The sequence below is a fragment of the Beta vulgaris genome, chromosome 2, assembly GCF_026745355.1.
Source record: "Beta vulgaris subsp. vulgaris cultivar EL10 chromosome 2, EL10.2, whole genome shotgun sequence".
In the NCBI taxonomy this organism is placed as follows: domain Eukaryota; kingdom Viridiplantae; phylum Streptophyta; class Magnoliopsida; order Caryophyllales; family Amaranthaceae; genus Beta; species Beta vulgaris.
In genome coordinates, this window is record NC_079203.1 from 38980972 (window position 1) to 39125150 (window position 144179).

At 34.1% G+C, this 144179-nt stretch overlaps 11 protein-coding genes and 2 long non-coding RNA genes across 15 annotated transcripts; 4 read left to right on the forward strand and 9 right to left on the reverse strand.

Annotated features, from left to right (window-relative positions):
* Nucleotides 1-11842: 11842 nt before the first annotated feature.
* Nucleotides 11843-20386, forward strand: LOC104886702 (bZIP transcription factor RISBZ4). 2 transcript variants are annotated; one of them, XM_010671180.4, is made up of 6 exons: nt 11843-12233; nt 18316-18448; nt 18625-18766; nt 19029-19104; nt 19381-19506; nt 19861-20386. In XM_010671180.4, the coding sequence occupies exons 1-6, from the start codon at nt 11949-11951 to the stop codon at nt 20152-20154; spliced, it is 1056 nt and encodes a 351-aa protein (XP_010669482.2). In that variant the 5' UTR covers nt 11843-11948; the 3' UTR covers nt 20155-20386. The 2 variants fall into 2 exon arrangements, with proteins under 2 accessions (XP_010669482.2, XP_010669483.2); XM_010671181.4 differs by having other exon boundaries at nt 11847-12233; nt 18319-18448.
* LOC130590377 (uncharacterized) lies at nt 14084-15324 on the forward strand. The gene is made up of 2 exons (XR_008968090.1): nt 14084-14940; nt 14972-15324. It is a non-coding gene; the product is annotated as an uncharacterized LOC130590377 (long non-coding RNA).
* Nucleotides 20387-36065: 15679 nt separating the features above from the next.
* LOC104886701 (calmodulin-like protein 2) lies at nt 36066-36851 on the reverse strand. The gene has a single exon (XM_010671179.4). The coding sequence runs from the start codon at nt 36703-36705 to the stop codon at nt 36157-36159; it is 549 nt and encodes a 182-aa protein (XP_010669481.2). The 5' UTR covers nt 36706-36851; the 3' UTR covers nt 36066-36156.
* A 7111-nt stretch (nt 36852-43962) lies between these two features.
* LOC125495206 (uncharacterized) lies at nt 43963-45455 on the reverse strand. Its single transcript, XR_007271893.2, has 3 exons — nt 45077-45455; nt 44893-44991; nt 43963-44330 (listed from the first exon to the last, which is right to left on the reverse strand). It is a non-coding gene; the product is annotated as an uncharacterized LOC125495206 (long non-coding RNA).
* A 1758-nt stretch (nt 45456-47213) lies between these two features.
* LOC125494982 (uncharacterized) lies at nt 47214-57260 on the reverse strand. Its single transcript, XM_048639039.2, has 6 exons — nt 57144-57260; nt 51699-51781; nt 50580-50898; nt 47706-47911; nt 47531-47626; nt 47214-47446 (listed from the first exon to the last, which is right to left on the reverse strand). Exons 3-4 carry the CDS (start codon nt 50892-50894, stop codon nt 47789-47791), a joined length of 438 nt encoding a protein of 145 aa, XP_048494996.1. The 5' UTR covers nt 50895-50898; nt 51699-51781; nt 57144-57260; the 3' UTR covers nt 47214-47446; nt 47531-47626; nt 47706-47788.
* Nucleotides 57261-59720: 2460 nt separating this feature from the next.
* Nucleotides 59721-73651, reverse strand: LOC104886700 (uncharacterized). 2 transcript variants are annotated; one of them, XM_010671176.4, is made up of 19 exons: nt 73353-73651; nt 72088-72186; nt 71750-71980; nt 70085-70171; nt 69442-69531; nt 69198-69324; nt 68963-69063; nt 68372-68540; nt 68097-68218; nt 65391-65519; nt 65208-65306; nt 65061-65118; nt 64865-64940; nt 64648-64777; nt 63150-63307; nt 62198-62270; nt 61906-62100; nt 61021-61114; nt 59721-60791 (listed from the first exon to the last, which is right to left on the reverse strand). In XM_010671176.4, the coding sequence occupies exons 1-19, from the start codon at nt 73386-73388 to the stop codon at nt 59902-59904; spliced, it is 2964 nt and encodes a 987-aa protein (XP_010669478.2). In that variant the 5' UTR covers nt 73389-73651; the 3' UTR covers nt 59721-59901. The 2 variants fall into 2 exon arrangements, with proteins under 2 accessions (XP_010669478.2, XP_010669479.2); XM_010671177.4 differs by having other exon boundaries at nt 73433-73649.
* A 5423-nt stretch (nt 73652-79074) lies between these two features.
* LOC104886699 (uncharacterized) lies at nt 79075-87605 on the reverse strand. Its single transcript, XM_010671174.4, has 15 exons — nt 87210-87605; nt 86343-86470; nt 86016-86087; nt 85815-85928; nt 84410-84478; nt 84262-84318; nt 84061-84114; nt 83903-83965; nt 83673-83735; nt 83308-83472; nt 83071-83226; nt 82297-82377; nt 82145-82206; nt 81900-82024; nt 79075-79534 (listed from the first exon to the last, which is right to left on the reverse strand). The coding sequence occupies exons 1-14, from the start codon at nt 87376-87378 to the stop codon at nt 81943-81945; spliced, it is 1335 nt and encodes a 444-aa protein (XP_010669476.2). The 5' UTR covers nt 87379-87605; the 3' UTR covers nt 79075-79534; nt 81900-81942.
* Nucleotides 87606-96078: 8473 nt separating this feature from the next.
* Nucleotides 96079-97664, forward strand: LOC130590618 (protein FAR1-RELATED SEQUENCE 5-like). Its single transcript, XM_057393099.1, has 2 exons — nt 96079-96703; nt 97485-97664. The coding sequence occupies exons 1-2, from the start codon at nt 96179-96181 to the stop codon at nt 97647-97649; spliced, it is 690 nt and encodes a 229-aa protein (XP_057249082.1). The 5' UTR covers nt 96079-96178; the 3' UTR covers nt 97650-97664.
* Nucleotides 97665-98100: 436 nt separating this feature from the next.
* On the forward strand, nt 98101-99147 carry LOC130590619 (uncharacterized). Its single transcript, XM_057393100.1, has 2 exons — nt 98101-98282; nt 98646-99147. The coding sequence occupies exons 1-2, from the start codon at nt 98162-98164 to the stop codon at nt 99008-99010; spliced, it is 486 nt and encodes a 161-aa protein (XP_057249083.1). The 5' UTR covers nt 98101-98161; the 3' UTR covers nt 99011-99147.
* Nucleotides 99148-105871: 6724 nt separating this feature from the next.
* On the reverse strand, nt 105872-111252 carry LOC130590510 (uncharacterized). The gene is made up of 6 exons (XM_057392983.1): nt 110855-111252; nt 108876-108983; nt 107757-108789; nt 106838-107165; nt 106183-106497; nt 105872-105897 (listed from the first exon to the last, which is right to left on the reverse strand). Exons 3-6 carry the CDS (start codon nt 108582-108584, stop codon nt 105872-105874), a joined length of 1497 nt encoding a protein of 498 aa, XP_057248966.1. The 5' UTR covers nt 108585-108789; nt 108876-108983; nt 110855-111252.
* A 12989-nt stretch (nt 111253-124241) lies between these two features.
* LOC125494860 (uncharacterized) lies at nt 124242-128201 on the reverse strand. Its single transcript, XM_048638705.1, has 3 exons — nt 127637-128201; nt 124441-124516; nt 124242-124284 (listed from the first exon to the last, which is right to left on the reverse strand). Exons 1-3 carry the CDS (start codon nt 128199-128201, stop codon nt 124242-124244), a joined length of 684 nt encoding a protein of 227 aa, XP_048494662.1.
* An 88-nt stretch (nt 128202-128289) lies between these two features.
* Nucleotides 128290-128799, reverse strand: LOC125494861 (uncharacterized). Its single transcript, XM_048638706.1, has one exon. The coding sequence runs from the start codon at nt 128797-128799 to the stop codon at nt 128290-128292; it is 510 nt and encodes a 169-aa protein (XP_048494663.1).
* A 21-nt stretch (nt 128800-128820) lies between these two features.
* LOC130590511 (uncharacterized) lies at nt 128821-129714 on the reverse strand. Its single transcript, XM_057392984.1, has 2 exons — nt 129414-129714; nt 128821-129257 (listed from the first exon to the last, which is right to left on the reverse strand). The coding sequence occupies exons 1-2, from the start codon at nt 129712-129714 to the stop codon at nt 128821-128823; spliced, it is 738 nt and encodes a 245-aa protein (XP_057248967.1).
* Nucleotides 129715-144179: the final 14465 nt, after the last annotated feature.

Consider the following 144179-nt stretch of genomic DNA (forward strand, 5'->3'; position numbering starts at 1 on the left):
AATGGGTTCGTCCCATCTATACAAAGTCCAAGCCTAAGATTTTGAGGTTCTTTACCAAAATCGGGAAACTTTCGGTCGATATTTCTCCATTTCGGAGAATCAGTCGAATGTCTAAGCATCCCATCTTTCTTCCTCTCGTGCGCATGCCACCTTAATAATTTAACATTATTTTCATTCGAAAATAAACGCCTAAATCTCATAATCATTAGAAGATACCAAAGAACCTTCGCCAGAGGTTCTTTCTTTCTCACCCCTTCATCATCCTCCTTTATCTTGTACTAAGACTCTTCACACCTTGGACACTCACCCAAATTCTTGTACTCATTTCGATATAGCACACAATTATTTTGACATGCATGTATCTTCTCATATTTCATACCTAATGGACACAACAATTTATTTGCTTTATAGGTAAAGTTGGGAATTTCATTCCCTTCAGGTAGCAGTTCTTGTAAAAAAGTGAACAACTCACTTAGACCTTTATTTGTCCAACTATGCTTCGAGTTCATATTGAATAATGTGAGGATGCTAGAAAGATTAGTGAAATTCTTACACCTCGGATACATAAATTTATCCTCTGCACTTAAAATACTATCGTACATATTCAGGAGATCGGTTCCTTCATCCTCCAAATTGTACAACATCTCATCTACCTTATCATTATCATCATCTACCTTATCATTATCATTATCATTATCATCCTCTCCTTTTTCGATATTAACCTCAACCTCATCATCAATGTGATCAACATGCAAATCATCACACAATCTAGTGGAGCTCATACTCTGATCATAAAACTCTCCATGACATGTCCACCTAGTATAATAACTCTTAAACCTACAATGAATCAAATGATCCTTAATTTGATCCACATTACGATACCCCCTTGAGTTAATCACAATAAGGACACAAGACTAACTTTGACCCATTCTGCGATTGATGTTCTAACGCAACCTTGATAAATTCATCAACCCCTTGTAGAAATGTTACTGAAATCTAATTACCATACATCCAAATTCAATCCATCTACATACACTAGAGATATCAAACAATAACACAATTGATCACATCTTATCAAATGCAGTCATGAACATTTTGGTCCTTATCACTATAACCTAACCCATCCTTGAGTTTCTCATCTCACTAGTGAATGAACATTTGCATTTTCAATTCTAAGAAAAATCCGACAACACTTCCCTACAGTTCTCCAAGTACATAATGAAAATAGTAGGTAAACTATCAACATATGTACCCAGAGAACGCTTAGGGAAATGAGCTAGATCTTTCTTATAATCGAAGATCAAACATTCATTGACATCCTAAGTGAGATAAGAAACTCAAAGACAGTCCTAAACCAAGGACCGTTCAAGACTTACTCCTAATGAGTAAGCCTCGAACGAGTATCTAGGCAAATGATGCACATTGCAATTAAACAACACAAATCAATCCATTACTTAGATTTCCCTCCCCACCCGTTAAGGTATGTCCATATCTCCATTTTTTGAATAATTAACACAACAATCCAGAAATTCATAATTCATATACAACAAAGTTAATAATTTAATAAAAAAAACCATCAATTCATATACTTTCCCAATCACATAACCAAACAATTCCATAGATTTCCCGACTCTCCTATATAGGTTAGGTCATAATTCAACATTATAGGAAAAAATAAAACAAATCTACATAAAACAAACGATATAATACATACATCTACTATTAAGGAGCAACGAAGACAAGCACGACGAGGTGAGCTTGGAGCATCGGCAAGCAGACAAGTAGAGGACGAATGAGGCAACTGCAGTTGAGCATTAACCAACCCAAACATTAAATAGTGATTGAAAGTCATAACATATAAGATTAAAGTAGATTAAAAGTTTATACTCCCTCCGTCTTTTATTAGTTTACCCCTTTTGACTTTTGACACTATTCACATACATGACTTTGACTATCTTTTGTAATTTGTATTTAAGGAAAATATAGTCATGTGAGATCTTGTTGGATTCGTCTCAATGTGTATTATCCAAATATCAACTTTTTGTAATTTTTGCTTATCGAAAATTAGAGATATTAAGGTTCAAATTAGTATCTCGGCAAATGTGACCCAAAAAAAGGGGTAAACTAATTGACGACGGAGGGAGTATAAGCTAAGATCAAGTTTCATAATTGTGCAAAATCTTATACGATCTCCCCCCCTCCTTTATACATTATACCCAAGGATGTCGCTTATCTAGTGGGGTATTCAAAGTGACCCACAACCGAAAGCTCCTCAAAGTGGAGCACCTCAATTTTTCTATATAGTCCAAAGTAAAAGCAAATCCCATTGTTAATCTTTCATCCCACAAGTTCTACTTATAAATTGAGAAAATTGACATGAATCATATAATTGTAGAATCTATTAATTTTTTCGATTGTGTCATTTCTCAATTTTGTAAGCCCAAATACTTAATAGTAGCACAAATCCACCTTATTTTTGAGACGGACCTATTGATGCTTATGTAATATTTACTTTCAAAAAGCAACTAAGAAAGATAATAATGAAGTTTCATTTGGAGATCAGAGGAGACCGACAAATAAGAAATGCATGCCAAAAATGAGCATCAAAACTTGTTTCACTAATTCCATAAAGTAGAAAATTATACTTTAAATAGAATTGTAACATAACTTACATGAAACTAACTTTAATCTCAAATTTGATACAAACAAACTTAATTTGGCGTAAAAAATACTAAAAAAAAAGACTTATATTGCCGGAGAGAGAAAGAGTGCGCCGATGAAATGGGTGCTCAGACAGCCGCAAAGACCGGCAGAGGTGACGAACGGCTAGGGCGATGAGAAGTACATGGGTGTAGCGCGAGGCGGTAAGAGAAGGTCGTGGGTGAGATATTCTAGCGAGACGCGGGAGAAAGAAGGTCGTTCGCCGGCGTTACTGAGGGGACTCCGGCGAATGTCGTCGGTGGAAGTGCGAAAACCGAGAGAGATAATGAGAGTGGGACCGAAAAATGAGAGAGAGAATCCGAGTGAGCAGCGAAAACCGAGAGAGAGGGGTCGAGTGGAATCGCAAGAGAATCGGCGATCGTCGGCGAGGGTGAGAGAGCGCCGGCGAGGGTAGGTTAGCAATCGCAGGGAAGAGAGAGAGAACAAGCGAGCGAGTTTGAGAGTAAGTTATGTTTTGGGCTACATTATTTGTGTTGGACGGACCCCAATGTTCGATGCACAAGACTTAATAAGGATCCAAGACATCAGTTTTTAGACGAAAATGATTTGCGTCGCATCCAATTAGCATTCGACGCAAATCAAGGGATCCAACCATGTGCGCCACACTGTAGCTGTGTCCTACGCACATGACTTAATAGGGGATCCAAGTCATCAACTTTAGACGAAAACGAGTTGCGTCGTATCCCATAAGCATGCGATGCAAATTATGGGATCCAGCCATGTGCGTGTCACGGTAGTTGTGTTTGATGCCAATCATGTGCGTCATCTGTGTCGCGTTCTCATCATAGTTCGACGCAAATGAGCCTACCACCCATCTGCTATCCTTTTTTGCGTTGCACGTTCTCTTATGTGCGACGCAAAAATAGGCTCTTCTCGAGCATTTACGTCAGTGCTTCTAGCGTGCGATGCACATACAGTGGCACAAATTTGCATTTCTGTACTAGTGCAAAAAAAAAAAAATCATTTTTCAATTCTCCTCCATTTAATCATTAATTTTTATTTTTCAGAGAATAAAGATTCACTTGTATTTAGTGAATTCTATATATTTATGTTTTCGAAAAAAATACATATTAGTCCATGAATCAGGTACATGAAAGATCTGGGTCCGACATAATTGGACCTAAATCTAAACCCGACCCAACAACGTTTAGACATAAGTTAATTGGGACAAAAAATTTTAGACCCAAACTCTTAAAAATGAGGAGTTTAATAGGATTTAGGTCTAGCCTTGGACCCACTGTCATTCGTAGTCACTAGTCACTATAGGCCGCTTATAACTTTTTAGTATTGGAAATTCAGAAAATTTGGTCATATGTGCTGATCTAATCGTGTCGAAGATGTATGAAAATTGAAATGCCCTTTACAAATGCACATTAAACTTAAAAATGATTGGTTGTTAATCAAATTTGTCTTCTCTTTGAATGGCTGGTAAACAGGACCAGCAGCCGTCATCACTTTGAGTCTTTGAGGTCGCTAATTTCCCCCGCTCTCTTTATCAAAAGGCACCCCCAACAATATTTCAAGTTTTTAATCAATTATTTGCGTGTCACTTGGTAATGAATACTATTCCTGTCATTTTTATGCTTTTGTTTTTGATTAAGCACTCATTCTTTGGATGACTTGTTGAAATGTTGTATAGAACTATAAAAGTATACTTAATAATTTAATTATTAACAACTGTAACAGAAGTAAGTCTACACCCTACAACAACAAATAAAGAAAGTTAGTCGCCTACCGTAATATGATCCCTAGCACTTTTATGTTTTACTCATTTATAATATTATTCTATATTTAATAGTTCCTTCGTATCAAATTAAACGCAACACATCCTTCGACCCGGACACCTAGGCAAAATTTCTTAGTGTGAGATTAACAAAGGTAAGGGTAAGTGCTTAGTGAAATTAACCACCACCAAGTACCATCACCACATACTGCCGCCACCACCGAAACACTACCACCACATGCTACCGCCACCACCGAAATGCCACCACCAACACCACCGAAACGCCACCACAACCACCAACAATCACCGTCAAAACCCAAAAACAACCGAAATTTGAATCCAAAATCAAGCAAAAACCACCTCCTTGCTGGGTTCGAAATTCGAAACCCCAATGCACCAAAAACCACCTTCCTACTGCTCCCCACCACCACCCAAATCAACCAGAGAGAAGAACGAAGGTTGAGAAAGAACGCCGAAACGAAGGTCGAGAAAGAAAGAAGGAACGAATGTGGAGAAAGAACGAAGGAACGAAGGTGAAAGATCTGGTGGTGGATTTCAGGTGGAGAAAGAACAAAGGAAGATGGAGGTTGAATTTAGATTTCGGGTGGATTTCAGTTGCTGGTGGTGGAGGAGATCGAAGATAGGAGGTGATGATGGTGGTGGTGGATGGAGGAGTTCGAAGGTGATGATGATGCTGGTGGGGGACGCCGACGAGATTTGTGATGATGATGGTGGTGGTGGTGGTGGCAAGAGGATAGAGATGGGAGAGGAGAGCTAAATGGTGGTGCGTGGTGCAGTGAAGCTGGTATTGAAGAGATGGAGGGGTTATATTTAGGTTGATTAATTGTAATTATGTTTGTAATTAATATTATTTGGATAATATAATATGTGTTTTAGTTTTTTAATAAAGACATTTTGGTAATTTAAGAGGTAAAAATCATACCAAAAATGGAAAGAAGAAAATTGTTGCATTTAATTTGAAACAACCATTCTTAGAAACTATTGTATTTAGATTGATACAAAGGAAGTATTTTATATATTTTTAAATAGATATTTCATTTGATTTTTTGCACTATTTATAAACTCTACTTTGACCAGTTTTATTACATATGTATAAAACTCAATTCTATTATACGAGACATTTATATTTTCAAAATATTATTTTTTATTAATGATCAAAGTTATGCATCTGCAAGTGTACAAAGCAAAATAGAACATCTATTTAAAAAGATAAGAGTAATTAATATGTATATTTGATCTTTAACAATTTAGTTACATATCAGTAAAAAAAAATGTAAATTTTAATATTATATTATGAAATTATATATAAAAATACATTTAATAATATATATAGATTGCAGTGCTAGAGGTGGAGGATAAATGGTACCTTGAGACAGTAGCAGATCTAGAAATTGGACCACGTGGTTTCGGACTAATTTTAATATAAATTTCAAATTTAATTTTTCTATTTGGAATTGCAATTTTTTAAAGAAAAAAAAATAAAAAAAACTTTCAACAATTTTACTTAGCGAGGCTTTCATTCTTGATTACATCATTACAAAAAAAAATATGATACTTAATTTCTTGTAGTAATGAAAGACTATCAATTTTTTAGCAAACTATACAGTTATGCAAACTACGAATCGAGTATCAACTATTAAGACTTTTTTCATCGAATTAACTTATCAATTGAGTGTTATATACTTATATGTATAAAAAAAAAATATGAAACTTTAACAACTAGCTAGCACATGCAAACATGACGTAGACAAAAACATAATGCGAATTAACCAAATTCATTAGCTTTTACAATATTTGTACTTGGTGGCAGGGGAGATTTATAAATTAAAAAAGAGCTTAAAAATAAAGGGAGGATTAAAAAAAGACCAAGGATATAATGAAGCAAGCCAAAAGGGAGGATAAAATAAAAAGAAAAAGAAGACCAAGGATATAATAAGCCTAAAGGGACTAAGGGATGATCAAAAAAGGAAAAAAAAAAGACAAGAAGATAGCACAAACATGAAGTAGATAAAAAGATAATGTGAATTAACCAAATCATTAGATTTTACAATATATTTGTACTTTGTTATTTCACTAGGGACACTACAAGAGGGGGGTGAATTGCAGTGTGGAACTTATTGCCCAAATAATGCGGAATTTAAAACATAAGCAATAAGGAACTGAAAGTGCAAGAGAGATTTTTACGTGGAAATTTGTCTCAATACAAGAAGAAAAACCACGACCTACTCAGATTTAAACTCTTACATAATAGGTAACTCTATGATTCAACCTATTACATACTCAAGTTCCACTCGGAACTCCAACTCTCTCACAATCTCCACTCTATACTCTAGACTTAACTCTAAGTCTTTCAAGAGTTCCACAACTCTTTACAAAGGTTTACTCAAACCTTCACCCTAGATAGACTTCACCTAAGTCTACGCATACACAACAGAATTACTCAAGTTCCTAACTCGAACTTACTCAAGTTAATTCTAATCGAACTTATCAAGTTCAACTCGAACTTGATACAAGAATTCACTCAAACCCTTTACCAAGTTCCCATTACAAGAGTTCACTCAAACCCTTTAACCCAAACACAAATACAGACGCTGATAATTTGGGTTAACTCTAGTATATAGAAAAACTGAATAACTGTAAAGGAACACGGTACTCGTAGGAACTTGAAACTCAAAGGAACTGACTCAAATAAGGAATAGAAAATATAATTCTTTTGTAACGCTATTCCTTAAGCCAAACTTATGGAATGACATAAGTCTAACACTATGGAAAGACACTAGTCAGACATGAAATGAACCAGTCAGACAATTTGAAACTTAATTGAACTTGTATATTTATAGCAGTCTTTTAGAATGAACGTGGGATTAATCATGTGTTAGTGGTTAAACCATTATCCCATGATGTTCCTTACTTGAAGGAACACGTTCCTTAAACATCACTGATCTCCATGATCACTGTTAAACGTGGGAGAGAATAAAGGACTTCTCCTTAATTTTAGCAACCACTTTAACCATTAATTTGAAAATCTGATTTAATTAAAAACATATTAACTATTAAATCTGAAATTAAATCATTTTAATAAAAATATTATCTTTAAATTTCTTCCGTAAAAACAGAATAATATATTTATTATCTTTTGAAAAATAAAATCTTTTCCTTAAAAAGATTTTCCTTAAAATCAGATTTTTCCTTAAATAAAACGGTTACCTATAATCTAGGCATAATTTACTCAACTGACATAACTGTACCGTTGTAATGCTCCATCCTAAGTCTAGTTCCTTTTAATAGTTAGTTTCCTTTAACTTATATTAGTAGACTATCACGTCTGTTCCTTTAGAGAGGAACAAACAGACAATTTCTTTAACAATACTCATTATACGTATTATAAATCTAGCCTTTTTATATTACAAAAACTAAAAAGATAAAATTAAATTAATTAAAATCAGATTCCTAAAGAAACCGATTTTATTAAAAACTCATCTTTTATTTTAAAACTAAAACTTATCTTTTATTTTAAAACTAAAACTTATCCTAAAACAACTAATGCATATTATTTATAAATAATTAACCAAGTAGAGATTATTTAAGAATAAACTCTAATAAATTCTTATAGATAAAGATAATAATATGCATCAGATTTTTGACTCTTAAATACTTTTAACTCTAAGTTCCACGAGTTCTTTTATCCTTACGAGTTCCTTTAGACCTTGTTCCTTTACCTTTTACGTTTCCACATACTTACATGAATCCTAGAAAATAAACTCGTATTTTCTGCGTTCATGCTCCATGCTCCAACTCAAGAACCGCATGTTGATGCTCCACCTTTGGAGCTTCAGTGTGCTAGTTCCTTTAAGAAACTTCGCACTCATAGTTCCTACTCAGGAACTTCTTGTTTCAACTCTGAAACGTTATATTGCTGCTCCCACTTAGGAACTGCTCCAGAACTTCATATTCAATGTTCCTCATAGGATGTACCTGGAACGCTCTATTTATGTTCCTTATAGGAACTCTTTTAGGAACTTCACTTGTTGGAATACCTTCATGATGTGATATATTAACCTTTGATGACTTGTTTCATGTTAATGTAATATGCACATCCAAACACACATGTTAGTTAGATAATCATCTTTTGTTTACAATCATCAAAATACTACATGACTCAACATACTTAGTGGAAGGGTGAGATATATAGATAAAAAGGAGAGCTTGAAAAATAAAGGAAGGATTAAAAAAAAAGGGAAATAAAAGATCAAGGATATAATGCAGTAAGCCAAAAGGAAGGATAAAAAAAACGAAAAAATAGACTAAAGATATAATGCAATAAGCCTAAAGGGACTAAGGGAGGATCAAAAAAGGAAAAGAAAAAAAAAAGCCACATTACCGAGATTCGAACCTGAGACCCAGTAATACTATGTACATCAGCTTTACCGCTAAGCTACCATGAATTTGAATGATATAATCTGCTTTGTTTGATATATATATTATATCATTTTTTTTGCCCAGTTTTCTTGTTTTTGTCCCGGATCCACGTGGGTTTAGTTGAGCACACTGAACCCACGCTGAATCCGCCCCTGCCTTGAGAAGTTCGGGGGTGACAAAGGGTGCTCCATGGAGCCCTCAAGGGAAGGATACATGCCTCTAAAAGAGAAGATGGAAGTGGACATCAAACTTAAGATTCATATGAGAGGATATATACATCAATGATGAAGGAGCTAACATATCGAGCATTATTTTAACAAATCTTAGTAAGGAACGATGCATGCACCTCTATTATTAGAAACCAAAGTGTTCTTTGTGGTAAGGTATGTAGGAAGTAAACTGGCAACAATTATAATTAACTTATCTGATAACGTGGCGTGACATAATCACAGTCCTAAAGTTAAATTTTCCCCCTAAAAACATACAGACTCTCAACAATCAACCTTCAGGGATACATGGTTTCTGCATTTTCGGTGTTGACAGAAAAGCAGATTGAGAACGATCTTGAATATTGCCCAAAATTATACATGAGAAAGAAAAGCAAAGAGAGGAAGACATTGTGTGTTTTTCTATGTACCAATGAAAATAGAACGCAATTACTTATAGAGAGAGGAAACCAGAACGAGATCAGAAGAAAGATGAAATCGTGGGAAAAACAATCATTTAGCGGGGAGAATTATGACAACAGTTATGGATAAAACGGTAACTTAAGACTGAATAAAACGACCATTGATGCTGATAAAATATTGATCCAAAAAGATAGTTAAGTTAAGTTTATTCCCCACGGTCCAAGGCCTGGTCCGGGCGGCGCGCGTGTGGTAACTCTAATCACCACATACCCACTAAATAAAAAGCCTCATTACTACACAACTCAAAGGGTAGAGGAAGATAATGGTTATAAACCTTACACTTTCCTTTTATTCTTCAATGTGGGACAAATGACTCTTCATATTCTTCTGAAGCAAACGTTGAGTTTCTAAGAAATACTCTTATAAACTCCAGCAAGGCATGCATCCACCCTCATTAGGAGTTACAAGTTAAATTTCAATGGCTCGACCAATTCATCTTCTACAGTTGTTGGGGCTATTATTATAAACCACTTGGGCCATTGGTTGTTGCTTAATCCTATCGGTTTGGTCCTAGTTCTCCCCTTATGATAGAAGTTTAAGAATTCACCAATGTTCGATATCCTAATGACGGTTCAAGTTCAACACAATATTTGGAACCTCTTTGTTAAAGGTGACAAACAAGTAGTGATTCGAATGCAAAGGTGACAAACAATATTTGGAACCATGTATATTTTTCAGTTATGAGGGATCAAATTATCAGTATATGGATGTTTATGGGTATAAACTTATAAGTTTATGGTACAAACTTCTTCCTCCCGCTCTTTTGACATACCTTTCATTCCCTCATGGTTCTATCTTTTCTCCAATTTAGCTGCACATTCTTCCTCTCTCCAACCCCATCTCCAACCTCTTCAAATGTTAATGAATCTACAAAAATCTTGCAATTGAGGGATTTTATGGTTTTCAATCAATTGATCTTTTTCACTTCACTTTCCTCTGATATAATCTATTGTGGATAATTCAAATCCTTGACCATCTTCTTCACTATGAATGATGTTGTTTGTTGGCTATAATTTTTGGAAGCGATTGTTAGCAGGGGCGGACCTATTAAGGTTCCTGGGTGGCACAGGCCCCACCAAAAAAAAAAATTAATTTTCCTTTTCTTTTCAATGTCTGGCAAATATTACGTTTAAAAGTGATATAAGCGCTACAAATTCATACTCAACACCCTTGCTCTAGTGGTAATCTTCTAACTAACTCATTACCACATGCTATGTGGAATGCGGGTTCGAATCCCCCTGCATACCCAATTATTCCATTTTTTTTTTCCTTTTTCTTACTTCTTTGCTTGATTCCAGTTTTTGGTTCTTTTTCTTTCTTTGCTTGATTCCAGTTTTTTTTTTTTTTTCTTTTTCTTACTTCTTTGCTTGATTCCTTGTTTTTGGTTTTTTAAATATAGCTCTAATTTTCACCATTTTTTTGTATACGGATTATTCTCCTTCTGTTTTTAAGTAAATTCAATAATTTTACTTTATACACTATTGTTACATTAAGTATGACCAAGATTTATTTATAAACATTGTATATTTGCTTGGTTTAATTAGAACCCCCCAAATTCAAAATCCTGGATCCGCCCCTGATTGTTAGCTGTTATTTCTTACCATGAGGATGCATGCTACACTTACTAACAACCATGTTTGAGTTTGAATTTTACGACTAGAAAGATCGTGAGGTCGAAGATTTCAGTTGGGCCGTCTTACTCATTTGCTTAATTGAGACGGTCTTAGCCAATACTTTACATTAACAACCATTATCAATGTTTGAGCTTGCTTATGTCACAAAAGGAAAAAAAAGATCAGAACTTCACTAACGAGTCCATGCACATGGTAAAAGTTGTTTGATTGGTCATTGGTAAAAAAAAAACTTTTCATGGAAAGTTCTACTTACTAAAATTTACTCTATCTAGGAGTGAAACTTTCTAAAAATATTGCTTCTTGAATTCTTGTCAACCAAACAAATATATTTTATCTTACTTCTCATAAATTTATATACCAATCAAACAAACTTTCAACGAATTTATATAATTTCGATTCAATAAATTTAAGGCGAAGAGAACCCAACCTAGTTATCGAGTAGATGAATGATGAAACATGAAAACAAGTCTTTGACAGGTCCATGGCAGGATCATGTGAGTCCCACAACTCCTTTTCTAAACTTACGTGTAAACTTTGTTTTTGTGTTCTCTCTTTTCTTTTCTTTCCCTCCTTTTTCTTTATCTTTTTCTTTCTTTTTTTTTTTTTTTTTTCCTTTTCCTTTTTCTCTCCCCAAACTCCTTGGTCTATATCAATGCTTCTACCATCTTACCTCTTTCCCCTTTTCCCTCTCTCTCCTCTCTCCCCTATACTCTTTACTTTTCCCATTCCCTTATTTTCATTATGCATACAAATATGAATCACCAAAAACCCGCTGTTTTCGGGCCGGGCCCAGATGGTAATAATCCCATGAAACGCAGCCCATCCGAGTTAGTCCTTCAAGCCCTCGTCAATAACAATCCAACGGCTACCATCAAAAGTTTTCATCATGATCATGATCATGATGATCATCATCATCATCCTGCCCTCTTCGCAAACTATCATGATCATCATCAACAACATCTCCTTCATCCAACGGCTGCTGTTGTTTCTGATGATCATATAGCTTTTGACGGATTTAAGAATCAGGTCTTTTTTCTCTCTTTTATTTCTCCCTCTATATTAATTGTCTCCTCTTGTCCCCTATTATTATAACACATTTTTTAAGAAAGTCATGTGATCGAAAAATGGATAAAGAAGAGACCTAATACCTATGTAACATAATAGAAATAAAAAAATGTTGTTCTTAAAAAACATTTGGCTACATAACGAAGCTATAGATAAAAGTAAGACCTAATTAAGTGATCTTTGGCATAGTGGTTGCTTACTTTGTCCTTTATTCAATTGGTTGGGAGTTTGATCCTCAACTTTTGAAAATGGAAAGAGATTCTTGGCGAACTCTTTACCCTTAAGTGGTGCATCCAGGACGAAGGGATTAATCACTGCTATCAGCAGCGGTTTATACCAAAAAAAAAAGAGACCTAAAGTAACAAGATAGAAATGAAAAGATAACATTATCGAATGATCGAATAGAAAGACGTTGGTATTAATATGAAACTTTTGAGTTTTGAAGAAGAAAACGTTGCAATTAATATAAAGGAGAGGGGAGGATGTATGATTTATTTTGTATGTTCTCTAACGTTTTTTTGTTAGAAGGACGTGAGATATTTATAGAGGTGTTATTGTGGTGTATGGTATATATGGTAGGTTGGCGGTGTACACAATCGTTTCCTAGTACTTCCTCTGTGGTGCTGCACTTTCTACTTAACTTACTACTTGCACGTGTGTTGCACGTGTTATTTTTATTGTCTTTATATGCCTTTGTATTCCAGCTATTATTTTAATTAACATCTTTTTTTTTTTTTTTTTTTTTTTTTTTTTTTGTACTTTTCGGGATTGAGTAATATTATGAAGAAAATTCCAGCGGTAAAAAATGAGTGATTTCCTGATCTCACTTCATTTGGACTTTGTAGATCTTGGACAGTCTTACTACCTCTTGTGGCAACTTGAATCATATATTATAATCGAAATTTGAAATTTTAACACATTAGAAAGAAGACATATTTCATTTGAATTTTATAGAAGTATAAAAATGTACTCCACTATGTTAATTTAATCAACTATAGTTGAGTGTATCTGTGACATGATCAAATCTGTCTACAGCACTAAAATAGTAATATTTTTTTTTTTTTTTTGACGGAAAAATAGGGAGTAATATTTGATATTTGTATGCCGCCTGAAAATTTTAGGTTTTGTATATTTTTTTCGTTTTGAATGTAATAAAGAAATATTTAATATCTTACAAATATTCATTTGTTGCATTTATAACGAAATAGAAAAAGTATTTGGTGTTCAAAAATTTCGACACACAAGTTTGGTGAATATATACTAACTATTTAAAACTTAATTGTTTTGGATATTCGATTAAATATTCGACATCGATCATTTATGGTGCGTTCTGTTCAACTTAAAAAATTAAGTTTCAGGTCCAATAAGTTCAGATAAGTTCAGATAAGTTCATATAAGTTCAGATAAGTTGCAATAAGGTCTAATAAGTGCAATAAGTTCCAATAAGGTCTAATAAGGTCCAATAAGTTCAATCAGGTGCAATAAGTTCCAATCAGGTGCAATAAGTTCCAATCAGGTCTAATAAGGTCCAATAAGTTCCAATCAGGTCTAATAAGGTCCAATAAGGTCCAAATAGTCAATGTTTAATAAACATTTGTATTATTGTCCATATTTTGTTATTCATAATTTCATATCACTATTAGCGGATTATGTTATTATTAGAATTTTAATTAAAGTACCACAATGATTATATAGTATTATACTTGTATTAGTGTCTATTATTTTATTAATTATTTGTATTATGTCTATTATTTTATTTTTTATTTATTTATTATGTCTATTATTTTATTATTCATATTATATTAGCTGATTATGTTATTATTATAATTTTTTATTAAAGTACCACAATGTATAGTATTATACTTGTATTATTGTCTATTATTTGATTATTCATATTGCTATTGAATAATATTATAATCATGGTCAAATAATTAAGGTTAACAATAATAATAATAATTATAATTACAAATATTTGAGAGGTGTTGAAGCGACTGTGTTGAGAAGAAAGGAGAAGAAAGGAGAAGTAATGAGAAGAAATTTGAGAGGTGTTGAAGCTACTGTGACTTTGAACATTTTTTTCTCTTTCTTCTAGTAACATTCAAATAAATGAAAGGTGAAGAAAGCTGAAGAAATGAATGAAGGAGTTGTTGTTAGCAATAAATGTTCAGCTTATTTTCATTGATTAGGAAAAGGAGAATCAGGCCCATAATCAAGCCCTTTACAATGAAAGTTCACTGCCTTTTGCTCAGCTTAGATTAGTAACTACTAGTATTTTATAAAATTAATTTTTTGATTTTCTACTAGTGTTTTATAAAATTAAAACAACACTATTAGATATATTAGTGATGAAAGTTATGTATAGGCAAATATATAAATAGTAATTTTTTTGTTAAATTAATTATCATAAGAGATAATTAATAATCATTATTTTTTAAAGGACAATTATAATAATTATTATTCCATAAAAAATTTTGAGGGGTAGTATTTACGTTAGTGGTAATATTTATGTTATTCATGGTCAATGTTTTTGTCTAATAAGGTCAAATAAGTTTCAATCAGGTTCAATAAGGTCTAATAAGTTTCAATCAGGTCCAATAAGGTCTAATAAGTTTCAATCAGGGTCAATAAGTTCCAATAAGGTCCAATAAGGTCAATCAGGTTCAATCAGGTCCAATAAGTTCCAATCAGGTTCCAATCAGGTCCAATAAGTTGAATCAGGTCCAATCAGGTCCAATCAGGTTTAATAAGTTCCAATAAGTTCAGTTCAGGTTCAATAAGTTTAGTTCAGATAAGTTCCAATAAGTTCAGGTCCAATAAGTTGAATAGAACGCACCCTTAGCCTATTAACAATATTCGATTTGGTTTTCGATAGTGAAGTTTCGGATGGATTATCCATATATCCGAATTAAATATTTGGGGTTTCAAATAGTTTTATAAGCCTAATTATAACTCATTATGTAGCAAAATTCCTTGGTTTTGCAACCAATCTCATTTGTTAAAAAAAAAAAGTAGCAAATATTATGAGAAGAAAAAGTGTAAACTAATTTTTGTATTTTACAATGATTATATCATATTAGTTTGACCATTCATAAATTTAGAAAATATTTGTCATAATATATACTTAATGCGATATATTATTCGTGGAAAAGGAATATTTTCCAGGATTTATCCATGAAACCTAAAGCAAGATCTTGATCGGCGGAGTTCAAAGTTGATGGCTTGGACACACAGTAGCATGATAAATTCAGCAGGTTGGGAGGGTGTTTTTATGCAAAAAACTGACTGTATTAATTGGAAGTCCATTTTAAAAAACTGTAAACGTTCCTTTTTTTTTTTTTTAACGAATTCTTTCTAGATTGCAATAATTTCAAACTTTCCATTTATCTTCTTTTTCTTCATCCTCTAGTAATAATTTAAAGAATCTTTACACTATGAAATTGTTTTTATGTTTTCTTTTTAGCTCTAGATTAATTATGTTATTATCTCTTTAATTATTCATTCAATCTTAAAACTAATTGTCACCTTTTTATAAAGGTAAGATGAAGTCCCTTGCAAGAAAGGGGGAAAATTAGAGATCCCTCCTTGTAAGGGTTGAGACTCGATCCCATCTATGTGGGATCGGAAGTGATGCCGGCCAATACCATTAGGATATCACATGTTGCTAAAAAAAACTAATTGTCACATTCCCTCTTTACTATTATAAATTATTTTTTAAACCCAGACTATGTCCCCATAACTATAATTTTTATTTATTATTATCTTACATTGAAATCATAACACCAAATATTACTTGATTTAGTGATTAAGACATTAATATAGTAACTTGAATTCATGGGGTCAAATCTAATATGAACATCTTTTAATATATTAGTAATAGCCATATATGCACGTGATGCGTGCATCAACAACCTTATGTAGGAATGGGCATATAGTTTTTTTAATCTAAAATTAATTTGGTAGTGATTTAAACTCTTGAGGTTTTTTGTAGATATTATTATTTTTTTGAAAGGTGACCAATTTTTAATTGTTAGAAAATTTTGGTTGAGATTTAATAATTCCTTGTTAGCGATTTCAATATATTCCTTTAATGATCGTAAATGTTAATAAACCATATTGTTTGAACTTTGTAAATACGAAATATTATGTTATCATGTTGTCTGGATATATCACTAACTTTTTTTAATTGAAGATTCTAATTAATTTCGTGAATTGATCGTATCAATCTAGTCAATTTATTAGTGGTGATTGCATATTTCATTTTTGACTTATTTCATATGACAAGTTGCATTGATTCTCATTTTTAGATTTTTTATAAAAAGAAAACTTTGTTTTAACTAATTAGAGGGTATTCTAGTCATTTTAAAGTGGGACACTACATCTCCTCTCTTGGCTTATACTTTAATAAAGATAGATACTCTCTCTGTTTTTTATTAGATGAAAATTTTATTATTTTGATTCACTTATAAAAAAGATAAATATTTCATTTAAAAAAATAGAGGTAATATATACTAGGACATATACTTTAATTAATTACCATGTTTTGGTAATGGATCTTTACCCTTCCTTAAATTACTTTATCACTAATCATTACAAAATTAAGCTACTTTATTACTTTTTCTAAATGAAGTTATAGTACCAGGAAACTCAAACATTATTTTAAAATTTGCTGCAATTTATTACTCCCTTTTTAAAATGTTGCTATATTTGCTTTTTCACAGTTTATGAGATGCAACTTCAAACATCAATATCTTGAGTTACATATACGAAAAAATTATAAATATTATATATTTGGAAAATACGAATTGAGACAAATCAAACAAGATTCAACATGACTGATTTTCTTATGTATATGGAGTAAAAGATAGTCAAAATTATGATATGAGTAGTGCCTACGTTCAAAATGTAGTAACAATTTTGAGACGGAGGTAGCATAATGGAAGAACATTGCTTTTAGCTACTGTGTAAACTAGTACTAATAAGTAAGTAATGATAAATTGTGTAAAACAAATTACTCTACTTTTTACTGTAGATTCTTTAGCAATATCTCGATGTTAATTGAGTAAAGACAAAAAGTAGTATTTCTCTAAAAATTAAGATCATCTAGTTTTCACAATTTTGAACATATATTATTAACCAATGTTTTTTTTTAAAGAAAAATATGTCTAATTTAAAGGTTTTAGAATTTGAGAAAAAAAACTTTCGATGTGATTTGAAACATTAGCTATTAAGAACTTGACAAAGTATGAAAAGAAAAAAAAATTCTTTAGGTGACAATGACCCAAAGAGTTGTTTTAAAGTTACACACTTACACTTAAAAAGATACTCCACTTCACTAATTATATGTGTTGTGATGCGAATCACACCGTCTAGGTCCCAGCCAAAAATATAAAGAAGGTCAGGTCAATTATTTACGTACAGAATACTTCATAGTCTATTTAAAGAACCTTTATTTCCAATATCAGATTAAATAAGTGAGTTAGTGGTACGTTGTTGTCCAGTCTCTTAGACTATTTCTTTTCCTTGACTAAGTTTCATATTCTTTGAGAATTTTTCCATGGATCCAGGTAATTATTAAATAGGATTTAAGTTTTCTTTAATAGAATTTTAATTAATTATGTTAGCTAATTACAAGTCGCGTTGGTTACGAAATTGTTAATACTATTCATTTTTCATGACTATATTATTTTATTTGTCTATGTAAAAGTAATTGTCACGTCGTAGTAGTGTTATAGTAATTGAAGATATCATTTGATTTATAAAATTATGTTTATAATAGTTGTGTAAAGTTTTTTTTTATCATCTCTCCATCAGTTTTAGTCTAAGTTAATGTCTAATGCTGGGAGTAAAGATCGAACCCCTGACCTCAGGGGCCAAGGGGAGGGTTCTATCTACTTGAGCTAACTCCTATCCTTATTTCTAGTATATATTTCATTGTCATATTTTGATTTTTGACCATGCTTCACATTTGTGGTGATTATTTCTTGCTTAAGAGCGAAAATTAGTAATTCTGACTTTCAATTGTGTGTTTATATAACAAATTAAGCAGGACATAATTAATAACTTTCCGACTGGTGGTGGATTTGATCAGCAAACAATTTCATGGTATCAAAACTGCCCCCCACAGCCACAACAGCCTTGTATCTCGGCGACAATTGATTCGCAATCATCCATATGTGGTATGATATACGAAATGATAAATTCATGCACTACCTTAGTATGTCTTAATCTTGAATTATGCATAATGTAGCATATATGATCATCTTTTTGGAAATTCAAGGGACTTTGTAACAAACTTATGTTATAAAACACTATATAACATTCCAATTCTATATTGAAATATAAACTTGTGCAGCTGGAAGTCCAACCTCAACTCTTATTAAGCCGAAAGCAGGAGACAATCAAGGAAGTGGCTCCTCAGAAGATGATGATGGAGAGACGGAAGCCGGTCAGTGTGAGCAGAGTGATGATCCTACTGATGTAAAGCGCATGCGAAGGTATATATATATATATATATAACTTTTATCGTTGTATATTTATTCTCATTAGTAACCCCATATATGCATGATCAATAACCTCATATATGCTAATCAGTAACCCTCGTTGCGACGTTGCACCATCAACAAATAGTGTAACACATAAAGAGTTTGTGTATGTATATGTGTATACTTCTTATGCTAATAATAACGTGAAAATCATACACGCAAGTATATGTTTACACAATGAAAGTAACACATTAGCATATTGTAAATATTTCAGGATGGTTTCAAATAGGGAGTCTGCTCGCCGTTCTAGAAGACGGAAGCAAGCACATCTACTACAATTGGAAGTGGAGGTGACATTATATGCATCACAATTTAGTAAAATTATAGGGTCTGTTCAATTCATACATGTAATTAGTAACTTAATTATATCATCATCTGATTGAAATTACAGAGGTCGGTCCGAGCTGTTTAGTTTGTAGCAGGGTTAACCCTGTTTCTGCATCATTTTACTCGTAGTTTCATTATATAAGGAAATATAATGTAAATTTTAGCCATTATCATATTATAGAGGAGATAAATAATAACCTTGAATATATGAAGAGATTAATAAATGTTGTGTTTCACAGGTTGAACAACTTGGTGTAGAGAATACTACGCTTTTTAAGCAGTTGGATGAGGCAGCTCAGCAGCTCAGAGAAGCCACAACAAACAACCGTGTGCTTAAGTCAGATGTTGAAGCTTTAAGAGCTAAGGTAAAGGATATTGAACTTCTTAACGACCGTTTTCATTTTTTTTCTTTTGAGATTTGAGTATTCTTGACATTCGAAACCAGAAATATGGAAACTAGAAAATGTGGTTTGCAATTTTTGTTAGCTTTCATGATTAGTGTAATTAGTATAGTATGACTATTTTTAAGTTGATCATGCAGCCCGTCATAACAATTAACAGTAGCTATGCTTGGTGAATGTAATTTCCTCTCCTATGCTTGGTGAATGTAGCTAACGCATTGTTATTGAACCACAAATTATTTGCGTTTTTATTTGTTGATTTACTTGTCTTTATTATTGTATCCGTCATAACAGTAATAATGTTACATGAATATGCAGGTGAAATTAGCTGAAGACAGGGTCACTCGAGGCCCTCTAAACCAGCTTTTTCAGAATGCTACTTTGGGTTCATCTTCGATGGCAGCTAATATCCAAAACCTATCTCGGGTAGCGAATATCTCCCCAGCAATGATGGTGCAAGGGCAAGAGGCTGCGTCTTTCGATGGGACGTTTTCATGGCAGAATTCGAACGATAATAGCATGGATCATGTGTTGCATGGCAATGCTAGGAGTGGGCTAGTTAGTGATAGTACAGGTAGTGGCGTTAGCTGTGTGACTGGAATGTGGCGTTAAGACTTGAGAGTCTGGATTTCAGAATGTATATCTAAGTACTCCTAGATGGTTTTTGTGTTCTAGGGAGGTCATAGTCTCATAGAGAGAGGTAAGTTTAAGGGGTTTAATAAGGTTTATAAGTTAAGCTAGTTGATATTGTTGCTGCTGTTACAAGTTTCCTCTAATTTTACTGTAATCTTATGTACTAGTGTAAGAGGTTTGAAATCAGGAGAGTCAATATATTTATTGTTCACTTTGCTGATTATAAAATGTGAATCAGTTTAGGAAGACCGGCCAGTGTAGATGAGATAGCCCTTGTATTTCTATTGGTATGGATCCCTAAATGTTTTTTACTTCAAATACAATTAAAAAATTAGAAATTGTATATATAGGCTTTAATTCCATGACCTCAAGTTCACTTACTAAAGTCTTAATCACTAGATCAAGTTGTATTAGTGTTATCATTTTAAAGTACATATTAATAAAATGAAAATTTTCCTTACCCGGAGCATATCCATGGCCTAATAACTAATTAATTATATGAAAGCGAGGGACCAAAATTTTCTAAATTAAACCATAATCATCCTTAAACAAACAATCTTTATTGTATGATAACTGGATGTGTGAAAAAGTATACTATCAAGGGGATAATGGATATCACACAGGTTAGTTGAACTCTTCAGTTTACCTCAGATACGGATATTAAATTAGTAATACTAACAAGGGTAACCTATATCAGATCTTCAATACTCTTAAGGCAAATACACTTCCACTTCAATGGTCCTCTCGTACTAGAGAAAGGTCCTCTCAATGCTCTAACGCCCACACCGGATATGGACCAAACTGTCTCACGACGTTCTGAACCCAGCTCATTGTACTGCTTTAATGGGCGAACAGCCCAACTCGGGTTCAAATACCCACGGATTCGCTGTTTGCTTACTGGCTTCATATAATTCCGAAAACACTAGTTTTCTCGAAGCCTCTTGTTCATATCTCTCATCAAAAGGTGCTATTCGATAATGTCTATCTAGCAGACTCCCCGCTAACCCGAGCGAACATTCTTAAGCATTATCATAAAAAATCATAAAAAAGCAGAGTCTCACACTTAGTTGTGTACTCATGTTTGACACAAGTATTCGAGTCCGAGTTACATAAGATATTATTAAAACTTTAAAACCTAATACTTACATTTAAAATACCAAAAATTATTGTTCAAGTATCATACAAACAAATTATACATAATAATAATATGGACTTTGGGAAACATGTCCCATATATGCTGATAAACAGATTGGTTGTATCAACTAAATTGTTTCAACTTCACTTACCTAATTCTTCAAAATGCACAAAGATGATGGTTCCTCAAAACACATCAAAATTTGCCCACAAATAATTGCACTCCCTTGAATCACTAAATTATACATTAGCGATTCTGAATTATGGATTTTACTTATTCCACACAAGAGAAGAAGCAGAGTATGACAAGAACTGTTTTGATGGGAAAATAGGAAAAAAGAAGTCGATTAGTTTGTTTTTGATGGGCAGTAATGAGTTGGTTGGTAAGGCAATAGATGGGTATTATTTTAGGTTAACTATGATATATTTTCGTGGTTAGTACAATTACCTTGTTTTGAAGGGAAATAGGCAGACTTAACAGAATAAGACACTCAGAATGTCAGTTTTAAGGAGTGATTAGAAGTTGAAGTTCATTTGTGATAATTTAAAATACAGAGCCACCGTTGCAATGCCTAGATGGTGCACACGTTTGTACGTAGAGCATGGTGCGCAAATGCTCATGGCTAACAAGCCAAATGTACATGAATAACAAGTCAAATGAACACATATACAAGGCTAACAAGCCAAATGAATATATGTACATCTCTGCTAGTACATGTTTATTGGCGTTGATCTTTATGTTCATAATCTAGTGCTTGATGTTTATCGTGCATTCGTGTGTATGGTGCTCATCCTACGGACGTGTGTATGTACTAATTTGCACCACCATTGATAAAATCCCTTATAAATCCAGTTATTAAAGTACTTTGAGGTTTTATTTGGATTTTGTAACATTTTTTTTATATTCGATAATATTACAAAATTACACTACCCCTGACTCGAAATCCTGGATCCGCCCCTGTATAAACAAGCAAAAAATTTAATCATACAAATTGTTGTGGGTGTAGAAATCAGATAGTCGCTGAGTTGTTACACCAAATGACTTGCTTAATTGCTTTTGTAATTTGAGGTTGATGGAAGACTACATCATTAGCATCACAGTCTCACAAACCATCATTCTAAGGCTTGAATATATAAGAGCCCTTCTTTCGGGTGATCCCACTGGAAAACTTAATTTAGCATTTAGGTTTAGACAAGTAGAGAGATAAGAAAATGTTAGGAGTCCCTTAAAAAGAAAGAACATGTTGGGAGTCAATTTCCTATTAGGATATTATTTAGGATTATAGTATGATTTACATTAGGACTTGATCTTTTAGGATGTTTAAATTAATTTTGTGATTAATGAGAACATAACTTGAATTGATCAAACATAACATGCTATAAAGAGTCAGAGATCTAAAACCCTAAAATAAATCTTTGAAACTGAAATACAAACCAAAATAACAAAAACACAAACCTTCCATCCTACCACCTATCACCTCCACCACTCAACCAATATAGCCTAGCCACTTCGAGCTACAATCGAGGCCCTAGACGAGTCGTGATGACAGAATCAGGTGAGACTAGCAAAACCAAAACCCATCTCATATATTCTTTTGGCATCTGATGACAATCCCGGGAATCTCATCATCCCGATTATCAATTAAAAGGAGACAACTTTGATTAGTGGCCGCGTGCAATTCACAATTCATTGAACGCCAAACAGAAACTCAAATCCATTCATGCCACAATACCTAAACCAACAAACCTTGACAAACAAATATTTTATTTTAGGTTCATTCTTTACAATTTCTTCAATCCGGACCAATTAGAGTGGGGTATGGGTATTAGTAATCATAGGGTACTTCAATGGGGAGAAACGATTTTGTATTTCAGGCTTTCAACAAGTAAGGACTTATTTTCTAGATTGAGTGTTAATATTGATGATGATAAAGGTATTTAACTTACTTAAGCTAAAGGGGAAGGAATGATCCTCCTTTAGCTTACCCAACATTCCCAAATACCTTTAGGTGCCGACGGTAAAATACGGTACTGTTTTGCTATGTTTTGAGGGACCCAACTGATTTTTAAAAATCAAAATCCATAACATCTACGAATTCTTCAAAATCCATGACATTTACGAAATTTTCAAATTTCAAATTATGTTTCAAATTGACTATTATTCATTTGATTCTTTTTCAGTTTACTTAACCTAATGTTGGTTCAAATTATTAGTTTGTTTATTCGAGTTATTTACTCCCAAATTAAGTATATGTTCATTATATATATATATATATATATATATATATATATATATATATATATATATATATATATTGTCTTAATGAACAAATATGATTCTTCATCAATGAACAACATAAAACCTACGGAAAATTCCTGAGGTATCCTTGAGGTTTGACGTAATTCTCAAATTGTCCCTTACATTTAGGGAATTTCTTGTATACCCCTCAACTTTGACTTTGTGCTTGAAATACTCTTACTATTGACAGCGCCTTGAAGAACATTAGGGTTTTCTCTCTCCTCCTACCATCCTCCATTGATGAACCTCTAAGCCTTTTCTCTCCTCTCCCACCATCTTCCATGTTATTTTCTTGAATTTTTTAGATACATTTATGCCACTATTTTTTAATATTAGTTAGATTTTGTTGTTAATAGAGATTTTTAATCAAATTATGAACTAACAAAATGAAATCAGATTATGGTTTGTGAAATAAATTCAAAACTTCTTCCCACAATTTCTTACAGCGATGGAGCCACAATAGCGGGCGGAAGGTGGCCCGGATAGACGGAGAAGGGCAGGGAGAATTAAGGGGGTTGGTCTTCGACCTACTATTTGCGGATGCGTTTGCTAGTGGTTGATGCTTGCAACCACCACTAGCAGTTGATGCTGGTGAGTGTCGCTGCTGAGGACACAGTGCTTGCAACCCTTCGTGGTTGTTGGCTAGAATTTGGCCATAGTTTCCGAACCATTAAGCTCCCAACTTGGATTCAATAGGGTTTAATATAGTTTAAACAAAAAACATTCTTTTGTTTTAATGAATAGTTTTCTTCTGTGCATGATTATCAGTTTCCAATTCTGCAAATAACAATTAATGAAGATTGGGAAAAGAGAGAGATCATGGAGGTCAGGAGAGAGAAAAATCTTAGAGATTCATCAATGGAGGATGTTGGGGGGGAACCTAACAACATTAGAGCGCAGTCAATAGTAAGGGTATTTTGAGCCCAAAGTCAAAGTTCAGGGGTATCTGAGGTTTTCCCAAATGTGAGGAGCAATTTAAGAATTACATCAAACCTCAGGAGTACCTCAGGCATATTTCCTAAAATCTATAATGAATATTCCAATTGACTAATTGTATAAATATCCAAAAAGCAGTACAAATTGGTAAATTCAAAATACAATATGTATGCAAAGGCAGAATTGTAAACAAAATAATACAGTATATCCCATGTGATATAGGGTCTGAAAAACATCTATTTGCTAACTAATTAGTTGCTTCTGAACTTCCTCCCTTTTCAATTAATTTGTTTTGTGAGATCTCGACACCATAACGTATCCTTAGCTGTCTGATCTTATCAAACTGAATTGATACCAGAAAGAAAAGAGCAATAATTAAAACAAAATTCTTCAAGTTTAAAATGCAACGAACATAATTTTTCAGAAACACAATATCAAACACATTTAAACAATACAATGAACATGTTCATAGACACAAGATGAATATATATATATATATATATATATATATATATATATTATATATATATATATATATATATATATATATATATATATATATATATATATACTACCTCTGTTTTATTTAGTTGCAACGTTTTGACTTTCACGCTTGCCAATGTACAATTTCAAATCGTTTTATCTCTAATTGTATGTAAGTAAAAATTATAAAAATTTGATATTATGAAAGCTTACATCGAAACGAATCAAACAAGACCCCACATGACTATATTTTGTTTAACATATAAATCAAAAAATGTGCTCAAAGAAGAGAACATGAATAGTGCAATTTGTCAAACGTTGCAACTAAAAAAGAACGGAGGTAGTATATATATATATATATATATATATATATATATATATATATATATAATATATGTGTGTGTGTGTGTGTGTGTGTGTGTGTGTGTGTGTGTGTGTGTGTGTGTGTGTGTGTGTGGGTGTATATGATCATATATAACTAGCATCTGACTAAAATGATTTTAGTGAAAACATGTTACTTAATGAACATACATTGCCCCGAAATGTGCATTTCGTACTTATGGATATTACAATGAACATCATGTAATCACACCAAGAACATTTAAACAAATATCAAACATTTGTAGACAAATATATATGATAATTAACCCATCATCAATTCATATAATTTTATTAAACATATTAACAACACGCAATGAACATATGAGCGATAAACAACAAATATTTGACCAACATGTTTTCAGCAAACACATGTTAATAGGACAATGAGCATATGCCAAATAAAATTCATGGCTGGTATTCATACAACTAATATGTGCCTAGCACAAAATGAACATTAATGTACCTAACATCTAAACAAACACAAACTAAACATATGATTATACAACAAACAATATATACACATTACAAAGAACATTACTTGTTTTTTTTGTTGCACATACACTTTTCCTGATGTCAAACTTGTTCCCGCTCTTCTTCGTTCACTGACCTCTGAACTCTCCCCTTCGTTCATTGGGACATCAAATCGCAAGGTTGTTTTCATTTTTTCACAAACCATCATCAATATCATAAATCCATTTTTGAATAAGGAATGAAAATTCGAAATGTAAAAAATGTTCATTTTCTTATCAAATCCATAAATCTAGTACCTTATGTTGTCGATTCGATTTGCTGTTATTATTTTCATCTCCATGTATAAGAGTTGTGTAAGAAAAATGCAAAATTTTTAAAATTTGATGAGATAGGTTAGAGAGAAGTTAGAGAGACATTGGAGAATTTGGTAAGAATAAATATATAGTCTCTGAAATTTGTGTGGGAAAATTAAAGTAACTAATTCAAAAACTAGGTTTTTTATATATTTTTTTCGATGTCTATTGGAGATCATAAGACATTCTTTCTTTACACAGCTGGCAGGGCCGGTTCTGAGGGTAGGCAAGGAGTGCCACCGCCCAGGGCCCACGATCGTGAGGGGCCCAAAAAAAAGAAATTAACTATGACCAGTTAAATAAAAATTGATACACTTTTTGAATATTTAGTGAAATTTGTGCTAGTTTGTACAATTTTTAATAATATTATGTGCTTATTTTTTATTGGTATCATTAACAAAATATAGATTATAGTTTTAGGTACGAAGGTTTTATTATATGGCCTATAAAATATTAGGATCGACTCATATAGGGGCCTTTATTTTTAGGTCCGCCTAGGGCCCAAAAATTATCAGGAACGGCCCTGACAGCTGGTTTAATGAATCTGCATTTTATGCTTTGCTGATCCTTATTTTGACCAGTGTGCACCTTTCTAATGGTACACCCATGAGCATCATCTACTGATCTGAACTTCTATTTATCGCCCCATAATTACTTGAAATCGCCCCCAAAAAAATTGAAATGTCATTTATAACCTTTTCTTTCTTCCTCCCTAAACCACCACCCCCACCAACCCCATTGCCACAGCCACCGACAACAGCTCCACCCTCCCCCACCCAACCCTCTCCAGCAACACCCCATCCCCACGAGCAACCCCCCACCTCATGCAATCCCCACAAGCAACACTTCACCCCCTGCAACCACCACCACCACCAGCCCCCACCCCCGCGATTTACCTAGATTGGAGCTCGCCTACCCCCGCGATTTACCCAGATTCGAACCATGAAACAGATAGTCCCGACGAAATTTTTTTAAAATTACGAACGTCCTGGCCGGACGTTCCTCCCATGGGGTGAACGTCCTGGCCGGACGTCGTGGGAGGTTGTCGTGGGGGTAGGTTGTCGCAGGTGGCAGTGGGAAGGTAGGTGGTGGTGGTTGGGGTGGTTGGTGGTATGAAAAAGAGGAAAGGGTCAAATGGCAGTGGAAAGGTAGGTGGTGTTGGTGGGGGGTGGTGGGTGGTAGAAAAGAGGAAAGGGTAAAATGGTCCATAAAAATAAATTTGGGGCGATTTTAAGTAATTTCATGGCAATGTTTAACAATCTCCTGATTGCCAGCGAGGAGTTCATGACTTACTCAACAATAAAGGAATGACAGTTGTCATTACCAAGGGATTAAAATGTGTCATTTATCGAATCATAATCAATAGAATAATATCCACCTTTGTCAAAAAAAAAAAAAAAAAAAATCAATAGAATAATAATGGCAATTGTGAAAACAAATTTGCACCTACTTTTCTTAGTTTTGTCCATAGGTTTCAGCAGAACATCAAAACTTCGAACCCAACTCATACGTTCTTTATATCCACTTCCTTGTTGGGCTTGTACAGTTGTACACCTAACAGTATTGAAGTTCAAGCTATTCAGTAATTACTTTGTTAGCTAAAAGTTGGTGGTTGGACCTCCCAAAAGTGAAAAGGACCGGTATTTTTCTTGGATTCTAAAATGTATACTTTCTTTAGTTTTTAATGGGTGGACTTAACTCGACCTGAAATCTTAAATGAGTTTGGTTTAGATTGACTTTTTAAAAATCGAACTAACTCGAACAAGCTGATTTAGAATTTGGGTTAGGTTTAGGTTGGGTCACCTTGAACCTAACCCGTTTTTATAACTTAAGTCACCTATTTTCTAATTATAAACTCGTATATAGGGCCAAGACCATTTCTTAATTTGAAGGCGATGACTAATTTATGGCTTTGAAGTTTGAGTCTTCGATTTAATTGACATTTAAAGTTAGGATTTCCAATGCTTTGATTTTTAATGTACAATCATTGTAGTTTTAAAATATAAATCTGATCATATTGGGTTTGTTTCGGGGTCAACTCCAAACTTAAATGGCAGACCGGTTCGGGTTCTGTTTTTTACTAGAAATTAAAACTAGGTCGTTTTTGATTAGGTGTAATGACTGAGATAGGAATTGGGTCGACCTAAACCTGATCCAATTCGACCTAATTGTCACCCTTAGTTCTAGGCATTAACTCCTTCTCTTTGCATAATAAGCTTCCTCATTTTTATTATTTCTCCTTAGATTTGGAGATCCATTGTCTTATATCAGTCAAATATTCTAAGGAATTCAAAAGCTTAAAATGATGTCTTCACATTTTGATATTTTTGTGCATGATAATAGTATGTATATTAAGTTTGGCCTCATGATAAAAAAAAATATTAGCTCCGCCACTGAATTACCGTGAATAATTTTCTACATAAATTTAGGCAGGGTTGTTCAGAATATAGTATGGACTAGGGGTGTTCATAATTATCCGATTCGGTTGATCTCGATGCGATTTTTCGAATATTCGATCCATAAACCGCAAAACCAATTTTACATTGGACATTTGGACCTTTTGCCTGATTATCTAGTTTTACGAGAACTATCAATTTATTTGGTTTTCAACAACTTGGTACCAATATTTTAGTCATTTAGAAGTTTTACTTTTTCTATTGTACCTCATAAACTATTTTTCAGCAACAAGTTACAAAACTTTACCACAATTAACAAATAATGTAGAAAAAGTGGTTAAACCGCACTGCAACAAATGGTCCAAAAAAATAGAAAAATGGTTACATAACTCATATTGCGCAAGGCCGTCTTAAAAATTTTGAGACCATTGTGCTTATTATAGAGTTGAGTCCTAAATATATAAATAGAATGTGTAGGTTGTAAAATTATAAATATTGTACTCTATAAAATACATCATTGTTAAAATACTTTTAACAAAATAAGCTCGAGTTTAAAGAATATGACTAAAGCAAACATTTATAAGATTTTTGGACTCTGTATAAAACGAGACCTCGCTCGTGTTGTTCGTCTCTTTGCAACCCCTAGTAAACGGCCCTGATATCGCGGATTAAAAAACCACACTATACCAAACCGTTTCATGTGATGGGATCTCGATTGGTTTATGCAAGAGTGTGGTACGGTTTGGTTTAGAAAAAAAGTGGAACCGCATATTTACGATTTGGTTTGAATGCTATCTCAAACCGCGTCAACCAAATCTACGAACCGTCCTACATGTTGGTATAATTAGTTGGCATGACATGAGACATGTACGAGTGTCTTATAATATTGCTTCTTTGCCATACATATATAAGAAATTAAGAATCCCTCAAACACCTTCCGAGAATAAAGGTAATACTAGACCTCTAGAAATGTACGAATAGGACCATTCGTCCATTCCGTGACCCATATGCACTACATGTAAAAATTCAGATATGTCTTGTACATTAAACTACATCTGTATCAGAAGTTGCACATGCAGTCATGCACTTTGATGAGTTTATACATCTCAATACAACTAGAACTCGTGCAATTTCATGCATCTTTTTCGCCGATTATTTGGGTCTAAAAAAATTGTGATCGATAGTCAGGGATCATTCAAGAGACAAATACTTCCTCCTATCCGTCTTGTAAGCTTTTATCGATTTGTTTGCTTTTTGCAAAGATAAAAATCATTAACGTCTATTGTAACTATTAACTATTAGATAAGAGCATATAATTATGTATAGTCATGTTAGATTTTTTTTAATATATAATTTTAAATTATGAACTTTTTTCTATAAATTTAATAATCCTTGTCAATGGTCAAAGACAATATTGTGAAAAAAGAACTCAATAAACTATTGCAAGATGAATAAAAGTAAAAGTATTAGAATATTCCCTCCCTCCTGCCAAGGTCGATCAATAAAGTTATTGATGACATTTGTGTAGCAATGTCATGTGTTTAGTTCAGCACAAAGATACATCATTTTCTCTCAGGTGGTATTTTCTCTCATTCATTCATTTGATCACTGCCTTCAATGCAGGAAATCACAACCTTAAATAAGGCGACATCATTACATATCCCTAGGTCTAAATAACAACATCAAGTAATAAGAAGATGTTGGGTATATGGCGTGCTATGAAGCTCATGGAGTTGTATGGGTGTGGAGATGAGGTTACGTAGAAGGAAAACGTCATCTAGGACATAATGCTAACTTTGAATGGACATATCTTTCAATCTATAAATGATTTTGAGGTGATTCAAAAAGGAGTTGATATCTTGTTCCGAGAGGTTTCCAACGATAGGTCATATGTCCAATTCCGATGAGAAACGAGAAAGTTATGACTGTTTTACGAAGAACTGACGAAACTGACGGCAGAAAACTTAGGTGCGCCCGCACCTGAGGCCTGGTGCGCCCGCACCTGAGGCCTGGTGCTCCCGCACCAAGGGCTGGTGCGCCCGCACCAAGGCCTAGTGCGCCCGCACCAAGGGCTGGTGCGCCCGCACCTATTGAGGACGCGTTTTTTTCCCGGTTTTGCTTAGTGGGGGTATAGATAGGTGCCCTAAGTTGGGAAAGAGTGAGTGCAACGAAGGGAATCCCAGAAAGTTGGGATTGTGCCGATACGCGGATAGGGATGTCTTATGACAACCTTCTTTTCTCAACTCAAATGCTTCGAGTTTAAGTTAGTGTTCATTGCTTACCTGTAAATAGACATTAGATCTAAACACATATTTGAGAGAGAAAAAGCTTTAGAGAGAGTTCTTGAGTGCTTTTGTTATCTTTCTTGAATATTCATCGATTCCTAGTGCATATTCGTGGTTTTTCTCTCAGTTCTTGGGTTTCCACGTAAAAGTTCTGGTGTGTTCTTTCCTGCTTTCTTATTTGATATTCTATTATTGTTTGCTATTATTTCTAGATTGATAGTCAATAGAACTTACAATTGGTATCAAGAGCTAGGTTGATTATTGTCTAGATCTAGAATAATTAACAATGGAGGATTCAAAGATTAGAATTGAGAAGTTTGATGGGACAAATTTTGGATATTGGAAGATGCAAATAGAAGACATCTTATATCAGAAAAATCTGTATCAACCTTTGTCTGAAAAGCCTGCTGAGATGAGGAGGCTAAGTGGAAAGTACTGGAAGCAGGCACTAGCGGTGGTGCGTTTGACATTGGCTCGGACTGTGGCGTTCAATGTCAAGGATATCAAAACAACGGCTGGATTGATCAAAGCACTGTCAGATATGTAGAAGCCCTCGCAATGAATAAGGTATATCTGATGCCCGTTTGTTTGATTTAGAGATGAATAATGGTAGTTTTGCTGCTAACATATTAATGAATTTAATTCATTAATAAGTCAGTTATCTTCGGTTAATATTGTTTGAGGATGAAGTGAAAGCCCTAATTTTGTTGCCTCTTACCTACTGCTGGGAAACTGTTGTAACTGCTGTTAGTAATTCTCTGGTAAAGAAAATTGGTTTATATGTTGTCCGTGATCTGATTTTGAGTGAGAGCATTCGAAGGAAGGAGAGTGGAGAATCATCTGGAGCATACAGTGCAGAAGGTAGAGGGAGGGGAAAAGGGAGGAACTTTCAGGGAAAATCGGAGTCAAAGGGGGACCGGAGTAAGTCAAAAGGCAGGGCTAGTGTTACTTGTGGGGTGTGGTAATGAAGGACATTTAAAGAGAGATTGCCCTAACAAAAGTGAATGGGAAAGTGAAGAATAAGGTTCAAGAAAGTGATGATGAAGAAGAAGCATCAACTAACTTGATTTCTGAGTACGATTTCGATGCTTTGATGGTAAGCATGGATGATCAGGAAGAGTTGGTTGGGTGCTCGGGATCATGGGTCTTGGATTCGGGTTCTTCTCATCATTCCTCACCATGCAAGGAGTGTTTCGGAATTTCAAATCGGAAAACTTGAAAAGGTCTACCTTGCGGATGGCAAGGCAGTGGAAGTCATGGGGAAAGGTGATGTGAGTGTGAAACTCACTCATGGTGGCTCGTTGGAGTTGAAGAATGTCAAGTTTATCCCAAGGTTGAAGAAAATTGATATCGGTAGCCCAACTTGCTACATCGGGTTACAAGGTTGTGTTTGATGGTGGTTCTTGGAAGATTGTCAAGGGAGCAATGATCATAGCTCGTGGGACAAGGAGTGGAACACTTTACACCATGGGAGCACAATAGGGGTCCGGATTGGGATGAGAACTTCATGTAAGTGTCGTTTGGTCGGAAAACTATCGATAGTGGGCCAAGGGATGAGAACCGTGGTGAAGCGGTATCCCGGTGGCAAATTGACCGGTAAGCGCACAAGGTGAAGGACGGCACACAAGCATGTTGTGCCGGAAATCCTAAGTGGAACAAAGGGTGTATTGTTCGAGTGGGAGCAATGTGAGTTTGCTTTTAGAAAATGAGAAGCTTCTTTGGCTTAGGTGGTAATTGGTTTTATTGAAGTTTGATGAGACTTCAATGTGCTTCTTTGGTTGGAGAGGAAGTGATTATCTTCTTGTTGTAGAGGAAGGGATCTTCATTTGGCTGTGCTTGTCTCTAAGGTGATCCGACCTCCGGGGTAGGAGGGTGTGTAGGTTCATGGAGTGATGGTGCAATATTTTGAAGGTTAGTATTAAGAATCAAAGTCGGTGTAGACTTTGATATCTTTTGTATTGGAGTTGGTGCAAACTTCAATGTTATTTTCCTTGGTGTAGAGGAGATGTGTTGTCATGGGATGCTTGAGTATGTCATGGTTTGGACACGACTGAGATTGCTTTTGCAGTGGGAGTTGTGTGTAGGATGATGAATGAGAGGATGATGAAGGTATGAAGTTTTCTTCACTTACACCTATCTCCAAGTGGGAGTTTGTTGGGTATATGGCGTGATATGAAGCTCATGGAGGTGTATGGGTGTGGAGATGAGGTTGCGTAGAAGGAAAACGTCATTTGGGACATAAGGCTAACTTTGAATGGACATATCTTTCAATCTATAAATGATTTTGAGGTGATTCAAAGTGGAGGTGATAGCTTGTTCCGAGAGCTTTCCAACGATAGGTCATATGTCCAATTCCGTGAGAAACGAGAAAGTTATGACTGTTTTAGAAGAACTGACGAAACTGACGGCAGAAGACTCAGGTGCGCCCGCACCTGAGGCCTGGTGCGCCCACACCACGGGATGGTGCGCCCGCACCTATTGAGGACGCGTTTTTTTTCCGGTTTTGCTTAGTGGGGGTATAAATAGGTGTCCTAATTGCGTCATTAATGTATTCTTCATCTCTAAACACATATTTGAGAGAGAAAAAGCTTTAGAGAGAGTTCTTGAGTGCTTTTGTAATCTTTCTTGAATATTCATCGATTCCTAGTGCATATTCGTGGTTTTTCTCCCAGTTCTTGGGTTTCCACGTAAAAGTTCTGGTGTGTTATTTCCTGCTTTCTTATTTGATATTCTATTATTGTTTGCTATTATTTCTAGATTGATAGTCAAAAGAACTTACAGAAGACACCTAGACAAAGTATCTTAGCAAACAGACAAAAAATATAAACTGACGCAGCAGCAATAAAGAGAAATATCCTAGGGAATAAGATGAAATAAGATTGGGCCTAGAACATTATATTGTAGATGATCAACCTTCTACATTGCTTTTTACATGTGTTGCACTTCTTCCTAGCTTCTCTACTGAATCTTCTACCTCTGTTCCATCTACCTCCTCTTGCATTATTCCATGTGTCTCTCGTTCTTTCTTTTCCATCTCTCTGAGCCTTAGGATGCCTACTAGGGTATCCTATAATTCTCCAGCACTTCTCTCTTATGTGTCCTACTTTCCCGTACTCTCCACAAGTGTGATCAGTGCTCTTACTCAACATGGCAATTGCTTCATTCACTTCTTTCATTGGCTTCAAGATTTCCTTTTGACTTTCTTCTTGGTGCAAGTAGCTACAAGCTACATCAATAGATGGCAGAGGGCTCATCATGAGAAGATGGCTCCTCTGCAATTGATAGGCTTCATCAAACCCATTAAGAAGTTGGACGGAACAACTTCTGCTCCTCTTGTTGCTCATTTAGAGCCTTAATGAAAGCATTGATTTCAGGGGTCATAGTTGTGATAGGAGGCAGGTTACTCAAGAACTCAAGCTCCTCCCACAATCCTCTCATTCCAGTATAATGATATGTTACAGATTTATCTCCTTGCTTGGTTTCATATATCTCCTTACTCAACTTATATTTCCTCGACCCATTAGTGACAACATATCTCTTCTCAAGTTGTCTCCAGATTTCAGTAGAGTTGTTCAAAAACATTATAGATTTGTTTATAGGTTCATTCACACTCCCTAGAATCCATGAGATAACCATGCTATTGCAGGTATCCCATGCTTCTTGTTTCACAACATCACTGCTATCTCTCTTCACTGTGCCAGTAACAAACCCAAGTTTTCTTTTTGAGGCCAACCCTATCTCCAATTATCTTTTCCAGGACCTATAGTTCCCTGATCCCTGGAGTTTCTCAACATTAATAGAACTACTCCCATATGAGGGGTGAAGATATAAAGGACTACTGCTATCAATACCTGGGGCCATTTTAAACAATAAAGATTTTCCTTCCTACGCAGTAGTTATATCATGTATTTATTTGACACTGATATTTAGGGAAAGATAGAATTTTTACTAAGGGAAAAAATTAACAAAAAACGAAGCTTTCTTACCAGGGGGTTTTTGCTGAAACCAAACTACACAGAATGCTCGAACCTCAAGCTCTGATACCATGATGACATTTGTGTAGCAATGTCATATGTTTAGTTTCAGCACAAAGATACATCATTTTCTCTCAGGTGGTATTTTCTCTCATTCATTCATTTGATCACTGCCTTCAATGGAGGAAATCACGACCTTAAATAACGCGGCACCATTATAGATCCCTAGGTCTAAATAACAGCATTAAGTAATAAGAGGACGCCTAGGCAAAGTATCGTAGCAAACAGACAAAAAATATAAGCTGACTCAGCAGCAATAAAGAGAGAAATATCCTAGGAAAATGATAAGATGAAATAAAATTGGGCTTAGAACATTACATTGCACTAGTATGGGCTAAACTACCTTCACCTCAACAATTATGATTGATGAAGAGTGAAATTTGGAAGGTGTAAAATTCAACCATAAATTCCAACAATGTTCCAGTATGGAGTAATTATTATAGGGTGAATCGGCATGTTCACACACACATTAGTAAACATGTCTGAAATATGCATTATAAAACACATATATATACTAATCTCGGGCGTTGATTCGAGAAACGCCCTTCCAATGCCAAAATCAGTAAAGAAAGAGCTGGTAGTTCTCAAGTAGGGTATATTATGATTGTGAACGGATCTTAATAATTCATATAATAGATATTTATATATAGTGGCCGGGAGTGTCCTATGGAAAATAGGATATTTTTCTTATTGGCTCAATCAATACTTTATCCCCTCCTTGATACTTATATTTAGACCTAAAATCCATCTAAAGACATAAATGGATTAGAACCAGGCTCAGCACAGATGGCTCGGGCCAAGAATACTGATAAGGCACAAGATAAGGATCGATATCGTCCCTATAATACCGGTATGGCGGTAAGTAAACATTATTTCGTTTATGTATCTGCGCATGAGACCTTGACGGTTTGATATGACGGTTTTGGACAGTCTAATGGACTGATATGAAACTTAGACAGCCCCATACATATAACTGTTATAACAAGGCTAAGTTTAAAAAAGAACGAACTCTGATACTTGGATTTATTTTTTGGAGGAATACATTTCTTCATGTACACCCATTATCACGCAAGTATATGCTATTGATTAACCCATAAAGCAGTAAGAATATCGAAGAATAAACTGGATAATTAAACTTATGGTATATATCTTATAGAAGAGAGCGAAGATGATATGTTTCATTGAAACATTTTTGTATATGAAACATGATTATCCCATCATCAACTCAAACTCATGGAAATCAACTTTACCATCAAGATTAAGATCAACCACCTTAATCATCTTCTCGATTTCACTCATATCCCAACCATTATCTAATCCTAAACACATCAAAACTCTCTTTATTTCCTTTGCATCAATAAAACCATCCCCATCTTCATCAAAAACCATGAATGCTTGTCTAAGAAGTTGTTCTTTTTCTCTCTTCTCTTCCTCCTCGAGCTCGATCAGGACTTCTTTCGCCTCGAGTTGTTCTTCAAGTATATCGAAGCTCGATTCTTCTTCTTCTTCCTTCACTAACCCTAGTTGTTTCACCACATTGCATGCTTTTTCTTTGGCTATTCTTCCATCTTTGTCCATGCCAAACACAGTTATTAACGCTTTTGCCCTCGACTCGTGGGCTTGAACTACGTCCATCTTACATGGAATTGGAAGGGCATAATTGGAATTCGAGTTCGGGGCGTTTGAGTGAGGAACTACTCCTAGAGAAGGAACAACGTTGCTTACAAGCAATTGGTATAGTTTGCGAATGCCTAACATATTGATAATGAGAGGAAAAAAATGTAAGAAAAATAAATGAATGAATTGAACTAGCTAGAGAAGAATTAAGTGTAGCTAAGATAGACTAATTAGTAGTTTTGGGGATGCCCTTTTGTTTTGAAGGGCTACTTCATTATATAGTGGAATATCGTGAAAGATGGTAGCTAACATTGCTTAGGTGTTTCCTGACAATTTCTCAGGAATGCTGTGCCACTATATGTCTAATAATTGAGAGAGAGTACTATTATTAACATTGTTTTATATGCAATTCTGTTTTTCAAAATATTTTAGGAGCATTAATTTGCCTTGTCGAAGGGGATATGAACTGGATTTGGTGTATAGAATATGGTGTATTATGTGATAATGCAAGAAAAGTAGGATGTACTTTTTAGCTTATTTGATATCGTAACAAAGTATTGAAGAGATCATGTGATAGTCTCATAATTAAGTCATAATTATTCTGAACGAAGCTAGATTTACTAGATAGAATATTGGTAATGTAGGGATTGCATTAATTAATTACTTCATCCATTAGAAACCATTACTAATTGTAACTTAAGGACATTAGTAAATTTTATAATTGTAATAAAATACAGAAGAAAAATATACACCAAATCAGATTCTACCCACCTTTGTGACATACTTAGATGAGAATTTATATTTTATTGTAAATAGTCTAGAGTATCTTATGTCAATAATTTTCTTTAGCATGATTTATAAACACAAATTTATTTATGATTTAGGTTATTTACATAGAAAGTGAGCCTGCCTATTCATCTTGCTTCAAGAGTTATATATTGTTTAAGATAATTCTCTAAGGATAACTAAAATTTCAATATATTCTTCACCTAATGCATTATGCATGTACTATCCTTGAGTTGTCCTAAACAAAAAGAGTAATCAACTTAACCACTTTTCCTTCCAACCTTCCCACCCCATCCTCTCTATCCCTTTTTGTAGTTATTCACTTTTTGAAATAAAATAAGTTTCTTTTTTCTACAATGTCTCTCTCCTCTAAAATTGGCATTCAATTGAAAAAAAAGCAAGGTAACTTTATTTGTAATACCTCACAGAGAATTGACGAAACTAATGCATACTCATGCACCTAGTCTAATCCAAGTTTAAGCTCTTTCCAAAATTACATAATTTGATTCTGATGTAAACCAACACTACATCGACTAAATATGAAAATTAATATAATGACTGTTATATAATAATTAATTGACAACTATAGACACATAATCGTATCGCCTTATTTAGTACAATGACTAATATCCTGCTTCAATTGGTCCGGATCAAGGAAAGTAAAACAAGTCTAAAATAAAATGCTTTAAACCCAAATTCATTTTCTAACTCTCTTTAGTAACTCATTTTCGAAAATCCTTCTTATAAATAGTTTTACTAAACCCACTTCCTAAACCGTTTTAAAATAACTTTTTAATAGTCCATATTTGAAAAACCTTTTAAAAATAGTTTTATGAAAGCCCAATTTTATAAACCCCTTTTCTAACTCAATTTAATTAATATAATTAATTAATTATACCAATTAGTTTTATTAATAAAAATATCATTCATAAAAAATTATCTTTTCCTAAAGTATTTTTAAATATCTTTTACTAAATATTTTCTAAAATCTTTTATAATAAAAATCTTTTAGAAACCTACTAACTATTTTCTAATATCTTTTAGAGACCTAATATCTTTCAAGTATCTATATCTATATATACATCCTCACTTAACAATCTCGTGGGGGATGGGGGGTTTTCATTCAACTAACTAATTTTATACCACATCAACACACAACAAAATTAACTAACTTTATTTGCTTTTTTTTAAAAAAAATTTTTTTTTTTATGTTACTAACATTCTATTCATGATGTAAGTTTTTAATATATTCCTACATTATAAGTATTGTACATATTATACTAACTCTTTGCGATATTTTATTTTCTTATTTCTATTTCTTTTTATGAACATATTTTTTTATGCCTGATTGCTATATTTATCACCTTGTATTTATGGTTAATCAAGACCTAAATAAATGTTCTAACTAAATCAGATAATATGGACAACCTGCTAGGAGCACAGTAATCTGATTGTTAAATCACATGTCACTAAAAAATTAGTCCTTTATGTGTTTCGCTAAATGTTTTTAGGGTGTTTAAACATTATTTGATTATTCTTTAGCATAAAATTCATAATGAATCGATATTTAGTAAAGGTCAATAATGGACAGTTAACATAGTTCCTGACTGTGTTGTACCTTACCCCTGAACTCAATCTTTGGTTCACTTTGACCATCTATGGAGTCATGACGAAGAAATCTACATTGGATAAGTCCCTATTTTATTTATACGATTTTTCAATATCCAATTAGATTTATGATTCTTCCTTTACAAAATTGTTGACGACTTCAAAATATTTTCAATACAAAACCTTTACCGATATTGAACATTTTGCCACTGAGAGCCTGTCAACAAGGAAAACCCATGGGTCAATAATTACCCCTACCCATTACATTTAACTTGAACTCAACTTGAAGATGGTGAAAAGACGACTATCTTTCACCCAATTTCCTTTTTTTGATTGTTTTGATAGTTGTACAAGGTAAAACTCTATAAGGCACTCATGATAATTTATGTTCAATAGGACCAGTAATTATTATATTTCCTGTAAAGTCTTGATAGATTTATGAGATATCTAATTTTATAATAAAAACCTCACATAATAATTAATTTATCATGGAATATCTTATCGATATCATCCTCATTCAATTTGGTCATTGAAATTCAAACACTAAACCTTCAGTCCGACAATAACGTTGAACTGATACATACTACTCCTAATTAAAGCCATTGCTACAGCCTACAAATAAGAAGAAACAATACGTTGAATTGAAACATGTAAATCTTTTATGTATGATTTTTGTCAGCTATCTAATTTCACATAGAAACTGGAGATCCGACTATATACAATTTTTTCTTTACTGATTGGTGCAACAACTCAGCAAAGTCAGAATATTCATACATATAATTGAATTTTTTTTATAATTTCTAATGGGTCTTCACTTTTAGTGTCAGTGTGTTTAGTGACAATCTATTTATTATTACATGCACCTCAAATTTCCCACCTATTACCTTCCTTGAAGGAGGTAATGTGCATTCTAAAGTTATGTTGTCCATGCAACTTTATTTAATTATTGACTCTGTTCTTCAAATTGGCTAATACTACAACTATATACTATATAATTTATGTAAAAGTATTTATCATTTTAAGATCCTCGCATAGTGGGTGTCTTTTACGTATAGAAAATTCTGCATGATCTAAACCACCATCTGATCTGGGAGAATTATTATATTAGAAATGGTCTTCCTACCAAATATGCAAGATGCATGATAGCTGGTAAGACGCGTTTTCTAGCTAAACCGGTTTCCCCTACTCTTTCCTCTTTTCTCTTCTTGTACGTTTGGTTTCCTTTATCATTATTGTTTTTTTTTTTTTTTTTTGACAACGGGTAAAATTTGCATTAAATAAAAGAGAAATTACATCCTAGCGGTATTACAACCGGGCATAAAAAACGACAAAAAGAAGCTAGAAAAGCTTCTTTGTGTACATATTCTAAGGAACATGAGTAACTTATTACATATCCAGGCTGACTTAAGAATAGCATAAACAATGATAGGAGGAATTGGGGACAAAGTCTTGATGAAGAAGACATAAAATGAACGGAAATCTGATGATAGACGACACCCATACGATCTTCCGAAGTAGATTGTCGCGGATCCGAAAAAAGAAACCAAGAAGCTACGTCCATTGGTAACTTCTGACCCTGTTTAGAGGGTACTGAGAGTTTAGTCTCACGAGACTGAAACTCTAAGGGGGTGGAGGTCGAAACTTGCCCCAAATTAGATTGGGGGGCCTCCCACAAGATGCAATTTTTGAGTGTGATGACTATGGAAGTCATCACAAGAACTTGGTGTGAATTATAATCAAATAATTCACCCAAAAAGAAGATCCGAAGATCCCACCACGGCCTCTCTACTCTAGAAGATCGAACCAAATCAAGATTACTGGAACCATTACCTCTCATTTTACCCAATACTTGATCTCCTACCAATTCAAAACTGGATCCGAAAAGACCTAAACTAAAACTTAAGCTAGGAACATAAACAAGACAAAGGATATACTCCCAAAACATAATTCTACGCCGTTATCAACTCCGATTAAACTTCAGAAAACTGCAAGACACACAACAAAACAGAATAGTAAGTGAAAAGGGGAAGGGGGACACTGACTCAATTTACTAGAGGGACGGGGGACACCTAAATAGTTAAGTAGGGGAAGGGGATAGGGGAAGCCCAACGGACACTAAAGTGGGGATGGGGAGGGGGAAGCCCAGACTATACTAAGAAAAATTAACCAGGGGAAGGGGAGGGGAGACTCTTACCGATACCACAGGGAAAGGGGAGGGGGAGCCCAAATCTAAGCTATTAAAACACTAAGCAAGGGAGGGGGAGGGGAATCGTTAACCGCTAACACTAACGGGGATGGGGGAGGGGGAGCCCGGACTTGACAAAACCGAATACGAAATAGGGGAGGGGAGACCATAACGGCTAATACGGGGATGGGGGAGGGGGAACCCAGAACTACCGAAAACAGACCACTAAAAAGGGGAGGGAAAAACCGAAGGCAGCCGGAAAAGTTACTCGACCGAACGACTATGAAGGGCGGTCGAAAGATGCGAATCCACGAAGAAAACTGAAAATAAATTGAAAAAGGAACTCGCCGGAGATCCCGCCGGAGGCCTATGCGGCACCGGAGCTCCGGCGAGTTCCTAGGGTTAGATGAGATTGGGGTTTTATGTTTAGAGAGAAGGCAGAGGATTTAGAGAGAGAGAGGAAGTTCTCATGTTTATCATTATTGTTATTAGAAGTATATTCCACTGCTCCCTCCGTCTCATAATATAGTGCTTACTTCTTATTTTTCACGAGAATTAAGAAAAGTGGAAGGAGTAAGTGTTTTCTTGGTACCTTTATCTTGGAACTAACTCTTGACTTTCTTTTTCCTTTTAATTAAAATAAAAAACAATAAATGTTCATTAGAATGGTGTAAAACAATAAATAAGGACACATATTTTAAAGAAATATTGGGGTATTTTGGAAAGTTTATGCAAAAATGAAGGATAATTTAGTCCAAATAAATTGATAAAAAAAAAAACAGGCACAACATTTTGGGACACCATAAAAGGAATGCGAGCACTATATTATGGGACGGGGAGAGTATAACTTACTTTGTTTCAAAACTAGTTTTTAACCCGTGCAAAAATTGCATGGGAGTCATATTTGTATGTGATCTTATAAACTATTTGTCAGACAAAAAGAGACATGTTATTAATGTCTTCAACATTTTTGTTGATGAGATTGATTGAATCAAATTGAAATGACAACACATTATCAAAAAAAACAATTGCACTTTATCTAAATTGATACATAAAAAATAAGGTCAATTACAACTCAATACACAATTCAAACATTTTGAAAAAATTCCTTATAAACCACACTGGTTGTAACAGATGAGTTGCCACGATCTTTATTATATATTAAGATGTTCAAACCCTGTTTGCTTGTAACTCTTCAAACAACGTCATGCAACAGTTCGTGTCTGAATACATAACCTGGGCTTTAAAAAATGGGTAAGTTTCTATCGTAAAAGGGTCAATTCACTTATATAAAGCTGACTTGTTGAACGTTAAAAGTTGTCTTTTATATAAAAGTGGCCCATTTTTAACTAAAAAGTGATCCATTTAGACTTGAAAGTGACTTATTTTGACCAAAAGTAAAATAGTTTGATATAAACTTATTGTACACTGAATGCACATAATAGTAATTGAATATAACACCTACTAATCCCAATACTTTTATCACCCACCACTTCGTTATACACCCTCTTTCCCGTATTTTTTTTTCCTCTTATTCTTCCTCTTCCTCTATCTCTTTTCTCATTCTATATCTTTCCCTTGAAAATTGCCAAAGCAACATGAGTAACGTAGAAGTTATTGGTTTTTATTATTATGTTCTAATGAACTTATTCTCATAAATTTTCTTAAGTTGTAGTACGTACCTATGTTCGATTTTGAAATGTTAAGTTAGTGTTAAACTACTAATTAAAATTACAAAAAAAAGAAGGCTTCCTCGTTGTGGAAAGTCTATGGATTTCATGCCAAAGGTGCATGATGTGATAATATATCCCGTTAGCCAGTGTGCTGATTTCCTGTAAAAAAAAATATCAATTGAGTACTTATGGTTGCATTCACATTATGGTTGCATTCACATTATGATCGATCTTGGTAATGCCAAAAACCCCACCCATTATGGTTCTGTAGAATTGATGATTTAGAAGTTAAAAACAGAAAAGATAAATTCATATTACTTTAGAAAGATAATTCCAAAATATTTTTTTTTATCTATATAAGCATATCCACTTACAACTTTCGTAAAGCCTAAAAGGTTTAATTTGTGAATAGGAAATCAACTATGAGGGTTTCATATACTCTAAGCTTTAGTTTCTTTTTTTTGAAGTGGGGGTTTCAAATATTCAGCTAATAGGATAATACATCTGCTATTGGCATGTTCTATATTTTTTGATCATATATGATGGTATCTTTAAATATTAAAGGGAGATAAAGTCATCCATATGTCCACCCATCACCCGTGGCAAGTACAAAATAAAAAATCATCCCTTTTCCACTACCCACTTCTATATCGGTACCTTTTGATACCCAACCCACCAGCTATCTTGTCCTCCAAAAGATTCACTTTACATGCCAAAACATCCACCCCATTTATGTTAATTAATTCACTACTACAAAAAAGGGCAAAGATAACTGTTAAATAAGGCTTTACATACCAGTTTTGAGGTGTTATCCAAGTCAATGTAATGTAAAGTAAACATAAGACCTGACGAAAGTGTTATGTTTGCCAGAGAAAACATAACAGTTATTTATAATACATGTTATGCCATTAGATAACACATTTTATAAATAAGTGTTATGTTTGCTATTTATATATAACACTTATCTTGAATAACTGTTATGTTTCCTATAATATATATAACATATATTACCTATAACTTTTATCTATTATATTTTTTTAAAAAATAATGAAATTATCATTTCACGCATATATTATTGACCGTAGGCAGCAGGCAGACATTGACAGTACAATACCTGTATCTGTTGTATAATAATCTCAACCCATAAGATCTTAACCAATAAATTGAATTGATATTCCAAACTTTCAAAATTCTTTATATTACAAAATAATTCAACTAATATTCATAAATCTAAACTTCTAAAAAAAACTACTATATATACATATCAATATTAATCTAAATCATAAACAAGATCAAATCTATCCTATATATAGCCACATCCACGTGATATTGAATATCCAAATCCAAAAATATAATGTATGTCCAAAAGTGGATTAAGGCTAAAAAAATTAGGCAGAAAGTTATAACTCATTCATCGTTTGTGCTTCGTATTGATCTCCGACATATGTAATCCACAACTCCCTGAGTTCATCAATTTTCTCCTGAGAATAGTTTGGACCAATGCCTTGATAGTACTACAACAAAGGTAATTACAAAATAAGTACTCATATACAAAAACTTGAAAAGTAATTAAACTTTATAATTAATCATGCACAAATTAATTTATCATAATCACAAATCTCTCCTCTCACTTTTTAATTTCTAGAGACCTATCATGCATTCATGCTAATCCCTATTCCCTACACTACAACAAGCAATAACAACACGTTGATCACCCCTCAAACCAAATCATCCTTCAGCATCACATATTAGCTACAGCAACACATCATCACACACTAGCATAGTCACCTAATCCAAAAACCCACGCCACATCACTTGGCATCTTCATCAATAATCTCGCCAATACTCGATACAAATCCTACCCCGTACACTATCACGCCCATGATCTTCATCACCGACCACATAATATTCATCTAACCTTCATCCTTATCAGGAATAATAATCAAGTATTTTCAACCAATTTATCCAAATTGCTCTTCATATCTCTAATATAATATAAATATAAATCTACGGTCTAAAAAATTCGTAATCATATAGAAATTAAAAAAAGCCAAATTATAACTAATGTTCAAGTACCTTATCAGGAATAACTAGTCGTCTCAACTGTACCGTCTCAAGCATGTAGCGACACACATAATATCCACAGTCTAGAGTACCAAGCGGTTGACGAGGGCACTATACACAAGAAATCACAAATACTTTAATATAACAATGAAAAATATTTTTGTGTTATCAAAATAATGAAATGAAAGTCAGATACCTCTATTTGATTCCATCTAATTTCGGGATTCTTTTTTATCTTCTTGATATCTTTTCGATGGTACGTGCTAAATTTGATAATTCCCCTATGTGTTCATAACAAGTTTAGGCAAATAATAAAATAGTATATTAGTAATAAAATATTAAATAGTCATTCAAGACTTACTCATTGATGATCTTTTTAGCAAATGGTCGAACTTCATTTTCTACTCCTGTTGGATCTAACCAATACATCAATCCGTTCCAAAGACTAATAACAGCTAACATCCAATGTTTACTATATAATTGAATAAGTTAAGATGAAGAAAATAAAATCATTATAAATTTAAATAACACCATAACTTTTGTACTCAAATAATAATTCATATAGACTTAACACAACACTTACTTCTCATTATATGGTGCAAAAAAGAGTTGATTGATATTTTTGCCATCATTAGATGCAAAGATACAAGCCAAATAATCAGATCGTGGATCTCCTTCTTCTGTTGTCGTTGGTGTCAAAGGACTTAGAACATTGGTGTCACAAAATCCATATACCCCTGAAATCCCTTCTTTATAACAAACTTCACTCAAGTACCTAGAAAAACTTGTAGGTGTTATTTAGAAAATATCAAAGTATCCAAAAACATAACACCACTAGTTTGAAAAGGGATACAAAATTTACTCACTTCATGAATATGGACATGTGAGTTGATCCAATCTCCTTTTGGAAGCACCAATCGAGCATATCCTCATAATCGATGGCAACATCATGTTCATTATAAAAAACTTTTGTCGGAATTCTAATGGATATAGTTTCTTGCCTCTTTTTCATTCCTAAAGCTTGAATCTTAAAAGCTCGCACCAAACTAGTAGTCAACTTATCTTGATCTTTTGCAGTGATCGAGTACTTTCGAATGGATGATGATTGTGATGATGTTGTTCCAGGAGATGGTGTAGCCAACTGTGCTTGTGTATCATCCTTGACAAAATCCATGCAAGATATAATACTTGTCTATGTATACGAAAATTATATGAATAAGATTTTGTGCAATAGAAGAAAAAATTAAATTTATTAATACCTTCTTGAATGGAAGAATCAAATGGGTTGGCCAAAGAATATAAGTGTCCTTAGCTTGGAATACATACTGAAATTCCTCAGTAGGGCATGGTAAAAGTGCACTAGGCTCAACAACCTTAATGATGGCAACACGACGTTGAGTACTCGAAGGGATGCTATGATGAACACGTAGAACCTCTGTTGAGGTTGGTATGTACACTTTACCATTAGCAACAACTTTGAGCTCATTGTCACATTCAATCGCCAAGCAACAATCACTCCCACCTTATTTATAAAAATAACATTAAATAATACATTGGAAAAATTAGAAAAATTCTTTATTTTCATCAATATTTATTCAACAGCACATCAAAAGGTATCTTACTTGTCTCCCAAAAGTAAACATTGGAATAATTAGAATACAATTGGAATTTATATAATAGTACATAATACCTCAGGGAAGGAGTTTTCATCTATGTCAGTTGTATGAGGTTCGGGGACTGTCGAAGAAGAAACTTAATGCATCTTACTTGTCTCCGGCCACAATACATGGTAGGGCTCTTGTTCATTATGAGGTTCAAGTTCCCGTTGAATTGGATTGTGATCTGAAGAAATGTTGGTATCTGCCTCTAGTTGGAGTTGAAATTGTTGAACACCTAGGCCAATCAAACTACCTAATTGAGAAGCATTAGACTCTTTATCATTAGAAACACCAATTTGGCTACCATTACACCCATGCCCATCAGAAAAACCCAATTCACCATCGAAATTACCACCACTCCAATTTGCTTTGAATTGACTCATTTGTTGACTCATCTGCTCTAGGCTAATCTGACAACATGTTGTAAGGAAGGACATAACAAAATTTTGAGTGTTTCTCATTTCTCCCAACTCTGATTATAAATTTTTTATTTCAGCCTTCATTTGGCTAGGTGGTTGTGGCCGGTTAAATCCAAAATAATATGTGTTTGTCACACCTAAACCAACACCCCTGACACAACCACCATGCTCTGGTTTCTCAATTGCTTTTGATAAAATATCATCTCGACCTTCTGCAACAATTTCTCCTCTACTTTGTTGTGCCTCCAAAGATTGCTAGAACCAAGAACAATTTTATATATTAAAGTTAGTATAATTTATATTATTACAATTACAGTAATCTAACTTATAAAATGTGCAAAAAGTTTCGTACAATTGATTCAGCGATTTTCAAATCATTAGGATTCTTAAATATCATTGTTCCATCTTCGACATCAGAATGAGCTCAAGCCAGGTCAACTGTCGAGGAACTATAGGCGCATTTATCCCTCTCTTCTCAAGGTCCTTTTCCTAAAAAGTAACAAATTCGTAAGAAAACATAGTTTAGAAAAATTAGAGTTCAAAGTTAATTGCACCAGGTTGTTTGAAACTTACAATCTCTTCCTCAAAATGTTGATACCCTAGTCGTCCTCCACGATAGCTTGATTTTCTATTATCCTTCACTTTTTTCCGATTTTTTTCACTTAATTCCTGCATAAATAATGATATAATTCAACATAAGTAACATTTTTATATATCTGGTTATAATAAGGTTTGTAGGAATTGAAACCTTAAACTTAGGATCTATTGATGTTTTAAGAAATTGGTCCCAATCTTCCTGAGTTATCCATGGATATAACCCTGGTTTTATTTTCACCAATTGTCCCCTGGAAGTGTACAGCCACTCTTTCTCAATCTTGCTTTAAAAATGCGGAATGCAATAGCAGCTTGCGATAAGATATAACGTTTACGACCTTCTAATATTGTGAACCCTTTCTGCATAATGCAAAGGTCATTTATTAGTACATTATCATCAATAAAAGGGTATACATTAAACACAGTAATACCACTTGCTTCTGTATAAGAGCCAGTGGAAATCTGATAAAAATCTCAAAAACATCATAGGAAACAGGAAATCCACATGTAAATAAAAATCTCAAAAACATCACAGGAAACAGGAAATCCACAGGAAACACCTGACATGCGAATTAAAGCTTTTTCCAACCGTTTGTTTGCTGTAAGTTATGATGATGAGAGTGTGTTATTGCAGTTGTAGTGTCCGTCAGACTGGCTCTTTCCTAGAAACTGGTGCTCCAAACGGCCTGCTTGGACTTACAATGGATCACATATCACTTCCTAGTGTTTTAGCAAGTCAGAACCTTACTTCTAATAATTCTTATTCTATGTGTTTTACTGGAGATGGTTATGGTACAATTATTTTTGGAGATGAGACAATAACAGACAAGGTGAAACACCACTCAACCCCGATCAATTAGAGTAAGTTTTGGACTTTTTTAAGAGTACATATATATCAACACTTTACACTTGCATATCACAACGGCATTTTAGGAGGTATTTTTCAGAAATTTATTCCAAAGAGAATAAATTGCCTTTGTAATATGCACTATTTATATTAATTACTTGATAAATTAAGAATTTATGGAGCTTATACTAATTGTCCTTTGTCAACAGTTTATATAATGTCAGCATAACTCATATTACTATGGGTACTAATGTAACTGCCATAAACTTTACTGTGATTATTGACTCTGGCACTTCATTTACTCACTTGACTGAACCAGCTTATAGTCTTTTTTCTGAAAAGGTAAGTTTTAGTATAAGGTATATCTATTGATTTTATTTTTTACAAATGGAGATGGCTGAATTAGGATACATGCTCTATAAGGTGAGTCTGTTGGTGGGATGATGCAATGGCTTCTTAGATGTAGACAGAAAAAATATAGTTGCTGCAATTATGGGTTCCATGTTCTATCATATCTGGTGGGAAAGGAACTAGGTGTATTGGAGTAACAGTGTTATTTATGTAAATAATTTACTGCATAGATTACAAAATAGTGTTATAAAGAGATTATATAGTGCCATGCGTAAGAAGATGCCTAGAGAAACTAGAGAATGGGTGAGAAATATGTTTATGCATGTTTTTAACTAGTTTTCTGCCAGCCTTGGGTTAGAAAGAGTCCAACCTAGTTGGTTTGCTCTCCCTCGGTGTGGCGTAGGTGTATATGATTTTGATATTTTAATATACTTACTGACTTAGCGTAAAAAAGAGAAAGTCTTTGTTGTATTTGTGGTAATGCAACTGAGACACATAAGCACCTGTTTCTTTATTGTGCTTTCAGTCGCCAGCTGTTACCAGCCATGCTCAGATGGATCGGAATGGATTTCAGACAAAGGGATTTAGTTCAGTGGAGCAACTAGACAAGAAGGGCTTATAAAGGATCCAAAATGAGGAAGCAAGTGATGTACACAGTTCTAGCAGTAGTTGCTTACCAAATTTGAAAAACTAGGAATGAAGCATTCTGGTTTTCGAAAGATAGTAGAGCATATTTTATATCAAAAAAGGATAAAGATAGCATTAAGTTCTAGAGCAGAGATTACTCATTCAAACATATTCTATAACCAGTCGAAGAAAAATAAGAAATAAAAAAAAAGAAAAATACTACACTCTACAGAACTATAAGGTGAGCTAAGCAGCACGAAGAATTACCTAAAACTGCAAGTATCCTCCTCGGGATAAAAAGCCCCAGCATATACGATAGCATTATACCGATTGTAACTGATATCTATATATAAACCACCGCAAAAATATGACCAGATCAGAACCACGTGTATGGTAAATTTCTAAATAGTCAACAGGAAATAGCTACACGGGTAGAAAGAAATAACCTGGTTTACTGACCCCAAAGCTCCCCTCAAATTCTGTGGTGTTATTTCAGAAATGTACACAGGAATCTATATAAGCCATAGTAGCTCATAAATTCAGAGTCCTTGTTTTTCTCATAATTCTCCATGATATTAACACGAGATGGCTGCACTTCCCATGAAGATAACAGATCAAGGTTAGAATTTTGCTTCTGAAGAAGCTAATTGGTTGAGGCATCCCGAGGTTTTATAGTCAGCTGTAGCAGCTAAGAAGAAGAATTTCTGAATATGTTCAAAATATCAAGACACGTGCTATGGTCTGATATTAGACAATGTGGCAGTTGGTTAAAAATGTCTGAATATGTACGACAATTAGGACAGATCCCTTATGTCTGAATGAAAAAGACAATGTGTCCCTTAGCTGCTACAACTTACCAGCACCTGTAACAGGCACATACCACTTACCAGCAACTTACTCTAATTGATCGGGGTTGAGTGATTCAAGATGATAATTAAAATGTCTGAATATGTTCAAAATGACATTAGACTTGAGTTACTCTAGAGACAGTTTATAACTGAGCTTATGAACATGGCATACATAACGAAAGAAAACACAAACAAGTCTTGGTGGGATGCAAACTACATAAAAGAATTGCAATATCTTAATATGACCAACAGCAATGGAAGAAGAGAACTAGCTAGCGCCTAGCAGCTTCAAACGCAAGAATAGAAAAAAGGAAAAGGAGAAAGAATTGGCAATGGCAGAAAAACATTTACTTACGGTTATCGACTCGTAAAGTGAATTCTTTAGCTCTTTAGGAACATCACCCCACCGTAGGTAGTTGATGTCTACACGCTCACGAACAAGTACACCAAGATAAGTGCAGAATGTCATTCGATGATCCCCACATGGAACCTTTCTTCTATTCCATTCAAGTGGAATTTTTCGACCCTCCTGAATTGCCTTCCCTACTGTTGCACATACTGTGCGACCTCTGCGGTCCTCATGTTCAGCCCTATTACCATCATCATCATACTCGGTCTCCGAGGTTGCATTCTCTTGAGGTACCATGTCACGCTTTCGCCCCTTTGCCATTAACCTGAAACGATGAAAAAATTAAATATCATAATGATGTAGATATTTAACTTTAAAGTGCACTAGGATCAAAGCATAGGATCTTGCAAAGTTGAGCCACAGGCCACACCGTCATATATCCTCTGTCCCACTTTTTATAAAATGATCTATGTGTGGCTACTTAGGTTGTAAGATTTTACATAAGCTAATGTCTATAACTAGAAGGATGACCTTTTAAACTTTGGCAAAATGGTAAGGGTTGCATCCCCCTCTAAAGTTCTACTAACAGCTGAGGGAACACTATCTAAAATATAAAGCCAAATGTCCTGAGCTATGCCTTGATTAGTGAACCAATCATGCACATAATATAACAGCTGAGGGAACACTCTTATCCTGCTGCTTTTTGAAACCCCAACAGAGCAGCCCTTAGCTCTGGACCTTTTGTTCTACCACATTTCATGCACATAATTTTTTTACCTGCCAAAAGCTGATGCATTTTGACATCTTTTGTCTCAACTGTCATAGAGTATGGTCTATTGTAGATTTACCGATTTATATTGATTGGAAATAAGTCAATTTTTTCAACTAAAAGAAATTTCATTAATGCTAAAAAAGAATGTTCTACTGCCTGTTTTCAGATTCTTAATCCCCTTTGAACTTACATATCAGAGGATGGATAAGCATGTAGAGTTTGAGACTTTTTTTGTCTATTTGTACAGGTTAAAGCAGCTTGTTGCATTAGTTCATCAAGATTGGCTAAAAGAATGTAAAGGGACATTTTTTGTCTATTTGTACAGGTTAAAGCAGCCCTATTACCAGATTTACCTTGTTATATCATAAACAAGAAGTGCCCCAGCTGCTCCTCTGTAGTATGATCTAGTGATAGATCTGAAGGATTCTTGCCCAGCCTGAAACAGGCCACAGCACATAATATAAGCATAAAACTGAAGATGAGCAATGAAGAGCAGATGTAAGTAAATATCAAGTAGCAAACAAAAACAGGATCAACTATCTTAGAAACTAGCAAGCTGCAAACATGAGCAGCTGAAGGGAAACCATTAGAGCTTCACAACTAAATACCTCTTTTCTATTAAATTCAGAAGAGCACAATGCATCCCTAAAATAAAAATGTAGAGAACAAACTTCAGAAGCACCAGGAACTCTAAAAATCATTTAGAATTTTCAAAAGACTATGAATAGCATTTCTTATTGGGCTGCTTAGGTGTGTTGATGCATTCTTTGTCCATAAATCCCTATAGTCTTCCTAAACATATTTTTATTTGCTTAATCTTGTCTACTTGCTATTGCTGCAGCTCCTGCTGCTCTGAGAGCTAAAGGGAAGCAGCTTTACTCCTTGGATAGTTTGCGTCTGCTGATTCAGATAGCAAGGTTTGCAAAATAGTTTTGGCGGTTTAAAATGATGAACTACAGTGACTATCAAGGACTACATCCTAAACTCTCACGAACCATTGTGGCCAAAATGTCAATGTTGATATACAATGTAATGCATTTCTCTCTTTCCACTTCACTAGGTCACATTGCTAAATGAACATACTAAAGAATCAGAAAATGTAGGTATAAAAACAGAATAATTGTGCTAAAAAAATAATTAAACACTCTGCTGCTACCAGTGCAAAAACACATACCCCTTTAGGTGGCTCTGGGTTTCTACAGAACTTTGAACCGCCAGGTGCCCATGGAACTGCAGAGTGGTTGAAAAATATATGAGATACATAGTGTCTATAACTCTATATGACAAAAAAGAACTATATGAGTGATAGAAATGAGGTGGGTTGTTGCTAAGAAGCTTGAAGATGCAGCTAAATCAGATGTCAGAGAAAGACTGCTAATTACATTATGATTTTCATATAAAAAGTCTACCTCAATTTTTTCTTCATTAAGTTTTTCGAAGCCGCTTTCGAGATGCTTTTTTTTTCTTACTTTCTTGAATCCATTCACCTTCATTGTGATCATCTCGTATGTACACGGATGCATCATCTAAACTATCATCTTCTACATGAACCTTCCTAGATGGACTTTCCTCCAACTCATCATCATTATAGTCATCAATGTCATAACGAGACCTCGGTGTTAGAACTATCGATTTTCTCTTATCAGCCGGATCAGTTACATAAAACACTTGTTTTGCTTGGCTGGCTAAGATGTATGGATCGTCCTTGTGCTGAGCTTTTGAAGGTTGACTAAGGTGAACCCTAGATCATCGTTTTCAACTCAGTGTTATTTCAACCCATTTGCATCTGAAAATAGGTATCGAAAAACAAGAGTAATGCAACTCACAAATCTCTTCAATGACTCCATAGTAGTACATTGAATCATATATGGGGCAATTGTCTTTCGCACTTGCAAAATGCATAGCTTCAGCTTCTAAGCTTACTCCACTATTTTGCATTGTACTATTTTGATCTGCTCCCATGTGTAGAATGTGTAACCATTGATAACATATCAAGAGTAAAAAGAGGCATTGAAAATTGGCCCATAAGCTAAACTCTTGAGTCGATTAGAAACCAAATTTGAAGATTCCTCAAACTCACTCATTATTTCATCTTTAAACCACCTACTGAATGATTTGCAATGTTCACTTGCTAACGATTTTGCGTTAACTCTTGGGAGTTGTTCCCTTAAATAAGACATGTGGCGTTTGACATACGGTATGACTTCCGACTCATTATGAAGAATATAAGTGTGTGCCATGTTCCATGAATCATGAGACATGTCACGTTGTTTATGACCTATGGTCCCCTTTCCGTCCAATCTTCCACTATGTCGAGATGTAGGGAGCCCTTCGTCTTTGTCAATCCCACAAAACGACCACTAAACTCTATAGCATTCTCATAAAAACACGCTCCGCGATACAACCTTCCGCATGATGGTGATTTTTCACATACCCCTTATATGTTTTCATTTGCCTTTTAAAGGGATATTGATTTCTCAAATACACTGGACCACAAAATCTGACCTCTCTCACCAGGTGAATTGTTAAATGAACCACAACGTCGAAAAGCGATGGAGGAAAGTACATTTCCAATTGGCACAACACGACAACAATATCATTCTCCAACGTAGTCAACTCTTCTGGGTCAAGAACTTTGCTATATATCGCATTGAAGAAATGACACAGTCTAATAATGGCGTATCTAACTTTTTTAGGCAGAATTGAACGAATAGCCACAGGTAACAAATACTGCATCAAAATATGGCAATCATGAGACTTAAGGCCCACAAGTTTCAGAGTTTCCATCGACACCAAGCTTCGAATATTGGACGAATAACCCTCTGGCACTTTGACACCCGCTAAACACTCACAAAACTCCTTCTTCTCTTTTCTTGACAACGTATACGCTGCAGGAGGTAAGTATTTCCGAGTTCCATCATCAACAACATGTAGTTCCCTTCTAATCCCCATTGCCTTCAAATCATCTCGAGCTTTAACACCGTCTTTTGTCTTCCCAGGGACATTCAATAATGTACTAATCAAACTATCACATACATTCTTCTCGATATGCATCACATATAGTGAATGTCGGACAAAGAGGAATCTCCAATAAGGTAGGCGCCAAAAATATGGACACTTCTTGTATCCCTGTTTAGGAAGAGGATTCTTTTTATTTTTCATACCAAATGTAATATGGATATCCTTAATCTTTTGAAGCACCTCCTCACCACTCTTACCTTAGGACGTCTCACAAAACATTGTTTACCATTAAAAAAAAAATTCAACTTACGATAATGATGATTACAAGGTAGAAATTGACGATTATCATTGAAAACATTTTTTCCAGATGCTGTTAACCACATTCCTTCCAAACCGTCCTCACATATAGGACAAGCAGCCTTTCCTTTCGTTGTATATCCCGAAAGATTACCATAAGCTGGATAATCTTGGATAGTACAAAACAACATTGCTCTTAGAGTGAACTTTTCCTTATGATAAGAGTCGAACACTTCCACACCTTGTTCCCTAGGATGTTCAAATCATCAATAAGAGGTTCCAAGTACACGTCAATGTTATTTCCGGGTTGTTTTGGCCCAGATATCAATAGAGTAGGCATCATGTACTTTCTTTTCATACACAAATTAGGAGGCAAGTTGTAAGTCACCAAAATCAGAGGCCAAGTACTATGGGTGCTACTAAGGGAACCAAATGGATTCATACCATCAGTGGACAATGCAAGACGTAGGTTCCGTTTTTCTTTACAACTCGGGGAATTTACCATCTATAAAGCTCCATTGGGGTGAGTCAGCTGGGTGTCTAAGTTTTCCATCCTTTTTACGTCCATAATGGTGCCATCCCAACTGCTCGGCGGTATTTGGATCTGAAAACAATTGTTTAAACCTTGGTATTATTGGAAAATACCATAATACCTTAGCCGGCACTTCTTTCTTCTTGTACCGTGAGGCATTGCAAACAGAACAACTCTCTAACAATTCACTTCCATTGCGGTATAACATGCAATCGTTAGGACAAGCATGAATTTTCTCATAAGGCAAGCCCATTGAGCCTAATACCTTTTTTGCCTCATAGGTACTACTTGGGAGGACATTTTCCTCCGGAAACATGTCTTTCATCAATTCAAGAAGAGAACTAAAACTTGCACCAGTCCAACCACCACTAGCCTTTAAATTATACAACTTAAGCACACCCGATAATCTCGTGTATTTACAGCTGGGTATAATGGCTGCTCAGAATCACTTACCAACCTCTCGAATGCACACGATCCCCATTGTAATCATCCTCATTAACACGCGAGAAAAGGTCCTCTATTCCATCGCCCTCATTAAAAGTATCCTCCATTTCATACTCCATATGTTTAGAAGCATGAGCTGAAGTTTCTTCCCTAGATTCTCCGTGCCAAATCCAACGTGTATATGTTCTATTAAATGCCCATTTTTCCAAATGATTGAGTATATGGTCAACTTTATGATGCATATGGCACATGAAGCAAGGACACCGTAACTTAGATTGACCTCCACTATTTCCCACAGCAAAAGTTATAAATTCCCTAATTCCAACATTATACTCTTCGTCCCCTGGCTTGGACATCCATATCCAACTTCGATCCATTACTACAAACCAAGTGACAACTGGTACAGTTCAAAACAAATAAATTATTTCTAAATGATCTTTAAAAAAAATTCTTATATCGAGCATACAAAGGGTGCGCTTCTTAACTTGTATATATTAAAACAAAGGTTCTTAAGCAAATCATATCTTATTATTTTAGTGTTATAGTTTATAAAAGAGGAAAATTGAGTACCATATAAATATAAATACTATACAAAGATGATTCTTCTTTTATTTCATTTTAAATCATTTAAAAAAGTGTCATGCAAAACAGCAAATTGTTATGTTAAAGAGCATATATATGAATGTCGACTACCCCCTTTTGTAATATTTTCTAACTTTAGAGCACACTTTCTAACTACAACGTTCTATTGTATAAAAAAGACAAAGTGAATGCGTTGAATATGAAAAATCTGATTAAAGAGACAGAAGAACAAACAATCAAATGTTTGGTATTGATTTATGAAAACATTGAATAAAATGTTCGATATTGATTTATTATTAAACCCTAAACCTTATTATTAAACTCTCGTTCATTATACAAATATCAAAACCCTAAATTGTATTAAAACAAGATAATTAATTAAAACTCACCCTAGAGTGGGTCTCTCCTTGGAGGAGCATCAAGAACAAAAACCTTTAGGTGCTAGTTCGTTAGAGACATACATTGGACCTTGGAGCTTACGCAGATGTCAAAAAATATTTCTGTTCTAATCCAAGTGATATAACAGCACACAAAACAAATTTGCAATTTAATTATTTCTAATTTCTCTCTCCTGTCTCCTCCTTCCCAGATTATCACTCCTCTCTACAACTTTCTGCCATCTAATACCTTTAATTGTATAACAGAGATGGTAAAATCCAGCCCAAATCTCTCCCAAAAATAACAAACAAGTTTACACTGCTCCAGTACCAAATAAACATAGCGTGATGTAAAAAAATCAATCATACAGTAGAACATCACTAGCACCTAAAGTTGAATTTGCTCCCCACATATGTATACGACATTCTATATACAAATTTCGCAAGTTCAGAAAATAAATATAGTAATTAAATAATTTAATTTTAAATTACCAATCCAAGAAACAAGAAAATTGATTCAATTAACAAAATTTGAACAATAAAGCCACCAAAATCAATTTCTTTATGTATTAGGAATAAACAAGGACTTGAAAATTAAGAATTACCTGTAAATTGTTGGCAAGAAAGGCTATTGTAGTAGTTGATTTCTCCAAAAACGGATTGCTAGGTAGAAATTGCGAATCGTGAAGTCTGCTGCAATGGAATTTGTCACGGGCCGAATGAATTTGTCACGGGACGAATGAATTTGACACGGGAATTGTCGTCGGAGATAGCAATGGTGAGGGGAACCGGAGGTATGTAGCAATGCTGAGGGGTACAACAACTGACAACTAACTTGAAAAAGATACGTGAGTAAAAGCAAGTGCTCCTAATTTTTAGTTGGGACGGTTTTTTTTTTCAATTTAATTATTTTGACATTTATTATTATTAATAATAAAACAAAGATAACATTTTTTATTATTCTCATCAAAAAAATTAAAACATCACAAGCAAAGATAACAGACATTAAAATAAGTGTTAAGTGATATATTCTCAATCCAACTTAAGATAACAGTTACACGGGTAAAATGTTAAGTTTAGACTTTACATAACGTTTGCTTAAATAAGAGTCAGGGGTGTTATGTTTGCCCTTTTTTGTAGTAGTGATTTTAAGTAAAAGTAACTACATATGTGTACTCCATCACTTTTGAGCAGCGTATATAATGTAGAAGTGTTATTAAAAAATTCTACGGGCCATATAAATTATTATAAATTATAAAGTAGAATCTGGCACATACAATTGCAAATTATCTATTTAGCAAGTAATTTTGATTATAAGATAATATTATAAATATAGATGATATGTTATTTAACACAAATTTTTTTACAATAATGATAATAATACATTAAATTCATTTCAAATATATTGTTTTATGCTTCCTCCGTCTCTTTTAACTTGCAACGGTTTACTTTTACACTATTCATAAACTCTAATTAGTTTATCTTTGGTGATTTGTAGTTAACACTAGTAGAATAATTGCTAATTGTTGCGGTGATATTGCTGCGGTTTTACCCATACGCAGCAATATATCACATAAAAAGAAAAAGTAAAATATAAAATAACGATATTGCTGCGGTTTCGACCTAAAACCGCAGCAATATGTTGTTGACAGGAATTTTTTTGAAAATAGTTTACTATTTGACCAAATATATTGCTGCGGTTCTTGACAAAAACCGCAGCAATATATTAAAATAATATTAAAAAATAATATTTTAATATATTGTTGCGGTTTTTGACAAAAACCGCAGCAATATCATTAATAAATATGTATATATATAAGGCGTGTTAGGGTTTTTCTGTTCTCCTTAATTTCATCTCTTCTTCAGAACTCGCGCGCCTCTCTCCTTCTCTTTCCTCTCAGCCGTTCTCTCACCATCTTTCTCCTCTCTCATCCTTTGTCTCCTCTCATTTGTTCTCTCACCCTCTCTCTCCTCCCCTCCTCCTCTCAACCAATGTTCGTCCACCAATGTTCGTCCGCCAGAGCTTCAACCACGACAGACGTTCAGAGCTTCAATCACGACCAACATTCGTCCGCCAAAGCTTCAACCACGACCAACGTTATAATGTCTAAACGATGAAGAACAAAGGCATATAAGTATTACTCCCTTTGTGATAATTTTCCCCATCGAGCGTTGGTTACTTTGTTAAATTTTGGTTTGATGAAGTTCACAAAAGAAATAATATAGGAGCAAAAATATATGTGAGTGTAACGTAGTGGTCTCCAAGATCCTTTGTAGAATGGAGCAATATTTTTTAAGACGTTCAAAAAAAGAAAATAAGGTAAACAGAAGTGAAAAATGAAATTATTATTATGATAGATAAAAAAAAAACAAAGGCTACATTAGCTTGTAAGGAAATTTTTTTAATGTATTTGAATACAAGGATAGAGGGAAAAGTTAATACCAAATTATCCGAAGAGATAAAACACCTGGATTCATTCTCATGCTTTATTAGTACCAAAGCATAATCTTGTATTGATCCACATCCACCCGACTCAACTTAACTAACAAGTCCCTTGGAAGTTGGAAGTAGAGTGTGCAAGCGAAATCCCGGCCCACTCATAACAACTTTGAAGTTTTTTTTGTTTTTTTAAGAGAAAATTCATTAATTGAAGGCCAAACAGCATCTACAATAGATATTAAAGAAAAACAAGATACAATCAAACAAGGTTAAATCAAATTCGCCTTCGAAAAAACTACAATGAACCAAATCGAGCAATACAACGCAGCTCCCTTGGATTTGCTGAATCAAACAGCTATTGATGAGGAAGTCTATCATTCTAACATAGTTTGGGAAGAACAATCTTGATCGAACCATGTTTACCGCATCCGAGATTTCAATACCTTCATGTTGAGTCTCAAACTTCAACCAATGAGAACAATTTCTCATACCTAAAAACGAAAAAAAAACCATACTCACAACTCCCATAGGAGAGAAGGAGATCTCCACAGCAGAGAGTACTAAAAAAATCTCATAAAGAGATACTAATTTATTCAATAAAAATAAAAACTAAAAATAAAATAGGAAGAGGGGCTTACCATGGATGAAAACATCCATGACAGCCCCCTAACTGATGAATAAAGGGTGCTAGCTTAGCATAGGTTTTTTTTTTATCTCTTCATACAGATTTTAGTTCTACGTATTTAATTAATAAAATTGTTTATCAAGAAATTTATACAACTTTGCTTGTAGCATCCGTCATCTTTATACAATTGCTTCCGCTAATCTTCAGCTTCAGATCTGATAAATATACATCAATACGAACAGAAACTCAAAACGCACAACAAAACTTTTTTTATGATCACAATTCACAAGAGAGGAAATCAATTAATCAAAGGCCTTCCAGAATTTAGCTCTAAATTTCCTTCCAGACCTTTCAACTCCTTTGGTAAAGGGAGATTCAACTCTGAGCAAACCAGCTGAATAATCTCTCCAGTGACAGCCCCAAATGACATTTTGTTTAGGGTAATGGCAATTGAGAATTTATTTTTGATGTCACAGAAACCAGTTGACCCACCCATTCCTGAGTGACCAAAGCCAATAATGGATCCATCAGCGGAAGTTATCCGCTTAAATCCTAGCCCGAAATCTCCATTTGGCAAGGCCAAATGCTCATATTCTCCGAGACCCATGAAGGCATCATGAATTCCAGGGTTGGTGAAAAGTTTCTCAGGCGTCTTTTCATGATCATCACCATTCACATCACTGTCAAGTTTTTGTTCAGCATGACTGCTATCGCTACCGCTACTACCCTCGTCACTTGGAACCCTATCATAAGTGGGACCCTTGGCAGTCTTTTTACCTTTTTCATAACTAAAATTTTCAGACATCATGGTTCTGCATAGAGAAACCAGATTTAGACGCTTCTTATGGGTGCTGGTCTCTCTCTTAGGAAGCTTCTCAGATGGAAACTTTGGGATATGGGTGTGGCTGCCAAGGGGCGGTGACGAGGAGGGAAGTTTTGGAATAGTTCCAAAATCAGCCAACGAAGCATAATAACGTGCAAGAGCACGAGCGGAGCAGTGTCCATTAGCAGCAGGTATGATAGCACGGCGGACAAAAAGAGAATTGAAGAGGGCTGGGAGCGCAGTAGCAACCTGAGCAATTTGACTTGGTTGGAAGGTGGAAGGCAAGTCAGAACGGGCATCTAAAGCAGACAGTTTCTTGAGATCATCGGTGTCCAGAGTAAGTGCTGCTAGTCGATCTTCAACTCCTGAATTGAGGAATCGAGCAACAGAAGAAATGTAAGAAATTTTAAAAACAAAAAACAAGGCAAAAGAGAAGAGGAGAAAACAACAGTCAATGAAATTGGTTCTCTAGTCTTTTTTTTTTCAACTTCATATCTATGGTAGACTTCTAAACTCGATGAATTTTTTTGAGTACAATTCATATTCGCTGCAAGCTTTTGAAGACAAATCACCAAGACAAGAATGTTAACTTGCCTGGGGGAGTCCCAATATACAGCTCGCCCTCAATACTTAGTGGACGTATGATTGCTTCTTCAAGAATCTCCTGGAATTTCCTCCCACTTGCACGCTAAATCACAATGTAAAAGCAAAGCAAACGGTTTCAATACACATAAAGATAATTATTGAAAATAGAGCCCAAAACGGAGTCGGACAGAGAATAGCAAACTTGGGACCAACAACCCCCCCCCCCGGCCCACGTAAGTGTACCATGATCCGGTACAAATGAAATGAAGGCAGTAGTTCAAAAAGACACTAACACTACATCACAAGTTAAGGGTGGAAAAGGTCATTTTGATGTTCAGTTTGGTTCGGGCTAATTGGGTTTAGGTTACTTCAGCAATTGGTTCAATTTCGATCGAATTAGGGTCAAGTTATATTTGGTTCTATTTGTGATACAATTTTATAGAATAAATCAATTAATATCAGGTTTTATTAGCTTTGAGGTCAGTTTAGGTCGACATCGAGTTATCTAGTTTTGGGTACAGTTCAGGTTTGTGTCAGGTAATTTGGTTGGGGTAATCTGATGCAGGTCAGTTTTCCAAGTCTATCACAAGATCTAAAACCAAAGTGCGCAAAGCCACTAGCCCATGTGGAATAAGTGAGAGAGATTTAATTTCAGATGGATCATCATCATATAAAGTTATATGACAACCATAGATCAAACAGCACTCAGAACAACAAACTCAAGCGCAATGCCTAGATAAATAAATTGAAATGAAAACAGGCAATTGCTTATATCTAACTGCAGCATGGATAAATTTCCAAAAAAAGTTAATAACAATAAAAAAATGTGGCAGCATGCAAAAGGAAATCAAATCGGCATATTACAAGGATAACAGTGAATGACAAGATCAAAACCTCAACAATTCCGCCACATAGCCATCCAAATGAGAGATAATGATACAACTGTAGTTGACCAGGCTCCCCCTCAGGAGTAGACTGAGCAATTTGTTGCAAACACTCATTCCAATCAGATACCAATAGAGGACTTTCTTTCATGATGTTGGCCAATGCATTGTGGAGACCAGATGTATGATTAAGAACATGATGAACCTGCATAGGACAAACAATGTAATGTAACAAAATTGAAAATGCGGCAGAAAGGAAACGTTATAAATCACAGATGTCTTTGAAAATGTAAGCAAAAAACCTTTATCATATCCTTGTTGTTTGATGCAAATTCAGGCCAAATAGAAGCAATAGTTTCATCATACCTTAATTTTCTGCAGGATCAAATTAAAGAGGTATTATCAAACAGGAACTTTAAGACACATTAGTGATATGTATGTCCATCAAGACTTTACATCTTCCCCAGCGTAAACAAACATAATCAAGACTTTGGATTTTCCAAGGGGCTAGACGTTTGTAAAGCTGATTTTTTTCAGCCTCTGAGACCCTCTTCATTCAGTACATCTTTTATTACACTCATTACTCAGTAGTTTTTAGAATGAAGACAATACTTTATGCTTACAGAAATTGATATCAATATGTCATCACACAAAATGTCAGATATCAATATTTTATCAAAAAAACAAGCTAACTAAGCTTGGAACTTCAACATTTCCCAAGCAAGCTAAGACAAAAAAAAAGCTCCTATAAGTTCAAGTACTATGGTGAGGATTTCTCAAAAAAGCAGTCAAAACGATATCAGACAGATATTTGATGCGCATCTGATTGCGGAAAAATAGCCCAAGAAAGCTAAGATTGTGAAAGCTTCAATTTAGTTCACGTATGATAAGGATTTTTCACAAATCAGTGAAGTAGCAGATACGACTGACATACTTTGATGCTCAGCTTGATTGCAGTATAAAACAATGATAAAACATTTACATGAGATGTTATGGTTCGTTAAACCCATGCTGTATTAGTCTTTTCGTTCATGGAGCCCATTAGCAACCAATCCCCCTCTCCCAAAGAAAAAGAAAAAGAAAAAGAAAAAAGAGAAAACAAATCATTTTACTATGTTTCCTGCGTCAAGAAGATTGTTTCTTCCAAAAAGGTCTTTAAAACAAGTAGAAAAAGGATCACACACCCAATAGCAGGTTATAGCTTCAGAAGCTCATATCATAAAGATGCAGAACTATGCACCAAGAAAAAATTACCTTTTCTCGACTAACCAATGTATCAATCCTGCTGTGATACCCTTTGTCACTGAAAAGACAGGAAACAGTGAATCAGGCTGGACTGAACGGGGATCATACTTTCCTAGCACTCCAGCAGCAGTGTCGATGATGACTTCCCCATCTTTGTAGGCACAAATCTAATTGACATTGCATAAAATTTGATCCTGTTAAGTAGATACTTCGATAAGAACTCTTCAAATGTCTTAACTTGTACTCGACAGGCTGCTGTAACCAGTTTTACTTGAAAAGAAAAAATTCTCATTCCAACATCTGAAACATAGTCTTTTGAGAAGAATTAATATTCTTATTCACTTGTTATAAGTTATTACACATGAAATTAATAGTGAAGTTTTGCGTGTTACATGGGATTTCCATGTTTTATTTCCAGGTATTCATCTTATAGCAACCACTTGATTTTTCTTCATGCATTTAATTAACACTCACACATCACCTGCATCTTTGGATGACAATGAGATGGAAAGAAATTTTTGCCAAAAATTATCGAAGATCTGGACAACTTTCTTACCATTCCCTGATTCATTACTTTAAAGCAAATGAAAAGTATAATGATATTTACAAGATAGAAGTACAATACCCAAACAGTGTTTCAATCATGATAAGTCTAAAACTAAGACAGAGTGTCCCCTATAATTCAAGGATATGACAAACTCATGTCTAATGTTCTTGAATGGTAAGAAATAATTACGTGTCCTTAGAATGAATGACATGTCACTACATCTAATAACATAAACTGTGGCTAGCTCCAGAACCTTCTCTGCTGTATTGTTGATTAAAAATAAGTCTAAAGCATGAGCTATTAGATTCACTTCAGTCAGAAGTTGGTCCAGGCTTTAAAGAGGTTGCACATGATCAACTTTAATCTCCAGCATATAAAGAAGAGATGGTGACACAAGTAAACATCTTCTCTGTAGAACATGTTATTAGAAACATGCATATCAAGTGGCAAATCAAAGTACATGTATTGTCTCAAAATTGGTTGCTAGTTTCATCCTCTTGTTCTTACTTCTTATTCAAATGTTAATGCAATGCTTACACAACGAGTAACAATATAATCAAGGAAAACAATTTCTAGAATTAGGACTATATATATTACCAATCTTGTGAAGTAAACGGTAAATTGGGAAAAATCGATAAATTCCACAATCCTTAAACTTTCCGTTCCCAACTCAATAAGAAGATATAAATAAAGAAGGAAAAAGAGCAGAGAGACAGAAAAAAGATGAAAGATGTGAGCAAACAGATAAACTTAAGCAACTGTAATATAGTATGGATGAACATATACATTTTTACTTTAATTTCTTTCCTATTTGACATGTGGACATTTAGGTCTCTTATTAGTAAGAAATTTTCAACTTGCAAGCAAGGGAGAACGTACAGCCATAGAGTTACGCAAGCCGCAATTAGATTCAACAATATTCAACACTATAAGTGACATAAAAAGGGTCATGAAATATACCTGAACTCCAAGTATCTTTCCGGCATTTCCCAGATCGATCAGGAGCTTCCGCAGCTTTCTCTCCACGTCTGAACGTACAGGAGTGTCACAGAGCCATTGTCTATTTGTTTCTGGACCCATATTAATGATTCTGACAAGTAAAAACCATCTACGTCAAACAATAGACGAACTTGAGAAAAAAAAAAAGCATCCACGTCTAATAAAAAAATTAACACACCCGCCTAAAACAGACTCGGCAAATGGTCTCATGATATCAAAGTAGACAATACGAACATCCATAGTGGCAGAAAGACCTGATTCAAAGCTATTCGTTCAGTTATTATCACAGAAAGGCATGTATATTAGTCCAAGATGCTGTTAAACAGAAACCACAGTGATAAATAATCAGCTAATCAAGTCATTTACCCCCTGACCTCTTAAAAGATTAAGCACCCGTGAAAATATCACTATATCTCCAGGAAAGGCATCAACCTAAAAGATCAAGAAGCCAATACAATGTTTACATACATGTATATCAAGAATAATTGGTAGTATCATTCATTCAAACCAAGTGAACTTACAGGATTAAAACGTTTAACTTCTTTGTCATCAAGTTGCATTTTTTCCTGGAGGGCCTTCAATTTTTTTGCTCTTTCTTCACTGAAATTTTTTAATGTTTCCTGGATAGAGAACAGGGATTTGGTTAAGGTCGTTTTATAAACGAAAATAAAAAAGGTGACCTTGACCCCAAATCCAATACTCACAGCAGCTTCACTAGCAGGAGTTGAGTTACGGAAGAATACTGTTGTCACCTCCATTGCCTGCTCGGGTAAGTCCATGCGCAGCTTGAGTCCCATTTCTGCAAATGCAGACAAAAGTGCCACATGATCTCCCTGCCATTCGTAATATCAATAGTTCGTAAGTCTTGCTATCTGGTTTACTAAAATAACTTCATGGTGCTCAGTAAAGTGCATTAAGAGAATAAAATAAGTTTAAAAACTAGAAAATTAACATGAGAAAGCTGTTAAAATTGGATTTGCTGAAATGATGGCTAAAATCGAAAAAGAAAGCAGCATCGAAACCACAATTGTAGGCATGATACAAAAGACATTTTTCAAGCTGCAAATCATCTTTTCAGAGTATAGAGTATTTAAGCCGAGTCCTGCACTGAATTGAAATCAATAACTGCTATCACATCACACATCTTCATTTGAAGATTCACTTAGTTCAGCTAAAAATTAACTAGTAATGATTCTTATAGGCAGGGGCGGACCTATTAAGGGTCCTGGGTGGCACGTGCCCCACCAAAAAAAATCGGATTCTTTTTACTTTTAACGTCAAGCAGATTTATACAATAGGTTAAATTTAAAACTCGCATAATAATTACACATAAATGCAACTTGCTCCAGTGGTTACTCTTTATTTGTAAGTTGTAATTGCTGTTGCGTGCGCCGCGGGTTCGAGTTCCCTTATACGCTTTTCTGCTTTCTTTTTTTTCTTTTTTGTTTTTTTTTTTGTTTTTCCTTCTTATTTTTACTTCTTACTCTTTATCTTTTCTATTTTACCATTTTTTTCCTTCTCTATTTTGGATCTTCATTTCATATTTTAAATAGTATCCATCTCCTTGAATTTTAGCTCTAATTTTAACCATTTTTTTTGTTTGTGATATAACGATTATTTTTTCTTTCATTTACAAATAAATGCAACAATTTGACTTTCGGCATTATTCAAATATATTAATTATGACCAAGATTTATTTACAAATACTTAAAAATAAATTCTACTATTTGAAATTTTGTTTTGATTTCTATTTACATTAAATAAATTTATATCAGCTTCTTATAAACTTTAGTAACAAATTGAAATAAAGGTTGCATCCGTTGATGAATATGAAAGTCAATATGTAGAATATACTAAAAATGGATATAGTATTGAATACTTAATATTATTTATTAAGGTTGTGAAAATTTAAGTGTTGCATTGTTTTATAATATGATATATTTTCTTTTCTAATTTGGTGCCCCACCAAATTCGAAATCCTGGATCCGCCCCTGCTTATAGGATCTATGTCATAGGGTTCGCCTTAACCTAGAAACAAATTATCGCTGTTTAAATATGCCGAGCATTCTTGAGCATGTCATTCATTCTCATCGTAATATTCTAGTGCCTTAAGACTAGATATTCTGATGCTGAGCTAATCGCTATACTAGTACTTTCGGGCTACTCAAACTCCTTTCATCCTCAACTATTCACTCTATACAGTAATCCTACAAGATCATAAAAGTTTTAAGCCCTCACAAAACATGCTTCAAGACAAAACCTAAGCTGATACAGATCAGTATACAGTTAGCCCAGTCACTTCAAAATACTTCTGAGTCACCAAATAGACAGCTTCTCTAGTAAAAACAGCATCAAAGTTTTTCACTCATAAATCTATGTAAAGTCATCTTTCTCCTCCCATTTATCAGATCATTGTATTACAAGAAAACACCATAGAAAATATAGTGCATCTTGTGTCTTTAAGCCAACACGTTAGTATAGAATCACAAAGCCAAATTCTCCTTGTACATTAAGGCTCGATTTTTCAATCATTTGTGGACCCGAAATTCCTGGAAGTTCCCTAGAGTTGGGACTGAACATACTTAGAGATCTACAATAGGTAAGACAGACGTCTGCTCATAAGATTCTCCACATGGACTCCATCAGTCCCTCATGCTCAATAGTCCAAGAAGATAATATAATCTAGGAAGTCACTTTAGCAACAAGGGAATGGGGGGAGTAAAGAAGGCCAGGAATGAAGAGATAAAAAGGCACCAAAGAGAATGTATTAAAATCCATAATTGCAGTCAACTTTATTAACCATATTGATCTAGATTTCCTTGTACAAAAGATTTTAAACAATCTACATGGAGCATGTTGTGAATGATAGATCGTCTAATAATTCAGATAGAACAAAACTGATACACTTTTTAGTGAACAGACATATTAACACAACTATGCACTTTCCTTTACTACTGACTGAAAAATGATTTTCCAGGCTTAAAAGAGACATGTTTTGAACAAAGAGAGAAAGAGAGAGAGAGAAAGAGAGAGAGAGAGAGAGAGAGAGAGAGAGAGAGAGAAACAGAAAAGGCATAACAAATATTCACCTCAATTTACATGTAAACCGACCAAGTGACCAACTTAAAATGCAATTCCTTTATGATCTTTACATCATTGCACAATTGAGAAAAGAAATCATTATAAAACAAGCCCCTAATTTGGTGAACATGATAATCATCTCATTCTAATGACTTTCTGGTTACAAACTGTTTTTAACATGGGGAAATCACTGGAGTTGGATTCAAGAATGTATGTCACCTCGAATCCTGCAGCTTAATCTTTCACAAACAAAAAATTTTAAAAGCAAAGGTTCATAGTCTTTAGAGGTGAAAATACACCTTCAACTAACACAAAAAGCTCCAACTAACCTCCACAGCTGCTAAAAGCATTTTTGCCAGAGCTTGTTTTGTAGTGGTTGGAAGTGACTTTGTGAGGCCAAAGTCTAGCAAAATTGGACGGTGCGGATATTGTTTGCTCACAAGAAAGTTCCCTGATTTAGCGCAGCACAGAAACATTTAATAGTCAAATTAGAGTAAATGCAATAGGCAACACCATATGTTAACTGCTACCAAGATTAGTGTCAATGAACATCACAAAGTCTTAACAAGCAGCAAGGATGAACAACAATAGAGACATCGCATACCAGGATGTGGATCGCCATTGAAGAATCCATCAACATAGATTTGGTGGGCATATGCACGTGTAATTTCTTCCACAAGTCTTTTTCTATCAACACCGAGTGCTTGCAGAGCATCAAAATCATTTAAGCGAACCCCATCCATGTACTCCAAAATTATCACTTTCTCAGTTGACTGCCAATAGGGAGGAACGCAGAAAATATGCAGTGAAGAGTCATCAATTCTGTGTAAACTCATCAATGAAAAAAACAAGGCAGGATCTAAATAGGTTTAACTGATACGGCGTCCTTATTGAGCCAGTTTAATCTTGATTATATCAGCCATGGGAAATTTCATAATTCATAAGGATTGTTTAAAAAATTCCGGTGGTCTTGGTTGTATCTCATTTAAATTTCATTTGTATGAAATATGAATTTGTGAGTTTCCTCATATCCTTTCAGTTGCACTTTCAAGTATGTAAGATTTACAGGATGATCTTTTCTTTGTGCCATATCTGCTGGAAATGAAACATACATTTAATATATTATCACTCTTACTGCTGTATCATATACATACCATCTAGTTAAGATCTCACTAGAGAATAGAGACTACTTTACCTGTATAACTTCCGGAATCAGAACATCAACATCATTGGTGACCTCAGTATCATTATTTTTCTTGTCGCAACCAAGATTGCTGGCCACCTTTCTGGTATTATCTACAGTTATGGGGAGACCATTAGAAAGCAAAACTTGCCTGTTAAGTAACCATACTAACTAAATCAAAAAAATTGATGATTGACGAAAAGCTACGGCCCTCTTTAGCATCTACTATCTACAGGGGAAAAAATACCAGCTTCAATGTTAAAATCAAGTTCTTTTGGTGCTTCTCTGCACCATTCATCTATCATGGGGTTGAAATTGTAAACAGGTTCAGCCCATGCTATCCACTCAACAATTGACTTCGCGTTCTTCAAGTCCTATGAGTGAACAAATATTACACCAAAAGCTTATAGGTTGTGGCCCTACTCTTGTTTACATTTTAGATTTTTGCTTTCAAATGCAAAAGTAAGAAAAGGCAAAAGTTCAATAAGAACCTCCAATATGACATGCTTAATACCCTCATGCTGAACTTTGACCACCACTTCCTGTCCATTTCTCAGTGTAGCACGATGAACCTGTGCTATCTGCAGAAAAACATAGTCACATACGGCAGCCACTATTCTAGTTTGCTAAAAGCCTTTATCAAAGCACTTCATCTAAACAAAGAATGTTATATTTAAAGGATGTTTCCATAAATACAGAATAAGTTGTACTTCCTCTGTTTCACTATTATTGCATCATCACCCCTTGGCACATTTATTAACAAAACCATGTGAAGAGGAGAGAGATATAGATAGACAAAAAGTGGAATCCATGTAATAGGAGAGAGATACACAGAAGATATTACCAAATAAGGGAAACGTTGCAATTAATACAAAACAGAGAAAGTATAACCAAATTATCTACAAGTGTCACAAGCCATAATATAAAGAGTAGCAGGATGTTTATAAAGAGAAATAAACAGAATACATGTAAACACCACCACTGAGGCACCAACACCACATTTCCTCAACTTTACAATACTCTCTCCCTCATATCTACTCCTCTAATCTCTCTCCTCAACCACCACCACCACCACCACCCACTTATCATTGGCAGGCAGAGAATGAAACAGGCTAGTAACAATTTAAAACTTACGGATGCTGTAGCCAGGGGTACTTCTACAAATTCTGAGAACAGCTCCTCCACCGGTTTTCCGAACTCCTCCTCGATAGTATTACGGACCTATTAATATCAAGAATCCAATATTATGCAATTATTTAAGCACATTCAAGTAGCTTCAAAAGGAAGGGAATGGCCGCAGCTCCACTCTAATATGTCCATTAAACGACAGCCAGCAACAGTATCACACAAAAAGTAAATATCATCCACTTAAAGACGGCTTACCAAAATTTTAAAATACAATGAAAGGAAGTAGAGGAACATCTTTTACATGGTTAGTTTGATTTAACAAATTAAACCAGCAACACTTACCTAACACAGTTTTATATCGTCTCCACGCAAAAAAAAAAAATTCAAACATGTCTTGGAGCTTAAAGCGATAAAAACTAGCTCAGGAAAGAGAGGGGTAAGCAAAAAAAATGTGATTCTTCAGAATGCTTAGACTCGACGTTTCTGTTTGTTGAAATTTGTTAAAGCATGTTCCTATTCTGTTTGTAGCCGAAAGCCCGACACATTTATATTCATATCTGAATCTCATGACATCATGATTCTGATGAAGACGATCTTTATTATAGTAGATTGTCCAGAATGGGAGCTAACCAGACTATCAAAAAAAAACACACACAGGTTAAACTTCAAACCCAAAGTCCTGAGGTCATTACTCAATATATAGGTAATTGGATACGCACGCTTCAAATCATGAGGCATAGATTTACTAATATGCTTCTAGAAACGAAGTGTGTACTAAAGTCACACGCATTAACAGAGGCCAAAACTCTAGTTACCATACAGTGACACCATTTTTCTTTATTTCTGACCAAGTACCAAGTTCCTTAGTTTCGATAGAACTCACAATAGAGGCAGCACTAATTTTTTAACCAGACTTGTAAAAAAAGATGGACAATAGAAGTGGTGTAATAATAAGATAAAATAAATTTGGTTTAAGGAGGAAAAGAAAACTTTCTTCCTGAATTTCATGGGAAGAATCGAATAATTGATCATTTCCTCCTTTGCATAGCACATTCTTAAAGGGTAAGAACCTTCCGTTCTCCAACGATTTTTAAATAGTTGGCAAGTTGTGAAAAAAATAATTAGGAAAGACTAAATCATAATGGAGAAGAGTTGTCCTGATTCTTCACCTAATGTAATGAAAGAAAGGGTAAAGAACACAATCAGCAGGTTTTCAAGATTCGAGGACTTATAAGAACTTAAATTCTCAAAAAGTTCAATAAGAGCATGTTCTACAGGATGGAAGGACAGTAAGGAAAATAATATTCACCTTGCAGCTCTCAAAGGTAATCCCTTCTAAGAGTTAACAGAGGAATCTTTGATGAGTGTTGCAAATATTGGGCTACAGCTAATAACAACTAACTCAAATGAATTGCTAAAACAGTCTCTAGATAGTCATTTCTAGTTTCTTCCCATAGCTAAACTCCAATGGAATTATCCAATAAGATCCTTGCTGAAATCTCTGCCTAACTTGGAATTATATCATACAACAATACCAATTTACTCTGGAAATTAACATATGATATGGAATGACTACATCCAACAGATACTCGTTCCAAGCAAATGTGACATATCCATACTTTTTCCTACTGCCGTTAATAATTAAAATTCCAAAATTAGATAGAAAATAACCTCATTTACGGGTCGGGGAGGAAGGGAATCCTGTAGCTGTTTGAGAAGCTGTATATAGGGCTCAGGAAGAACATCAGCACGTGTAGACAAATATTGCCCAAGTTTTACCCACAAACCCTCCATTTGTATCATAAATTTAAGTATACGCCTAGCATTGCGTTCATGAGCCTTCTTCCATACAGAAGCCTTTTTAGATTTGTTTTTAATCCATTTACTTCTCTTCTGCAAAGCCTGTACATAATGACATAAAGGAACTTTGAAACATAGCAAATTAAAGAAAGAAAGAAGAAAAGTGAAGAAATGAAGGCAGTATTTTTTTCAAATGCAACAATGTTTACCTTATAATCCAGGTAAATTATTAAGGCTAAGGTAAAGACTCTGATGCGCCTCTTATATATGTTTCCCCAAGCCATCAGACGAGACAGATGCTTCTTGATCTTTTATCAGTAAAAAAAAGAAAATGTTAGATATGCAAACTCACGATAATAAGAAAGGAATTCAAATTGTCAAATACTTCAGCAACAACAAAGAAAACGCATACATCACACATGACAGAACACATTCTAGGGTGAAAATGCAGCTTACTACACATATATATATGCAACAGACTGTTTGATGTCAATACACAAGGACATATACAATTCCTGGTCGTGAGCATCCACCAAAAACACAATCTACAAATCCACATAACTTCATGTACAGCATTAGCGTCACATCCCAGCTGTAGGAAATAAAGTGAGAAACAGTTCGATTGACCCCTAAGCGACCAAGAAGCTATATAATCAAAATTTTATTTATTTGTGAAGCCTCATTTCCATTAGTTCAATCTGTTCTTAACAAAAATAAGTCCACAACTTGCACTATTTCCGTATCAATTTCTTGACAAAGCAAAGCCTGCAATTCTACAAACCCACATTCTACGACTTCTTAGCATTGCCATCTCCCTATCTCCTACAAGAATTTCCTCAAAGCTATTATACATAAAACTCCTTAAACACATAGTATTTAAAAGAATTGGCACACAAGTATAGTTACACCAAGCCCAAGCAAAACCACAATGAAAATGTCTGCATCAACAACAAACCACTCGCCGCCACACACTAAAGTAAGAATAGATAGTACAAGTAACATGCATAGATGAAAACTATAAACCAATCTTCTCAATTTTGCTCCTCTATCAAAAATTCAAATCGATAATTTTGCAATCACAATTTTGAACTCCTTTAACAATATCTCAAGGAACTTCAATAACTAATTTAACATAGATCATTACATTCCTAATGAAAAATTAACAAAAAAATCACTGAATTTTTACCAATACTGTCTCACTTAAGTAGCACAATTCAACTAGCCAAACTAAAATTCAGCTCAATGCACTGAAATTGCTCGAATTTAATTTAATCCGATTAGCATTTCAATGACATAATTAGTAGATAAATATCAATCCATACACAACATAAAGTCCAAAAAAATCATATAAATACCGCAAATTGCATCCAAAATTTAATCAAGCGAAAATTAAAAAACTAATAAGAAAAACTCAATTCTCATTAAAAAAAATCAGTCAATTAATAAAAAAAAAAGATAAAATAAGAACGATCACCATATTGAGAAACCACATGATGATGATGCGAATCATTGTTGAGCGAAGAAAAAAAATAAATAAAAAAATAAAAAACTCACCGAGTGAAGAAAAAAAGGAAATAAAAAATGCTGAAGAAGAAAGAGGAGAGAGAAAGTGGCGAGAAAAATGAGGAGAGAAGTGAGAGATTTTGTGGCGTGGTATACTAGTAGTACAAGTGGTCCGACTTACTAGTTGCAGAAAGAGGAGAGAGAAAATGAAAAATTTAGGTGAAGAAAGAAAAACGCCATGAAAGTGAAAGATAAAAAGATTAAGAGGAGTGATTTGCAAATTAAAGTATATAAATTAAAATTTAAAAGGGAAGAAGAAGAGTCCAATGAGATACGCCCACGATCGTGGAAAAATGTCATTCGTTACGTTTACGCGGGGTTTGGTTAGTTTTAACTACCACCGGATTTTGGTGGAGTTTTCGACAACTCATGGTTTGTGTTTGTATTCACTTGGATTAAGAAAATCTAATCTAAATGAAATACGCTCACACATTTGTATAGGTAAAACATTGTGCGCACATATAAAAATGGAGCATTTATCACAGAATTTTGAGTTTAATGGTATGGATTTTTATCTTCCATATGGGAGATTAAGGTTTAAATTTTAATTGAAGCAAAATTTCAATATTATTGGAGGAAGGGTGGATTTGTTCGGCATCTGGATGAGTGGTCTTGTACGAGGAAAGCCGAGAGGAAATTCATCTTATCACAGATTCCTAAAAGTCGCTCAAAGAACTAAACGAATATTTGGAGGATCTGAATGAACAACCTATATGTGATGAATGAACATTAAGACAAATTCGATTAACAACCACAAATTTAAATTCAAATGTTGATTTAACAATCTTCTCTACTTTATTCACTTTATGTGTATTACTCTAACACTTTCTTTTATCTCTTTTTTCATTTATGTTTTCTTAGAATAATTTTCTCTCTCTTGCTTTTCTATCTTTATCTTTTGCTTTATTGTATTATATTGTTTTAAGAAATATATTTTCCAATTTTTTCTCTCTCCTGATCTTATCTTTGCTCAAGATTATTTATCAAACAAAGAACATCATAGAACCACAAAAGAACAATATCCAAATACGAATGAACATTATACATTAGGAATATGACAAAAATATTTTAGTCACTATGGTAATTACACTAAATATCATCATTGTCAATGGTCGTCGGTCAAAGAACGATGAAGAAAAACTAACACTGAACATACAACTACTAGATCCGATAAAAATATCCTAATTAATTCTAATTGACCCCTTTCTCAAAATAAAATAAATTTAAATCTAATTCTTAATTAGGCACCTAAATTTATTTATTTATTTATAAATTCAATAAAAAAAAGAACATAATTTCGAGAAAGCTTGTCAAAATAACTTGGTAGTATTTTGAACATGACTTTCAAGGCGATCTTAAAGGGTGATTTTGACCTTCAAAACGGATTTTTACGGAAAAAAAATCGAAAACCACCCGGTGGCCTCACATAACATGCAACTACTATATCCAATATATAATTTTTATTATACAGGAAAACATTTAGTACTATAACAAAAATATTTTACTCAATATAATAATTAGATTGGACATGTGATCACTCTAAATGAACTTCATTCAGAATGCTATGAAGTATGAACAACAACTGACCCTATAGTATAAGATGGCTTATTGAATCTAGTAGTTGTTTCTTTATTTATACAATATCCTCAAAAGAGTACATACACACGCACCAAGAGCATAGTGTCTATTTTAAAAACTATAAATAAACAAATGAACATCATTGAGTCATTATTGAACATCATTGAGTCATAAATGAACATCAAGGAAGAACCAACCCACAAACTACTAGATCCAATAAAAATATAATTTTATTAGAGAGAAAAATATTTACAATTATAACCAAAATATTTTATTCAATATGATAATTAGACTAAACATGTGAGACTCTAAATGAACTTCAGTCAAAATATTATGAACAACAGCTGACCCTATAATGAAAACACAACTATTAGATCCAGTAAAATATAATTCTTTTAGAGAGGATCTAAAAACATTTAGGTATAATAAAAATATTTTAGTTAGTATGATTATTATGATGAACATATGATCATTCCAAATGAACTTTAGTCAGAGCATTATGAATAACACGTAACCCTTTAGTGAAAATAAAAAGACAATTGAATCTAGTAGTTGTTTTAAATTTATACGGTTCTCTAAATAACCATCGATAAATAAATGAACATCATTTGAGCCCTGTATAAACATTATTGAGCCATAAACGAACGTTATTAATCACTAAAGGGAAAATATTTGGCAATATACAAAAAAAATAAGAATGTATGTATGGTAACTCTAAATGAATTTCGGTTAGAGCACTATGTACTGTACAACAACTAATGTTGTACTGAATATATGGTCGTTTTTTATAAACTTGAGAAAAGAGAAAATCAGGAGAGAGAAAAAATGGGAAATAAATATCTACAATGTAATGAGATAAAGTAGAAGAGAGCTGGAAAATCAAGAGAGAAAACCTTTGTGAGGAGACAACTAGGCAGGAGAGATGAGATCAAGTCAGAGGAAAAAAAAATGGAAAATGTATCTTTTAGATCAATATAATAATAAAAATAGAGGAGTGATATAGAAAACTAGGAGATGAGGAAGAGGTAGTAGCTTATTGGAGGGAGTATCACCCGAATTCAAGGGCACTACTCAGGGTTCGAATCCTCATCCTAACAATATGTTGGTCATTTACTTCTTGGTTGTTTAGCCATGTACTCAACCTCTAGGCTGATGTGCCCTGCAGTCTAGTAGCCTAGTAGGGGTTAGTCTTCAGATCAATTATATTTCCTAATTCAAAAATAATTAAGTGGGTCTTGTTAGATTCGTCTCGATGCAAAAATTTCAAATATCAAATTTTTATAATTTTTACTTTTACGCAATTAAAAGATATTGACGTTTAAAAAGCGTCACATTATACGTGAATTCTCAAATGGTGCAATTAAGAAGAAATGGATGAAGAATATTGACCAAGTATATTTCTCAATGTACCAATATCTACTCCTCTCGACCTATCTTCATCTTCTTCATTGCTTTTTCGTAGTATCTGATATACAATAACAAATAGAGGATCAAGGTTGACTTAGTGGTTATAATGTCCTCATTTACTTCTACGACAGGAGGTTCCATAAATATATGAATATTATACTCGGACCTATTTAATTTTTTTGGGTGTCAAATTGGGTGGCTAATTTTTATTTAACGTAAATATTATACTACACTAATCAATTGGATACTTTTTTGACTCGTTTGGATACAACTAAAATTTTGTTTACGTTATCTATAGGGCGATTTCAAGTTGTATCAAGACGAGTCAAAAAAAGCATCCAGTCGAATCAAGTTATATGTGAAATCAATATCAGATCAGGTCAATAGCAATTTTGGGATTTATTGATGGGACCATGAGTGCCTTGAGCGAGTCAAAATGAATTTGGGTCGGGTAATATTAGATCATTGTTAGGTTTAATCAGGTTATAAATCTTCATAGAGTCAAATACCCGTTCGATTTAGGTACCTAATTAACGGTATAGAGTGAATGACACAGTGTTCCTTGGGATGAGGCAATTTAAGTTTGGATCTTGAATACTCTAGTCAATTTGAGCGTTAGCTTACTTTTCAATTAGGGACATTTTGAGGTACACTTTCCTCAATTTAATCAATGCGTAGATGGTGCACCAAGGTGTAGGATGAGCATCCTGCACCTTGTCCAAAACGCAAGGCAAGAAGAATAAAACGCACCATTCAACACGCAAAAAGTAATTGATTTGACAGCCAATGTACATTCCCCTTATATCCAATGTACAAAATCGAAAATTCAAAAAGTAAATGATTTGACGTTTACTGTTCACCATTTAATAACTGATTTGATGTCAACTGCCATCATTTTCCCCCATATACTGTTCAGCATTTCTCTCTTTTCCACACTCAACCTCCTTCCATGTTTAATGATTTTGTTGTTTAAATTTCATCCTCTATTTACTAATATTTTTTGAGGTTGCAAGAACACAAAGTGAAGAAATACCATTGGCCACCATTTTGAGAACAAAGTGAAAAAATCTGAAGAAATATCTGAACCTCTGCTTTGAATTTCTGTTATTGTTCATTGTGTGTTATCACATTGTTCACTATATCACAAGGATTGCACTTTGGATGTCTATTATTGTTCATTGTGTGTTATTGACGATTTTATGGGGGGATGTCATTGTACATTTTTATTTTGTTAATGAACAACCACGAAACCAAGAATGTACAAAGAAACATAATAGAATAAAAGTAACTCAATTCCTAAAGCTGATGTCAAGTGAGTAATTTGCAATCTTTGTGCACTGATGTGTTGATTATTAAAAATCAATATGAGTATTAAATCAAAAGGTCAACATATAACAACATGATTATAACCCAGTTAATGTACATGAATGTCAACAAAGTGTACATGCAAGGTACGTGCATGTACATGCAACTGTATGTGGAGCTAATAATAAAAAAAGGTACCGCAACCAACGTAAATAAGGATAAATACAATATACACTGATGGTCATTACTTTGATCACTGAAAATAAGGATACATTATTGTTTGATTGAATGTTCACTGGATATGACTCAATGTACAAATTTTCTAGCAAGATTGTTCAATTATAAGCCTGAATGTACAATGTTGTTATGACTGTGTTCAAGTTATTTTATAGAGCTGACTTTGTTCTGTGTACATTAAAGTTGCGTTAATGATCATTGTGTATGACTAAATATACATTAGCTTCACTAACATGCATGCATAACATATTCTATAGACACAAAAAAACAAAAAAAAAAACTCAATATGGGTACTAGAACAAAGGTCAACACATAACAACATGATTGTAACCCAGTTAATGTACATGAATGTCAACAAAGTGTACATGCAATGTACGTGCATGTACATGCAACTGTAGGTGGAGCTAATAATAAAAAAAAGGACCGCAACCAACGTAAATAAGGATAAACACAATGTACACTGATGGTCATACTTTGATCACTGAAAATCCCAAATGTACACTCGTATATTATTGTACATCAAACCATATGCATTTGTACATTAAAAAAAGTTTTAAAAATGCAAAACAAATATAAAATCAAATATCAACATTTGGAAATTTATAATAGAAATGAATGAAAATAAGGAGAAATAAATGAAGAACAAAATAAATGAGAGAGAATTGAAATGGTTCTTGAAAAATAAATGAGAGAGAAAGAGAGGGAATGAGTGAGTGATGAGAGAAAAAGAGATGGCCCACTTTCAAAAATACTGCCAAAAGTCCCAAATTTTGGCTCTCTTAAAACCATCAAAACGACGTAGAGGTGCAGGATGCTCATCCTACACCTCGATGCAGGATCTAAATTGCGCAATTTAATCAAGTCAGTCGTCCTAAGTCCAAGTCGGTCGTTAGGTCGGGTCAAGATTTGGTAGCTCTAGAATTAGAAAGGTCTATTGATGCTAAAAAAGATTTTAGATTCAAGATCTTTACTTTTCTCTAATGGTTCCATTCATGTCTCTTCATCCTCACCAAATGGCGTCTAAGCATTCTAACTCCAATTCCAAAGACCTATTGAGAATCGACTGCAAATCCCTGCATTATCTGGAGAAGGATTATTCTATTCGGTAAACTTAAAGATTATCAATATAAATTTATGAATCTAAAGTATATAAGATCTACAAGTTGTCAATTTGCAGCTCCACTAAAATAAAAACAATTACCCAACAAGTAACACTAGTCTTATCATAATACAACAGATGATATTCTAGTCTTTGACAGATGACTATGATAGTGGAAATCATCTAAATCTCCAAAAACGCTATCTACTATAACCTAGCACTTCTGTGGGAGAAATTACAAAATAGGTGAAAATGAGAAGAAAATCAGTACCCCAAACAAATTAAAAAACAGCCTATTCCATTAATAGTACAGCTTCTAACTCCAGCAACATAGGCCACTCGACATATTTTTACCAAAAGAATTAATACAAAAGAACGAAAAACTTAGCCTAGTAAGGAAACCCTCTCAGTGGATGATTGATGCTGTTACATCAATTGGCTCTAAAAACTCCAACGATCCTTTCAGCCTGCGATAGGAAAAGATGCAGAAAATAATGAGAGATGCCATGGTAGTTAAGTGTCCTAATTTCAAGTAAAGAGAGCCAAACATACTTAAGAATAAGAGTGCACAAAATTCGGGAAACACTCAAAGCAGAGAAATAAGGAGAACAAGCACATTCATGGGGACAACATTACTCCATGCCAACACTACAAAATGGTACGTGCTCAACAGGAAGCTTCCAAGGATATGATTGGAGATGTAAAATTAAGACAAAATGATATTGACCTAATAACTCAACATGGTATGCAGTACTCATACTTCTTAATGAAGTGATACTTACACATAGCCTTCAAAGGCTGGAACATTACAAAGATCAAAAATCCGTCATGGATGCAATGAACACATGAGAACCAAAACTGTTAGAAGGATATGCCAAAAGTTGTAGCTTTCAGACTTTTTGCAATATGCGAGGGACCGTCTGGCCCAGTCAAATCTAACACAGACGAGGAAGGAGCTGGGACACTCAGTAAAAACACGATTCATTGTTGCAGCATTCTCCGTCTTTTTTCTTCGAGAAGCAGTCACGCAGATGAACACATTTAGATATACTCTTCAATCTAAATGGCTCCAAAATTTCACGCTAGAGCCACAGAGACAAACAACTTTCTCTCAATGCAGCCATTCATTTCCCAAACCTTTATATATTTCCTAACTCATATTCCTCGCCCAAGAACACTCAGATCCGTCTACACGATCAAACTGAATCGAGGATTGCACATAAGGCCTACTCCAATTAGAATTCTATGACAAGTACAAATGTTCATGCCATTATAGAGATGGTAAATGACCGTGGCCTGTGGGTCATTTCACATAACACAAAGGAAATATAACTGGTTTTTACCAGGTCTTCTGGTATATATATGTCCTTAGAAGAGGGAGAACGAGCCTAAGATTTGTACATTCAAAGAAGATTCAGTTTGCTAAGATAGACAAGCAAGAGAGTCCTTGAGCCGATGAGGCCTACCACTGAAAACACAGGAGCTATATGCCTTAAGCGCAAAACTGCTGGCTAAACGACTTCTATTGTGAATCACAGAATTTTAACATTGATGGATAGTTGAATAAATATGGAGAAAAATAGAATGTGAGCCAACTTTCTACAGCATGGATGAAACTGAAAGCTCCAATAAGTAAACTAACATAGGCCTCCTGCCATCCTACCCCCTTTTCTTGTGGCTCTATTCTGTTTCCATGAACTGAAGACTGTAAACTAGTTCTACAACTGTTCTCACAATCTCGTTCTCTCACAGTATTACTACAGCAGAATTTTTTTTTTCAAAAGAATGATTGTCTAAGCTACTTGTCCTTAGTAGTTAGTACTTGCTTTGTTCAAAAAGTTCTCCTAATTTCTCTACAGAGCTCCGAGAAAGAGCCCTAACCCTCCGCCAGCAGTGTAACCCATATTGGCAGCTATTGTCATATTATCATAAGCTTTTGTTTCCTTGTTTATGGTTCAGGAGAAAAGGGAAAAAAGGAGAAATCAGAACCATGGGCACGCAGATATTACAACATAGCATCCATGTAAAAGAGAAACCTATTTATTAGAGTCAGAAGACAGAAACATGGTCGTCAGGAAAAAAAGGGAAACTGGGGAAACCTTAAAATTAGAAAGCAAACACAGAATACGTGAACTCCACAGTTCTGGTATTTATCACTAAATCATCAGAATTTTGACGCCAATGAGCTTCAAGTGAAGTTTCTTCAAAGCACCAAGTATGAGAAAACAGAACAGCAGTTTGACAGGGATGCGAGAGAAAAGTAGACCCCGCATGACAAGCAGGATTGCATGGCTTGAGGGTTTAATTTTGTTGCTATATAACACCCCTTTAATCCTTAAGGAAAAGGGTATACTGTTTCTACCCAGGCTTCCAATTGGAAATAATTTACACCCTTAGCTGTATTGAATCCCAATACCCAAATTGCTATATGTCAACAGTTAAATACAGGATTCATCCGGAACTGATGACAAGTAGAAGTTGCTAGTGGGATCCATCCGGAACTGATAATGTGTGACCAGTTACATTCATAAGCCATATTCATCCGTTAGAAAACCTTGGGCCTTTTTTATCTTTTCTCAATTTTGTTTAAATTTCTATGAATAATCTTAAGTAGCTGAGCCCCAAGGACATATATTGTCACTTAATCATTGTATATAGTTCATGAATACATTCACATAAGCAAGTACAATTCTACAACAGCAGTCCCAATTGAATACCACAGGTCAAGAAAGAGTATTTAAAAGCAACAAGAAGTAGACGCTGAAAATAGTAACCCACACAAAATAATTAAAATTCAAGAATAACACAATTCAAGTAATGATGGCAAAGTACCTCAGACATGCCACAAACCCAAAGCAAACTAGACACTGAAGATTTATTTGTCTGAATGTCCCCTTTTACCCTTACGGCGTGCATGATGAGCCTGGGTATTACGAGCAGGCTTCATTGATTTTTTGCTGCACAATTAATTCAATGTCGAATATTATTCAGACTTCAGCTTTATTATATAGTACATCTTCATTTTGTTCCACCTTTCTTGGGTTCTTAAATGAAATAAAAGATAAGATGTGACTTACCAGAACATTGCTGAGCAAATTCTAAATAAATATATGACAGGAAGGGCCAAAAGAGCAGAGGCCTAAACAAGAGATTAACACATATATTAGAGCTTAAAGGAGGTCAATGGACTGGCAAACTGGGAAAACAACAGGATGAGACAGTCATTTACCACAAACCAAACCAATTCCTTTGTCGCTAGAGGTCTTGTAAGCTCGTGTTGCTTTAGCTTATCATGAACTGTAGCTTGGACCTAGCCATTGCATTACGAAGTAAGAATAACCTTTTCCCATTGAAGTATTAAATAACAAGTGGCCATTGATAATGAAGTAGACCAGGAGAAACAGACATGCACCAAATGAAACTACATTACAAGGCATCAGCTAAGATATATAGGTCATGTACTGCTTATTGGCATCAACTAAGATATATAGGTGATGTACTGCTTATTGACTACTGTACAGAACGACAATGACATTTCAGGTCTTCAATTAAACAAATAGTTTCACTGCTCTAATATGCAGAAATTAAATGTTAATATAGTTTTATATAACTCTTGAGAGTAAATCAGGCCACTCGAACAGTTGACAAATCTATACATTCTATATTTCATGATATATCAATCAAAAATCTCATCCTTTAATTTCTGCTCTAATAGGCTAATTTATATCAGATGGCATCAGAGCAGACCTTCTAAGGAGATTTATAACAGAACTTATTATGTCCAAAGGGCCATTTACTATTAATACGGTCAGTAATCTCACTATACTGTGCACCATAAAGCGAGAAATCATCCCATTATTTCAATTAATGTCTAAATATTACTTCTCCTAAGTTATAATAAGTTGACATTCATTCATCCAGCCTATTACGGTGGGTAAGCTATGGTTGTTAACTGAACATCTAAAATTGGAGAAAATGGAACTTCCATGGTTACGTAAGATACCTGTTCATGATATGTGGTTGCTGATTCCAGAAATTTCCCATATACATGAACTGCCTTCTTAGTATATGGCTTCAAGGTAGTCCTTGCTTTTTCAACATGAGGCTTTGCCACAGTGGCAACCTGCTCAATGTATGGCTTGCTAAATTTCTTCACTTCCTGGCATCATGAGACACATATCTTAGCATATCATACTAGCTGAGCACAACAAAGAAACAGAGGAGCTGTAAATTGCAATACCTGATAGTAAGGGTCCGCCAACTCTTGTACTTTAACAATGTGTGGCTTAACAGCAATCTTAGTCGTCTCATATGCCTCAGCAGACTTGGCTGTTAGCGTCTGGATATGAGGTTCAACATACTCCGTTACCACCACCCATTGCTCCTTCACCGCTGGGACCCATTTCTTCAAAATCAAAATTAAGTTATGAATGTCCAAGCTGGATATAAGGTAAATACAATGACAGATGCAAGTGTTGTCACTCATGCATACAAATTAACCATGTCAATCAACTGAAAAGTGCTTAAGAGAATGGACTACATAGCATAGACATGCACAGCATAAGCAAGCATAACCATTTCCATGAATATTCATCGATTGCTTACAGTCTTGACAGTTTCAATGTGAGGTTGAGCCCAAATTTCAGCTTGACCTTTCTTCTCCAGTGCCTGGTAAAGACGTTACATTACAAGCAGTGAGTTGGTGAAATCTAACATCTGAATTCTTATATATAACATGACTATCTACAACCAGCTTGAAAGATATCAATTCATTACAAAAAAGAGAGAAGGCAGTAGTAATAGTAGAACAACAAAATTGAATATCACGATATTACCTTCTGAACAAAAACCTCCATAACAGGTTTTCCATGCTCAATCCACTTAACCTCTATGAAAGACTATATCAGGAAAAACATCAGCAGTTAAAAAAAAAAAAAAAAGAGACTGCATTTATCGGATCTAATGAAAGAAAAACAATGAAATTATCATTTACCCAAGAACGAAGGGCATGATCCAAGAGCCAAGGTGGAAGCCATGCACCATGGACCTAAACATGGAGTAAACATCAAATTATTCAATCAACATCATTTTGCTCCAAACAACCATCAATGTCATTAGTCCTGGAACTAAAGTAGGTCACAAGCTAGTGCAGCACCACAAAAAATGAAATTAAATATCCCAAACCAATCATTACCTCCATCAACTCCTTACTTCTAGAGGTGGCCTCCATTTTAGCCTTCATCATCTCTTCCTGAATAAAATAAAAAATAAAAGGAAAGTGTTGACACTATGCTAAGGTAAATTATATATATCTAAGAAACTTCATCAACAAATAAAGATACCTCTGCCACTTGAAGCGCACGCTCAGTTTTGCGAATTCTGCTCTTCTGTTCATCATTGATCTTCTGAAGCTGAATGACCAAACATACAACAGAATTTGAGGGAAAAGAAAAGTAACAATCTCAAAGTTCGTCATTTTTTAGAATCCACACCCCCATTAATTTAGGCACCGTTCGGCATCAATTTAAGTTTCTAGTATTTGGTTTTATGAATATAAAAGTCATGATGTAAGGAGTACAATAAACTTAAAGTTAGTCATACTTACACTAAACATGTCAATTCTGAAAACTGACAGCTGAAAACTGGAACCTCTTTTTTTGGTTTTCATATTTTTGTTTTTGGTTTTCAAAAAACTGAAAACTAGAAACAAACACGACAAAGAACGAACCCTTACATAATCATAATTGTTTTAGTTCTCATCTTTGCTGTGAGGAAGACAATAAATGTTATTTGTGAAAAGGGGTTAGGTGTGTAGGCTTGATCTACTATTTTCCTAAGCAATCCTACATATAATTATATAGATATTAGATTTTTGTGATAAGGTTAACAATCATAGTCTTTAAGAATATAACTCTTTACCTTGCAAAACATTGGTCACAGGATCGAATTATCATTTTACTTTATTTTATGATGAAGGGTGGGGGAATAATTTGATGTATGTGACAACATGTAGATAGAACAATGCCAGAGAAGAGGTGCCATGTGGCAGATGGGCATTGACTTTTAAATAATATATATAAATATAGATTATCAACCAAAGATACTTTACCTAGTGGTTATCTTGTAGCCTCTACTAAAGATACGGGTTTAAAGTTTAAATCCCTATCCTACTCAAAATCTCGTCATCAATTGCAGGAAATTGGGGAAAGCTGCAACTACTGGACTGATCAGTTTGCAGGGAGGAAGACTTAAAGAAACCCAACTTACCTTGGGTGGGGCATATAACAGGCACAACTTGAATGACAGTTATTATGAAAGAAAATTTTCAAATACATGCGCACACAGAAACACATCCAAATATCATTGTAATATACTTCCTTTGCACTATATAAATGCAGACTTCCTCTTGCACTGTCTCCAATACGTTCGTAAAAGGCTTTGGCCGTTAACATCTAACTGTTATTAATAAAAATGACATTAAGTTGATGTTTGGAAAAAAAAAAACAATGAAACAATTCTAATAAGATCCTATATGATAAAATCTTATAAATTAGTGAGAATTTACAATCAAAGATTGTAAAATTTGACCAAAAATAATAGGATTTTTGCATTTATTTGAGAACTGCGGAATGGAAAGTATATAATATCAAAATAACCAAACACACATGTAATGAACTCAAGAGGATTGCGAAATTTTAGCACATTCACCATTTTACTTGCGTGTGTTCATTATAACCACTACTCTACCTTGTCTAATTTCGAGCTCAGTTCCTCAAATTTGTTCTCTGATTCTTTTGCTCGAGCTTCCAAGGCCTCCTTTTTCCTTTTCTGCTCTTGAACTTCTTTCTTCAACTTGTCAACCTATAAGATATGATAATACAAATACATCTTATTTAAGATTCACATTCTGATCAAATGTTTATAAGCATTTCTCTTGAACAGAGCTACCTCCTTCTGCAACTCACTAGCTTGAGCATGAGCCTTTCCGACCCGCTCCTCAGCATCAGATGTTCCCTTTTGCTGAATCAACGGAAAACCAAAAAAAGAAAAAGAAGAATCAATGATATGATCATATTCTTAACATACTTTGATACTTTTTAGCAAGGTCTAAAGCAACCATTTGATTAACATATACATGACTTTCCGTAACAATGCACCAAAGCTCACCATCCCACAGTCCCCACAAGAGAAAGCTAGTATTTTCAGACCCCTATGTCCTGAAGAATACATACAAAATATCCAAACCAAAAAGGAGCAATAAACTTAATATCAGACCTGAGCAGCCTCTATCTCGCTTTTCAATGATGCAACAATGTCCGACTTCTCCTGAATGCCCTTCTCCAATTGTGAGATTTTTTCATCCTTTATTTTCAGATTTGCATTGCTCTCATCAAGCCGAGTCTCTACAACATCCAACGAGCACAGTTAGCAAATAGGCAAAAGAACCTCAATGCATGACATAGCTTAGATTAGAATGCTAAAAAATTAGCATCTTTCAACACAAACAACGGATCATAGGTTCTTTCATCAATTTGCCATTACACTCTGACCGACAGTTTCATCAACGAGCTGTAATAATACAGATTAAACTTAAACTTTAGCTATATGATGGCAAAAAAAGAAACATCTACCATTACATTTTGATCATTATGCCACAATAATCGAATGTACTATAATTGAAAGCGTAATGAATCATCAACATCAGCCGTCAGCCAACTCAATTATTCGGAGAAATAACCATACATATAAAACTACGCACTACAGTAAGAGCAATGCTGCTATTATCTTCTAATTCAATAACAACCTACAATCTCAAACCCTAATTCTTCTGCGCAATCATAATTCAACAACACTTAACTCAAAAAGTACAAAACTTAATAAACACCAGTCACATAACAAAATCATACTTCAGCATTCGTCCAAATTCAAATCAAACACAACTAACATTCAATTATAACATTAATTCTTCACTAAACTAAAAAAATACTCATAACTAAGCAAAAATCAAAACACAAAAAAAAGTTAAAACTTCAGATTACAGAAATCAAAGCAATTAAAACGTATACAACAGTCATTTGTATCGGTATAGAGCGGAAAAATCGAAGAAAAAAAGAGAAAAAAAAGGAAATTAAAAAATCTAACCTAGAAGTTGGATCTTAGACTTAAGCTGGTCGAATTCAAGCTTAAGAGACGAAGAATCATCTTTAGAAACCGATCGAACTTCCGAATCCTCGGATTCTGCTAACACGCCGCTAAAAGTCAGCGAAAAAAGGAGAAAAATCGACAACAAAGCAAGCTTAAAGTCCGCCATTGAAGAGAGAGAAAAGAAAGAGAAATTTCAAAGCATACGCAGAGCTTCGAAACCCCCGACGAAGAAGAAGAAGAGACGTGATGGAATGATAAATATGGATTTATAATAAAAAGGAAGGAGAATTAAAAAATAAAAAAGGGAAAAAGAAAAGTGTTTGTATTTTTGTAGAATTTTGAAATTTATTTTTTGATGTGTGATGTAGGAAGTGCAAAGTGTGTGGGAGTGCACGATTAATTAGATGGAATGAATAAGTTTGGTTGGGAGGTAATGAAAGTGGAAATAAAGAAGACAAGTAGAGGGGGGTTGGTATTTGGTCAGTTGGTTGGAGATCGAATCTTAGAAAAGGTGTTATTGTTGAATCTAATATTGTAGAGTTTGTGATTTATATTTTAAACAATTTATTGTAGTATGAAAGTTCTTCAAAAGGGTACAAAAGTTGGTGTATCAGTATGTGTAAAGAGTTAAAGACATCTAATTACTAATTCATTTTCTTTTACTTTGAAGTTTCAAAAACTATAATTACAACGGACAATTATGAAAATAGTTTGATTAGTTAAATTATTGAGAGTTTTTTTTTTTTTTTGACAGTTAAGTTATTGAGAGTTATACTCCTAATTATAACATAACTAGTTTTCCACCCGTGCAAAAATGCACGGGAAGTTTATATTTTTGATTTAATTTTAATTTGTATATCAAATAAGAATATGTATATATTATGTTATACATGGTAAAACACTGCAAGTCTGCATGTAGCATTTATTGAAGAGGAAACACGAAAAAACCCTGTATCTCAACGAAGTGAATGAACATCACAAATGAATTATTAAATGACAATAATAATAAGAGTATTTTAAAAACATTTTGAACCACTTCTTTGTACTATACATTTGTGGTAATATTTGAGTTTTCACGTTCTTTATCAGCTACTAATGTTTTTCAAACCCTTTTTGCTAATAACTCTTGATATGACAATATATATTTAAAATTATATAATACGTCCCTTGAAATCATGGTGTATCTATATTTATATAAATATGTAATGAAATAGTATAAACATAAAAGTAGAGCAGGCAACCAACATTTAATAAACAGGTTGAAATACTCAACCCTGACCCGACCTATTTGATAAACGAATTACCCGTTTAACCCATTTAATCATAATTATTATTATACAAAAAATTAATTATTTTCTTAAAAGTATATATGAGAGAGTTCATTGTTGAAAGTATACATGTTTAATATTTCTTATAATAATTGTGACCAATTTTAGCAATATTTATTTTTTAAACCAAATTTTAGATTTATCAATATATTTTTCGAAAATTTCTACATATATGAAAGTTAATAAAGTCAAAGCATGTCAATTTCGAGTCGAAAATGTCAACCTTAACCTACTTGTTTAATCAATGGGTTAGAAAATCGGTCAAAGTTTCAACCCTAACCTGCTTATTTTGGGTTAGGTTCGGATCGTATTTCGTATTGAGTTAGCTTTTGCAAACCCTACATAAAGTAGTGACATTATAATTTACCCTGTATAGTAAATGTAAATTAACAAAAAAATTAAAGAGAAAATACATTTTTCAATTTAATTTATTAAAAAAATAACCTGCAACTCATCTTATCAAATAGACAATAAATTTCATTTATATTGTAATATATAAATGAAATATATATTGTAATGTATAAATTTTTCTTCTAATATATACCTAAAAATGAATATAGAAATATCAGTTATTAATATTCTTCAAACCCTTTTTGCTAATAACACTTGATATGACAATATATATTTAAAGTTATATAATACGTCCCTTGAAATCATGGTGTATATATTTATATAAATATGTAATGAAATAGTATAAAAATAAAAGTAGAGCAGGCAACCAAGTTGGGCTGGCAATCAGTTCATGTTTGGTTGGATTTGCATTTGGGTTTACTAAACATTTAATAAAGAGGTTGAAATACTCAACCCTGACCCGACCTATTTGATAAACGAATTACCCGTTTAACCCATTTAATCATAATTATTATTATACAAAAAGTTTCATGTATATTGTAATATATAAATGAAATATATATTGTAATGTATAAAATTTTCTTCTAATATATACCTGAGAAATGAATATAGAAATATCCTACACGATATTATGATCTTGTAATGAGAATTGTATAAATAATTAAAATGGGTTTAACCTTAAACAAAAGAATTAAATGGGCTTGTTATCTAAAATGATATGATATTGTATTGAGAATAGTCTAAAATTGGCTTACAACCCGTGCGATGCACTACACTGAAATATAAATTATCTATAATAATCAGTATCATTGTTACTATTATCCATACAAATGATTAAATGGTACTAAGTTAAAAACACATACATTGCTTAGGTTAATTTAATTAACTTAAAGTGACATTTAGTGGTCAAACTTGTTCAAACTTGCTTTAAGCTCACATAAATTTTCTTACAATGAATCTAATTGTTTATATCAATATTGTTACATATTAAAAAAAATATCTATTCCCCCTAGATAGCATGGTTTTCATTTGCGGGTCAGCAAAATATGTGCTGATAATTAATATCATAACATATATCTAAGAAAAAATATGAAAACCCAAAATGTTTCAATTTAGAAATTGAAATTTTGTGATATTTACATCAGAATCATGAAGTGATCATACACAACTAAATATTGAAATAATTTAAGAAAGATATAAATGAGAAATAAAAGATTAGATGGCTTTTAAAATTTGTTACTATTGACTTGTGAAATAATTTACATCTTGACTATTTGAGAAATAATTTATATTAAGATTATCTGGACCCGTGCATAATGCACATGAATTTTTTTTAGTTCTCAAATAGTTTTTTTAATTCCAAAATTATTGGAATGACTACATTTAAAATTGAAAGATTATAAATTGTAAATTTATATTTCATGCTATAATCTTTTCATTAGGACTGTCAAAATTAAAGCTGATCCAATATGATAACCTGACTTGAATCTAACCTGAAAATTTCGAATTTGGGTTAAAATTTTCGACCTGAAAAAAAAGATGGGTCAGCCCAACCTGACCGAAAAAATAATGGGTTAGGTTCAGGTTGAATTTTTGAACCTCAAAACAACCCGAATAATCTGACTTTGAAGTGGGGTCAAATTCAAGGCAGGCCAAATTATGTTTATCTAACTTGTATTAGACCAAACTCGTTTCTTGAATATTCTAAATTTGATTAAGTTGGCATATGAATTCAAGGCTCACTCAATATGTTGAATTATTGCAATGATTAAATTTAAAGTCAGGTCATTTTGGGTTGGTTTCGGGTCAACCTGAAACCGAAAAGGTCGTCAAATTCTAATTTTCGACCTGAAATCAGAATCAAGTCAAGTTTGGATTAGGGGTAAGTGACCCGAAATAGAAATCAGGTGAACTTGAAATTAATCCAACTCGAACTTATTACTACCCCTACATTATTAATGTAGACAAATGACACGTAAAGATAATTATTGTATACTACAATAATATCTAATAATAATGTACTCTACTGGAGTAATAATTAAGCAATATAAAAATTTGTGAAAATTATCAATCCCGCAACTCCGAAATAAATTGTCTACATTATAAATCAAAACCTACGACTACGGGTAAATTACATAAATGGTAATGTAAAATGGTAACTTATATCAATATTAACATTTTTTTTTGAAAGAGTATATCAATATTAACATTTTTTATTATTAGTTAGCAACCTTGCCGGAATTATAACGAACTAATATGATTATAAAGCAATTCCATTTGCTGAGTTAAACTTACCAAATTTATAAGATTGTAATTGATCCATTTTACACGTGGCACTAAAAAAATGAGAATAAGTATAGCGATGACATGTGGCGAAATGAGTAATAGCCTGACACATAAGCAATTTTAACTTTGCTTTATATATAGATATAGATTATTGTGGGAAATAGTTAATATGGTTGAAGAAATAACATGGCTTCCCCTACTATTTTATTAATTATTGCTATGTCCCATTAACTTACCTTATTTCACAAAATCATTAGTCTTTTTTTTAATTATATCAAATTAGATCATATTATAGATGTTGACATTAGACCTTTCTTATTTTTTTATTTACCTAACAACCTATGTTTCAGTAACGTATTAAGAAAACTATGAAAATTAGATACTTGAAAAGCAACCAACAAGACAAAATTAATAAATTCCCACATAAATAAGTTTTTTTTTATAAATTAGAGTCAATATACAGTAAAAGTTCAGTCAAAACAGTTGGCCAAATCAAGCAAAAAAATTCAACCAGATCACACTAAACCAAATCTCAATCAATTCAAATCAAATCATCTTATTTCAGGTGAAAAGAATGTAGCATAGAAAACACTCTCACCAAGTAAGGCGGCTAGCTAATTCATGAAGACTAAAGTAATTGTTTTATAGGGTGAAAAAGTTTTGTGCCTTGAACTCGTCAAAATTCGTCAGTTTCTATTTTCGCAGGCTCACGCGTCCGTCGCGAATTATGACCGGGCGGATGTCGCTCGATCGAGCCCGAGGCGTTAGCAGTTTTGAAGAAATTGACCGTCCGATGATGAAGATGTTTTTAGTGTGTCGTTAAGGCACCAAAACCGCTTTTCAAATAATATTTATAAATTCTAACAAGCAATTACTAAGAAAATAATAAGGGCAAGTCAAGGATCGATCCACAGGAAAAATGGGATTAATCAAAGTCTATCAAGTCTACATTACTTAATTGAAGGGTATTTGTGGGTTTGAAAAGATTTGGTAACAACTATGACTAGCTAAAAACTAGAACTAGCAAATAAAACGAGTTAATTTATCAAATAGGAAAACACTAGAGTTAAGGCTACTAGTATGAATAAGAACGCACAATGATTGTTGATGCGATTGTGAAGAAATGGAGATGATCATGCAAGATTTAGTTTCCCTCTAAAATACTCAAGTTCTCTCTCGAATGGTCCTCAAGAGTAATTACTTAATCAATCAACTAAATCCTCTCTCAAATGATCTTTAGTTAATTAATTAAGAGATTCAATCAATTCCGAAAACCCCTAATAAAGGATCCCCTTAATTTCTACCCATATATTGGCATAGAAATTAAGTTGATTCTTGGGGATGATAAAAGAGTTCAAAATTCGATTTATAGAATATTTGAGTTCAAAATACCAAAGTATAAATGTGATCAATATCTATTCTAAGGTTTCAAAACACCAAGATCAATGCATAACTTTCTTTAGAACATCACAATCTCATCAACAAAACATTTAAAACCCTAATTCATACTTTCACCCCCTAACCCTAGATATGAAACTACTCACTGATTGTTGTATAATATGAGCACTATAAGAGGGGGGTGAATTATAGTGAGAGAATAAGCTATACTTTTTGCGGAATTAAAAGTAAACTTGAGAACAAACAATGGGAACACGAGAGATTTAGCGAGGAAAAACTTCCTAGGCCTAGTAGGAAGAAACAACCTCGACCACAAGGGATTTTAAACAACTTTCCACTATAATAGGCCAAAACAACTCTGATTACAACCTATTACTTTTCTCTCGATTCTCAACTTAAGTCACTCAACTCAAGTTCCCAACGACAGTTCCCACAACTGACGTTTCTCTTAAACTTCACTCGAAGTTCCTTTCTCTTTCTCTTTCTCTTGCTTCACTCAAAGCTTTCTCACACTTACAAGACTTCACTCAAACCGTTTTTCTCAAAAATACACTTTGTAAAATAATGGAAGAGTAATAAACTCGATTAATATAAGTATGAATTCTCTTAAGGAAAAGGCACTGACACTTTAGATAACTTAAGACAAATTAACTAAGTCAGACACAATTTGCTCAAATGAATTAGGCGCCTATTTATAGACAATTAAGACAAGACATGTTCTCCACTAATTAAACCATTATCACATGATCTCCATGATGTTTAATTAATTATTCCATGTCATGTAAAGCATCCACTAATCCACTACTTCACTTCATAGAAGCAGTAACACATTACGTGGTTTTTACAAACTTGGAGATTAATTAAACTTATTTAATTAAATAAATACTTGGAGGATAATTAACTAAGCCACTAAATCCACTAACTACATAAAACGTGTAGCAGTAGGTTTAGGCGTGCAATCTAGTTTTTAGGAAATAAATAAATTAAATCTTTTAGCTAGTTTTTAGGAAAAATATCTTTTTCAAAATATATTTTACAAAACCGGAAAAATAGTTTTATATTTTAAAAAAATCCGAAACATTTAAAAACCGAAAATATTAAATTTTTGAAAACTAAATCTTTTAAATAAAATATAAAAGATAAAAGATAAACTATAAAAAGATAATATTTGAAAATCAGCTAATTTAAAATCAGAAAATCTTTATAAAATCTTTTCCTAACAAACTTAAACTAAATTCCTAAAATAGTGGATCTTAGTCAAAATATCCTTAAAAACTCTAACAACTATGTTGGGCACATATTTCACTTAGGCGCACAATATTAGAGTCTTTTAGGAGAATCTAAATTAGTTTTAAGTCTTGTTCCCTGACCTTTAAGTCTTGTTCCTTAACCTTGTTCCTATAGTGCCAGGTTTGTTCCTTTCATGGGAACAGATTCAAGTTCCTTTGAGAATTCACCACGAACTTAATTAAGCTTTTACTCAACCTTAACAAGAAGATTAACAAATACCCTAATATATTCTAATCTTCATTCCATGCTTGATTCTTCATCTCTCGAACATCTTTACTTCGATCTTGATTAATTCTCCGCTTTAATCTTCAATCAAGTATTCTCTTAGCTCGAGCATGAATTACCTTGCAACAACATAAATAAAATAGAGAACGTATTGTGTCGGACTCGTCCGACACAACACTCTCATCGGACGAGCAACGCGCGCGACTTATTAAAGACCGAAAAAATAAAAAAAAAAAAAAAAACAAAAAAAAACACTTTCATCCCCTTCATCCGCTTCATCCGCCATTGTTCAAGAACAAAAACATATCCAACAGATCCACTTTCTCACTACAAATCTAGTTCCACTACTGAAATCTAGTTCGTTACAAATTGAACAAGAAAACCGAAGATTCGAATTCACAAATCGCAAGTTCGTTACAAATTGATCTGAGCAATGAGAATACTCACAGAGATCTCACATTACAAATTGAACTAAACAATGAAAACCGTAACACAGATATCACATCAGAAAAAAAAAAGAAATTACATGAAGAATCAGCTGGAATACAAGACAAAGCAACAGGTGTATGTCAAAATTAATTTTCAATTGCATTTACTCATTTTCAGTTATAATTTTGATTGTATCAGTTAGTATGCATAAAATTACCTTTTACATTGCAACAAAAGTCTATTTTTCACTCATTAACTTCTTTTTCAGTTAGACTTATTTAGTTTTCAGTTAGACTTATTAAGTGTTCAGTTAGAGTACTTTAGTTTTCAGTTAATATAGTTTTCAGTTAGACTTAATTAGTTTTCAGTTGGACTTATTACCTCTTCAGTTAAACTTATTTACGCTTCAGTTAGACTTATTTACTCTTCCGTTAGACTTATTTACTCTTCAGTTAGACTGATTCAGATAGACTTATTAAGTGTTCAGTTAGAGTAATTTAGTTTTCAGTTAGACTTATTTACTCTTCAGTTAGACTGATTCAGTTAGACTTATTAAGTGTTCAGTTAGAGTAATTTAGTTTTCAGTTAGACTTATTAACTCTTCAGTTAGACTTATTTACACTTCAGTTAGACTTATTTTCTCTTCAGTTAGACTTATTTACTCTTCAGTTAGACTGATTCAGTTAGACTGATTCAGTTAGACTAATTTAGTTTCCAGTTAGACTTATTTAGTTTTCAGTTAGACTTATTAACTCTTCAGTTAGACTTATTTTCTTTCAGTTAGCCTTATTTGCTCTTCAGTTAGACTGATTCATTTAGACTAATTTAGTTTTCAGTTAGACTTATTTAGTTTTCAGTTAGACTTTTTAACTCTTCAGTTAGACTTATTTAGTTTTCAGTTAGACTTATTTGCTCTTCAGTTAGACAGATTCAGTTAGACTAATTTAGTTTTCAGTTAGACTGATTCAGTTTTAGTTAGACTTATTTAGTTTTCAGTTAGACTATTTTCTTTTCAGTTGGTCCTTAATTTATTTCATTTAGTATATTATTCTTTCATTTGATACTATTACAATCATTCTCAGCTACACTTGTTTAGTTTTCAGTAATGCTTTTGTTCTTTAAGTTAGTGTCCTAATTTTTTGACAATGAACTCAACAGCTGAACATGAATATCTCAAGTACATCAATGACGAAAATATCAGTAGCAGTTTAATAGGGAGACATGTTACAGATCACAAAGATGGTTACAACTTGTATCAAGCACACTCAAGAGCATTAGGATTTAGTATTAGGAAACAAACTCTAAGGAGGAGGAGAATTGATAATTCAATATACGAATTCTACTTGGTTTGCTCAAAGGAAGGAGGCTCAAAATAACAAACAAAATAACAGAACAAAAAGAAAAAGACACACAACAAGAAAAACCTGTTCAGATACCAGATGTTGAGCAGCCAACCAACAAAAGAAAGGAAAGAGTAGTCAATGAAACAAGAACAGCATGCAAAGCCATGGTCAGATTTAAGCAAGAAAAACCTGGTGAAGACTTTGTTGAGTAGCTCATGAGTTGCAGCACAACCATGAGTTGGTAATACAACAAGAAATACATCATCTGAAATCAGAAAGGAAGATAACTGAACAAAAAGGACAACTAATACAAACAATGGTTGAATCTGGCATAAAGCCAATGCATGCATACAACTTTTTGTGTCATGAGGCTGGATCAGAAGAAGTAGTGGGCCACACAAAAAGGGACCATCTAAACTATATCACACAGTACAGAACAAGATTGGTTGAAGGAAAGGATATGCAGAGTGTGTTGGACTTACTTCAGCAAAGAGCGGATGATGATCCTGCATTCTTCTACAGGCTGAAATTTGGGGAACATAACAACATTGTCAGCTACTTTTGGCGAGATTCAATGATGTTGGAGGACTTCAAAGCATATGGAGATGTTATGATATTTGACACAACATATAGGACAAACAAATATGGACTGATATGTGCACCATTTGTTGGCATAAATTGCCATTGGAAAACAACAATGTTTGCATGTGCTTTCATAACTAATGAAAAGGAAGAGAGCTTTGAATGGCTACTAGAAACATTCAAGAGAGCAATGTGCCAACAAGAGCCAAAGACAATTTTCACTGATCAAGATAAGGCAATGGGCAATGCAATTGAAAAGGTATTTTTCAGTTAGAATTATTTAGTTTTCAGTTAGAATTATTTAGTCTTCAGTTTGAGTTATTATTATATTCAATTAGACTTATTTATAATTCAGTTAGACCTATTTAGTTTTCATTTAGACTCATTAATTTTTCAGATAGCCTTATTTACTTTTTAGTTAGACTAATTTACTTCTCAGTTAGACTAATTTACTTTTCAGTTAGACTCATTGAGTTTTCAGTTAGACGTATTTAGTTTTCAGTTAGACTCTTAGTTGTCAGTTAGACTCATTGAGTTTTCAGTTAGACTTATTTAGTTTTCAGTTAGACTAATTTAGTTGTCAGTTAGACTCATTGAGTTTTCAGTTAGACTTATTTAGTTTCAGTTAGACTCATTTAGTTGTCAGTTAGACTCATTGAGTTTTCAGTTAGACTCATTTATTTCCACTATTTCAGTTAGACTTCTTTCTTTTTCAGTTAGACGTATTGATTATTCAGGTAGACTTAGTTAATTTTCAGTTAGACTTATTTAGTTGTCAGTTACACTTATTTACTTTTCAGTTAGACAAATTTACTTTTCAGTTAGACTTATTTAGTTTTCAGTTAGACTCATTTAGTTTTCATTTGGGCTTCATATTACTTCTTTTTGTCTAATGAAATTTTCAGTTAGCATTTACACTGTTTTCAGTTAGACTTCTTAATTTTTCAGTTGGTCTTCATATTATTTCTTTACCTTTTAATTAGATTCACAAGCATTCAAATGAAAGTGATTTCTAGCATAATATGTACTATCTTAAACAGGTTTTCCCAAATACAAGACATAGGCTTTGCCTTTGGCATATAGAGAAGAACTTTGTAAGCCACTTCGGATCCCTCAAGACCAATGAAGACTTCAAGAACATGTTCAAGAACTGTTTGATGGGGTGTCAAAATGAATCAGGCTTTGAAAATTGTGGGCGAAAATGATGGAATTGTATGGACACGAGAAAAAGGAATGGTTCGAGCAAGTATATGATCAGAGACACAAGTGGTGCACCGCATTAAACAGGGATATGTTTTCAGCTGGAATTTATCATCACAAAGAAGTGAAGTCACAAATAAGGCAATATCATTCAATGCAAAAGCAACAACAAACCTGTTTGAATTCTATCATATATTTGAGCAAACAGTGAAAAGATGGAGAAGCAATGAAACTAGTGACAACTTCCGGAACAGAACTGAACGTCCCAAAGCCGTCAAATCCAAATCAAAGCTTCTGAAACATGCAGCTGATGTATACACACTAGCACTGTATAATGACTTTGAAACGGGTATGAGTGGGCAATGGCATATTTTTACGAGCATTTGCAACAGAAAACTCACAGCTGAAGTTGTTTGAAGTCTCACCAGAAGAAGATTTCAGCAATTCAAATACAGTAGCATACGATGAGGCTACAACAGAATTAGTGTGCTCATGTCAATGCTTCACAGAGACGGGGATGCTTTGCTTTCACATAATAAGGGTCATGCACATGTTCAGCATATTTCAAATACCACAACAATATATCCTTAAGAGATGGACAAGACTTGCAAAGTCAGCAGTATGGGAGAATGTTCAAGGTTAGTGAAATAAATCAATATGACTAACTGACAAATGAAAGCAACTAACTGAAAAACTGAAGACTCCAACTGAAACAATTAACTGATCACCTGAAAGATTTAATTAGTGAACTGAAAAAAAAAAGGCTCCAGCTGAAACATTACTATAACTAACTGATAAATTAATGTTACTACCAGAACATTAATTGGGGGTTTTGTTTGTGTGTGGGAGGGGGGATATTAGTGGTGGGGGTTTTGGGGGTGTGGGGTTTAACACTTAACTAACTGAAACAATTAACACACCACCTGAAAGAATTTATAAGCTATCTGAAAAATTTAGTTAGTCAAATGAACTAATTGACTAAGAAACATTTATTAAAGCAGACAAGGACCAAAGCCAAAATGCACAGTTGTGGACGCCATGGAGACATGCAATAACCAAGAATTTCTACAACCTAGTGTCAATATGTCAATCAAATGAGGATGCAAGAACATTATGTGACAAGTCGTTGAAGGAATTATACAAATCAGTGAAAGAAGTTTTCAAGACTGATCAACAAAAACAACAAGAAATCGAAGATGAAGAACTACGAAGACAAACAGTTGAAAATCCTGAGGTGATAAAGACAAAAGGAAGACCACCAAAGGGAAACAAGAGAGTAAAAGGACATTTTGAGAAGCGTAAAATGAAGACAAGGCATCCGAACGAATATGGAACAAAAACCCCAAATGTACCTCAAGTTGAATAGTGTTCAAATAATATTAGTTTTCAATTGTATTCCACTCAGTAATTGTATTGAAATTTACACTTGTTTATTCCTAAGCTACTCGAAATTCAGTAATATTAGTATTTATTGTCCTTCAGTTAGACTTGTTTATTTTTCAGCTAGTGTTTCTAGTGCTTCACTTAGACGTGTTTACTTTTAAGCTTATATTAATTGAGTTTCAGTTAGACTTGTATATTTTTCAGCTAGTGTTAATTCTGCTTCAGTTAGACTAATTTATTTCTCAGCTTATCTTTATACTGCTTCAGTTAGACTTGTGTCTTTTTCAGCTAGTCTTAATGATGCTTCAGTTAGACTTATTTATTTTTCAGCTTGTATTAATTGTGCTTCAATTAGACTTGTGTATATTTCTGCTTCAGTTAGACTTATTTGATTTTCAGCTTCTATTAATTACGCTTCAGTTAGACTTGTGTAGTTTTCAGCTAGTGTTAAATTTCCTTCAGTCAGACTTATTTATTTTTCAGCTAGTATTAATTGTGCTTCAGTTAGACTTCTTTATTTTCAGCTAGTGTTTATAGAGCTTCAGTTAGACTTGTTTATTTTTCAGTTAGACTTAATAACTCTTCAGTTAGACTTGTTTGTTTTTCAGCTACTATTTACAGTGTATAAGTTAGACTTAAAATTTATATTTACAAATATATGTCATACACTTATTATTATGAGTTAGATTTTTCATTTTTCAGTTGGTATTTGTATTTTTCCAATTAATTTTCAAACAACTTCATTTTTACAAAAATGTATTCCATTCAAAGTAAGTGTAAATGTACAATTCATTAAAGAACACAGATATAAAATGTAAAATGAGTTCTGTGCTATTTGTACTGTACATTGCAAAATTCAATGGTTTCTATTTCTACTGTACATTATAATAATAATAAAAAAAAGTTTGGCACCTAAGAATAATGAAATTTCAACAGTTGCTCTATTTTCACTTTGTCTCCAAAATTATTATTCAACACATCTTCTACTTTGCCTCATGATCCCTCCTTCGCCGTAAAATGTGTGCTTCTTTTCTATTCGTCTTCTTTGATCGATTAAATGCTAATTTATCCAGAACAGCCTCTTTATCCTTCCTTATCTTCTGTCTTGCCATCAGTTCAGGTTTCTTTGCAGACCAAACATAACAGTCATGCTTCACTTTCTCTCTCAGTTTGTTTAAAGGATGGTCCACAAGACGAAGAGCAAGCCTACACCGCTCAAGATTTTTGGTGGCTGCCTAAAAAATAAAAAAATCAAAACTATTAAAAAAGGTTCAAAAATGTAACAATTACAAAATAAAACTAACTGAAAATAAACAACAACATCAACTAGTCTTTATAGTGCTTCATTGTTTTTCAGGTAGTCCTTATAATGCTTTCAGCTAGTAATGATTGTGTTTCAGTTAGACTTGATTGTTTTTCAGCTAGTATTTATTATGTTTCAGTTAGACTTGTTTATTTCTAAGCTAGTCTTTACAGTGCTTCAGTTAGACTTCATTATTTCTCAGCTAGTCTTTATAGTGCTTCAGTTAGACATCTTTGTTTTTCAGCTAGTCTTTCAAGTCCTTCACTAACTGGCTGTCATACCTTTTTCTATTAAAAAACTTTCAAAAACAGAAATGTAACAAGCAAAATACTCCCTAAAAACAATAAAGTAATCATACCCTTTTCAGGTCAACAAGTGCAGCATGGTTAGTATTTTGACCGTCATACAGCTCCATGGTTTTGATTGCATAGACACCACAATCAAAATTGTTGTCCTTGCTTCTCCAAGGGAAGTAAAGAGTTGATGTTTGCCAATGGTGGAGACGATCAAAATCACGACATCTCATAGTCTCTTGCATAAAAGAATCAAAAGCACGACACTGCATTTGAAGATAAAAAAAAAAACAACAATTAAAAAACAAGTAATAAAATGGAACAAAAAAAAATACAAATGCTCATAAAAAGGTACGTACAAAGTATGTAAGACCGTTAAATTCCTCATGCTTATATCTAGGGGTGATAATGAGCCTGACAAGCTCGCGAGCAGCTCGGGCTCGGCTCGGTCAAAGCTCGGTCAAAGCTCGGCTCGTTGAAGCTCGGCTCAAGCTCGGGCTCGGTTCGAGACTTAAACGAGCCGAGCCGAGCTAGGCAAAGCTCGGCTCGTAAAGCTCGTGAGCAGCTCGTTTATTATTTTATATTAAAAAAAATATTCTTATTAAAAAATATTTTATATTAAAAAAATTTAATACTAATTTATATTTTAATTTAGATTACAAATTATATATTTTAATTTGTGATCCAACTTCACCTCTACTCCACTAGGCACTAAAGTCCCACATTGGTTAAGAAAACAAGGATCAACCTTATTTTCTTTATAAATAGCTATTATTCCTTACTTCAACTTAAAGTTTAATTTTGTATCTCCTTGGTTGGGAAACAAAAACTATACTTTATTTTCTTCATAGAGGGAATGAAGTATAATTTTAAATAGTTGATTATTTAATCCTTAAAATATTTGATAATTTTTTCTTTAGCAAAACATGGAGTCCCACATTGAAATTTTAACAATGCTAGGAGGCCTTCCAAGTTATAAAAGCATATGTAAAGAAAACAAGGGTATAATGAGTTTGTTTTCTTAACAAAACATGGAGTCCCACATTGAAATTTTAGCAATGCTAAAAGGGATTCCAAGTTATATAAGCATATGTAGAATGAGTTTGTTTATCTTAAACAAAACATAAAGTTCTACATTGAAATGGGGATAGTGAGTTTGTTTTTCTTTAACAAACCATGAAGTCCCACATTGAAATCTTAGCAATGCTAAGAGGGAAATCAAGTTATAAAATCATATGATGGGTGAGTGAACAAGCTCACCTACTTCGAGCCAAGCCAAGCTCATTAGTCGAGCCTAAACGAGCTCGTGAGTTGAGCCTAAGCGAGCTTGCGAGTCGAGCCTAAACGAGCTCGCGAGGCGAGCCTAAACGAGCTCGCGAGGCGAGCCTAAACGAGCTCGCGAGCCGAGCCTAAACGAGCTCGCGAGCCGAGCCTAAACGAGCTCGAGCCCCAAATTTCCATCACGAGCCGAGCTCGAGCTCGGCTCTCCCAAGCTCGGCGAGCTCACGAGCCGAGCCGAGCCTGGGAAATTAAAAACGAGCTCGAGCCGAGCCCAGTGCTATTCGGGCTCGGCTCGCTCGATAAGCACCCCTACTTATATCTATCAATGTCCTTCATGTCTGTACGATTCTCAAAATTTTAAATCCTTTTTGCTTTCTTGTTCAGCACCAAGACAGTATAATGATCATCCTTGTGAACAGGAACAAAAATCTGGAAGATAAACATAAGATGCAAAAGCAATAAGTCTACCTGACAGAGAACAAAAAACAAAATGAAATACTAAAAACACTAGCTGAACTAAAAACATACACTAACTGAAAACATAAACTAGGGCTAACTGACAAGTAACATACACTAACTGAAAGAGAAAATTACACTAACTGAACAAATAAAAAAATGGTTAACAATAATACAACTAACCAGTTCAGCTTCTCGAATATCATTCCGTGGAAATGATTTCACCCATGAAGAAATAGCTTCCTTACATTTCTTGTAGAATAAATCATCATCTTTTGTAATAAGCTTTTTCTTGTTTTCTTCCCATTCCTTAAACTTCTGATCATACTGACTAGTGCCCTCCAGGTTCTTCAAAATAATCTCATTTTCAGCAATCTCACTCTCAAACTGAACCTTTTTTACCTTCTCAGCACACAACCAATTGATATAGTTCTACAACAAAAGAAAATAGATATAATGACAAACTGAAACATTAAGTTTAGTTTTCAGTTAGACTTTTTAAAATGTCAGTTAGATTTATTTACTTTTAGTTAGACTTATTTAGTTTTCAGTTAGACTCATTAAGTTTTCAGTTAGACTCATTAAGTTTTCAGTTAGACTCATTAAGTTCTTAGTGAGACTCATTAAGTTTTCAGTGAGACTTATTTACTTTTCAGTTAGACAAATTTACTTTTCAGTTAGACTCATTTAGTTTTCAGTTAGACTTATTAAGTTTTCAGTAAGACTCATTAAGTTTTCAGTTAGACTCATTAAGTTTTCAATTAGACTCATTAAGTTTTCAGTTAGACTCATTAAGTTTTCAGTTAGACTTATTTACTTCTCAGTTAGAGTAATTTACTTTTCAGTTAGACTCATTTAGTTTTCAGTTAGACTTATTTATTTTTCAGTTACACTTATTTATTATTCAGCTAGACTTATTAAGTTTTCAGTTACACTGATTTAGTTGTCAGTTACACTTATTTACTTTTTATTAGACTGAAAACATAATATGACCAACTGAAAAACATAATATGACAAACTGAAAAACAGAAGATGACCAACTGACAAAATAATATGACCAAATGAAAACAAACATATAAAACTAAGCAATAACAACACTTACAAAAGGCATAATATTAAACCAGAATCTCCTTGTTGCAGAAGGTGTTCCTCTTCTTGCCTATTGAACATGAAGGCGCATCCGTCAATAACTCCACTTGTCAGCCAACCTTGACGAGGCATGCTAATTAAGTCGAATTGTACAACTGAACGCATAGTTGCTATGAGGATTATCAAAATCCACAATGAGATCACTTGTTAGTTCACTTTGCATAATGTCATTTTTCATCTTCACTTCCTCAGAATCTGTATCCAATGACATATATGCAACATCTTCATACTCATTGTAAAATAGATAATCAACCAGCAACCTCTGGTCAGGAGACAGATCACTCAAATATTTATTATAATGTTGCAAACTTCGACACAATATTATGCCATGGTTGTTGACAGGAACAGCATGCAATCCAGGGGTAGAAGATGAAACACACCAGCTTCCTTCTCATCCTCTTCTTTTTTACCTTGTCAGAAGATGAACCACTCTGATCAGCAATCCTATCAATGAGGTCCTCCAAACCTTCATCGTCATAATCATCACCGGTTCCTTAACCTCACAACTTTCCCAACTTTCTCTGAAGTAGGGTCATAGTCCCACCCCTTCAATAATTCAGGTGTTGAAGGGATTTCTGACTTTGATTGTTTCTGAGGTTTGTAGGATTTGTATGATGATTGATCAGAATAAGAGCCATCACCCTGCATTCAATTAAAATATTAAAAAAGGATGACAGATATACTAACTGAAAGATAAACATACACTAACTGAAAATAGAAACAGATACTAAATGACAAGAAACATAAACCAAATGAAAATTAAACAATTACTAACTGACAAGAAAGATACACTAACTGAAACATAACATAATACTAACTGACAAAAAACAAACACTAACTGACATGAAACTTACACTAACTCAAACATAAACTGATACTAACTGACAACAAACAAACATACACTAACTGAAATAAAAGATATACTAAATGACAAGAAACATACACTAACTGAAACAGAAAAATAAACAAATTAAAACAGAAACTAAAACTATACTTACTCGAGGATATTTTACATTTACTGGAGTGATGATTGGAATTGAACTTCCAACACCCTCACCACTCTCTGCACTGTCTGGAAGATCCTCAACAACAGGACTAGGAGTTAATAGTTGGAATGAAGGGGCATCGAAATCAGCAATGTTTTTCCTTTTAGCAGAAGAATCAACTCTCCAAGACTTTCTGCTATATACATTCTCAACAGCTTCAACAACAGGAGGAGGAGGAGGAGGAGTTGGAGTACGAAGATCAACAATATCAATACCAGCAGCGGTGCGAGTAGGGACGTGTGTAGAAATTTTACACTTATCCTTATCCTTAGCCCCTTTGACTTGATCATCATCAGCATTCCTCCTCTTCCTATCAGCTTCCTTTGGTTGTTCTTTCTCAACATCTTAATTCAAAAACAAAACAAAAAAAATAAATATAAAAAGTTCCATTTGATATTATATGATATTCAGTTGGTATTAAGACTATTTCAGTTAGAGTATCAAAATTTTCAGTTGGTCTGAATATTCTTTCAGTTTGACTTGTTTATTGTTCAGGTAGTCTTTATAGTCCTTCAGTTAGACTTGTTTATTTTTTCAGCTAGTCTTTATAATACTTCAGTTAGACTTATTTACTCTTCCGTTAGACTTATTTACTCTTCAGTTAACTGATTAAGTTAGACTTATTAAGTGTTCAGTTAGAGTAATTTAGTTTTCAGTTAGACTTATTAACTCTTCAGTTAGGCTTATTTACACTTCAGTTAGACTTATTTTTCTTCAGTTAGACTTATTTACTCTTCAGTTAGACTAACTTAGTTTTCAGTTAGACTTATTTAGTTTTTAGTTAGACTTATTACCTCTTCAGTTAGACGTATTTGCTCTTCAGTTAGACTGATTCAGTTAGACTGATTCAGTTAGACTAATTTAGTTTTCAGTTGATATACTTTTCAGTTAGACTTATTTAGTTTTCAGTTAGACTTATTTTCTTTTCAGTTGGTCCTTAATTTATTTCATTTAGTATAATTATTCTTTTATTTGATACTATTACAATCATTTTCAGCTACACTTTATAATACTTCATCAGTTATTGTTCAGGTAATCTTTATAGTGCTTACTTCCTATTTATTTTTCAGTTCGTTTTCATATTGTTACAAACTAAAACAGTATTTCAGTTGCTATTTATAAGATATTATTTCCTTTAGAGCATCACATTTTTCAGTTGGTCTTTGAATTCTTTCAATTAGGAATAACATGAAAGAAACTTACTTCCTCCTTTCTCTCCTTCTGCATGAACCCCAGCATCCAACTCCTTATTTCCTCCTTCCTCTTTATCTCCTTGAAGACCACAATCATCATCAGCATTGCCAGTCTTCTTATTATCATTTCCTTGGTTCTTTCTCATTATCTTCATTCAAAAACAAAAACAATAAAAAAAATAAATAAATACACAATAACTGAAAAACACAAAATCAGAAATGAATAAATTCATTGACAAACTAAAATATTTTTCCACCAGATTAAATAAAAACAAATACCAAAAGTTTCATTTGGTATTTATATGATATTCAGCTAGTATTAATATTATTTCAGTTAGAATATCAGACTTTTCAGTTGGTCTTTTTATTCTTTCAGTTAGCTATTTAACTTTTTCATTTAAGCAAACTAAAACAATACAATAAGAAGAACTTACTTCCACCTTCCTCTCCATCTCCATGAAGACCAGCATCCTTATCTCCTACTTTGTCTTCATCTCCTTGAAGACCAGGATCACCATTATCTCCTCCTTTGTCTTCATCTCCATGAAGACCAGCATCCTTATCTACTCCTTTGTCTTCATCTCCTTGAAGACCAGGATCACCATTATCATCAGCATCATCATCCTTTGACTCATTATAATTCTGGTGATCCTTATCATCACCATCATCATCATCATCATCATCATCTTTATGCTGATCATCATCAGCATTCATCTTCTTCTCATCCTCCTCTCCTTCTTTTTCATCATCTTCATTCAAAACATAAAAAAACAACTAAATACACATAAACTGAAACAATGTTTCCAACAGATGAAAAAAAAAATAAACTGAAAAATCCAGCAATCAAATGAAAACTTAAGTGAATTGAAAAAATTCATTTAGTATTCATCTCATTTTCAGCTGGTGTTCATATTATTTCAGTTAGACTGTCAAAGTTTTCAGTTGGTCATTTTATTCTTTCAGTTAGAGTATCAAAGTTAGCTATTTCACTTCTTCAGTTAAACATTTCTTTCACTTAGAGTCTAAAATTTTTATTCCAACCAGATTACAAAACTACAACATGAAAATAATATAATGAAAGGAACTTACTTCCTTCTTTCAAATCAACTCCATGAACACCAGAATCCAAATCAGGAACATTTTCAATTCTTCCAAACTCCAATTCAACAGGCCGCTTCACCAATAGTGAAATTGTAGGATCAACTTTGTTTGCACTGTCTTTCGCTTCCAAATGACGCTTGCATATGTCGTCAATTTGACTCAGAAAATCTGGGTTAAATACTTCACTATCATCCAGAGAAATACTGTCTTGAGACAGCTTCTCGCCTTCCTCCCGAATATTCTGGGCAATCTCCAAATTCACTTGACAGAATGCAAGCGCATTCCTCTTCAACTTGTGCATGTTCTTCACATATTCCTTCAATTAAAAGAGCAAAATAGAATAAACAAAAATCAATATGATGATGACACAGAAACAACATAAACAAAAATATAAGGACCATCTGAAAGAATCAAACTATCAAATGAAAACTTAAATGAAATATAAATAAACTTATTTAGTTTTCAGTTACACTAATTTAGTTTCCAGATAGACTTATTTAGTTTTCAGTTAGACTTATTTACTTTTCAGTTAGACTTATGTACTCTTCAGTTAGACTTATGTACTCTTCAGTTAGACTTTTTTAGTTTTCAGTTAGACTTATGTACTCTTCAGTTAGACTTCTTTAATTTTCAGTTAGACTTATTTACTTTCAGCTAGACTTATTTACTTCTAAGTTAGACTTATTAAGTTTTCAGTTAGACTAATATAATTTTCAGTTAGACTTATTAACTCTTCAGTTACATAGTTTCAGTTAGACTTCTTTATTTCTAAGTTACACTTCTTTACTTTTAAGTTAGACTTATTTGCTCTTCAGCTAGAACTGACATTATTTCAGTTAGAGGTCAACAGTCTTCACTTAGAGTTCAAGAGTAAAAAAAATAAAAACATAAGATAAATGAAACTCACAGGAACATCAAGAGCATCTATTTCCTCATCAGTCATCAAACTATGAGGAAGATCCATGATAAGCTGCCTAGTTGAAGGTGATGGACCCTCAACCACCTTAATTATAGGAGAACCAGACTTCCTACTAGCAACACTAACACTGGGAGTTTTAAACTCAACCTTCTGTTTTTCACGCTTCACCGGCAGAATAAAATCCATGTTGATCTCAAACTGCTTCACAACACCAGTCAAATCCTTCTCATCCTGCCAATAACTGATAAATGGCTTACTGACATTTGAATAATCCAGATTACGACACTTGAAGTTGTGAATAACAGCAAGAGTCAAAGCGCTGACGCATCCCCGAAGCTTGAATGATACTTTCTTCTGTCCAAGCTCAATCTTCTTAATCATAATAGACTGATGACAGTCCAAAACAGCAGCACAAAGACTTCTCAATATATATCCACACCAGTCATAACTTGAAATTGCAGATGCATCTTCTAAACTCTTGGCACATTTCAGCACAGGCCCTAAATCAGCTATAGGACATAGAAGCTTGGACAACGAAAAGATAACAAATAACTTCTTGAAATCATCCCCGGATTCATATTTCTTAAACAAATCATCCCAATTTTTTCTACCAATATATACCTTCTTGGGATCAGAAATACCAAGAAACCTATGCCAATCCTTCCTGGCACTTCCAGCCTCTATCTGACTACCTTTCCTCCTAAAGGCGTCATCATCTATAACCTCTACTACTCTATCTGACACAGGTAACCCCAAAACATCACTAATGGTAAACTTATTAAAAATCAGTTTACCATTCTTTGTTGAAAACATCATTCCAGATGCATTGTAATTTAACAACACCTCCAAATTCAGATTAGGACAAAACTTCTTTATCCTAATATCTAAGAGACTCCCAAACCCAATATCCCTAATGTCTCTTTTTTGCTCATCACTCAAATTACTAACCACTTCATTTAAATGGGAATAGTCTGACAATACTTGTAGATTAATTGACTTTATTTCTTGCTCAGTGAAATTCCTAACAAAAGTGAACAAAAATAACTTTAAAACATAAAAAAAAACACAATCATATAATATAAAAGGAGAATAATGAAAAAAACATACGATCTATCAAATGTGTCTTTCTGTTGATCGGGATTAGATCTTGAAAATGAAAACTTGATTGGTGATAAATCAGATTTGCCTTTCTTCTTAGACAAGGATTTATCACATCTGAAAGAAAGAAAGTTTAATCAAACAATAAAAACTGAAAAAAAACAGCATCAACTGAAAAAATACAAAGATCAACTGAAAGAATACCAACATCAACTAAAAGCAGACCACCATCAACTGAAACAATAGCCTAGATTATTTTTAAGGTAGTCTATATAGTGCTTCAGTTAGACTTCTTTGTGTTTCAGATAGTCTATATAGTGCTTCAGTTAGACTTGTTTGCATTTCAGCTTATATAGATTGTGCTTCAGTTAGACTAGTTTATTTTTCAGTTAGTCTTTACAGTCCTTCAAAGTAACTTCTTTATTTTTCAGCTAGTATTTGTTGTGCTTCAAGTAGCCTTGTTTATTTTTCAGCTAGTCTACATAGTGCTTCAGTTAGACTTATTTGTTTTTCAGATAGTCTATATAGTGCTTCAGTTAGACTTGTTTATTTTTCAGCTAGTCTATATAGTGCTTCAGTTAGACTTGTTTGTTTTTCAGATAGTCTATATAGTGCTTCAGTTAGACTTGTTTGTTTCTCAGCTAGTCTCTACAGTCATTCAAAGTAACTTCATTATTGTGCTTCACTTAAACTTATTGCTTTATCAGCTAGTCCTTATTATTTCATTTAGTATAATTATTCTTTCATTTCATTCTATTCCAATTACACTTAAAATTTTCATTGAAAATTTACATTGCTTCAGTTAGACTTGTTTCTTTTATCAGTTAGTCAATATAGTGCTTCAGATAGACTTGTTCGTTTTTCAGCTAGTATATAAAGTGCTTCAAATAGACTTGTTCGTTTTTCAGCTAGTCTATATAGTGCTTCAGATAGACTTGTTTGTTTTTCAGATAGACTTCTCCCTTTGTCAGCTAGTCTATATAGTGCTTCAGATAGACTTATTTAGTTTTCAGTTAGGCTTATTTAGTTTTCAGTTAGACTTATTTAGATTTTAGTTAGACTTATTTAGTTTTCAGTTAGACTTATTAAGTGTTCAGTTAGAGTAATTTAGTTTTCAGTTGGACTTATTAACTCTTCAGTTAGACTAATTTACGCTTCAGTTAGACTTATTTACTCTTCCGTTAGACTTATTTACTCTTCAGTTAGACTGATTCAGTTAGACTTATTTAGTTTTCAGTTAGACTTATTTAGTTTTCAGTTAGACTTATTAACTCTTCAGTTAGACTTATTTACACTTCAGTTAGACTTATTTTCTCTTCAGTTAGACTTATTTACTCTTCAGTTAGACTTATTTGCTCTTCAGTTAGACAGATTCAGTTAGACTTATTTAGTTTTCAGCTAGACTTATTTTCTTTTCAGTTGGTCTTCTTACTACTTCATTTAGTATAATGACTCTTTATTTCATTGTTTTCCAATTAGACTAAAAATATTCAGTTAAAATTTACATTGTTTCAGTTACACTACTTCATATTTCAGTTACACTACTTCATTTTTCAGTTACACTACTTCATTTCTCATTTACATCTTTATTTTTTAAAAAAAAGTAAACAAAAACAAATTAAAAAACAACAAAAGAAAGGTAGAAATGTCTAAATGAAACTAAACAAAATCAACTGAAAGAATATAAGAAGCAACTAAAACAATACTAGAATCAACTGAAACAATACAAGAATCAACTGAAGGAATATAAATATCAACTGAAAACAACATCAACTAAAAGAATACAAGTAGCAACTGAAAGAATATTATAATCAACTGAAAGAATATATAAATATCAACTGAAAAACAACAACAACTGAAAATATGTGTATAAAACAACAAAAACTGAAACACAAACCCTAAAAACATGAAATAATACTCTGATAAACTGAAAACATTCAAAAATAGAAAAAAAAATATCTAAACTACTCTAAGAACTTGAAATCTACCTTGGATCATAATCACCATCTTTCTCTTTCTTCTTCCCAGCAGTAGACAGTGCCAAAAATTTTCCTGAAGATGCAAGACTCTTCACCTTCTTCGACTTCGGGCTACATTACAATTACAACAACAAAAACGCTCAAATATTGAAAACAAAAAAAAATTTGCAGCAAAAACAAACGAAATTATACCTAGAATCATCATTTCTAATCCTCTTCACCATATTTGCGATGCAAACGTAATGAATTACGAACAAAAAAACACGCTAAGTTTCAACAGCAGAGAAGCAGAGAAGCAGAGGAGCAGAAAAATTCTAGAAATAATCAGTAAATAATATATCGGTTTCTTTGAAATGAAGAAGAATCAGTTTTAAAACTAGCGAGAATCAAGTAGAAATCCAAAAAAGTTTCAAAATCGAAAAAAGATAATGACCTAATAACCGTTATATGTTTTTTCTAAAAATAAACAAAACTGCTGATCAACAAAACAAATATGAAAAAAAAGAAAGCCCGCGCGTTTTTGATGGTCAGGCCCGTCCGACGGAAGCTATTGGGTCAGACGGTCTGACCCAATACTTTCACAATAAAATATACTATGTCTTTTGTGGTTAGGTCATCTTCAAAACTCAAGGGTCAACAATTTCCCCCTTTTTGAAGATGACACAATAGGCATATACTAAAAATAATACACATAAGTCATATAAAAATAATTTTAACAAAGTATGTAACCAAGTTAAATTAAGTATTATAGATTCGTTTATTTTATTTTGTAAAGTAGAAATATGAGAACATAATCCATGACAACAAAAATTTACTCTGATTGCCTTTATCTTTCCCCCTTTGGCATCTTCAAAAACATTAGTCCAAGATTTCAAAAAGATGAATATTATCTACTAAAAACATCACACCACCAAACTTGTGAGTAACAATTTGGTTAGTATAAGCAAATAAAGCATTCAACTCTCAAAAACCGCAATCCAAGAATATTAGCCATTCATGTAGACGCACACATGCAAAAAGATCAAACTTAGAAATATCAAATTAACTAGTTCCATTGTAGCATGATGAAAGGAGAAGGATAGAAAAGACAAATATTAAACAAAGTTCATGTTCCCACACAAAAACAAACTAAACGAGAAAAATTTATGATTTAGGAGAGGGAGGTTGTTCTACTTCTTCCACCACATCATGAAGCTTAGCCATCACTTCTTGATGATTTTTGGCCAATGTATCATTTCCCTTGAGCACAATGTCTTCCAACTTCAACAACCTAGAGTTCATTGCTTGAAGGGAGGAAGAAAGTTCACCAAGCCGAGCCATAATCTCTTGTTGTCCGTCCAAGGCTTTGTCAACTTTGTGCATTACCCCTTGTACCAACCCATTTAAATCCTTAGCTTCCGTAGCAAACTCCATCATTGCTTCCGAATGACCCATAACCAAGGAGAACAAAGAATCCAATCTTCTAGCATGAGCTAGAGTATATGTAGAACCAATGGTAGGATTTTGAGAAGACGAGGGAGCAGTTTGAGAAGGATTGGGTGCAGCTGTTTGTTCCTTAGGTTTGGGAACAGCAGGTTGTTCCTCTGGAATGGGAACAACACCTGTTTTCTTAGCTTTAGGAACAGAACAAGAGGGTTTTGAGGTAGAGGGAGGGATAGGATCATTTTGTGGTGCTAGGGTAGATGGTGAGGCAGATTTTTGTGGAGATGGAGGAAAAGGAGGATTGGTTTCCATGGGAACAGGAGTCAGTTCCCTAGAAGGAGGTAGGTTAGATTCATAATCTTCCCTATCAATCACCCTAACTTCATCTTCCTCAAAACTTTCATCGGCATCAAGCAAAGGAAAATTAAGCACTTTCATGTTTTGAACTCTTTGACTAGTTCTAGTGCTTTTGGCAACCGGTTTCACCACCTCATCAACCACCTTCTTCCCTTTCTTCTTAGCTTCTTCTTTTTCTTTTTCGATTTTCTTTTCTTTTTCATTTTTCTTTTCTTTTTCTTTTTCCACTTTTTCATTTTTCTTCTTTTTAACTTCTTTTTCTTCTTCTTCCACTTCATCATCCACATCATCATCATCATCATCAAGGTTAGCCCTTCCCTTGATTACTTCTCCATTCACAACACAAACATTCAAGTTATTCAAGGCACGCACATTCAACATATTTCCCGTGGATACACCAATGGACTGAGTTCCCGAAATTTTCACATTGAACTTAAGTAGAATTTCGGTTACTAAAGCTCCATATCCAACAACAAATCCATATCAATACAATGACTCATGTGTTGAATCATTAAAGAGGGAAAATTTATGTGCTTATGAGAGGCTAAATGTAACACCCCGATAATTCTCTTTTTCTAGAAATAACTTTATAATAAACCTTAGAGAATTACCCAGGCATTATCGCCCGTGTGATAACGTTTCGGCTTACTTAGAATTTTGCAGCGAAAAACTTATTAAAAATCAACTTTATTAAAACTTACGAAACCAAACGACAATGTCAGAACTAAACACACCAACTTAAACTATTGTCTGAAAACATAAACTCCTAGGAAAACAACTTAAATAAAACTAATATTACAAGAGCCACTCCAATCCAGATTCCCCAATGATATGCATCTTCGAACCTGTAATGTCAATGCCGTCTCAACTCTGCTCCCCCGAAGGATCACCACAGGATCAATAGGTAAAGCCATGATCACAAACACAGACAAGCACGTAATCAGCAAAGCTGAGTACTACATATCAGACATACATAACCCTAAACATGATACTACAAAAATATAACTTGCAGGAATAAATAATAATAAAACATATAATAATCTGCAGACTACTCTTACTGAACTAGACTCTAAACTTTTATTTCTTCTTTAAATGGAATAGTTATGGGACGAGTTGTCTATACTGAAATAGGAAATATGGGAGCTACCACATATTCCAAATGACCTGCGATATCGAGGAACCTTTGAACTAAAAAGGAAAGGTGATCAATCCAATCCTAGGAAAACTCACGGCACGCTCACCATGAATCCCAACCCTTAGTGTCCAACTCTAGACGTGCACCAGTCTAAAGTCTATAACCTATTCTCGTTTCACTTTACATTGCATTCATTTTAATACTTGTGTTGACACCAACCAAGCACACAACACATAACCAATAATCATATAATCATTCACATAACTCCTTTTTATATATATCTTAGAATTAACAAGTGTTCACAACTTATCATTCAAGACTCCTTTAACTTCTTTTATTCTTTACTAACTTGCCTGTTGAACCTAGCCAACAGTAAACTGTACCTTTATATAGGTATAACTCGTACTTACCAAATAAGATCCACGGTTCTTATACGATAAATAAATAATACTCAAGAATCTATGTAACACATGATTCCATCTTATTTACATTACTTCACTCACGAATTAATACATAAACTGGACTTATCTGCTTGCATCAAACTTCCATACAAATATTCATACTCATAAATACTACTAGTTTACATGTAGCACACAGACAAAGAACATGTAAAACAATTCTAGTAAATCACATATATGAACAACAGAGTCCTATACATGATACTAATAAATAAAACATCCTTAAAGCATGTTTCTAAATCATATAGCACGTAGACTATGTACGTACCTTGTATAAACAAATCTTTAGGCCACTTTTACGCTCTAAAAGTCTCCCACTACGAATTCTCCGCCTAGAAAATAAAATAACGAAATAAACGTCTCGTACTAAAAATTTACAGCAACTTTAAAAACGTTCCAAACCCTTTTAAATGTCTTTAAAATCGTTTTTATGTATTAAACTTCCGTTATTTTTAATCCCTAGTATAGTACAACTATTCTAGTGATTAAAAATCATTAAAAACCCTTAAAATACATACTTTCTGAAATTCCAGCACTTATAAAAATTTATAAATCTTATGAAAATATATTTAATACATGTAAAATTTATACACTAACCAAATCTCATGCTTTATACTTTATAAATATAGTTTCTAGTGATTAAAAACCCTAAAAACTATATCTTTCATAATAAAAACTGAAAATAATAAATCTGAAATTTATTATTTTTACATATATGACAGCCAAAATATATTTTACATATAAAACACTAATTTAAATCATAAACATGCTAATAAATAATAAAATAATATAAAAACTAATACTTTAATGGAATCTTAGAGGAGAAGAAAAGAAAAACAACCACAACAAGGAGGAAGGAAAGGGCGCCGGCAGCAGTGAAATCAACAAAGGGACCGGCGGCAGAGATTTTCAGCACTTGAAAAGGTTTGTGACGTTTCTTGTTCGATAAGAAACGTTACTTAGCGGAGAAGAAGCAAGCTTTTGAGGGAAAAATATGAAAGCCACGCTCAAAGAGGAGAGAGAAGGTGAAAGGCCGGGTGAGAGAGAAAGAAAGAGAAATTACGTGCAAGGGAGGAGAGAGAAAGTAGAGTGTAGGGTAAAATTTTGGGTTTTTAGGTTATTTAAATAGAGGCTAATCCTTTTGGGCTTAGGAAAAGAGATTTCAATAATTAAAACTTTGATGACTAACAAGATGGGCTTATTAGGACTTTAGTCATCAAATAATCCTTTCCCTTTTTATTACTTTTGGGCTTTCAATTCCATTAAGCTTTCTTTTCAAATATGCTTTTAATAATTAAAACTCTTATTAAAACATGCTTAATTAAAATATTACAAATTTTATTAAGCTATGAAAAATATTTTTAGTTGACTTTTAAAATAGTCAACCCTTTTTAAAAGTCAAATTATTTTCCAAACTCATTTGGATTTAAATATAACTACATAAATACTTTAATATATTTATGAAAATCCTTTAAAATTGTGGGAGATTACACTAAACAATGAATATAAATCAAGTCCAACATGCTAACTTGAGCACGTTTAGAGAGACGAGGCAATAAGGCTTTCTTTAGGATGTGAAATAAAATTTTGTGGTAGGGAGAAAGAAGATTATGATCAAGAAATGTTTTTCCCTTTTGACCACCATATTTAACAATCAATTGATCAAAAGAGATATCCGAAAATGGATAGGATCCACGTTGTTTCTTGAAATAAACATCAGTTCCTCTCACGGGAACACCAAGCAATTTACCCAAAATTTTAGCATTAAAATCTATTTGAGTCCCTTTACCAAAGTGGAACAATTTCCTTCTTCATCCATGGAAAAGTTTTCACAAAATTCATCCATTAATTTAGGAATGAAACTATTTCCATAACAATTCACAAAAGAGATGCTCCCACCTTGAAACTTGATCATATTGAGCAATTGACGAAAATTTACTCTTTTCACCAAGAAACATCAATAAAAAGTCCATGAACATACCTGGATGCCGTGGGATTTTTTCGAGCAACTCTTGTTGTTCCTCTCTCGGGAACATCTGATTCCCCTTCACTTGTTGCATGTGCTTCTTCAACCTCCATTTCAACCGTTTTCTTCCATTTCTTCCTTTTCCTTAGAATTCTAATGAAAATTGGGAGAATATCCATGGGTGTAGGTGATTCAATTTTAGAGGAAGGAGAGGGTTTTTCGGCTTTGTGGGAGGAGAGAGAGTGAGAATGTTTTTTGGATTCATATTTTGTGGAGTATTTTCGGTTTTATGAGAAGGAAAGAAAAAATTTTGTTTTGGTTTAAGGAAGAATAAAATAAATAATATGAAACCGTGTATAGTACACGTTTTAGGGAAAAAAAATTCTATCTAATTTGAAAAAAATATCTTCAACTAATTTGAGAGATATAAGGAAAAATCAGATTTTTAGGAAATAAAATCTGAACAGAATATTTTTGGATTTTCGAATTTTGAAAGGAAAAAATCTAAATTGTACACGCTGGGAACAGCGTTTGGGAACAATGAATGGAAACAACGAAATTTTGCTACTTTGGAACTCCATTAATTCTTTTAATCCTTTGTATCACTTAAGGCATAGAATTGTCTTATGAACAATAAGGGGAATATTATTGGACATTGGTGAGCAGTTTTCAGACATTTTTACTTATACACATGAAATAATCATATAAGATTGTGATGTATTTAAGCAAATAAAACATCGAATAGCACATCCAGACATAATGCCAAAGAATTAACACAAAGGGGAATATTGTAGCAATCATTTCAACTTGATTAAGCCAAGTTCAAGTCTCAATTTCTCAAACCTATCTCTATTTAAGGGCTTTGTCAAAATGTCTGCAATTTGACGTTCAGTCTCACAGAATTCCATTTTAATAAGACCCTTTTCAACATTATCTTTCAGAAAGTGATGCCTAATATGGATGTGTTTGACTCTTGAATGATGCACGGGATCTTTAGAAATACTAATAGCACTAGTATTATCACAATAGATGGGAACACATTCAAAGTAATTCCATAGTCACGTAGTTGTTGTTTTATCCATAGCATTTGGGAACAACATGCTGCTGCTGCAACATATTCAGCCTCAGCTGTAGATAAAGCAACTGTGTTTTGCTTCTTGGTGCTCCAAGAAACTAAACTATGACTAAGGAACTGAACCATACCTGATGTACTCTTCCTATTGACCAGATCTCCTGCATAGTCAGCATCCGCAAATCCTTTCAATTCAAAGGTATCACTTCTCGAATAGAATAGGCTTAAATCATCTGTTCCCTTGAGGTATCTTAGGATTCTCTTCACAGCTGTGAGATGAGATTCCTTTGGATTGGCTTGAAACCTTGCACATAACCCACACTGAAAGCAATATCAGGACGACTTGCAGTTAGATATAGTAATGAGCCAATCATACCTCGATACTTGGTTTGATCCACACTTTTCCTATAGAATCTTCATCCAATCTGGTTGAAATTCCCATAGGTGTATGATTACTTTGGATGCTTCCAAACCATACTTTTTCAATAGTTCCTTTATGTACTTTTGTTGATGGATGTAGATTCCTTCTTCTGTTTGCTTGATTTGCAACCCCAAGAAGAAGTTGAGCTCACCCATCATACTCATTTCAAATTCTTTACTCATGAGATTAGCAAAGTCCTTGCACAAAGATTCATTAGTGGCACCAAATATAATATCATCAACATATATTTGAACAACTAATAAATGTTTTCCTTTTGATTTTAAAAACAAGGTTCGATCCAATTTTCCTCTTTTAAACTCATTTTCAAGAAGAAACTTCATGCCTCTTTGGAGCTTGCTTTAACCCATAAAGAGCTTTGTCAAGCTTAAAGACATGATTAGGAAATTCTTTACTTTCAAAACCTGGAGGTTGTTCTACAAATACCTCCTCATTAAGATAACCATTTAGAAAAGCACATTTTACATCCATTTGATACAATTTAAAACCCATGAAGGAGCAAAATGCTATGAAAATTCTAATTGCTTCCAGTCTTGCAACTGGAGCAAAAGTTTCTTCATAATCAATGCCTTCCTGTTGATTGTATCCTTTCACAACTAACCTGGCCTTGTTTCTTATTATGGTTCCGAACTCATCTAATTTGTTTCTAAACACCCACTTTAAACCAATAACCTTATTATGTTTAGGTTAGGTTCAATGTGCCAAACTTTGTTTCTTTCAAATTGATGAAGTTCATCCTGCATTGCTACATCCAATCAGCATCAGTGAGAGCTTCTTCATGATTCCTAGGTTCCAACATAGAAAGAAAAGCATGAAAAGCACAAAAGTTTTTCAATTGAGATCTCGTTTGAGTTCCCTTATTTATGTCACTGATTATGAGTTCCACAAGATGGGAACGATGAGTTTTCCAAGGCTTTGGTTGGAAATCTTGGATGGAAACTAGGTTTCCTTGATCATCTTCATTTCCCTGTAATTGGGAACCAGGTTCAACAATATAGATTCATTCACTTGTGTATCATCACCTAGTTCTTCTTCTTCCTCATTGGGAATAGGAACAGGATGGCTTTGTTCCCATGACTTCGTCTTCTAAAGTCTCATCAATAAGACTTAGATCTTTTGACAATCCTATTTCGAAGTCATCTTCAACATGTTTGCTTGCATCAAATTTATCTGTTTCATCAAAAATAACATGCACACTTTCTTCTACACACATAGACCTTTTATTATAAACTCTATAAGCTTTGCTACTAGAAGAATATCCTAAGAATACAGCTTCTTCACTTCTACCATCAAATTTTCCAATATTTTGTTTCCCATTATTATGAACAAAACATTTACATCCAAATGTTCTGAAATATGTAATATTGGGCTTTTTACCAAAATACAGCTCATAAGGAGTTTTTTATTTAATAAAGGTCTTACCATGGCTTGATTTATAATATGACAAGCAATATTCACAGCTTCTGCCCAAAAGTTTTTAGGAAGACCACTAGCTATCAACATAGTCCTAGCCATTTTTTCTAGTGTTCTATTCTTCCTTTCAACAACACCATTTTGTTGAGGTGTTCTAGGGGCTGAGAAATTGTGATCTAATCCGTTGTCTCTGCTAAAGTCATCGAACTTAAAATTCTCAAATTCCTTGCCATGGTCGGATCTAAGGTGTAGTAACTTATGACCACTCAAATTTTGAACTTTCTTTGCAAAGACAAGGAACTCATCATAAGTCTCGTCCTTGCTAGAAAGAAAAATAACCCAAGTAAATCTAGAGAAGTCATCTACAATTACTAACACATATTTCTTTCCACTCCTACTTTGTATCCTCATAGGTCCACATAAATCCATAAGAATTAACTCTAAAGGTCTTGTGGTACTTACCACATTCTTGGATTTGAAAGAGGACCTAACATGCTTACCTTTTGCGCATGCATCACACACATGATCTAAATGAAACTTAGTAGAGGGTAAACCTAAAACTAGTTCTTTAGAACGCATTTTGTCAAGCAAGGAAAAGCTAGCATTACCTAGACGCTTGTGCCATAAAAATGAATCATCATCAATAACACTAAGGCATGTGAATTTGTTTTTGGGAACAAGGTTGAGATCCACAACATATGTGTTCCCTTTCCTTGTTCCTTCCAAAATGATTACCTTTGTGCTATTGTTGACACTTAAACATTTTTCACTATTAAACTTCACACAATTCCCTTTATCACAGAATTGGGAAATACTTAACAAGTTATGCTTTATTCCATCAACTAGAAACACATTATCTATGGAATGTGACGATGACTTACCAACTTTGCCCATGGCATTTATGTTACCTTTCTTGTTGTCACCAAAAGTCACACTTCCACCATTATAGGCTGAGAGTGAGAGAAATCTTGATTTATCTCCTGTCATATGCTTAGAACCACTGTCTAGGTACCATGTGTTGTTCTCCCTCACTCCAACCTGCATGAAAACTAATTGTTAGAGTTAGGAACCCAATCTTTCTTGGGTTCCTTTCCTTCAGGAACAATAGATTTCTTTTTCCAAATTACTCTACTTGTTTCCAAGTTCTCATTAATGCGACCAAGTCTTTTAGGACATGAGTTCCTAAAGTGACCAGTGTTCCCATAAAACATACAAACTTTATCACTTGGTAAATCAACTCTTCGGTTCGTTTTGTTTGAGGGTTCTTAATCCAGTTTGGAATAGGTAGCATTTTCTTTTCATTTCTCATTTGGTGCAGTTCCCCTACAAGTTCATTATTTTCAATTTCCAAAAATGAAACATGATTTTTCAATTCGTTTATTTCAGATTTGAAACTTTGCAAGGGAACTGACTTAATGTCAAATGAACTTACTTCAGGAACAAACTCTTTTATTGTGATAACTCAAGACTTAACAAGTAGTTCTCATTTTTAAGATTTTCGAAATCCTCTTTTAATTTAAGATTTTTGTCAAACAACTCGAAAAATCTTTTCTCAATATCAATTCGAACACTTTTAAGCCAAGAGGTATGTTCCTTTGCACACTTAAAGCATGTTGACATTGTTTTAGTTTAATGGTCTCATCTTTGCAATCATTTACAGCGTCAACAATAAACTCAAATAATTTTCTTTACTTAAAGAATTAAGACGAGTTTTGATGGTGTCTAGACTTGCCTCAAGAGATTCAATCTCTTCATCAGATTCGGAATTGTCAAGAGCCATAAGACAGAAGTTTGCAGTCTCCTCATTTGGTTGAGGATCATCTTCTTCTTCGAGTCAGAGTCTCCCCATGCAGCAACCATAGCTTTCTTCATGTCAGATCGAGTATAGGAGTTTTTGTATTCCTTGTTCCTATCTCTGCTTCGTTCCCTTCCTTTGCCTTTTTCTTGTTCCCATTGGGGACAATCCTTGATGAAGTGCTCAGACTGCCACACTTATGACAAACAAGTTTGTTAGAATATTTCTTATTCTTACCTTTGTAATCTCCATTCTTCATGTTCCTAAACATTCTTTTGAATTTTCGGACCATGAGAGCGGATTCTTCTTCATCAGTTTCGAGTCTTCATTTTCATCAGCTTTTAAGGCAATCGATTTTTGCTTGGACATATCTCCATTCTCATTGTCCAATTGCAACTCATGAGTCATAAGGGAACCAGCAAGTTGTTCCAAATTGAACTTAGTAAAGTCCTTAGTTTCCTGTAAGGCAGTTACCTTAGCCATCCATCGATCCCTAGGAAGGCTCCTTAGGACCTTTCGTACCTGTTCCTCAGATGTAATCACTTTACCAAGAGATGTTAGCTCATTAATAATATTAGTAAAGCGTGTAAACATGTCTTGGATAGACTCTTTTGATTTCATTTGAAAAAGTTCATATTGGTTCATCAAAAGATCTATTTTTGATCTCTTAACTTCACTCGTACCTTCATGAGTGACTTCAAGAAGATCCCAAATTTGTTTTGCGGTTTTACATCCCATGACACGATTGTGTTCATGAGGTCCAAGACCACAATGAAGCAGTTTTATAGCAAGAGCATTAATTTCCATCTTTTCGAAATCAGCTTTATCAAAATCAGATATAGATTTAGGAATTACCTCATTCTTGTCATTAGTGGTAGTGACTTCAAAATCACCTACCTCTATGACTCTCCATACCTGGTAATTGTCGGCTTTGATAAAGATCTCCATTCGTTCTTTCCAGTAAGTGTAAAACTTACCATTGAACATTGGTGGCCTCTGCGTAGAGTACCCTTCTTCCAGTTTCTCTCTAGTATTCATATTTTTCAAGATCTTGAACTCAACAGGGTTTCCTGAATATTAGAGTTCCCGCTCTGATACCAATTGTTGTATAATATGAGCACTATAAGAGGGGGGTGAATTATAGTGAGAGAATAAGCTATACTTTTTGCGGAATTAAAAGTAAACTTGGGAACAAACAATGGGAACACGAGAGATTTACGAGGAAAAACTTCCTAGGCCTAGTAGGAAGAAACAACCTCGACCACAAGGGATTTTAAACAACTTTCCACTATAATAGGCCAAAACAACTCTGATTACAACCTATTACTTTTCTCTGATTCTCAACTTAAGTCACTCAACTCAAGTTCCCAACGACAGTTCCCACAACTGACGTTTCTCTTAAACTTCACTCGAAGTTCTTTCTCTTTCTCTTTCTCTTTCTCTTTCTCTTGCTTCACTCAAAGCTTTCTCACACTTACAAGAGTTCACTCAAACCCTTTTTCTCAAAAATACACTTTGTAAAATAATGGAAGAGTAATAAACTCGATTAATGTAAGTATGAATTCTCTTAAGGAAAAGGCACTGACACTTTAGATAACTTAAGACAAATTAACTAAGTCAGACACAATTTTGCTCAAATGAATTAGGCGCCTATTTATAGACAATTAAGACAAGACATGTTCTCCACTAATTTGACCATTATCACATGTCTCCATGATGTTTAATTAATTAATTAAATTAAATTAATTATTCCATGTCATGTAAAGCATCCACTAATCCACTACTTCACTTCATAGAAGCAGTAACACATTACGTGGTTTTTACAAACTTGGAGAATAATTAAACTTATTTAATTAAATAAATACTTGGAGGATAATTAACTAAGCCACTAAATCCACTAACTACATAAAACGTGTAGCAGTATTTAGGCGTGAATCTAGTTTTAGGAAATAAATAAATAAAATCTTTAGCTAGTTTTTAGGAAAAATATCTTTTTCAAAATTTTTTAAAAACCGGAAAAACAGTTTTATATTTAAAAAATCCGAAACATTTAAAAACCGGAAAATATTAATTTTGGAAAACTAAATCTTTTAAATAAAATATAAAAGATAAAATATATATATTAAAAAGATAATATTTGAAAATCAGTTAATTTAAAATCAGAAAATCTTTTTAAAATCTTTTCCTAACAAACTTAAATAACTATCCTAAAATATGGATCTTAGTCAAAATATCCCTAAAAACTCTAACAACTATATTGGGACAATTTCACTTAGGCGCACAATATTAGATCTCTTAGAGTTCCTAAATTAGTTTTAAGTCTTGTTCTCTAACTTTAAGTCTTGTTCCTTAACCTTGTTCCTATAGTGCCAGGTCTGTTCCTTTCATGGGAACAGAACCAAGTTCCTTTGAGAATTCACCACGAACTTAATTAAACTTTTACTCAACCTTAACAAGAAGATTAATAAATACCCTAATGTATTCTAATCTTCATTCCATGCTTGATTCTTCATCTCTCGAACATCTTTACTTCGATCTTGATTAATTCTCCTTTAATCTTCAATCAAGTATTCTCTTAGCTCGAGCATGAATTACCTTGCAACAACATAAATAAAATATACTATGTCTTTTGTGGTTAGGTCATCTTCAAAACTCAAGGGTCAACACTGATCATGGATTCTAAGCAATTAAACATAAAATCTATGACTATTCTAAGGTTAAACATGATTAAAAGATAACTAAACTAACAGAAATCGCAATTATAAGAATATGAGAATGAAGATCTAAAATAAACTAAAAGCAAGAACAAACACTAAGAGAAAGAAATAAAAACTGAAACTTCAAATTAAATTCAATGTAAAGTACCTTTGATGTTAACGGAATCACAAACTATTAATCTCAATTCTCAATCAAAACTCAAGTGTTTTCTCTCTAGTATAAACCCTAAAAAACTCTCTAAAAACTAGAATAAAGCGTCAGTTCAAAAACTAAACAAAACTATAGTTTAATGAAGCCGCGATTTTCTTTCTGGAAACGCATGGTGAGGACGCATTATAAAGAGGTGCGGGCGCACCAAGCAAAGGTGCAGGCGCACCAAAATCAGGTGTGGACGCACCTAACTCCGCCGCCTTAAGCTGAAATGTTCTGTCAGATGGTGCGGGAGGACCAACAATTGGTGCGAACGCACCAACAGTTGGTGCGGGCGCACCGTAGTGTTCTGTGATTTGCCTCTAAAGCCGCTGAAGGTGCGGGAGCACCAATAGCATGTGCGACCGCACCATTGTGTGCGGGGGCCTCCAAACGCACCTCAAGCTTCCTCGATGTCTCTCGCTCTTCCACTTAAGTTGTATCTCGCAATATTCGGCCCCGAAAAGGGTCATACCTGCAATAAAAATACGAGAAAACCTGGTGAAAAGCACCAGACACAGGTGTGGGCGCACCGTAGTGTTATGTGATTTGCCTCTAAAGCCGCTGAAGGTGCGGGCGCACCAGTAGCATGTGCGAGCGCACCATTGTGTGTGGGGGTCTCCAAACGTACCTCAAGCTTCCTCGATGTCTTTTGCTCTTCCACTTAAGTTGTATCTCGCAATATTCGGCCCCGAAAAGGGTCATGCCTGCAATAAAAATACTAGAAAACCTGGTGAAAGCATATGTACTAGAAATTCGATCAAAATAGATCGAAAATCTAGCAAAAAGTCACTATGATCAATCAATGATCAAGTGAGGAAGTAGAAAGGGAAATGAGGAGAAAAGAGGGGATAAAAGAGAATAAGGAGGACCAAAATAAACCAAAAGGATGTCATGATCTCAGTCTAGAAGAAGGTAAACCGCTTAAGTCTCATTAAGATGAATTCTTCTCTATAATTATGGATTTGCAAAACATCGATGTTTAGATCGATGATGAGAATATGGTTATTAGGTTGTTCTGTTCTTTACCACCTTCGAATAAGCACTTTCGAGATACCTTATTATATAGTAAAGATGATTTGAGTTTGCAGGATGTTAAGGAGGCCTTAACTCATAGAGATTTAATTGACAATAAATTGGTTAATAAATCTAATAATTCTGCTCTCACAAATGCTTTGGTTGCTCATGGTGGGAAGAATTCTGGCAAAATCTGTAATTATTGTCATGTGAAGGGTCGTATTAAATCTGATTGTTGGAAATTAAACAAAAAAAAATGGAGAAAGGTCCAATGAGGATCAATCTGCAAATATTGTCGACGTTGTTCTTGATGATGATCTTGCACTTTAGAGTTTAGGGTTACAAGAGTTTGGGTTGCGGTTTCTACGATCTCTTGATTTTTGGTACCCTCTTGAGATCTCTTGGTAAAACGAGAAACCGTGTGGATTTTCGTTTTTGGAGTCTAAGATAGATTGCTTTTGAGTTTGTAATAAATTAACAATTTTTGGTTATGCATTAGATTATTTGTTCTAGTTATGTTATTTCTTATCTCAAATTTGGTACTTTTGTATTTATTAAATACAACTGCAATTTGAAAAATTACTGTTGTCATTCAGTTTTTTTAGAACTACCCTTGAGTTTGTTGTTGAGATGAAGAAGTGTCTTGAAGAGAGTTTGGTCAATTTGAGGAAGCATGTTTGGCGTTGATGACTTAAGGCTCTTGATCTAGGCCATGTGATGGTTTTGTATACGGATTTTGTGTTCGAAGACGCATCGGTATACAATTATAGAAGATGTCCGTTTTCTGGATTGCCTACAATGGGTAGGTTTATGGAATTTTGTTTTAGGTGGAAGTTCTATGGTTTTGGGGTGAGCATTACTTCTTGGTTCAAGGTGGAGTTACCTTGTTTGATCGACTTCAAGTTAAGGTGGCGATTTGTTAAAGTTTTGTGCCTTGAACTCGTTAAAATTCGTCAGTTTCTGTTTTCGCAGGCCCGCCCGATCGGGCGGACGTCGCGAATTATGATTGGGCGGACATTGCCCGATCGGGCCCGAGTCGTTAGTAGTTTTGAAGAAATTGATCGCCCGATCGGGTGGCTTAGCAGCTACGCGTTTTGACTTATTCTTTTCTGATTTATCTTTTAGGGTTTTGTATGGAGTTCCTTGTGTTATAAGAGGGCTTCCTGATGTTCATTATTTAACACACAACTTTAGAAACATTTTTAGCCTCTAGTAATTCTAGGACTCCTTATATTATTCTTTCTGGTTTTTCGCCATTATAGTGAAGAAGCTCTAATCCTCCATCTGTGGACGTGGGTCAAATTTAACTGAACCACATAAATTCTTGTGTTCTTTATTTGTTCATCTTTATTGTTTTTCTCACATTTATGATTTTATTGATTTCATTCCATATTAATCAAACTACAACACCCTGTTTTCTAACATGGGGCTTGAGCCTATAACACATGTATCTCTATTATATAAGAGAAGGGAGGATCTTTGGTGTCCCTTTATAAATTTATTGAATTGCCCAGTAAATCAACTACTACAAAAAAAAGGAAAGTCAAACTCAAACTCAAATATATCATTAAAAAAATCAACTTAAATGTTGAAGGCAATCAAGTTATAACTGGACCACCAAAATAAGAAACATTGACTATGAGATTACATCAATCAAATATCTTATAATTAAGTCAGAAACACAATTAAGTGTTATATCAAAACGAAATTAATCAATTAACAATGTGAAATGATTTATCTAACACAAAACACTATGTTAATACATTGTACGAAATTCCAAATATAATTCACTTAGAATTCTTTTATCGTTCATCAAATTTAATTTTAAAAATTCTAAAGAAAGAATAAGTAAAAAAATTATAAAAGAAGAGTTAAGTGATAGAAGCTTAACCACGGATTTAAGCCAAAAGAAATGTCTAATGTCTAAACTTTCACCCCAAAAAAATTTGTCTTTTGTTTGATTCATCTCAATGAGTACTTTATTAATATTTAATTATTTTTTTTTACTAATATGTAATGAAAGATATTTAATGGATAATAAGTGCATTGGCAAACGTGGAAAGTCAAAGTAGGAAAGATAAAAAAAATACAGAGAGAGTATAATAGAGATATCTTTAATTGTTGAAATTTTTCACCATGAAAAAAGCAATCCTTTCAAGACTAGAATTCTTTTTGGCAAATAATACCTTCAGTCCACCCACATCATTCCTTCCTCCAGAAACAAACAAATACTTGCGATAAATCACCAAAGTTGCCAACTAATGAGATCTAGCTAATGCCACGTAACATAATCGAAAGCCCACTAAAGCAATAGACACAGATTGTAGCCCAACCCAACATGAAAAAAAAAACATAAACTAATACATAGAACTTAGAACTTATTATGGACCTGGTCATTCCAACACCAAAATTCAAGACATACCACTAACAACTAAAGGTGATCATAGGTCAGGCTGAATCAGACTTTAGCAAAAGAAAAAGTAGCCCGTCTCAGGTCAAAGTCATAGGTCGGGACAGTGGCGGAGCCAGGATTTCAAAATCGAGGGGCCACAAAAAAGACAACGGATATTCTATATTGAAAATTTTACAACGCAAAGACACATTGTCTAATATTCATTGTCATACATTCCAAACTAAGAAAAAATTACATAAAAAAAAATAAAAAATTACAAGTGCATTCGACAACTCTTCATTTTTTGGAAACGATTAGTAATATCATCATCGGAAACTTGAAGAAACACTTCTTTCTCAACAAAAGTAACCAAGCAATCATTCAAAAATTGATCACCCATTGCTATTTCACAACTTACTTTTTATGTAAGTCATTCCCGAAAACACTCTTTCCACACTTGCCGTAGCAACCGGAAGAATCAACATCAACTTGATGAGCAAAAATACAAGTGGATAAGGTTCATTCCTATGTGTTTCAACAAACTTCATTGCAAGGGAAGAAAGATCATTGACATTTTGGAATTCACCACTATCATCTCGCATACCTTCCATGAATATATCAAGTTGACAATCAAGAGTATCTAAATCATTAGTTGTAAATTCGGAAGGATAAAGAGTGGAAAGTTTAAGTACATTTTCCTTGTTAAAAGAAGAGAATCCATCTTTGGGACACAAGCAAGCCATGCATTTAATCAACTCCATATTAACCTCATCAAAATGATTATTAAGTTCTTGAAGTTGTAGATCAATTACTCCTATAAACACTTCCACCCGAAAATGATGAAGATATATCGCTTCTTTAATAAAATGCCTTGATCTTCCTTGAGGAATGTATTTATCCTCCATGTTGGGAACAACAATGGCATGTTTATTGCAAAATGAGGTAACCTTACTCAAATGAATCTCCCACCCACCATCTCTCATTTTTTGCAATACTTTTTTAGTTAAAGAAACAAGTCTCATGGCATTAACAATGTCTTGATCTTTTCTTTGTAAAGCATTACACAAGTCATTACTCATTAGTGTACCCAAATATTGTAGACATCAATTGTGCCATAAAAACAAAATCAAACGGTTCTAGAAAGAGCACAACACCTTGAGCTTTTGCCTTACCATCCGCATTTGAACCATTTTTTCCAATCATCACAAGTACATCAACAAGAGTAGGAAACAAGTTCATGACATTTTGTAGAGTTTTGTAGTGAGAACCCCAACGAGTGTCACCGGGTCTTTTCAAACCAAGTTCTTGATTTAACCCCGATCCTGTTTCAAGTTCACAAATTTCTAAGGATCGAGCAACATTTTGAGCTTGGATGTCTCGAATCATTTCTCTTCTTTTACAAGAATTTCCAACTACATTCAACAAGGTTCCAAGTGTATCAAAAAGCCAACCACACTCATTATTCTTTTTAGCAACGGAAACAAGAGTTAATTGAAGTTGATGAGCAAAACAATGAACATAGTATGCATTTGGAGTATCATCCATAATCAAAGTCTTGAGGCCATTTATCTCACCTTTCATGTTACTAGCCCCATCATAACCCTACCCTCGAATCTCAGAAGGACTTAATAAATGATCAACAAACAAATATATAATTGCACTTCTAAGAGACAAAGCGGTGGTATCCCCAGCATGAACAAGTCCAAGAAATCGCTCTACTATATTTCCCGATTTCTTTTCAACATAATGCAAACAAAGAACTAATTGTTCCTTTTGGGATACATCACTAGATTCATCGACCAAGATAGCAAAGTAATCATCACCAATTTCCTCTATGATCCGCTTAGTTGTTTCTTTGGCACAACAATTTATGATATATTTTTTAATCATGGGAGATGTAAATTGACAATTTCCGGGAGCATTTTCGAAAATGAACTTTGAAACAACTTCATTATGTGACTTTAACCATTTCAAAAGCTCAATGAAATTTCCCCTATTAAGAGATTCTTCATCTTCTTTATGTCCACGAAATGCCAACCCTTGCCGCAATAGATAAGACAAAAGAAGAAGCTCTCAAGCGAGTTTCGTACTCACTTTTAATCACATCACTTACTCAAGTTTCAATGATTGATTTTTTTTCTTATCTTTCAAATTCATATATTTCTGATAAGCAAGATTGTGAGCACTTTTTACACCTCCAACATATGTCTTAAACCTTTCTGATTTATTCCAAGAACTAAATTTTCCATCTACAAATGCATCTCCCACATTAACTTTAATATCATTCTTAAACAAGTAACAAACAAAACAAAATGCCGCATCTTTCTCGATACTATATTCAAGCCAATCCCATTTACCAAACCATGAAGCAACAAATCGACGCGGACGCGGCCCACTAAGATCTCTTTGAGGAAAGTTATGAGTTTTTGGTTGACAAGGTTTTTTAAGGATATATGCCCTCCTAATCGCATTACGTTGATTTGAAGGATAATCCATTATATTTATTCTTTTTCCCGGGTCATGAGGAAGAAGTTCAATATCATAAACCAACTCTTCATTCTCTAATATGATGGCACACTATCCGTATTTGAACCACTCAAATTCATATCATTTTCGTTAATTTGAGGAGAATCATAAGATGGAGATGCACTAGCATTAGATGATGGAGTACCACTATCTACCATTGGCGTTGAAGAACATGAATTATCTTGAGATTTCATTTTCTTGAATATAAATTGTCGAAGATCGGGTTGTTTTCCCATTGCCTTTGAATTTTTTGATCTAGGTGTATCACTCATCGTTTCCTATGTTCATTATTTAATACAAATTAACACATGAACTAACTATTAAACTATATGAAAATCAATCAATAAGTTACCATCATAAAGAAACTAAATCATCATAGAAAATTATAAACTAATTAACACTACCTAAGTACCTAATTTATACAAATTTACATCTCACAATTTCAACATTCACAAAAAAAATAAACAACAAACTAACTAAATGCATCAATCACTTATCACACCTTACAAATTCGAAAATTCACACATGACACATATATGCAAATATTACAATTAATATCAACCAAATAAGATTTAAATATACAATTTAGGAATAAGAAAATAAATAATGTAAAAGAATTAAAATTTAAATTATGTAAATAGTTTTACAATAATACGTACCTGATGAGCGATGGCTGCCGACTGCGGGCTGGTCGGAGGTCTGAGGTTGCGGTGCCGGTGTGGTGCAGTGCGGCGGACGGCGGTGAAGTCTGGGCAGTGGGCAGTGGGCAGGGACTCAGTAGTCAGTGAGAGTGAGGTAAAAAAAAAATTAAGCGTGAGAATTGGGAAAGGAAGGAAAGAGAAATTGATAGTTTTCAAAATTAAATGGTTTTTAATTTTTAATTTAACTTTTAAAATTTGATAAGAATTGGGAGTTGGGAAATTGGGGACCACTATAATTAATATATGGAAGTGGGCCAAAAAGAAGCAGAAACTGACATTTTAGCCGTTAATGCTGCACACCTGCACTGATGCGCTTCACAATTATTTTTTTCCTGAAAAATCTTTAATTTTTTTTAAATTTGAGGGGTCACGTGACCCAATGTGGCTCCGCCACTGGGTCAGGCGGGTTTAAAAAAACGGCACCAAAGCCTATTATTTTGGGCGGGGCCTAGCGAACTTTTCGGGTCGGATCAAAATTTAGTCTTCTATTCCAAATCTAGGTTGCTCGTGGTCCGAAATTTTCGCCCCAAAAATCAAGGCGGGTCGGACCGGATCGCAGGCCAAAAATCACTGCTTCTGAGTTCGCTTGACTTTGCTCTCGTTGTGCGATTTATAAAACAAACGATACAATACAGTTTTTTGCAATGCCCAAAATCCGTCCATTTTCGGGACGAGCCGGACCGAACTCACCTTGATCACCTCTACTAACAACGTGCTTTGCATCAACATGTTTTGTTTTTAAAAGTTCATTGATGAACATTTTTTTCAACTTTAATAGGGATTAGATATGTACGGAATTTCTTTCCCCACCAATTTTTTTTCTTCTTAATTTTCATAACTCTTTTTATTTTTTTAGTCTTTCTTATTTATTTTTTAAAATATGCAAAAATAAGATAAAGAAAATATACCCTAAATAATGTTATAATTTTTCCGAATATCTATGTATTCGACTGAAAAGAAACAAGTACATCGATTATTATGCCATATTCACCCCCCCACAACATAAAACCATTATACACATAAACTTACCAAAAAAAAATCAACCAAATCTCTATTAAACCCAATCAACGAGAATCTTTATAGTAAACCTGGGTGTACCATTCATGGTACACCCAAGGCTATTTTCGCCAGATGAGCAAAATGGGCAAATGAGCAAAATGAGCAAATGAGTAAAATGAGCAGATGAGCAAGTATTTCTACTCATTTAAGAAAATGAGCAAACTTGGTGCAAATGAGCAGTTACGAAAACGAACTAATTACAGGTGAGCAAAAAAGAAAATGAAGAAAGAGATGAAATAAATAGAAAAAAAAAAGACTAGAGCAAGTATAAGAGTTGACTAAACAGCAATAATCATCCAACACAAATTATGTAAATGAGCACATAATCTTTAATCATTCTAAATAAGCATAGATGATTGACTCATTTGAACATTATAATTCAAAATTATTGCAGAATACATTTGCTCATTCCTACAATGATAATTCAAAACCAGCACCCATAATTTTGTTCATGTCCTGATCATGTAAAACAACCAAAAACATCTGGTTTATGCAATACGAATAACTGAGGGGAAATGAGAACAACAACAAAACAAATGAGCAAAAACATAATCGTATCAGATCTGGGTCGTGGGTCTTCATCATCGTCGTGGATGGGTTGTGGGTCTCTTCAGTCGCCTCATCATCATCATCTCGAGTCCGCGTCTTCATCTCGAGTCCGCGTCATCATCATCTCATTGTTCATCTCGCGAGTTTCAGATCTGGAATTTTTTTTCGCGAATTTCAGATCTCCATTGTTATGTTTGGAAGGTTTGAAAGGAGGAGAGAGAGAAGAATTGAAAATCAGATTTTTCTGGTGAGCAAGAATTGAGAGAAATGAGCGAGAAAGAAGAATTATATTCAGATTTTTCCTTTTTGCTTTTTGTCATTTATTGCCCCGAAATTACCAGCGTGCCCCTTAACTTGTAATTAATTACAGAAATGCCCCTGGGTGTACCATGAGTGGACTCCCATTCAACTCATATAATTATCAATTACATAAACTTACCAATAAAAAAGATTCAATCAAAATAAATTTAGATCCAATCAACTAAAAAAATTTGTAATCAAGAACTTACCAAAAATTAATACCACAAACAATAAAAAAAAATATGGCATTCTCATTACAAAGATAACTCATATACAAAGTTAAACAAAAATACAAACTCCAAAAAAAATTTAGTTTTTTCATTACTTGAATATGCAATTTTATCACTTATAGTTACTTTTAAAATGTTATAAAATACTATTTGTAAGTATTTAAGTATTTCTTATGCACCAAATGAAGGTGAATGTATATACGTAGTTTCATAATTTTATATATTATTTTATTTTAATACTGAGTAATAGTTATGCCTAAAATATCACCGCACGTATAGCGTGCAGAAAAAGCTAGTTACTATACGATTCATGAGTAGTCGGATATATTCCCTTTTATTTCACTTCTCTTGACAAGTCAATATAATATCAGTAGAAAAAAAGTCAAAGATATTCGTGAAATTTATTTAGAATTGGCATCAATTTCCTGGTTTTGAGCATTAAAATTTCAAGAAAGGAACTTTTCTACATTGTTAGGCAATTATACCAGAAAGTCAAAGTAACAAATTTACAACCTAATGTTTTTCTTACAAGTTGAACATCAACAACATACCACCCCTCATTGAATCCTTTTCTTCATACGGCCATGAGTGGGAAAAAAAGTCCAATGACCCATTTATATTTTTGATCTAGTTTGTATTGTTAACAAAGCCAGACTTACCTGGGGTCCTGGGTGGCACGTGCCCCAGCCCCACCATTATTTTTTTTTGAAAAAAATTGAGTTTTTTGAAAAAAAAGCTGCAGAGGTATATTGTCCGCGACCCGTGTATACATTGTGACAATGTTACTTGCGTGATGTTTAATTCCCAAAACCTAAATGTAGTAAAGCCTGACGGCTAATGCGACTACTATTGTACCTTGTAATTCTGCTATGGTAGCCTACTAGGTTAGTAGGCTACTACTGCTTGCTGTTTTGCTGCATTTCTACCATTGCACTCAACTACTGCCAGTCTATTCTACTTGTTAGACTTAGAGATGAGTTGAATTGTGGTGGGCCCTGCGCATGGTAATTGTAAATTTCTTGCTTGTGAGTTTGTCATTCTTTGATAGTTTTAGTGTAATTTTTTTAACTTCTGCTGCAAATTTGTTGAATTAGTATTGTCAACCGAAGTCAGTTTTTTTTAATTTTCAACTAATATTCATGGTTTGTTTTTAGTGCAAATTATAAATTATTATGTTGAATGTTACTTTAAAAATTAGAAAATAATGTAAATTGATGATACAAATTTGTAAATTAAAAAAAAATTATATTATTTTAATATTATATCATTACGTTATAAGTAGATTATATGAAGTGATTGATAAAACTATGATCTAACAAAAGTTTTAAAATAAATTTAAAATGAAGAGAACAAATTAAATAGATATTCTAATTTTCTTTCGAAAAAGAATTAACAAATAATATGTTGAATTCTCTTATACAATATACGTTGATAATTTTAGTGCCCCACCAAAATTAAAATTCTAGATCCGCCCCTGAATTTGTTAATTGATCAAATTGAAGAAAATTTTATGATTAAGAAATATTTTTATTGCCTCGAATATTAAGAAGCTTGCACATGGCGAAACGCAATTGAAGGTGAAAAAAGAAGTGGATGGATCAACTCATTTGGAGTTCAAAGGTACAAGTAAACAATTTGACCAAGATAACTCTAGGAAGGAGTTGGTCAATATGGTTATGATGCATGAATATCTTTTGTTTATAGTTGACCATATAGGCTTTAGGAAGTTTGTTAGTAGCCTCAACCCATCATTCATGATAATGTCTAGGCACACATTGAAGCGCGATATACTCAAAATGTACAATGAAGATAAGAAATCCCTAAAGGCATTGTTGGAACATAATGAAAGCAAAATATCAATCACCACCGACATGTGGACGACTTCTAATCAAAAGAAGGGGTATATGGTTATCACGTCGCATTTCTTAGACCAACAATGGGTTCTACGAAACCGAACTTTGAGGTAAAATACTACTTCTTTGATTCCTTGTCTTTAGTCTTTAATTTTATATAATGATATGAAAAATTGTGTAGTTATGATAATATCACTATATAATAATTATATATGCTTTATAGGTTTTGTTATGTGCCATTTCCACACACTAAAGGGATCATTGCAAAAGTGTTAATGGATTGTTTATCTCAATATTCCTTGTTCCAATAAAATATCATCGGTGGTTGTTGATAATTGTAGTACTAATGATGCAACGATGAAGATTTTGTTGGAATAATTTGAAAGTAGTGCACTTATGTTAGGTGGTGATTTTTTGCACATGTGTTGTAGTGCTCATATTCTTAATTTAATTGTGCAAGATGGTTTGGATGTGATTAAATGTGGAATTGAGGATGTTAGGGAATGTGTTTCATTTTGGATGTCAATTCCTAAAAGAGTTGAAAATTTAGAGGAAGCTTGTCGATTTTTGAACTTACCTACTTCTAAGTTCTAAAAGGTCGGTTCTTGATTGTAAAACAAGGTGGAACTCTACATATTTGATGCTTCAAACGGTTTTGCCTTCTAAGGATGTTTTTATGAGGTTAAAGCGCTTAAATAAAAGGATAAAATTTGTTGTTCCTAGTGAGCATGATTAGAGTTTGGCGGCACTTGTTTAAGAGAAGTTGGAAATCTTCTACAAGACAACTAATGTATTTTCGGGAAGGAAATTTGTTACCATTAACTTGTTTTTCGTTTGTCAAATTAAGCTTGCTTTGATGAAATGGTTAAGTAGCGATGTTGAGGTCATTAGGTCCATGGCTAATAGTATGATTGAGAAATTTGACAAGTATTGGCATGATATTAATGGACCTTTGACTATTGCTACAATTTTAGATCCAAGGAACAAAATGGACTGTGTGGAGTTTTATTTCCAAAAACTTTATGGTGATAGTGCCGAGTTGGAACTAAGTAGAATTAGGGGGATTCTTGATATTCTTGTGGTTGAGTATCAAAGGAAAAGTGTTGAAGTAAATGATCAAGATCTACTCTTTAGAACTAGCAAGAAAAGAATAGGTTAAACATCTTGTCGGGATGATGGGGATGATGAAGATGAATATGCCCAATCTAAGAAAACAAAAAGGAGAAAGGTAAATGTGAGGTGTGAAGTGGATCATTACTTAAAGGATGATCCTTTGGCCGATGATGATAGGTTTGATATCCTTGCTTTTTGGAAGAATGACATTAAGTATCCTACTTTGCGAAAGATTGCTAGAGACATTCTTGTCATTCTCGTTTCAACCGTGGCTTCGGAAAGTGCTTTTAGCATGGGTGGAAGAGTTGTTAGTCCTCACCGTTCTAGGCTTCATTCACATACCGTGGAAGCTTTAATGTGTTTGCAAAATTGGAGGATGGAAGATATTAAAGGTATTATCATATACTATACTACTACTTTACTCTATCTAATTTTCGTTTAATAGTGTTATATCTATGTTTAAATTTCTAAATTTTTATGAAGGTGCTATGGAAAACACTCATGCATGTTCTACCATTATTGATGATTCCGACCTTGAAGATGAAGGAAACGTAATTGATATCATTGACATGGTATACTCATATCTTCAATTTATTTTTTGTCTTTTAAAAATATATTGTTTACTTATTATGGAAATTAAATTTTTTTTTCTCTTTGTAGGATCTTGATAATGATGATAAGAAAGTTGTATTAGAGGCTTGGAGCAAGATATTAGATGAATACAAACATTATCTTAAGCGTCTACTTGGAAATAATTTTTATTATTATTATGAATTTGAGTAACTTAAACTTATTGTAGACTCATTGTGAGTTGTAAATCTTGTAACATTTTGGTATTACATTGTTGTGGACTTGTGGTTGTTTAATTTAGGATATTTTGTGGAAGAATTAAACTACTATTTTAGTCTCATATCATTTTAATTACTAAGGAAAATGTGCGTAAAAAATCGCAAGGTAAAAAACTAAATAGAAAGTCAAGATATGCTTGAGACACATTTTGGACCCAAGACCCGCCAGACCCATTGGGTCTGGGTAAGGGTCTGAAATTTTTAGATGCTGGGGGTCTGGGTCCAAATAAAAAAAATACGGGTCTGGGTCTAGCTGGATCCGCCCCAGATCCGGCCCATGTCCATCCCTATTTTTTGTAACTATTGATCAAAAGTCATTAATACTGTTAGGGTGAATATAGGAGTGTGTCGAGCTTTCCTCATAATGTAGATAATGTTTTTATAGTTGTAAACACAAATTTTCTCATATGTCATCAATGAACTTTTATGGTTGAGATGTATCGGTGTCTAATTGATTGAGTGAAAAGTTGAAAAATAAACAAGATTCAATATGTCATTTTGAAAGTACCACAACTCTTATGAAAGGAGAGAATTCATTTCACAATTAGGATGTTGAAATATAATGTTGCACATGTATATCCTCGCTTGTTTTGTCATAAACTCATGGCAAAAAACTTCAGCACACAACATAATAACATATGTTAATGCCATCTAATATTGGGTCACTCTTGCCAAGTTGCCACACTTCATTAAAATTGTTTTTTCCCTCCTTTTGCCTCACTTGTACACCAAAAAAAAACTTATGTCTTTTTTTTATATATATACAAGAGATATGAAAATAGTTACATAAGTATGCTAAAAAATATAAGGGGTGACAATCAGGTTGGGTTCAGGTGGATCTGACTTTTATTCTACCGTCAATTACCATAATCCAAACCTGGCCTAATTTTAATTTCAGGTTAAAAACCATAACTCAAACTAACAAGTTTCAAACTGACCCGAAACCAGCCAAACGTGATCCGATTTATATCCATTATATATGGAAACAAAAATAGGACGCAAAAAAAAAGAGATATAATGACCTAATTAATAATAATAAAGGAATAACAAAAATTACACTGAATCATATTTTCACACAGTCAGTTACTTTTCTCTCAGCTTAATTTTTGAAAAGAAATTAAATCCCTGTTTTATTAGATGTAATTAGCAATTAATTTAATTTTTTACATCGCATGCGTATAATGCTAGTATTTTAATTGGAACAATTATATATTAAAAAAATTAGCTTCCGATTTAAAATTTAAAAATGGTAAATAAAAGTTTATAATAAGAACGTAGGTGGCATAAATTGTAAAAATCGGGTTAATTCTAGGTTGGTCCAAGTCCAACCCCAACCTGACCCAAATTCTAAATCAGGTTAGTTGTGTTCAAAAGGTCAACTTAAACCTAACCCGTTGATGTTTCAAGTCAGGTTGAATCGACCATTATTTATCCTGGCCGAAAATTTCAATTTAAACCCAAAAATTTCAAATTACATTCAAGTTGGATTATTAGATCTAATCAGCTTTCGTTAGTCCTAATTATAGAAGATATTCATGCCACATGCTTATGATCTTATTAAAAATATTAGAAAATTTTGTGAGAAACCACCTTTTATACACTTTTTTGCGAGAAACCACCTTTTAAAAAAATTTGGTTAATTAGCCACCTTTTTGGTTCTTTTTTTTGTTGGAAGCCACCACTTGCCGGAATCCGGCATTGACTTCAATTTTCCGGCGTTGACCATCAGATTTTCGCCATTCTTCCCCCTTTATCTTTCTCCCCCCTCCCTCCTCGCATCCCCGACAACCCACCCTTCCTCCCTCTCGCATCTCCCGACAACCCCCCTCCTCCCTCGTAACCCGCCGGCAAACACCCCCACGACCATCCCCACCCTCCCAGCCCTAAGCCCATCTCCTCCCTCGCATCCCCTGACATCTCAGGTGGAAGAAATAGCGAAAATCTGGGGAAAAAATAGCGAAATTTTTGATGGTCAACGTTGAAAAATCAAGGTCAACGCCGGATTCCGGCAAGTGGTGGCTTCCAACAAAAAAAAGAACAAAAAGGTGGCTAATTAACCAAATTTTTTTAAAAGGTGGTTTCTCACAAAAAAGTGATTATAGAAGGTGGTTTCTGACAAAATTTCCAAAATATTAACAATGTGTAGCTACTACCCATCGAACTCATGATCTTTGAAATGATATGTGAGAGTTTAACCACCAATCCATTATAATTTTAATGTTCAATATTCCAAAATAAAATATAATAAAGTCTTATTTATTTATTTATTTTGACAATGGGGGAGAAAACAGAAATTAAAAAACTAGTAGTGATGAATTGCAAGCAAGTTCGAGCACATAGCTGAGCTATATCATGCGCCCTTTGAACTTGTTGGCGATTCACCTTCAAAATAAAACACCATGAAAAGGATATTGCGAGTTGTTTTATCTTGCTAATAGTCCAGTAGATCGTAGTAGGAACCGCCAGAGGAGATTGTAGCGCGGCAATCAAATTTGAGCAATCCGTTAGGAAGGTAATATGCCGCAAATTGTGTAAAACAACCCACTCCAAAGCAAGAAGGAACGTTTGGCATTGAGCATGGAGGGCCAAGGTAGCAAGACCATAATTACCCCCTCCATTAGCAACTAACTATAATGGTGCATATGGCAAATGTAAAGTCCAAGCACAACCCATAACTCTTGTTTCTTTCTTCCAGGCGGCATCGAAGCTGATTACATATTGTGGACGGGTAGATTTGGTTGCCCCTAGATGTACCCCGAGAAAACCTGGTGGAGAATGCATAGCTTGTTCCGGTGGATGAAGAAAACGTAGGTTATTAAAACAAGGTACAAGTTGAGAGTCAACCTCAGCAACGTCCTAAATTTGTCGAACAATGCGAACAACATCAGGACCCATATTGCGAAAGATGCTCCAAAGAGTCCAAATGATCCTCTTAGGCGTTGAACCTTGTGGTCCATCCTCGCTATGTAGTAGCAGGATATGTGTAGCAACCCAATTAGAGCAAGTAATTGGGCTACTATGTGAGTTCTGAAGAGGAAAATGACACTGTTGCCAAGTGTTATGAGCTGTAGGGCAATCTTGAAACAAGTGCTTTAACGTTTCAATTCCTGGGTGCAAAGATCACAAGTTGGGTTAACTGGCACCCTTAGTTTGACTAGCTGTTCTTTTGTAGGTAACCTATCCAGTAAAACACGCCAAATAAAAAATTTCCATTTTGGTAGAATAGGAAGATGCCATAGAATTTTAAACACCTTTTTATTCTCCTCGCTTACAGAATGAGGGTTGCACGACAGCTTCTGAAGTAGACAAGCATAGGCTGTTTTTGAAGTATAGTTGCATAATGGGTGATGAGCCCAAACCATGAAATTTCCATTAGATGGAGCAGGTAGCTCCATCGATAGAATATCTTGGCTATCTTTGAAGGAGAAAAAAGTCCTTAACAAAGCAGTTTTCCACACTTGGTTTTCCACATCAATAAGTCACTAACCTTAGATTGTGTTATCTGACGCAGGGAAACTAAGCTCTTTGCAATAGGGACTCGTCCATGGAGCCAAGCAGAGGAGAAGGTTTTCAAAGAAGTCCCATTACCAAGTTTCCAATGGCAGTTTTAAAATAATTGACCTTCCGCCAACTGCAAGCCTTTGAAGCCCTAAGATCGTTGTGCACCTAGCTTGTGAACAAATTTACCAATAGAAAGAGCAAGAGGTTTGATGGCTTGGTAACATAACGACATCAAACAAGTAGGTTTTGTGTACATGTACCAAACTTTTTTAATGAGGAAAGCTTAGTTAAGAACCTGGATGGAACGAATCCCTAAACCACCTAAACCTTTTGGTAGATGGACCCGTTCCTTCTTGACCCGATGGATACCTGAGTATCCTTATTTGACCATAAGAAGTCCATGATCATAGCATCAATGCGATTTGTGATAGTAATAGGGACGGCAAAAGAAGATAATATATGGGATATCATAGCTATGAGGACAATATTTATAAGAATCACCTTAGTAGGCATAGAGAGAAGGATGTTATTCCAGCTTAAAAGTTTATGCGATATGACATCAATAAGAAAGTGAAAACGGCTGCTTTTTGATTGCTGAATATCCAAAGGAACTCCAAGATGAGACGATATTGTCTCACTATATTCCATGTGAAGAATAATATCCTTAAATTCGATTTGGGAGAGTGTTGAGGTATGAGGACTAAACTTGACATAGGATTTATGGAAATTTATTTTGGAACTACTAATAAAGCATGTTAAGAGAAGTGAGATACCTACAACTGGGGAGGCTTTAAAGAAAAGTAGGGCATCATCAGCAAAAAAACAAATGTGAAATCGAGGGGCTGCGACGGCTCACTCTAGTGCCTTTAAAAAATTTAGGTTCTCCCCTAGAGTGAGCATTCGAGAGTATATATCCATACACAAAATAAAAAGATATGGTGAAAGGGGGTCACCTTGGCGAAGTCCAGATTTTGGATAGAAAGGATGTGAGATATGGCCATTCAGCAGGATCTTGAAAGAAAACGAAGAAACACATTGCATAATCCATGTCACCCATCTGGCAGGGAAACCATAAGCTTGTAGCACTTTTGCAAGAAAGTTCCAGTATACTCTATCATAGGCTATATTAAGGTCAATCTTCACTACAGCATACGAATCAGTTGTAGTCTTTTGGCGATTAATAAAGTGAAGTAACTCATGTGATAATAAAACATTGTCTGTCATGCTACTACCTGGTACAAAAGCATGCTGATATAAGGACACCAGTGATGATAGGATTGGTTTCATTCGAAGCACTAGACATTTTGTTATACACTTGTATATGGTATTACAGAGGCTAATTGGGAGCAGTTGCGAGACTTCTGTAGGATTATTAGGGACTTTGTGTAACATTACCAATAGAGTGTTATTCCATGCTCTAAGAAGAAAACCGTTCTGAAAAAACCCTTGGATGGCTTCAATTATATCATTACCAATGAGATCCCAATGAATATTATAAAACTCGATCGTAAAACCATCCGGACCTGGAGACTTAGAATCTGCAATCGAGAACATAGCATGTTTAATTTCCTCAGCACTAAAAAGTTGTATTAGACTTGCATGTTGTTGTGTATTTAGCACAGGTAGGTCAAGCTCTCTTAACACGTGATTCGTTTCATCCTCACTACTAGTGATACTAGCATTTGAGAATATAAACATCCAGAAGTCTTGCACAATAGACATAGTATGCTGCGAGTCAGTAGTCCAAATTCCTTGGACATCCTTGAGAGATATAATATCATTCCTTATTCTACGTTTGCGAATTTTTGAATATAGTAGATGTGAGGGACAATCCCCAAATAGCGTCCATTGATGCTTCATGCGTTGTTTCCAATATAGGAACCCTTTTTCCAAATGTGGTTGTGTTGATATAATGGATTGTAGATAATCCTGACCACTGGTGATGTTATGCACTCTTTGACCCATTAAAGCAAGAGTGTCACTCATTTGCTTTCAATTTATCCCATGTGTTTTCTTATGACTTAAACACCAATGTCTTAATTTTTGCTGGAGTAGACCAAGTTTTTGTTGTATGACAAACATCAATGATCCATTAAAATAAAGCGACCAAACTTCCTTAATAATCGCAACAACTGGATGTGTCGTAAACACCATGCTTCTATCTGATAAGGTCGTTTAGAAGCATGGTTGTGATCATATTAGTGTAAACGATTGCTGCATGATCTGAACACAAGATAGGTTCATGATGAACAATATCTAATCTTTCCATGAGTAATGTCGTTCCTATTTGTTTATTTGTCCATGAAAACCGTGGGCCTTGGAATGGAACTTCTACCATATTGGATTTAAACCTCCAGTTTATGAAAGCATTGCACCCACGGATAGTACTAGAGCCACCAAGTTTGTCTTCATATTTTTCAACTTGGTTAAAATCCCCAATAATCATACAGTATGTCAAGGAAGATAAATATTGGAGTAGGATGTCTCATACTTCAGCCCTATCTTGGACAACAGGAGCCTCATACAGAAAACATACATTCCATTGAGTTCCATTTGGTTCACATACATTACATAAGATGAAATTTTGACACACATGCATGATGGTCACCTGATAACTAGTAGAACCTAGTACTACTAAGCCTCCTTTGGATCCTAAAGCATCAATTCCAACAACAAAATTAGGATTCAAGTGGCTAAATCTAGCTTGAGCTAGACAAACTGATGTTTTTGTTTCTGACAAGAAAATAAACATAGGGTGATGCGTATGATAAAGCCAAAAAACATACGCATAGGCAAGGGAATTTTCATTGGAAATTCCCCTTGCATTCCTGGAGATGACCTTCATAAGAACCTTATAGGTTGTATAAGGTCAGCCCCAACACCTTCAGGAGGAGAGAGAGAGAGTACCATAGAGAATTGTAACTCCATGTCTTCATTGCCATCTACAGGAGTCGCACTAGGAGTTGATGCTTCATTCTGAAACTTGAATTTTTTGAGAATAGGAGGAGAGTCAAGCACAACATGCCGTTTCTGGGTATTAGATATCTTAGAAGTAATTTCAGGTCCAACTTCTACACCAAAATCTTCAGCCATGGTGACATCAGTGATAGATTTTGGCTTTAACTGGGCTTCACCTTGATGAATCCACCACATGTTAAAGCCGCCTTTACTTTCTCATTTAATTTGATGACGTTTTAAAGCCCAATCCGTATCGATATAACTTGGGTGTAAAGTGTCAATGCTCGCGCCACCGATTTACTCCTAGGTAAATCTGGGGCCCTTCTTTTCTTTTTGGGCCATAGAGTAGTGGAGAGATGGTATCCATACAAAGTAGGAGGTACATGTGGCGATTGTTGTGAATTAGGAGGATTTGCTTCCCTAGTAGGTCTTTCTTGAGATGACAACGAGTTTTCTAGTGGTGAGAAGTGAAAGGTAGGCGAGTGATGAAAGGTAGATGGATGCACTCTAGCTCTGTGATTAAAAGAGTGCAACATAGCACGTAGGTGTTGCCTTGCATGAGAAAGAGAACCAGATTGTGGGATAATACTAATAGGTTGCAGAGGCGATGAGGGAAGTCTATATTGCATCACTTGAGGCAAGGCAGACCCTTGATGCACAACTTCTTGGAGGAGACCCGAGTTATTTGGCTCTGATGGCCCTTGCAACAAAGGATCAGGAGGCATAGCTTGTTGGTCCCTAACTAGTTGTTGGGCCCAAGCATCAATGCCCAAAACTTGAAAGAGCATTTGACGCGTGTGAGGCTGAGTGTGAGATGACTCATCTCGAGTCTGAGGCGTAGATGCTGAGTGTGTTGGGAGTGTAGTGCGAGAATGAGATGGATAGTATTGTGCATATGGATCAGAAGATAGCCCAAACCTGCGCCTTGGAGACTGGATTAAGTTTATCTCATCAGTGATGTCTGTTGTATAATATGAGCACTATAAGAGGGGGGGTGAATTATAGTGAGAGAATAAGCACTACTTTTTGCGGAATTAAAAGTAAACTTGGGAACAAACAATGGGAACACGAGAGATTTTACGAGGAAAAACTTCCTAGGCCTAGTAGGAAGAAAAAACCTCGACCACAAGGGATTTTAAACAACTTTCCACTATAATAGGCCAAAACAACTCTGATTACAACCTATTACTTTTCTCTCGATTCTCAACTTAAGTCACTCAACTCAAGTTCCCAACGACAGTTCCCAACAACTGACGTTTTCTCTCAAACTTCACTAGAAGTTCCTTTCTCTTTCTCTTTCTCTTTCTCTTGCTTCACTCAAAG

Excerpts from the sequence above, each read along its gene's own strand:
- LOC104886702 (XM_010671180.4), top strand. The coding sequence starts at position 11,949 with ATGCATACAAATATGAATCACCAAAAACCCGCTGTTTTCGGGCCGGGC. Across the intron at positions 18,449-18,624 it reads TTCGCAATCATCCATATGTG|CTGGAAGTCCAACCTCAACT; the intron begins GTATGATATACG and ends AAACTTGTGCAG. Across the intron at positions 18,767-19,028 it reads GATGTAAAGCGCATGCGAAG|GATGGTTTCAAATAGGGAGT; the intron begins GTATATATATAT and ends TAAATATTTCAG.
- LOC104886701 (XM_010671179.4), bottom strand. The coding sequence starts at position 36,705 with ATGTTAGGCATTCGCAAACTATACCAATTGCTTGTAAGCAACGTTGTT.
- LOC125494982 (XM_048639039.2), bottom strand. The coding sequence starts at position 50,894 with ATGGCAAAGGGGCGAAAGCGTGACATGGTACCTCAAGAGAATGCAACC. Across the intron at positions 47,912-50,579 it reads CACTTTACGAGTCGATAACC|AAAGGGTTCACAATATTAGA; the intron begins GTAAGTAAATGT and ends TGCATTATGCAG.
- LOC104886700 (XM_010671176.4), bottom strand. The coding sequence starts at position 73,388 with ATGATTCGCATCATCATCATGTGGTTTCTCAATATG. Across the intron at positions 72,187-73,352 it reads TCATGTGGTTTCTCAATATG|ATCAAGAAGCATCTGTCTCG; the intron begins GTGATCGTTCTT and ends TACTGATAAAAG. Across the intron at positions 64,778-64,864 it reads GCCGAGTCTGTTTTAGGCGG|AATCATTAATATGGGTCCAG; the intron begins GTGTGTTAATTT and ends TTTACTTGTCAG.
- LOC104886699 (XM_010671174.4), bottom strand. The coding sequence starts at position 87,378 with ATGGCGGACTTTAAGCTTGCTTTGTTGTCGATTTTTCTCCTTTTTTCG. Across the intron at positions 83,966-84,060 it reads ATCATGCCCTTCGTTCTTGG|TCTTTCATAGAGGTTAAGTG; the intron begins GTAAATGATAAT and ends TTCCTGATATAG. Across the intron at positions 82,025-82,144 it reads ATTTGCTCAGCAATGTTCTG|CAAAAAATCAATGAAGCCTG; the intron begins GTAAGTCACATC and ends TTAATTGTGCAG.
- LOC130590618 (XM_057393099.1), top strand. The coding sequence starts at position 96,179 with ATGGTTGAATCTGGCATAAAGCCAATGCATGCATACAACTTTTTGTGT. Across the intron at positions 96,704-97,484 it reads TGGGCAATGCAATTGAAAAG|GTTTTCCCAAATACAAGACA; the intron begins GTATTTTTCAGT and ends TATCTTAAACAG.
- LOC130590619 (XM_057393100.1), top strand. The coding sequence starts at position 98,162 with ATGCTTTGCTTTCACATAATAAGGGTCATGCACATGTTCAGCATATTT. Across the intron at positions 98,283-98,645 it reads AGTATGGGAGAATGTTCAAG|ACAAGGACCAAAGCCAAAAT; the intron begins GTTAGTGAAATA and ends TTATTAAAGCAG.
- LOC130590510 (XM_057392983.1), bottom strand. The coding sequence starts at position 108,584 with ATGATGTTTTCAACAAAGAATGGTAAACTGATTTTTAATAAGTTTACC. Across the intron at positions 107,166-107,756 it reads TAGATGCTCTTGATGTTCCT|GAATATGTGAAGAACATGCA; the intron begins GTGAGTTTCATT and ends TTTTAATTGAAG. Across the intron at positions 106,498-106,837 it reads AGTTGATTTGAAAGAAGGAA|ATGATGAAAAAGAAGGAGAG; the intron begins GTAAGTTCCTTT and ends TTTTGAATGAAG.
- LOC125494860 (XM_048638705.1), bottom strand. The coding sequence starts at position 128,201 with ATGAGAGATGGTGGGTGGGAGATTCATTTGAGTAAGGTTACCTCATTT. Across the intron at positions 124,517-127,636 it reads GGGAATGACTTACATAAAAA|GCATGACCCTTTTCGGGGCC; the intron begins GTAAGTTGTGAA and ends TTTTTATTGCAG. Across the intron at positions 124,285-124,440 it reads AGACATCGAGGAAGCTTGAG|GTATGACCCTTTTCGGGGCC; the intron begins GTACGTTTGGAG and ends TTTTTATTGCAG.
- LOC125494861 (XM_048638706.1), bottom strand. The coding sequence starts at position 128,799 with ATGAAAGGTGAGATAAATGGCCTCAAGACTTTGATTATGGATGATACT.
- LOC130590511 (XM_057392984.1), bottom strand. The coding sequence starts at position 129,714 with ATGGATTATCCTTCAAATCAACGTAATGCGATTAGGAGGGCATATATC. Across the intron at positions 129,258-129,413 it reads GTTTAAGACATATGTTGGAG|GGTTGGCATTTCGTGGACAT; the intron begins GTGTAAAAAGTG and ends TATTGCGGCAAG.